The sequence below is a fragment of the Metarhizium robertsii genome (assembly GCF_000187425.2).
Source record: "Metarhizium robertsii ARSEF 23 chromosome Unknown MAA_Scf_3, whole genome shotgun sequence".
NCBI classification, from domain to species: Eukaryota; Fungi; Ascomycota; class Sordariomycetes; order Hypocreales; family Clavicipitaceae; genus Metarhizium; species Metarhizium robertsii.
The window spans coordinates 2,352,307-2,486,935 of record NW_011942171.1 but is presented as its reverse complement, the minus strand read 5'-3'; the positions used below and the strand labels follow the sequence as shown (position 1 = coordinate 2,486,935).

The following is a 134,629-nucleotide window of genomic DNA, read 5'->3' as shown; positions in this document are numbered from 1 at the left end:
AAGTTGATCTTTTAATGAAGATTTGAACTTGGCTCCACGACACCACGTGCGCTATTGTGGTGTGTTCGCTGCGTCCGAAATCTAGTAAGACAGAAGTTGAATGATGGAAGTGAATTTTGGGCCTTCTTAAGCCCGCTTTCTTCAACAGCAAGTAGATCGGATGGAGAAGCGAACTACAATAACAACAACATTGGCTACGGCTACGGCTACACGTCTTGCAACAATTTGCAACCAGTCGACGTGCCCCAATGGGGATGGAAGGGAAGTGTGGCGGGATGCCAGCGCGGGACCCGACCTCCCCGGCCGTTTACTCTTCCCAATCAAGTATAGCGTGACTGGCAATCCTTAGCGCGCCGTCGCTGCCCACCACCGCTCCCTCCCAAGTCTCCAGTGTTCAACCTCCCTCAAACAGCCATTTGATATCCGTCCACAAACACTTGGGAGTATCACTCGAGCAAGCTGCAGGATACCTCCCCCCCCGGCGGCCTGCAAAGTTGCTCACTGATGTACCCAAGGCTCTGAAACTGGTTTATATCATCATTTCACTGAATGAATGTGCCGATCTATTCTAAGTTACAATTCAATCTAGCCATTCGCTGCAAACAATATCGCTAGTCGCCAACACATCGTATCCCATCGCCGCTCAACTGGTGACCCCGATAAACAGAGATTCCGAAGTTGCAGAATCCGGATTGATATAGAGCATCAAACTGGCGATAAGGGCCACCGCGCCCCTCAGCATCCGCCACGCATCGAAGATATTGCTAGCCGGCTGGCAGATTCCTGGGCCTACCCTCATAACCGACGTCAGCTTCCTCTAGCAGGATCTCAACAGGCCCAATCGGCATCATAGGCCTTGCAAACGGACATTTCGAAGCCCCGAATTCACGCCATATACAATAAAATGCAGGCGGAGGCTTCGTCTTCCTTGGCTGCCACTCTACCTACCCCTCAGAGCGACGGGTCCAACATGGAATCGGTGTCAGTTTCTGGTCGTATTGCTACGCCGCCGCCGCCGCCGTCACTGTCTTTGGAAAAGAGCCGATCCGAGCCAAAAAATAACGTGGAGGGTGGTAGCGGTAGACGACTGCGCAACAAGATGGCCGCCAGCGAGGTGTTGCGACCGACTGAGCTCGATGCTAACGCTGTGGAGAGTGCTTTGCTGCGAGAGCTTCAGCGTCCGCACCGAGAAAGCGCCCCAGGTACGAGCCCGCATAGAAAGAGACAAAGAATAAATGGAGATCGGTAAGTTCATTCCCTGCGGGGTGTAGTGTGTGTTGAGCATACACCGCCTTCTAACATCAAACAGGTTCATCCCAACTCGTTCTGGACAAGACCTGCAAGCTAGCTTCAGCCTTTTGCACGAAGACGGTTCTCCAGCTACTCCGTCAAAGCAGAAAAAGCGAACCCCTCATGGAGAACTTCATTTTCAAAAGAGTAGGCATATTTCTGCTCCCAGTATATACATTGTTAAGACGTCATTGAATTTGTTGTGCTAATAACAGAGTTTGACAGCCGAGGAAGCAAACCGTACTTTCTCTACCCTTCTTCGTGCTGAGCTCTTTGCGAATTCCGTGCCTCAGACAACCCCACCAGTCCTTTCTCCCGAAACAAAAACTAGGAATTCGTCCGTGGCACAACCCACAGATGGAATAAGAGCCCACACCCCTCCAAGCAACAGCCTCACCACATCTCTCCCCTCATCACTCACGCCGTCAACACCTCACAAGAATCTTTTCTCATACATGTCTCCGCGGCATCATGGCCATGCAGCTGGGCATCCTACCCCCTCTAAGACACCCCAGAGCCGGCATGGTCCAAACCTGGATACCAGAGCGGAGATATATAGCCTGTCACCAGTTCGATTCGGCAGTCAGCAGATGCTCCTCAGTCCCCGCCGACAACCTCGAGCCGTGAGCAAGGTGCCGTACAAAGTACTCGATGCTCCTGAACTAGCCGATGACTTTTACCTGAATCTGGTGGACTGGGGCAGTGCTAACGTCCTGGGAGTCGGTCTTGGGTCGAGTGTGTACATGTGGAATGCTCAAACAAGTAAGGTGAATAAGTTATGCACCTTGGAAGATGATACTGTTACGAGCGTCTCCTGGATACAAAAAGGTACACATCTCGCCATTGGCACAGGCAAAGGTCTGGTGCAGATCTGGGATGCTGAAAAGACGAGGAGGCTGAGAACAATGACCGGTCATACTGCTCGAGTAGGCTCTTTGGCCTGGAACACTCATATTCTTACCTCGGGATCTCGTGACAGGTTAATATACCACAGAGATGTTCGGGCTCCTGATCAGTGGCTAAGGAAATTGGTGGGCCATAAACAAGAGGTTTGCGGGCTGAAATGGAACTGTGAGGATGGTCAGCTTGCGAGCGGAGGCAATGATAACAAGTTGATGGTGTGGGACAAACTATCAGAATCACCTCTGTGGAAGTTCTCAGACCACACTGCAGCTGTCAAAGCCATATCCTGGTCCCCTCATCAGCGTGGACTCCTTGCTTCAGGCGGCGGCACAGCAGACAGGAGGATTATTTTCCACGATACGGTGAAGGGAACTGTCGTCAACGAAATTGACACCGGAAGCCAAGTTTGCAACATTGCGTGGTCGAAGAACTCCAACGAGATCGTATCTACACACGGATATAGCCAGAATCAGATTGTGGTCTGGAAGTACCCGTCAATGACACAAGTTGCCAGCCTCACTGGCCATACATACCGTGTGCTATATCTGGCGATGAGCCCAGATGGTCGTGTTATTGTTACCGGCGCTGGCGACGAGACATTGAGGTTTTGGTCGGTCTTTGGTCGTCGACCTGGAACGAGAGAAGAGGGAGAAGCAGGCGGTGGCAAGCTCGCGGACTGGGGTATCATCAGATAATATGGAAACCTCAACGTTGACACGCCCGCGATCGGCTTCGTTTGCGCTGACGACAATACTCAGAATCTCATTTCTTCCCTTCTAGAGTACAGGCGGGCCTCCTACAAGCATGTTGTTTACACAGGTTTGGTTGGGCGATAAGCGATTGTTGCATTGACGTATGGCGCATGGATCATAATATTCGAGGCCAGGGGCAATCCACTTTGTTAAGCTGGTCAAATTTTATAACTTGTAAAGATCCTTTTCCGTGATTGCTCATTGCTTTGTAGAGCTGGGATGGATCGACGTCTTGACAGGCCGTCCTGGAAGAGACTGCTATTGGTCATATGAATAGTGGGTGGTGGCATGATGTTTTTCGTGTAGCGGGCATGTCATTCACTCAACAGCGTTTATGTTATTACACATACTTGCCATAGCGTGGATTAAGAAACATTGACACCCCATCTGGCATCATCTAATCTTCGAGTATGCTCGTCAATGAACCAGGAGACGTAATCAGACATTGAAACCGCGAAGTGTCAAATGATTATCGACCTATATCGGCAAGGCCTGCTGGGCTAAATAGGCACTAATCTATTCGTAGACGTCAAACCCCGGCGTTGAGTTTTCACAACTCATGTGTTCTTACATCCTGCACTTATTGGCCCAAGGACAATGCGGTGTTAAGCACCATTGGTAGTGGGCTCAGTTATTTATCAAGAAGCATGGCCCTACAACAGGCCATGCTCACCTTCCAATCAGATTGATAAATATTGCAGGCAGTCAACACAATTTCATACATTGCTTAAAGCTAAAATCAGAGCAATGGCCTCCTCACCAGCGAACCCTTCAAAAGCTATCAGGCTTTCGAAAGATTAGCAAACATCGTGTCATTATTGTAGCTTTCTCTCTCGAGCGATGTCCCTTGCTCCACCGTCTACGCTGGTGCTTGTTGCATCAATGTTCTCGTCAAGTAAAGGGATTTTGTCCAAACTGGTAGTGCGGCCCATGTCCGTGCCAGGTCTCGACATTCCATTCGGTGATCGCCCACTATGGAAGTTGGACATCACAGTACCTGGCTCTGGGTCCAACGACTGCGATTGCTGCCCAGCTGCCGACGCTGAGACAATGTCGGGATGAGGTGTCAACAGTGGCGACTGCAACATGAGGTCTGGAGTGTTTTGCCACTTCAGCACCTCGGCCTTCATTGCCTCCAGTTCTTTTTGAAACCGCTTGCCAAAGACATCTATGTAATATGTTGAACCATTATAAATGCTCCACGCAAAAACAACAAGCAGAAATGCGGAAGAGGCGAATCGACTGTTGAACCAAAGTGGGCAGGGTAGCATTGTCAATACTGCGTAGCTATACTGTATCATCATAAAAGCTGGCTCTTGAAGAGGTTGAGGGAGAGAAAGAACGACTTTTCCAATCCAGGTTTTGGAATAAGATCGTCGAAGCCATGTGAATGATGTGGGCCGGCCAGCCGCGATTTTGTCTCTGCGACGAACAGTGATGAAGAAGTAATAGCTCAACTGCCAAAAAGCATAAGGAATCGTGCTCCATGCAAGCATGGAAATAACATTGGCGTAGGCAGTGGAAGAACCAGGAGCCGAGTTTTTAATAGCCCAGATGGCGGGGAACCTCGACTTTTGGTCCTCAGGGGAGTGCAAATGGACGAGACAGTGAAGTGTAGCACACGGCATTATATGAATAAAAAGGGATGTGACCTTGTCAAAGCTGTGGAATACGAGAGAATTACGCCACATGATGATTGCCACAGCGTTATTACCAAAGGCCAGACAATAAGTTGCGGTGAGGAGCCGCTTGGAGTTGGGGAAGATCCAAATACTAAGAAAAAGTAGCATGTTGACGAAGTAACAAAGATCCGCGAGGAAGTAGTGATACCCGCGGCGATGATACGTGAAAAACCGAATTGGCATGAAATAGACCAGCTGGGCTGTGTACCAGAGGTGGAAATACTGCGGATACCCGCCAATTAGGTATCCACTGATGAAGATATTCATAACACCACATATAAAGGATATCTTTTCGCGCAAGGTGATTGCTTTTGTGTCATTCCATTGTCTGCCCAGTTTCTCGACACGCTGTCGCATCCTTTTCCTGTATCGATCAAACTGTTCATCGGCTGAGGGGACGCGGCGCCGCCATTCTTCCACCATCCGGTGACGGGCGAGTTGCGTTCTCGACTTGAATGCATCTTTGGATCGGCGGACCTTGTCAGTCTGAGCTGAGATACCTTTTTGAAGCTTCTCCAGCTGTTGAGGTAGGGCGAGATTGTCGAGGAGATCAAGCACAGTCAATCGGTCCAACGGCGGTAGAGGGTCCCAGTCGTCGTGATGGGAGCTACTGCCAGAGAAGGAGGGATTCCTAGATAGACGGGGGCTTATAGGTGTAGTCGCATCCAAGCTTGGGGACTCCAGGATTATAGTATCGGGAGGAGAAGAGCTGAGAGGCGGTATAGCATCGTTGTGAGTGTCATTGCTGGAAGACTGGGCAGCGACGGGTTCATCGTCCATTTCCAAGAGATCTGAGAGTCAAGGCAATCATGTCAGCAACCATTCATCGCATCGTGTGACCGAACCCAGCCGCCGCAGACAGCAGAGCTCAGAGGAGAGCCAAATGACACCATTTATTCAGTCGCTTTCGAAGTAGGGTTAAAGCCAGGGAGACCTGAAGAACCCCAGGAACATGTCGGCAACGACTGAAAGGAACAACACATACCTGTAATCACCAAAAATAGTTAACGCGTAACAGTTTCTTATTGTGATCCGATGAGGGGAGATGATGATGGCATAGCATCACCGCATGAAGCGGTCAGTGCCAGTTCCAAATAGATGTACAATAGTCGCGTTGACTTGTGGCCTCCGGTTCCGTATCTGGCGGGACGAGGGATCACCAGACTGTTCCTGCTACGAGTGAAGCACCTACCAGACCAGACACGTGCAATCGGCTTGTCTGTCTTGTAGGGCCGTGCTGTACGGAGTTGGCTAGCATGACTGGTCATATCAAACAGTCGTGTGGAGCACTGGTGCATGCAAGTACATGTAGTACTACGTACTACCAGGGTAGTTGGAGGGTTCAAACTTTGGAGCGCAGAACTCAAGTGCTATTACAGTACATCAACTGACTGAAGTAATTACTTACCTTAAGTACATTTAAGTACCTACCTAAGGTAGGTAAGTATCTACTTAAGTACGATCTATTACGCACCTAAGCACCTACCTAGGCACTTACTTAAGTACTTGGTACTTAGGTATAGGTAGGTAGAATTTACAAGTAAGAAGATAACGTGGAATAGACAAGTGATCAAGAGCCACAGTGGGCATCAGGTACGGGGGGTGGCTGCGGTATTTGCATTCTGACCAATCATCATCCATGGTATTCAGCTAAAAGGCAGCGCAAAGGAATAATTAGCCGTATGACCTCGTCGTGCAGTTTGTGAACCATTTTGCGGCAACCGGGTGGTTTACTTGAGCCCTGCTGTCCAGGTGCAGTGATCGCGAGCTCTGGTTGGCCGATCCATGATGAGTGCACCGGACACTAATATTATCATCAGTGGGATGTGTTCTGATACCAAGTAAGTACCGTAGACAGGTACCTGGTAAGTGAGGTACTAGTAAGTTTGAAATTTGTATTTTCACGTGCTATATCACATGATATATTTGCTCTTGGCCATTGCTCCTTGTACTACTACGGGGTAGCTGCGAACCTCAAGAAGTGGGTGCAGGTGTGCAAGGGTTAACACTACGTACCCGCTCGGAGTGAACATTGATGAATGTAAGCAGGCGAGGGTACATACTCGCGCGACGCGTTTGCCATACTACAGACCTCCCACGCGCATCGTTTTACCCGCACCGTCAACTCGACTGCCACTGAATGACTATGAGCAATTGCAGCATCAGGTTTAAAGTTCAGCGCGCGACATAAACGCTCTTCTTAAGAGCCTACAGGCTGCTGGCGGTCTATCACGAGCTTTTTCGTGGACTGCATCCTTGATCCAGTCATTCAAAAGTTCTCCATCAAGCGCCGCCAACCATATTCTCCTTCGCCTTATGATCCTCGGCTGTGCGCGATTCTACAACCATGGGCAAGCTGATACGGCTAGAACTATTTAGTAGGATCTACACCGCTATTGGCATGACTCCCTATTACTTATGGCTACTGACGATCTACATTTCCAGACTTCAAGTCCTACAAAGGACATCACACCCTTCTCTTCGGAGATTCTTACTTCACCTCGATAATCGGGCCAAATGGATCGGGGAAGTCCAATTCGTAAGTTGGCGATACCTTATTTATGTCGAACCACCAAAAAAGTGAACGCTGGATTTTAACATTGCTTCAGCATGGATGCGATATCCTTTGTCCTGGGTATTAAGTCGTCACATTTACGCTCAGCACACTTGAAGGACCTTGTTTATCGTGGCCGCGTTTTAAAAACCTCCAAGATCAACGACGATGGCTCTGCAGAAACGCGGGACAATAACGACGTCGCGACAACGACGGGCGACGACAAAGCTTCCCGAGGCGATCCTAAAACTGCCTGGGTCATGGCAGTTTATGAAGACGATGCTGGCGATGAGCAGCGATGGAAGCGCTCCATAACCAGTTCCGGGGCCAGCGAGTATCGTATCAATGACAGAGTTGTCACGGCACAGCAATACAATGAAGCATTGGAAACAGAAAATATCCTCATGAAAGCTCGCAACTTCCTCGTATTCCAAGGCGATGTTGAGGCCATAGCTTCTCAATCTCCGCAAGATCTTACTCGTCTCATTGAGCAAATATCAGGCAGCTTGGAATATAAGACAGAGTACGAAAAACTCCAGGCCGATGCTGAAGAAGCTGCCGAGAACCAAAACTTCCAGCTACACCGCCGTCGTGGAATCAACTCCGAAATAAAGCAGTATCGCGAGCAAAAGAAGGAAGCAGACAGTTTCCAAAAGAAAACTGAAGAAAGAGATGCGGCCATTGTATCACACTGCCTCTGGAAGCTCTATCATTACCAGAAAGCTATGGATGAGTCTAGTGCTACTATTCAAGACCATCAAGAAGATCTGAAGGAACTCAAACGCAATGTGGAAACTTTTGAGGCACGGCTGGAGGATGCTAGGAGGAATCAGAATACGGCTGGTCGATTAGTGGCTCGAACGGAGAAAGAGATCAAGCTGAGAGAAAGGAACATCGAAGATAAAGAGAACGCTCTGTTGCCTTTTGATGAGAAAGTTCACGAGTCTTCACAGCAAGTTGAGAAGCTTCATGTTCAAAGCCAAAAGGTGACCAAAGAGCGAGATGAACAAGCTGCCATCGTGGAAAAGGTCCAGAAAGATATTGAAAACGTTGAGAAAGCACAGGCTGTGTTCGAGAAAGACACAAAAGAGCAGATGAAAAAGCAAGGGCGAGACATTAGTGACACAGATCGAAAGGAATATAATCTCCTTCGGGCGCAAGTAATGTCTCGCTCTGGAACAAATCAGGCAAAATTGGAAAATCTGGAGCGACAACGCAAAGCGGACGAGGTTACTGTTAATAACCTCCGGGGAAAGCTCGACAGCATCACCGCAGCTATAGAAAAAGCCGAAGCGGAGTTGCAAAATATCGGCGAGCGCAGAAGCTCTACCGAGTCGGCGTCCAAGGAAATTTCCGATGAAATCGCAAGGAAGAAGAAGGAGTTTAATCAATTGCAGTCCGAACGTGTAAGAACGAACCAGAAACGGACGGAGCTCGAGGAGAAGCTTGAAGATGTAGCTCGAAAGCTGCGTGAAGCCGATGACGGTCGTCGCCAGAATGACCGCGAAACCCGAATGAAGGAGATGGTCACGTCGTTGAAGCGCATGTTCCCCGGTGTGCGAGGCCGCATTGGAGATCTATGCACGCCAAAGCAGAAAAAATACGACGAGGCTGTAATTGTCGCGCTTGGAAAAGATTTCGACTCAGTTGTCGTGGACACCGAGAAGGTTGGCGTAGATTGTGTTCAGTACTTGAAAGAGCAGAGATTTCCGCCCATGACTTTCATCCCACTGGATAATATTAAGGTCAATGCCGTTAATACAGCTATTAAAGGGTTCTCTGGCGCGAGGCTGACAATCGATACCATCAATTTCGACACATCAGTTGAGAGAGCGGTGTCATACGCATGCGGCAGTTCAGTGGTTTGCGATTCCCTGAGCATTGCAAAGCATATATGCTACGATAAAAAGATACCGGTGAAAGCGGTTACTCTTGAAGGGTATATTATTCATAAAGCGGGATTGATGACTGGAGGTCGTGGCCCCGAACCCAAAGGGGGCAAGCGAAAATTCGAAGAAGTCGACGTGCAGAACCTTCAGCGAATGGCAATGAAACTCAAGGATGAAATAGACCGGCTCCCAAAATCTGATCGACGTGGAACGCAAGAGGAATCGCTGCAAATCGATCTTGCTGGATTAGAACGACGTTTGGTCTCGATGAAAGACGAACTTGCGGCCTTCGGTATGAATTGGACGAGCAAAAAGCGAGAGCTTGATGGGTTCAAAAAGGAGCTGAGAGACCTTGAACCAAAGTACAAAGAACAGGTGTCGCAGTTGGAAACTGATAATGCCACCGTCAGCGAGTTCAGGGCGGCGATTGCCCGCGTAGAAGATGAAGTATTCGCCAACTTCTGCAGGAAGCTTGGCTACAGCGACATCAGAGCATACGACGCCTCTCAAGGGAAATTAGAGCAAGAGGTATCAGAAAAAAGGAACCAGTTTGAGGTGCAGAAGCAGCGGCTGGAGAACCGTCTTAAATGGGAGCTGACTAGGCATGGAGACACGGAAACACGGATCCGACGAATGCAAGAGCACATCCGACGTTTGAAGCAGGATATCAAGACATACTCGAAGGAGAAGGCCGACATCGAACAAGCCATTCGTCAGGACCAAGATGAACTTGAGGCGTTGCAAGACACACTGGAGCAGCAAAAGGCTGATCTCGCAGACAAGAACCAAAAAGTGAGCGAGGCAAGGACCGAGCTGCAAAAACGGAGCAAGGATATTGAGGCACGACAGCGTGACATCAACACTTTAGAAACAACAGTGCAAAAGAACAGTGCCAGCAAGTCTGCACTACTGCGGAGATGTCGGCTTGAACAAATTCAGATCCCCTTGGTTGAAGGTACATTGGACAATCTTCCGAACGAGGACGATCTGCTTCGACAGGATCCTGATGCAATGGATGTCGATGATGACGAGGAGGACATGATGGACATTGCCCTCGACGACCATGGCATCGCCATCAATTTCGAGGGCTTGGACAATGACCTGAAGGAGGTAATATCCCAAGTTCCTTTCGGTCAAGTGCTAGTCGCAAAGAGTACATTACTAACTTTGGTAGTCTGATGGCCCTGGAGTCGAGGAAAAGTTGACGGAAAGAATATCTCTGCTAGCCTCGGAACTCGAAAAGTTGAACCCGAATATGCGAGCCATGGAACGCCTTGAAAGCGTCGAATCAAGGTTAAAACAGACAGACCAGGAGTATGAAGACTCCAAGACGACCGCACAGGCCGCGAAGGACGCATTTGCCAAGATCAAACAGAAGCGATACGACCGTTTCAACAAGGCTTTCACTCACATCCAAGAGCAAATATCTCACGTATACAAGGATCTCACACGATCTGAGGCGTATCCGTTAGGTGGGCAGGCGTATCTCGATATTGAAGAGGACACAGACATGCCTTACCTCTCCGGTATCAAGTACCATGCCATGCCACCACTGAAGCGCTTCAGAGATATGGAACATTTGTCTGGCGGAGAAAAGACCATGGCTGCGCTGGCATTGCTCTTCGCCATTCATAGCTACCAGCCAAGTCCTTTCTTTGTATTGGACGAGGTAGATGCTGCACTTGACAATGCCAATGTCGACAAAATTAAGAAGTATATCCGCGAACACGCCGGGCCTGGAATGCAGTTTATAGTTATCAGCCTGAAGACGGGACTTTTCCAAGATTCAGAAAGTCTAGTTGGCGTATATCGAGACCAGGAAGTGAATAGTTCAAGAACTTTGACCTTGGATGTGAGTCAAGTTTTCCTAGGCACTACCTTGCATGTACTAATATCGTGTTCCTAGCTGAGAAAGTATGCCTGATGATTTCAATCCCTGGCTCAGGAACCTACTTTGAGGACTCGAGGTCAATGAAGCGTAGGAGACCGGATATTTGGGCCCAATAAGAAATGTGGTTTTTTGATTGGTTCTTTAGGCTAGAAGCCCGGGGAGTTACTGCTACATTAGGGCATGCGAAATATATGCTACGAGCTTGATGACGAACAAGATGGATCAAACTGATAGTCGAGTTTGAGTGGACGGATATGTTGTATATATAAGGCCAGATGCAAATTTAATAGTTTCCACCATTTCCAAAGCAATTTGCGCCTTGCGACGGTTATCTTAAGGGCCCTGCGTAATGTGGCCTCTTAAGACTCTAACTGACTGCCTAGCTAGGTAGATATCGACTAGGTTGCCTCACGTTGTCGGAACTCATCAGCTGGCACCTGAGACCTGCTATGACCGGAGGCAAAGATGGCACCCCTTGGGTGCGGGATGATGATGATAATGGATTGGTCTTCGTCTTTGAGGGACCAGTCTCCACACGGGAGCATGAGACGTGCTAGGCTTAGAATGAACTTCGCTGGTAGAAGGCTGTGCACGGACCACTGTAAATGGAAAGAAATTTGACGCTAGCCCAAGCTACTTAAGTACTTAAGTACCTGGGTAGGTACCTAGTACCTACCTAGGTACCTAGGTAGTTACTACTACCACAGTGTAGCAGGGGAGCATACTAAAACTTTCAACCACAAGCACAGGGAGGTATATCCTATCTATTTTCCGACGTCGCATCTTGTTTGTTTTTTTGTTTGTATGTACGTGAATCACTATTCAAGGTGACCCTTGGATTCGTACTATCACCTAAACAAACACCGAGGCCCTTGGTCTGCGCGGCGCGCCATTGATGGTTCGAAGTGGCGCGCTTCGTGGCATCGCCGAACCTTGCGCTCGAAATGGTGCTATAGAGACCTAGAGATGCTGAACTTCACGACACCATCCCGCATACATCTCCCGCGCCACTCGACCTAGGCGTAGCCTTTCCTCTCTGCGTATCTCCTTTAGCTACCAGAACCTGTGTCTACACTCAAGTGGTGATGGGGCAGTAGCGACATCTTCCGCGGAAGACACCGGAAAGACGCTGGTCAGTGATTTAAAAGATACCGACACGATACCGATAAGCCAACCGTCGAAATGGATCTCGCCGTTACTCTCATAAAGTCCGTGTTGAGAGCTTTCTATCCGACACGCGACATATTGGTCATGGATGCCCTCATTCTTCACGAAGCGTATGACATTTCCACCAGGACCCTCTGCAGGAAATGCAGCTGCTAATGATGGACTGTTTACTTGCTCAATAGCCTCCGCGATGACGATCTGGCATATCTCATGGCTATAAACACGAAAGATCTGCATAAGATATGCGGTAAATTACGAGAAGATCGCTTCTTAACAGTGTGCGTCTTTCATGTACCTAGTTAGCCAACGACTGAGGTTACCTTCTGCTCTTTACTTTGTTTTATTGATTGACCGACCCAGACACACAAGATCCGAGCTGCGCGACGGCAACCCTCGGCCAAGTAACCGCACATGGTATTATATCAACTATCGACATACGATCGATGCGATCAAGTGGCGAGTATACACGATCGACAAAGAAGTTCAAGGGGCGCCAGTGCCAGCGAATGAGAAGAAGGAATATTTTTGCAGCTTTTGCAAGGCCGAGTGGACTGCTATGGAAGTTCTTGACAGTGTTGGGCCAAATGGCTTCTTATGTCATCGATGCCACCATACTCTCACTTTCGAGGCGGACCGAACTTCCACTGGGCATGAGCAGTCCACTCGATTAAATGATCAATTCAAATTTATAAGCGAGATTTTGCCGAAGATCGACGCAGTTCATATTCCCGAATGCGACTTTGACCGAGCTTTGGCCAAGGCCCGACCTGTCGTTCGTGATGCTACACATCAGCGGGCAGCTACCATTGCGGTCGAGAGTGGTCCAAACCGTCCTATGGCTGTCAAAGGACTCACCAATACTGGCCCTCAATCTATCGCAGTAAATATTTCAACGTCAGATGGTCCATCCGCTGCAGAGAAGGAAGCCGAAAAGGCCCGAAAGGAAAAGATTGCCCAGCAGAATGCGCTCCCCTCGTGGATGTCGAATAGTACTGTTACTGGCGAATCCTTCTCCGGAACACTTAGCGACGGGCTGATTTCGCTCAAACAGGATGACGAAAACAACACCGCATCAAAAGGCAAGAAGGTGGACGCAAACACTTCTGCGAAAATTGATGATATATTCGAAAAGCTCAAGGCTGAGCAAGCTGCAGAGATGGCTAAAGGAGTCATACCTGGCGGGAATGACGAAGATTTTGACTCGGAAGAGGAAGATGGGGATGAAGACGAATTCGAAGACGTTCCTGCAACTGGAAATACATCCAGTCTAGGCACGCCAAGTACCGCCGCCGTCAAGCGTGAGGTTTCTACTATACTGTCACGAGATGGAGATAGTGCGGATGAAAGAGCAGCCAAGAAGGTCAAAGTCGAACAAGAAATTAAGAAAGAGTCTGAGGGGCCTGAAGGCGATGACGATACCGGGGATGAGGATGAGGACATGGAATTTGAAGATATTTGATCGGGGGCATGGATGTTCGGGGCTTCAAAGTTTAGAGCTTTCCGAAGCGAAAATTGGCTGGGTGGTCTTTTGATAGCGAACGGAATCAGTCCCAATGCTTTATACATTTTCCTTTTGTGTCCTTATTTCCTGACAGATGGCTTATCTATTGATTTACAACCTGGGCCAAACTAGGGATATCAAGTACTTAGGCGCTGTAGGTATGTCTTTAAGGTTGTCGTCTCTGATGACAGGATCGTGTATATTCCGTCTCTACGGCGAGAGGTTGGGGGGCGCGGGGTGCGAATATATGGAGCCCACCAGATGAGAAGCATAGCTCGTCTTGAGCGTTCGTTTGACAAGGAGGTTCAAGCATTCATATTAAATAAAGGTGACGCCACGGAAGTCCAGGCCGCCGCCGCCACCACCACGTCTCCCAGCACGACATCCGAACATTGAAGGTGCATGCAGCCGTACCCCTACCGCCCGGTGCGGTTCTTTAGCACTTACTTCCTCAGTTCAGGCTTCCAAACGTTCAAGAACAGAATACGGAGTAGGACAACCCGTAATTATCTAACGAGGCGTGTGGTGAAAGCGCGCGCGTCACAGACAAGACATAGCCGGCACCCCCTCCATGCTTTGTAATGGCCAGCAATTTGGGATTTCCACGCATTTACCTGCTACCTAGTCATCTCGAGCCGTCGCAGCTTCACTATTTCGAGGAAGCAGTGCCGTCCATCACCTACGACATCAATGAAGCGGATCTTGTGCTAGGTAAAATATCGAAACGAGAGCGCGCCGAATTCGAATTAAGGCGGCATAATTTGAGGATTCAACCAGACTCAGTCTCAGGCGGAGATTTCCATTCTACCGCGCGCGACATTGCACTTGTAAGGCGCGAAGCTGTGGAAGAGCAGCCCAGCTCGAAACGTCGAAAAGAAGGAGACGCCCAACATCCAGATTATCGAACAGCGGAGAATAGTAGGGTTCAGGTTCTCAAATTGTCATGGTTGACCGATTGTCTTGCCCAAGGCAGGCTTCTTCCAGTTGACAATTACCTCTTGTATGGAGGCTTCAAAATCTCGTCACACGTCGGCTCTGGCGGACAGCAACCTGAGACGCAGAATATCTCCACTGGTGCAATTCTTCGCCGTGCCGCCGAGGACCATGCAGTGAATACCGCAAATCGGGCGGAGTCGTCATCTTTGCCTTTCAACCTTCATGATCCACGCCATAGTAGACACCCGCCACCCCCATTGCAACGACAGACGACCTCTGAAAATGACACCAGGCTTCCCGAGATTCCAGAATTCCTTCACACAACATATTCCTGCCAGCGGCCAACGCCTTTGCATCCTCCAAACGAAAAGTTTATCCTGGAGCTCAAAAAAATCCGAACCCTCAGACTTCTCCAGGGCAACCAGATCGGGGTACGGGCATACTCGACATCGATTGCCGCGTTATCAGCATATCCGCATGTGATCCAAAGTTCCCATGGCAAGTAATATGATGCCTTGAAGAGGCAATGTAATCCACTACATTATGCCTGATTTTATCGGAAAGAGGCTAATCGAAATGGACTTTGTAATAGACATTGAGCGGTTGCCAGGCTGCAGCACTAAGATTGCTGAGTTGTACCAAGAATGGTTGAAAGATGGTGAAACCAAAGAGACGGCAGCAGCAGCATCAGACGCAAAGATGTCTACCTTGATGCTGTTTTACGACATATGGGGTGTAGGCGATACGACGGCTAGGGAATTCTATAACAAAGGTAAGATTGTGACCAGTTATCCGCAATTTATATGCAGCAATAATCAAATGTTGACTTTGTAATCTTCAAAATGAAAAGGATGGAAGGATCTGGACGATCTCGTAGAATACGGCTGGTCGTCTCTCACTCGGGTCCAGCAAATAGGGGTAAAATTCTATGACGAGTTTCAACAGATGATCCCCCGACAAGAAGTTGAAGAAATCGCAAGTCTAGTCCTTCAACACGCGCGCAAGATCGAGGCTGGTTTCCAAATGGCCATTGTGGGAGGCTATAGACGAGGGAAAAAGGAAAGCGGTGACGTGGACGTCATTCTAAGTCATCGAGACGAATCACAAACCATGAATATGATAAATGACCTCGTCGTCAGTCTTGAGCAAGCCCATCTCATAACGCATACACTCAGTTTATGGACCAAGAATAGTGAACGAGGCCAGCTCCCGCTTGCCTGGCGAGGGGAGGGCGCCAGGCGCGGATCTGGATTTGACACGCTTGATAAAGCCATGGTCGTGTGGCAAGATAAGAAAAAAGCAGGAGATGATGCACCGCATCGAAGAGTGGACATCATTATCAGCCCGTGGAAAACTGTTGGGTGTGCTTTGCTGGGATGGAGCGGCGGCACAACATTTGAACGAGATCTTCGACGATATTGCAAACAAGAAAAGGGCCTGAAGTTTGACAGCAGCGGGATTCGCCGTCGCTCCGACGGGACATGGGTGGACTTTGAAAGCCATTATACCGCGTCGGACGAGGGCCCCGGCCATGACGGACGTTGTCCACAACTGGCACCGGATATGGATACGGCTGAGAGGCGGGTTTTTGAAGGGTTGGGCTTAACTTGGCGAGATCCAACAGAAAGATGCACAGGGTGAATGAAGGAACGAGTGGATAAATACAAGTCTCTTCAGTATATATGTGTGGAGAGGCGAAATACGACCTCGGGTGCTGTCCTTGTCCCTGAATTGATCGTTTGTGCGAGGTGGCCAACCAGGCGGTTTGGCCAACTTGGAACCATGGAACCGCCGCAACATCTATGGACAAGCTCAATTCGTAGCTCGAAGGAGAAATTATGGTGCTGGATCGCGATACGTGTCCTTACGCACTGGCTCTGAACGAAGAGTTAGATGAGACAACGGGAAATTCCATGCACGTCTCCGCTCGCCGGCGAGATTTAAACCACCGAGTCCGAAGCAAGACTAAGTACCTTGGAAGGTAGGCCTAGGGATGCCAGTGTTAACGACGTTTAAATTTCAATCATCAGTTTCTCAAGCTCGCTCTCTCCCTCCCTCTTTAGCGGCTCACGCTGACTGCACGACTTTTAGGCATACTTACTTAAGTAAGTAATTGACCTTTTTCTATCCACCCATCGAGGTCAGCACCTGCCCCAGGCTAGATATTGGTTATAAGACCGTGTCCGATTTCTGGTTGGTAGCAGCACGGCCCCCTCCGGAGCTTTCAGTTCAGGGCAGTGAGCGTCGGTGCCGTCAACATTGCTCCTACTATTTGAATGCAGGAACACGACAGGGCACCTGGGCCCTTTGTGCCGATGGCCCGGATAGTTTCAACGTTGCCAAGGCCGGTGTGCCGACTCGCCAGACTCCATGTCTTGTCGATCAAACGCCAGGCCCTGCACGGCGCTATGCGATCCCCCGCCGAGCAACCTTGACTTAGCTTGTCAGTTCCAGGCAGCTGGCTAGCTGCGTAGTCATCACAGCCATCAATCGAGGAAGGCGACGGGATAGCGAGGAGTCTTTCCCTACTCCGTGCTTACAGTGGATGTTTTATTGATAGGCCAGGCACGTAATATTACGCCAATGGTGCTCGACCTGTGGTCTGATACTTTGGCTACCAGACTTGGCAAGCCTGCGCATGGTCCGAGCCCGCAATGCCGCCACCCCGCCGCTGTAGAGCCGGCAACCAACATTGAAGCACCAAGTCTGTTCCGACACATATGCAGCCTCTGTCAATTATTGACATTTACAATCAATCTCCGAAATAACTAAATCACAGAGCCCTCCATGTATAGTCCGCTTGCGCGCCCATAAAGCCCACATCACCACCCGCTTTCGTTCTGACTCGGCTCCCTCCCTAAGTACGGCAATACAGCCCCGAGATACTCTGTTTACTCTAGGTTGCAAGCGCATGCAAGAAACATTCACAGACACAAACATATTGAAGTAATAGACTCAAGTTGACATTACAAGAAAAATGACCTTCATTCTCGAGCTCCCGAATCATTACAGGTCAGTTCTGAGCCTCCTGCTTATGTACCGTTACCTTACGTCGAGCAAATCGCTTGCAACTCTTGTCACTTCAAAGACACTGTGCAATAGCCCAGATTTAGTCACGCTGGAGGCACATAAACACTAGTGCTAACGTCATGTCTGTCGAGTCGCGGTACACAGCTTGGTGCTTGCTGTCGCCAGCAGTACCTTCTTTGTCAACACTTTCCATATGCTGCGAACCTCCCAGCTTCGCAAGGCTAGTGGTGTTGTGTACCCCAACTCATATGCCTCGGCGGAACGGGCAGAAAAGGATGGCAAAGCTTATGCCTTTAATTGCGGTACATTTTGCCCCGAGCTCTCCCCAAGATCACTTCTTGATATCAGGCAATTGACTGGAGAACATAGCCCAGCGTGCTCACGCAAACTTTACCGAGAATCACACGTCATTCCTCGGCGCCCTCCTTATTAGTGGCCTGCGTTTTCCTATGGCAGCAGCTGCCGTAGGTGCTGCTTGGACCGTGTTTCGCATTCTGTATCTCTTCGGATATACCAGCCAGGCCGGCCCCCGGGGTCGAACAACGTAAGTGCATTTGTTCCCAATAGCTACAACTTCAGTCTTCCGTTGACCTTTTTTTTTTTTGCTGTTGGAGATGGTGCTAACATATTTATAGTGGTGCCCTGGGTTCTATCTTGGCAGATCTTATTCTGAAGTTCATGGCTGCTTACACGTCTGCTAAGCTCGTGTTTGGAAACTGAGCCAGGAGACTATTCCTCATCGTACAACGACGCTTGGGGGGAAAAATGGCGGGATCTACTGTTTGAATAGTAGACGCATATATGCCAAGGAAGACAGCACAAGGAATCGGACGCATCTGACGCTTGTGATGTAGTAGCAGGGCGTGTTGATGTGGATGTTTAAACTTCGCCGTTCGTCAACGGCGGAGCCGTCGACGCTTGAGCTCCTGACTGATTTGCACATCGTCGTACGCAGGCGATTCCAATTGATCGCCGCGACTCGTCTCTTCTAAAAGCCGTTCGATTCCATTGTTTCCTAAAAGATAGTCGCCGTAGTACTTCATAGCACTAAAGACTTCTTCTCCACTGGGGACGATATATTCTTTGGGCAGAAGGAAACCGTAGGTGCCAGTATCTTGGAGTTTGACCTGGTAGCTGAAATGCGCGCCCATCTCGTGGTAAAACCAGTCAATTGCAGACCCGCCTCCTGATTCAACACGCGGCGTGAACTGGTCTTGTCGTGCTGTAGCACCTTCGCAAGCCGAGGTGACAGAATACGACTCCCCATCTGCCAAGCGGATAGCCTTTGCAATTCCAGCCGCAAGCTCCTCCAAGTTCTCAAGGTTCGGAGGCATAGCCTGACAGGAAAATGTGTAAGGGAAGAGAATCTGTTGGGAGTAAGAATGCAGGTCTACGAGGCCCACAAACTTAACATTGTTAAGAGTTTTGTTTCGAGCCCAAGTTGCTAACCTCATTGCTTCCACAGCCTGAAAAGGCTGTTCCCCTCCATAACTCTCCGAGCATGGGTCAGCTTGGGCTTGAGTGCCATCCCATCCATATCCGAACGCATGGTCCAGGTCAAGACCACGACAGTACCGAATATTTGTTTGTTGTCGTGATTTACGCCACAGGCGGTCCACCTGCCAGGAGTAATCCACGCCGTCAGGATTGAGCACAGGTACAAACACCATGTCGAATTCGTGAAGAAGTTTTGTTATCATTCGCTCTTTTCCAAAGGATGTGATGAAAGACCACGCCACATAATTTACGGTGCTGGTTGAGATCCACTCTCTGGCGTGAAGACCACCGGTGACAACGATCGTCTTTCGCGGCTTCGTTGGGTCAATAGTTGAGGACAGCCCAACACGTAGAGCTGATATTTCTCTTCCTTCAAAGGACTTCCCTATGGAAAAGTACTCGACATATGAAGGGAACATTGCCTCAAGCAGTCGCATCCAACGAACAATGACAGGCAATGGTTGGTAATCTTGGAAAAAAAGGTTGCCGTTTGCTTCTGAAAGTGGCGATGTTGAGACTGAGAGTGCTTCACCAGCCTCAACTGTTGGCTTTTGATGGTAGGATGGCATCGAGTTATAGACAGCGGAGGCGAGATCGGATATCAGGGTGGATTGAGCAACTTGAAGCGAAGGCGGGAGAAGACTGAGGAGAGGAGACACTTCATCGCGGTGCATACGAATATCGACGAATTCATCCGTGAATGCCCAAATATCTAGAAAAAGTCGGGCTGCCGCCTGAGCAAGGGCGATCTCCTCTTCAGGTGTGGTGACATTGAAGCGCAAGACCAGCTCGTTGGTGTATCTGGCCCGCAGACTGAATGGAACGGCATGTTGGTCGGCATTTTTCGTAGGATGACGGCCGAAAAGGAGTTCGACAGCGCTGTCGCGAAGTTTGGTCAAGAGTGGAAACAGGTGGGTGTTGCGGTTGCCAGTATTGGAAGGGCGTTGAGGATGAAGGCCTGCTGCAAAGCCTAGGCCGGGATGCTGAACGACCAGCAGTAGCCCAGAGGTCACAAGGCTGGCGAGTCCAGTTCTCATCTTTGTCTTCTCCTATTATCTTCTGCTCTTTTCTTTCTTCTTATTCCCAGGTCGCTTCGGATCGTATGTGGGCGGCACAACGGCAGAATTTGTCGGCTGCCGCTCAGGCACGAGCCGAAGGTGTGGTGGTGATTGCAAGTGAATGTCTCTTGCAAACTCGGGCGGCCTGATTCGTGGGGAGTTGCCCAGCACTGGAGCTAGCCAGCAGTCTCCAGACCCCAGGTAGCAATTTCATACATGTATGGTTCGTGGTCTTTACTCCGTACCTGGCCGGTACTTACAGATATATGTCGACAACCGCAGGTAGGCATGTATTTGAACACGGAGTATGTGGGTGCTTGGTCCTCAACTTCGAGGCGGATGGAGCAGTACTAGACACTAGTGTGTAGTAGTACACCGCATGTGCAGTCGGCAGACACTCACTGGATCGTGGATGAAGACCATGGGTCGTGGAAAGATGGGTCTAAATTCTAAGCGTCACCTATCACTTTTATGCTTTTCATGGTTTGCGCAACTTCAAGCGTGGATCACAAAACCTGGCGCTGGGAATTATGAAAGCTTGAAAAAAATTCACGAACTGCCCTGGCCGAGCCCCAAGTTGGACCTTTTGCATCAGGTATATAGATGCTACAACGTAAGTGGCAGGACGCCTGCGCGCAGCAAGGCGTTTAGGTACTTACCTACCAAGTAGGTACCTACTTTAGTAGGTAGGTAGGTTAGGTATATACTACTTCTAATTGAGCATTAGGCTTGTTTGACTGTGCAATCCCAGGCTTAAATGACAAGATATGATTTCTATCGAGTTGCATAGACTCTTGGTTTATAGAAGTGAAGTTTTGAAACTCTGGGCTTGTTCTGCCGAACCCCTTGACCACTTCTTATCGAACGGAAATCTTCGGGACCGACAATACCGATTTAGGATGAACACTGTCGTACAAATCAAGGACCTACCCAGCAGCCGAGCCTACTAAGTAGTATGCAGGTGCAAGGTAAAGTCAGGTAAGCAGGGCTTGCCTTCAAATGTTCTTCCCAACATTGCGCGGTCTTCGAAAACACTGGTCGGATACTTCTAGAAGTAGGTCCCTAGGTACCTGCCTGCTTAAGCAGCTGGTCCTTGGTACTTACACTACTAAGTTATCTGGCTGCTGCAGATGAATTGCCACGCGTCACATCAGCGAAACCAAACAAAAGCACTACACAAATTAATACATGCCTCGGAGCTCCGTACCGATGGAATCGCGCCCATGACGGTGAGAGATTCTAACTAAATGCTCACTAAATAACTAGGTGGTTTCTTAAGTACCTCGGCAGTAAGTTAAGGCGTGCAGACGCCTAGGTGTCACTTCAGCCAGTATAGACCAGAGCATTCATACCCTGTCATCAGGGGAATGATCGCCTAGAATGAAGCGTTAGAAATCGTTGAGATTTGTATGACGGGTCGTGTTCTTCAGGCTTTGGCAGTTAGCAGAGGACTCCAATGTCGGCTGGCTCGCGCAGAGTTGACACCATTCATCTGGTCGCCGTGACACCACAACTTAACAGTGGAGCAAGAAGATGGGCGGGCCATTGATCGCTCAGTCCAGGGCCTGGTCAAGTGTCGCGTCCATGTAGGGGCCAGGTACCTGGGTACTTACAACTAGTACCAAGTGCTGGTGCTAACCGGCTTTGGAGAGCTGAGCCTCTAAATTCCATTTTTGACATGTAGCCCCTTGCTCGGAAGCCACAACGTAAACTGTTCTGGATTTGCGCCACAACCATCATCAATGAGCCTTGAAGCATTGCGTCGACAACCATTCTCCCAAAACTATCACCATACATTCGCTTGACGAGGCTACGCTCATGGACTGATCAAATCTGTCTCAGAGGCCGTGTTCAAAATAGCGACAACTTGACGCAAATGGGCTTCAACTAGATTCCTAGGTTGAGGAGAGTTGGTTCCTCCTCCCAAGGTAAGCTGCGACGGAAGATCCCCATACGATCCTAACTCTTTCTGGCGGTTATCCCAATGTCAACAGTGCCAATAGTTCAAGGCCTTCCAAGGCCAGCCTCACACTCGAGCGGCCTTGCGTCGCAGAGTAACATGCGAGTCGACTGTCGCGATGCCTTTTCTTCGTCGGCGAGGTAACATGGCTAGTGAGACGGATATCCGACGCCATGCAACCTTCAACGTGCCTCGGCCATCCAACGACGATGGCGGCGACGACGATTATGAAGCTGCACCCTCTTCCTCGTCAGCAGCACAGCCCGTCGTTGCGGGAGACTCTTACTCATTGTCTCAGCCGGATACTCACCAATCCGAGCCGCCCGAGCACAGTCCTGAGCCACCCACGTCCGAGTCTGAACGACAAAACAAACGCCGCCCGTTTTCCATCCTGCGATATCGAAACGCCTCCGATTCTCAGTTGTCTTTAAGAGCCAAGCAACAGGCTGAAGCACCGCCTCCTGTTCCACGGCGTACGTCCTCGCTGAGCGTACTACTCACCCCGAAGAGTCAATTGCTTCTAACAGAGTGTCTTAGCACCCGCCATCATTACAACTGCTCCTACCAACGATATCGCAGGCCCGAAAAAAGTGGCATCACGTATGAGTTTGGCCGCAAAGTTTCGCCGGTCCAATGATATTGCCAGGAGCGGCAGACGTGATGCCTCCATAGACACCATGCACAGGGGAAATCACTTGGCTGATGGTCGAGATCTTGCGTCTAGCCGGGCGTCGGATGAGCCAGTATATCGTCGGCCATCAACTCAGGCGACAGCATTGCCCAATGGTACCTCCCTTAATGCATTGGACAATCGTCAATCAGAATCTTCTAGATCTGATGCCAGCTCTGGCGATCACGTCTCCCGTTCAAGTCCGACCACAACCCCCAAGAAGCCTCCCTCTAGCACGCCATTTTTCAAACTTCGCAAATCCAAGAAGCCTCCAGAACCTTTGTTCCCTGTAGCTCACCTCCAACAAAAGAATATAGTCAAGGGCGAGAATCTATCGTCAGCCTCTCTTGGCACTGGCGTCACACCTCGCCCAGTGTCATCGCAGAGCGCCACGACCCCTCGAGCTTCCAACGGCGATGGAGATGAAATCCATATAACCCAGAGTTCTGCTGCTTCTGCTTTGTTTGTCCGGGGAAGTGGGCAACATTCCGGTCAATCATCCCCTACGCGAACAAATCTACTCAGGGGTCGGTCCTCTACCATGAGTTCAATGGGTAGAGACTCCACCGATGACCACCTGTTACCTCCAACTACCCGTACATCGACATCTATTGGCCGTAAGAGCTTCGGCGACTTGTTTGGGCTCGGTCGTATCAGACAAAATTCTGAACTCAGTCGCCAAGGAACACTGACACCCGCCACCCCTGGCTCAATAACCTCCAAGAGCAACTCATTGCAATTGCCAAGAGATTCGGTCATCCTGCCAGAACGCCAAGGCAATGAGTCCCCTGCGAAGTATCTGGCTCGTCTGGAAGGTGTGGTAAGCCGAGGGGTCATTGCATCTGCCTTGTCAAAGGGAGCTGATCCATTTTCTGTTGCCGTGCTCCGAAGTTACATGAGGAGCTTTAGTTTCTTCGGGGATCCTATGGATATGGCTATTAGAAAGTTGCTGATGGAGGCCGAGCTACCCAAGGAGACTCAGCAAATTGATCGATGCTTGCAGGCGTTTGCTAACCGCTATCACGAATGCAATCCCGGTATCTACTCATCTCCAGACCAAGCTTACTTTATAGCATTCTCACTTCTTATATTACACACGGATGTATTCAATAAGAACAACAAGCACAAAATGCAAAAGTCGGATTATTTGAAGAACACGCGGGGAGAGGGTATATTTGATGATATCCTCGAGTGCTTCTACGATAATATTTCATACACTCCTTTCATTCACGTTGAGGATGACCTGGACTTGACGAACGACCGCATGCAAAACAACAAGTCCAAAAAGAAGTTGCTTTCTGGGAATGGCGCTGACCCGGCAAAGCGCGCTGCAAAGGAACCCATTGACCCCTATACGCTCATTCTTGACGGCAATTTAGATGCGTTGCGGCCAAATTTGAAGGAGGCCATGCACTTGGATGATCATTATAATTATTTAGGGACTGCGCCTTCCTTTAATCTGAAGGACTTGCAAAACACCTTTTTTAAAACCGGGGTCCTCCAGATCGTGTCACCTAGATCACGGCCAGACGCATTCATGTCGGAAAAGACGGCCACAAACCCCAATGATGCTCATCCGGGAATCGTGGATATCAAAGTCACCAAAGTTGGGTTGTTGTGGCGGAAGGATGCCAAAAAGAGGAAGACACGATCACCGTGGCAAGAATGGGGCGCGATTTTGACTGGAGCCCAATTGTATTTTTTCCGAAATACAAGCTGGGTGAAGAATCTAATTCATCAATATGAGGGCCATCTCAAAGGTGGGCATGACGGTATACCAATTATATTCAAGCCTCCGCTTGAAGAGTTCAAACCAGATGCATTGATGTCTACACATGCCGCTGTGGCGCTCGTCGACACTACATACAAGAAACATAAAAACGCATTCTTATATGTTCGACAAGGTGGCTTAGATGAGGTGCTTTTGGCAGACAGCGAGGAAGAACGCAATGACTGGCTGGCCAAGCTCAACTACGCTGCTGCGTTCAGGACGTCGGGAATTCGGATGCGTGGTGTGGTGGGAGCCAACTTTGACGGTCAAGGTCGCCGGGGCATGCGTCGTTTGGACAGCTCTGACGCGACACAACTAATACAAACTCCCACTGGTCCTGTTTCAATCGCACGGGGCTACATTGATCATAAAATGGCCGAAGATATACAGACGGCAAGACGCGATGGCATGCAACAAAAGATTTGCGAGGCTGATAAGAAAGTTGAAGAAGCTCAGAAATTGTTGGAGGAACAGTTGAGGAATGCAAGGCACCTCCAGATTCTAGCACCAATCCAGCCACGAACAAGGGAGCAGCTCTTGCTGGCCGCAGCCCGCATGTCTGCACAGCTGAGGTGGACTCGTATGGAGATTTGGCGGGAAAAATGTCACCGGGACATTCTCGTTCAAGACCTTGCAGATGACGAAGTCCCGTTGCTACAATCTGCTTTGCAGTCAGATTCACAGAGTGTTCCATCCATGCCACAGCCCCCATTGACTCGGCTGGAGTCGAAATCTAAACGTCAAACCGTTGACGAAAAAAGCCCCCAGACGCCCACAGAAAACTCATTATCTCAGATTCCGAGTACTGTCAGTACCGGCAAAGTCATCGACTCTCCGACCAAAACGAGCGTCCCCCAGACGCCTCCACAATCTGCCGGTAAGGAGTCCTGGCATCCGAAATCTGACGCGAAAAGTATGAGGCAAGGATCTATCTCAAGCATTGCCGTAGCTGCAGCACAGCCCTCAACCCCAACACCTCACGCCAAAGCCTTTCAGGATGAGGACATCGCCAGCTCGTCAAGAACGTCAGATACTGGCCAAGATGATGTGGATGCCGACGAACGGGACTTCTTGAAGCAAGCCGGGCTGTGGGAGGCAAAATCAAGACGTGCCTCTTTAGAAAGGACACCCATGTCTACAGTTACAGAAGGCACTGAGTACTCGGTTACGACAGATCGAGATAAATTAGAAAGAAGCAAGATTAGAAGAAGCTTGCAGCGGACTCTTAGGGAGAGTGCAGGTCACCTTTCACATCATCGCAGCAAGAGGGGCAGAGACACAGGTCCGCCAGTTGTTGGTTCTGTGGATGATGGGACCCGGGAAACGACCCTGTCCCGTGGAACTGGTAGCTTTGTTGTTCACGGTAAAAAGGCCTCAGTGATCAATCTGGGCACAGAGCTGCAGACATTGTCTCAAGAAGACAAGATTATGTCACGGAAACAACACCAGTCATTGCAGCAAGACCAGCAAGACCAACCAGCTACCCCTTTACTGGGCAGTGACAGCCTTGATGACGATTTCCACTCTGCACTCGAAACACCATCCGAGTCGAACGGCACAAGTAGCAGAAGGAACTCGGTCGCTAGTACAAGCACTGCCACAGCTCGTAGTTTTAGAGATCTTCACAGGAAATATTCATCAGCACAAGCAGCTAGGAGCGTTTCCGGTGGAAGGCTTGCAATCCCATCGGATGGTGAAAGTGAAGTCGGCCCTAGCATCCGCGACGGCAGAAAATCACCCCAAATGGCATCAGGAACGCGACTAGAGGACCTGGAGGCAGGTGCATGTTCACAAGTGAGTGAAAGTGTGACCGAGGACAAGAAGCTGGATGGAGAAGTTTGTGAGAGTGATGAGTCGTGTAGTAATGACGAAGACACACGACTTGAGCCTGAAACCCTAACAACTCAACCGATACAGGTTGTGAGAGTCTAATTGAGAGAGTTTCTGATTTCGATTAGAAGAGAGGATGATTAGCTGCAATTTACATATGAGTGTTTATACTGGCGTTGGGATTTCGCAAGCTCTGCAAAACGATCAAGGGAGCGACTGGGAGAATTCAGGGTATGATAAAGGCAGCAATATGCAGCGCTTCAAATACAACCGTGATATGGCGTTCCCGCTTGCGATCTTGTGTTCTTGCTGGTTCCTTCTATACTGGGAACAATGCTCTGCAATTTTCATCCAGACAGGACGTAAGGGACACAGCCTCACAATTGTGGTGAGGATACTGCAATGTGTTTGCATCTATACAATCTGACGACACGGACAATATCCTCAGACTCAGGTGGAGAGACTGGAGAGACTGAACACCCATCCAGACTAGGGGAAGGGGGCGCACGATTGAAAGCATGTACATTTCGCTCCGAGGTCGTGACCAGGTTGCATTATTGGAAGCAAGCAAGAAAATGCCTTGTATCATTGTAGCATGACCCCTAAGGCCCACTGAGATTTGTGCAGTATTGCAAATAATGCCTCCCGATAGCCTACTTAATGTTTTGATGCCGTATCCGGCCAGGTCATCTCCCATCCCGGACTCCTTGAGACCGTACACCGTAGGCTACAGTCAGGCTTCACAGCCACCATCAGGCTTATTTCTTGCCCTTCTTCTTCTTCTTGGATGAGCTTGAGGCCGACGCCTTTTCTACCTTGACACCGCCACCGCCCACAAGACCAAGGGTTTCCTCCTCCTTTACCACACCACCCTGTGTAGACTCAGCAACTTTCTTCCGTCCCTTCTTACCCTTTGGCCGATAAGTTGATCTATCACGCAATGGAAGCCACCTTTCAGGATCAGGGGTTTGACCCTCAACAAAGTTCTTCGGCAGCCTTATCCTCTTTCTTCTCTGGCTTGGGCGCTCACTGCTTGGAGCGGTGGGGGACCGTCTCTTCCTGCTTGCTGCTGAGGCTTCGACGGTAGAAGCCACTCCAGAGTCTATAAGACTTTCTACATCAATGCCACTGACAAGGCTTTCCACGGAAGGAAGTTGCGCAATGTGTTGTTCCACCGCGCTAACGTCAGAAGCAGCTACCGCTGCGACCAACCCAGCAGAAGTAATAGGTGGCGCTTGTTTTTCATTATGTAGCTTCGTAAAGGCAACCCGTGCCAGGTTCAATTCATTGCGGCTAGAGGAGGACGCAAGTGCAATGCCAGCCTCTTCGAGAAGGGAAACAACCGAAGTGGTTGGGCGCTCGCGCCAGAACTCCGCCGCCCTCACAAGCTCGGCCCTGGCTGACGTCTCCCGTTTCTGGGTCTTCTTCAACGCTACTGCAAGCGCTACCAGCCCAGGGCTAAAACGGACCCGTTGGGATTGTTCATCCCCGGACCCTTCCAGTCGCGAGAAAAACGACATCAGAGTGTGTAGGGCGGCACCGAGCTTCTTCCGCTCCAAGTGAAGCTGCACTATGGTCAAGACAAGCCCCGTATCGTTGGGTCTTGCTTTGGAAAGACTAAGAAGGGATCGCAGAGCATCCTTCCGGGCCAAACCTTGCGTCTCCGCAGCAGCTCCAATGACGGACATGCCGTTTAAATCAGCATTGCAGGATGGCATTTGGTCTTTTGTTGTCGCCTTTTTCACCCTTTCTTTAACACCGTTGACTTTGTGTGCACGCAAATCAACGACAGATGCATTCCGGGCAAGAACATCAGATTGAAACTTGAACAGTTTAGCCTTACTGCTTGCTGACATCCAAGACGCAACCTCGCGTTCGACCAAGAAGGGATTCTCGGGCTTCTTTTCCAGCGCCCAGCGGTTGTTTTGAGTGATTATCTTGAAATCGGGTTCGGATTCCCTGTATATTGCGAACAAGGCCAGTTAGCATATCTGTCTGGTCTGGCAGGCTCCCACAATTGCAAATTTGGTCACGATTACTCACGCAGAGATGTCTATGGAAGAATATATATCCCTAGCACGGTCAAGATCTCCGATCTTGGCCAAAACTAAAGCCTGCTGGGCAAGAATAGGCTTGCGCTCTTCTTCTTTGTCCTCGTCTGTCAGCTCATCAGAAGCATCACAGAGGGCAAGGGCTCGCTGGAGAAGTTTCAGTGCCAGTTGCAACGATCCTCTGGCGATATTTGCGCATGCGGCATTGTAACACAGCTCAAAGGCCACCATGGTTTTTTCTGAATCCGGGACAATAGATGTGGAGATATCTTTCCACGCGGCTTGAGCTTGTGCTGCCTGGAGGTTGATGCTAAGATCATTGGCCTCTTCATCGGGATCAGAGGCAAGAAGTCGATTATATATGGACTGCGCCTCATCAAAGTTCTCGGCACGGTATGCAACTTGAGCCGCAAGATGGCTAAGGCTTCGTTTCTGAATGCCCATGGATGCAAGGACACTGGTTGCGTCGTCTAGTTTTCCCAACTTGTAAAGAGCATATGCCCTCTCAAGCACACAATTGGCTTCTAGCTTAATCCCACCCTCGGATATTGCCCGGCAAGCATCGCTAAATCTGTCCAGCTTCAACAGAGCGACAACTCTCGTGTTTTGTGCGAGCTCATCGTTTTTGTTGGCCTTGAGGGCCGCATTGGCAGCTTTGAGAATTTCATCGTGGTCGTCTATGGTGGCTCCGCGCAGCATAGCGCTGAGGGTAGTGGCGGGGTCTTGAGGCATGACTGTTATGGCAACAGAGGCATTTCCCAAGACAGAAAGGGAGTCGGTTGATCAAAGGGCTGGGAGCTGATGCAGATGACGATGGTTGAGGTTTTGAGCACGCTACTAAGGCGGAAGGAAAGTCGCCGACGGAAGGGCCTGTTGCCTCTATGCCAGGTGTGATGCTCGCAATAGACCCGTGGCTTCAAAGAAGGACACCCTGTGGGCGGGAAGGGTGCCTTTTCCGCGGTCGAGGCTGCGAAACGGAGTGAGGTCGACTGTCGACTGGTCGCGCTGCTGGCACAGCTGGAGATGGATAATTATCGAGTCTGGTCCACGGAGTACGTAGTAAATTGAATTTTGGGGTGCCGCGGGGGCTTTCGAGTCTTTGGGCAGGATGTGGGGCAGGCAGGTTACCTAGTGGGAGGTACTACGGAATATTCCCGACGTCAGAACTGCGCATATTAGATGTCCCTATTGCGGTGGTTGAAACCACCAGACTCAAGGACTCCAGCTCCCCAGGCCGCCGGTGCTCAAGATGAAGCCGCCAGCGTCGTTCGCTCCGCTTCAGGGGCTGCCAACACTTTTGCCCCAGAGAACAGAGCTAGAGAATCACTGCCCCAGACACAAACAACAGTAACAAGCATCAAGCTGTACGGGGTACTAGGAGCAATTGGTCGTGGTATCATCCGAGGACAGGAGGTTGTCTAGGGGGCTTTCAATAATCAGCAAGGGGGAGTCACTGAATCACCACACTGAGAAATTTTTGTTGCATATATTTAGCCCAAACGCCGTCCATCGGGCTTGGCTTGTCTCTATTTCACGATGTTTAACTTGAGCATGTATGTAGCCATCCTCACAGTTATCTAGGTAGAACAATTTGGAGTGACAGAAGTTACGTACATATAACACCCCATGCCACTTTTCAGATAAAGTATCTCCTTGTCCAAGGCTTAACGAGTGGAAGCTTTGGGCCGCTCTTCTGCGATGGGAGTCGCCTACCCGGGAGAAGGTCGGGGCCCATATCGTTTGCCATTCCCACTCAATTTGGGGCCTTTCACCATGGTCAAGCAAGCGGGGGTTTAGTATATCAAGCATTGAAAAAGTGTTTGCATTAGAGTAATCCTCTCGGTGCTCTGCTGTGCAGCTATGTGGATGTTGTGATACATCAGTGCCAGCCAGGCATCGTCGATAACTGATGGATTGATTGATGATTCTCATGCACAGCGTGTCAGGAGGCTAAAACCCACCGGGCCCCACGCCGCATCTGCCTGTGTCTCGCAGCTTCACTCCCAACTTCATTCCCAACGTTGAAGCGGCTAACAAAAGTGCCCACTGGTTCCAGGTCCACAGAGTACCAGACATCAATCAATCAAACCCGACATCAGTGTGGTGGCCATTCTGCACCAGACCTGCACCGGGCCTGCACGGGACCCTGCCTACGACAAACCAGAACGGATTGACGCTCCCACCACCCTCACTGCAGACAGCGTCACTATACCTGCGCCTGTGCCCACAGCCTCTCCAGGGCATCTTGCTGCATTGAATTAAATCGAGCCCATTGTTCAGTGACTCGTCTCTCTGACTAGGAAACCTTTTGCATCGTTTTCTTCTACAATGGATTTCGACATTGAGATGGGAGACGCTGCGCCGGTCACGCAAGACCTGCCAGCAGAGGAACTGCCGCTGGCCGATGATATTTTGGTATTGTCTACGTCTTCTTCCTTTTCTCTAGCCCACCCGCCACCTCTCTCCTGTGCCTGATCTTAACAACCTTTTAGGGAACGGCCGAACCGCAGGAGCCCGGAGAGCTGGTGGAGGACGAATCTGCTGCCAACCCGGATGAGAACGAACGCAAAACTTTGATTCCCAATAAGCTGCATGTTCGAGGTGTCGATACCTTACATACGGACGATATAAAAGCATACATCAAGAGTCATTTTGGGCCGGTGGACAAGATTGAGTGGATTGACGATAGTTCAGCAAACCTGGTGTTTGCTAACGAGCTCACAGCCCGAGATGCCATCATGGCGTTGAGCGCCATTGAGGTAGTCGACGTGACAGTTTTGCCGCCGGGAGAGACTCTGCCGGCGAAGCCGTTTGATGGGAAACCAGAAATTTCACTACACGTTCGCTTCGCTGTCAGTAGCGATAAGAAGCAGGCTGGAGCCGCACTGCGCAGCAGATACTATCTCCTACACCCGGAGCATGATCCCGAAGAACGGCGCCGGAGATACAAAGAAAACAGGCCAAGGTACAGAGAGAGAGATGACGATTATCGCAGAAATGCTGGCCGGCGAAGGCGCGACTCGGACGATGATGTCGAGACCTTCGAGGCCAGCATGTATGACGACATTCCTCGATCGAGTCGCTCGCGACCAGACTCGGCCCCAGAGGCCAATTCGAGATCGTACGCCGAGGAGAACCGTGGAAAAGAGCTATTTATGAACAAATCCGCCAGACGCGATAGGTCGGCTTCCCCCCGACGAGACCGCGACGGGGATGCTCAGATGGCTGAGGGGGAAGGCTCCTCGCACAGAAATAGAAGCCAGGCCAGATCTATCAAAAATCGTATAGTGGCCGATAATAGTAGCAAAGAGCTATTCCCAACCAGAGCTAGTGGACGAGGTGGCCAACTGGATCAACTTGAAGATTCTATTGGCTCTGCAAGGCTAGAAGATCAGGACCTTCCCAAGATCGTCGACATCTCTGACGCCCAATCTGGCAACTCTATCAACATTCGAGGTCTGGCCAACCAGAGAGTCGATGACAGGGCTGGGTTTTCCATACGAGGGGCTGCCACCACGAGTGCCCGGGAGCTGTTTCCCGACAAGCTGGGCACAAGCAATGCAGGCAAGGAGCTGCTGGATCCAGCGCGTTCAAAGCGAAGACAAAGGGCCGAGGACCTTTTCACCTAACAAGCATTAGAAAAGGAACTTTATGGCAGGGTCTGGGAACGAAACGGTGTGGTTGGAAAGAATATTTGACTCTCGGGAGAAGGAAAAGCCTGGCGTTCAAAGGCAATCACAGCATTGATGAGGCAGACAAATGGAGATAACTAACTATAACTGGCTATGACCAATATGCCATGACGCAATATGATACCATGGTTGGAGTTGAATGATACTTTTGTTCCTTTGTCCTCAGACACAGTCACCGCTTACCACCACCTCTCTGTCATTATTTGTGCTGGCGATATGTTCAATCCTGAATCACCAGAAGTCAGAGACGTAAACAGGGAATCTGTCATGGTTGGAGGCCCGCAAATGTAAAACAGGCTCGAAGACTGGTCCCCATTCCTCGGATCTGGGCACAGCTCAGCAGCCGATAATCTGCCCTCTTGAACTTCAACGTTGTTGTCTATGACACAGTGAGCTTTGCGGCACCTTTTGAAGCGTTGAAGGCTTTCGGGGCTGCCCGTCAAGTACATCTTGAACGTTCCCTTGACCCTGCCATCTGCAAATAACGCCGCTATACGCTGCACAAATAAGATACTCTCCAAGCCTCCCCGGTCCGGCAACTTGCTCGTATAGAAGACGGATACGTCAAGCTTGGAAAAGCCATCCGTCTCAGCAATGTAGCTTAACATGCTCATAAGGGGGTTGATGCCTACGCCACCCGCCACGAAAACAATCCTCTCAAAGTTCTCCAACTGAGGATGAGAGGGGGGAGGCAGAACAAAACTGCCCCCGATCCGGACATGCAAATGCGACCCGATGATTTTCTCCGCTGGCTGCCATAGCCATGCCGCGACCGCATTCTCCGGAGACTGCTGAACGGCGAGCTCGAGATAGGGCGCAACCAGACCATCGCACGAGGCTGCTGATGACGGGGCGCAAGTAATAGTGAAGCCACCTGCCCTGGCGATTCCAGGGACATACGTATCTAGCCATTGGCCCGGCGAGAACTATTGCGCGCCGATGATAACCAAGTCAGTCATGATGACAACGAGAACTCCAAGGATTGCAAGCCAATATATATTGCTTCCCTGACCGTCCCGATCGAGGTCGCTTGACTGATACTTACCTTTACAGGACCATTGTGAAGCCCCAGCCGTAAGAGTCGGACCCGTTCATTGACATTTTCAATTTGGCTTAGCTTCACAGAATGTAATTCCTGAACGCCGGGTGAGGTGCCGTCTGTTAGCCTCGATCAACAGGGCCAAGTGACGTCGGCAATGGCTTGAAAGCCGTAAAAACCATGAATACGGAAGGAAGGATAAAACTGAGAAAAGCGAAACAGAGTCAATCATCTGGAGGGGCCATCACAAACAGCTTCTCTTGGTTCCTCGGCGGTCCGGTCGAGGTGGCTTGATTTGCTCGTCATTGCTCTGCAGCAACTGCTGAAGCGTGGCAGATTACCGATATGCAATCTCGATCTTGCGAATGGATACGTCCTGTAGAAACCCTGCTTAAGAAAGTGTAGGACGTTGCGGATTTTGTACATAATTTAAATGGTGCATTTCAGTGTAATGCCAACCTAGTCCCGGATCTGGACCAGACTAGACGTCACTTCTACGGAGTTTGGGGTGCCGAGGGATGAGAGTGGAGACTTAACCCAGGTACTCTAAGACTGGCCTACTTAAAAGCTAACGACTACATGTCCGACTCATTGAAAGCTATCCCAATCTGGTGCTGTGCATCAGCATGAATTTTGGTGTTAGTACAAGGATAACCAGATCCAGTCTTTGAAGATATTACAAATTTCATGATTTGAAAGGGACGCCTGGCCGTTAGAAACATCCAGCCGGAACAGGTTACTTCAGAGGAATGTGACTGTGATACCGTGATAGTGAATTTCTGGTTGATTCTATACTCTGAACTGAGAGTATCTAATAGCATCGTGTAATTTTGTCCGATTCATGTTGCCCCATGAGATGCCTCCTGCCACTGCCCTGCCCTCCCCCTTTTCACTCTAGTGACCTACGAAGGCTCAGTCCAATTCACTTGATCCAAGACTTTTCCGACAGAGGGATGATCGTAGCCAATTCTGAGGCGAAGGCGTAGGGGCTGCGTAAAACGTTAGCAATCAATCAAAGATATGAAATATATTGAGACACAGCGAGATCGGCCGTAGAAGAACGAAAGAGGGGATTGCTACGAGATTGAGACACGGGAAACCATCTTACCCCTTTACACCCAGATATTCTCATCATCTGGGTGGCATCCGCGCCAGGATATAATTCTGAGGACGAAATGTTGAGAAGTTGGAGTTTCTGAGATTTGGGAACGGCAGCTTGCAACCCGACGTGAGAGAGTGATGTTGATGCGGAGAGGTTCTGGAAACGCGCCACAGCTTGAATGAGACCCTCTGCGTTCCTTTGGACTTGAATGGTTACACTCAGGTCGTTGGCGTTGTAACAGGGATGTCCCAGTTCAACCTGAGATGCCTGTGTCTGAGGGGAGCTATTGCCCATCAAGTCCAGGCCTACAGGAGTTTGTGCCGACGAAGTGGTTGACTGGTTTGGTCCGGTCCCGAATAAATCCATAATTGAGGGCACATTTGCTGGCTGGGGAGCATGTGGCGATGTAGACGTCGGGGGCGGTGTTGAAGCGCTGCCTCCCAGAATGTCTGCCAGAAGATCCGAGTTGGTAGTCTGAGCTGGCCCCGAGGTAGTTGGTGCAGGAGCATCCATAAGGTCGAGCAGGTCCTGCTCTGTTGGCTTTAGCACCCTGGATTTTCTATTCGTAGCCTTTGCTTTCTTGGTAGGCGCTGGGCCAAGAACTCTAGATGACTCTTTGATTTGTGGCGGAGGCATTTTCTCCAGGACACCACGACGAATCTGGTCAAATGAGAATAAATTGCCGTACTCAACTGCTCGTTGCTGTACTTCGACATCGAGGCTCGTTTGGTGACTTTGTAGAAGCCGCCTTATTCTCTCAACTTGCGAAGCCTCTGAAAAGCGAGTGGTGAGCTTCATCAAGGCGGTAATAATGTATTCGGTAGAGACTTGTGTCGCATAGCTGCTGTTTAATATCAGCGCAAACAAGTCGACTACTTCGTGTTCTTTGACCTCCTGAACGAGCTCTTCCTCTTCATACTGCCCCCCCTTGAGCAGAGCATCGGCATATTCGCCAACGCACCAAGCGCCCGCTTGGGTCAGGCTTTCCTGGGTGATATCCTTCTTAAGGTTGACATATAACTTCTGTACCGCATACGTTTGAAGCTCCGGGGTGGTTGCTATAAGCCGAACAAACGACGAGAGAATTTGTTCTTTAACATAGTTTCCCGCTAATGACAGCACCCGAAGCATGGTATCGAAATGCCACCTTTTGTTCGGGGCAAACTTGTCCGCCGCAATTCCAATTTGACTTGTCATGGTAGGCTTGAATTCGTTGTCTGCAACTTCTAAGAAGGCCAGAAGCTCTCTGATTAGGACTCGTACATTGCTCTCGTTTATTAGAGTGAAGCTGAGATCAAGAGCACGTCTTCGTATGCTAATATCCGGATCCCTCAGACATTCCAGGATTGTGTTGCGGTGTCTTTGAACGGCATTGGGCTCGATGGCCACAACCTTTATAAGGGTATTCAGAGCCACGTAACGGATGTTGTTGTCACGGTTGGCAAGAAACTTGCCGAGGATATTGACTCCCAAGACCCTCAGTCCAGAATCTGCTTCGATATCTAGGATTGTACGAACCGCCTCATAAAGAATAGAATTTCCAACATTCTTCGATGAGTCTGTATTGGTTGCGACTTGCGCTAGAATATCGTTGATTTGTTCGCTTGTCTCTGGATCGCCAATGGCAAGAATCCTGAGCAGTCGAAGGAGCTTTACTTGAAGGAAAGGGTCCGTGATGCCAGTAACATCATGTTCTGGGGCATAGCCGGAGGTTGAAAGACCTTTCAGTGTCTTGACAAGACCCGGAACAAACGACCTAAACTTGTCAACAATGCCATCTTCACCTCCTTCTTCTTCGTCTGCTTCACACAGACTCGTGACCAGGGTCAGACCACAGAGAAGGACGCCATGGTTTCTGTCCGCTAACAAATGTGTGGCTTTATCCAAGAAGTGTTCTTGTAGGTCGGGGACCTTGCGGCAGATTCTCATGGCGCAGAGAGCAGCCTTCCTCCGAATATAAGGGTTTGACGTGGATATCAAGTTCTCAATCTCAGGAAATAGATCTCTTGACATTTCAATAGAGGCGATATTGCCTAGAGTGCATAGGGCAAGTCCGACGATGTATTGATTCGAGTGGCCAAGATCACTACAAGCTGGTTAGCTTTGATCCCGATGTCAAAGGTGCAGAGAATCGAGATACTTTTTTAATGAGTTTGTAACCAGGGTTAAAACCTCTTGGTTCTCATCTAGGAGCAAACTCGTAGCAAGATGTCCGAGACGTTTATCCGCGAATCGAGGAGAGGCGAGTAGCTTCAGACACTCAATCTGGCCAAAATGGGTTCGTTCCCCGAGCGTGAAGAGATACAGCAATTTGGCAACGTTGTTGCGGCTGGTCCGATACCGTTAGCTCATCAAATGCAATAACAGACATTACTACGAAAGCTTACCGAACGCCATGGTCGTGACTCTCCTCCCGAAAGCTCGCGCGAATAGCTGCACTCTCTTTTTGAATCACCGCGCGCTCATCCGCGATGGTCTTTGCCGCACGAACATTGCGAATAAATTGCTTTACTGTGAATACAGTTAATCGTTAAATGGCAAATAAAACCTCTCAAAAGGGAAAACCTTACGCGAGCTCATCCTGAAGTGCAGGCGCCCAACATGCGCATTATCGGTCAAGGGGTCCAGGGAACTGGTCGGGGTCGAGGAGCCAAGTGTATCGCGGAAGGAGTCGCTCTGGCCCTCGATGCCCCAACTTTCTGGATGTAGTACCAAGGTCTCTGTAGCTTTCAGTTAGTTCCGTCCAATGCCAATGCAAAGGACAGCGCGAGAAACCAGGAATTAAATGGCAGACGACGACCACTGTAGACTGTGTCCAGACGTCTTGGGATTGCAGGTTGTCGAAACGTGGGGCAGCTGATGCTTGCTCAGCCAGGAGACTCCTAATTGGGTATCCACATAGAGCCACTGGCTTCCTTGGGTGTAATACTGGGCTTGGACAGAGGAAAATCAACGGCCCGATGGACACAAACATATTAACTATTAGTTCGTACCGGAGTACAACTGGAAGCTAATAACAGTCCTCACGCTCGTCCCAGTGTCTAACCCCCAATGCTAGCCCAGCTCTATTTTCACATGTGTTTTCGGACGTATTACGGCCCGCACAATCTGAGGACAATCTGCAATAACTTTGCAATACTACTGGGGCGGGCATGTCACAGTTTTGGCTCAGACACAGTGGCCCGGCTCGACAAATGCAATATTGGAAGTTGCGTCTGGTACTTTCGTGAAAATTCAAGGACACGTTGGATGTTGGATGCCTTGTTTTGCACAAGGCATAAATGAACTGCTTTCCTTACTAATTCCACCAACACACAATCATTCTACCTATCCCAGGTACATAGGCACCCAGGTATGAAGATAACCGCAACAGGCGGAGGTCGTCGCGAACAAAAACAGAGAACCGACAAAACACCCAGGATAGACCCTTCTTCCCTGTAAACATAACAGTGCCCTATCCATTGATATTCCCTGATGACTAGTAGAATCTCCAACACCATAGAAGGAGAGTTAAGACACCAAATCCTGTTCCAGCCCTCTAAAGCGCCATCGCGTTCATGGGTCAACAGCTGAGGCATGTAGGTGGCTGCCTGAGCGTTCTGATCGGGGTTCTAGCATAAGCCAGCAAGCAGACCATTGAGAACCACCCATCTTGACTTTTTTGTTCTAAAAAACGACTGCTTACTTCTGCATCATAAGCTGGACAAATTCGTTGTCTGCCAAACGGATTAGTAGAGGAACGTTTCGAAAGGCTCGGCTTGATGGTTCCATACAATCAATTCGGCCGTCGCCGTCCTGATCAGCCTCCCGAATCATCTCGTCAACCTCGTCGTCGGTGAGTTTTTCGCCAATAGAAGTCATAACATGACGTAGCTCTGCTGCCGAGATAAACCCATTGTTGTCTCGGTCAAACACCTGTGTTCAAGTTGAGTTTTGCAAGTCGCTTGTGACGAGAGCATAGATGGGGGCTATAATCACCTTGAACGCCTCTCTGATCTCCTCCTCGGAATCAGTGTCCTTCATTTTTCGGGCCATCATGGTCAGGAATTCTACAATTAGAGGGGGCACATCGTGTGTTAATCGCTGTGAGTGTCACCATGGTTTGTAACAATCTCGGGGCGAGTCTTACCAGGAAAGTCGATGGTGCCGTTGTTGTCAGCATCCACCTCGTTAATCATGTCCTGCAACTCCGATTCGGACGGGTTTTGGCCCAGGGAACGCATGACGGTGCCCAGCTCCTTGGTGGTAATCTGACCTAAACGCAGGTGTGATCAGCTATGAAGTCGCGAGATCGATATTCTCTCGGCACAAGACGTAGACAATTAAGCCAAGGGGATGGGGCAGTGAACAACGAGCCCTATATACTTTGATGCGACTCGTGCGACTCGTTCCGACTGTGCAAAAGCGGCGGTACTTACCATCTCCATCCTTGTCCTAAAGGCACAGGTAAGCATGTGAAGGCCTAACCCATAGCAGAGGCATTAGATCTGTCTTTTAACTTACAAACAGAGAGAATGCCTCCTTGAACTCGGAGACCTGCTCCTCGGTAAGAGAGTCGGCCTGTGGTGCAACCGAATTAGCCAAGGCGACGATGGTGCAAGCCGGCCCCTCACCCAACCGCGAGGCAGGAGCGCAGGGAGGGCGCGGGGTTGCAGAGCACAGGGACGCAAAACTGATTACACTGATGGAAATCTGAGCTTAACTCACCATGGTAGGTACGTGGATAGAGCGAGCGGGATACGGCGGAGGAGACGCAGCAATTTGCGAAGAGTTGTTAATGGCGCGAGGTAAGATGCAAGTTCGTGGTCTTGGCTCAGACTCAGGGATGGGCAGCTTTGGTTCGGGGGGTTGTCGTAAGGAGGAAAGCAGAGTGGGGTGAGGCATAGATGCCTCGCCTTGATCTTGACGTTGCGATCAATGGCCCAAGACCGGCCCTACGGCGGCCCAAGACCCTAGTCGCCCCAAGAATCAACCAATTCGCCCGGTTTGTGTGCGTGTGGTTTTGCCAGTGGCCCAGTGGCTTCTTGTACAGATATCCAGTAGGATACCAATCAACATTGAATGTACGACGCCGACGGTGATTTTGTGGCCCTTATTATTACATGCAACATCTGAACATCTGAATATTCAGTCTTCACCGTTGCAAGCTCGAGCAATCCACTGTCACTGAATATACTATGCACACATGCAACCATATGACGGTTCCGCCTCCTACCATGTACGCAGAGCACTCACGTCGGACGGCGTCATAAGCCCAAAAGACCGTTAAATTTTAATGTCCAGAAGTCACCATTGTAATAGTCCTGGATGTTTCGGCTGTTACAGTGAAGCCACTAGAGGACCGCATGTGCGCGCTGGAATAACTTCCCAACCCGCCCATTTCTGGTCCATGCCATGCTGTAAATGCCTGTGCAGTGCCTCGAACAACATTTGAACCAACCAGACTTGACTGTACATTGTACATGTAGCACCAGACCCGACCTGGAGCCGCTCAAGGCACTGGGCTTAGTGTCTGGTGACAGAGCTCCGATGCCAGTTGGCCCCTGTACTTCAGTCCTACTTACTAAGTACCTACCTACTTAGGTAGGTGCCTAGGTACTTAAGTACTTAAAGTAAATACTTAGAAGTTACCATGTACTTACATTGTACCAGGCCCTCGTCACTGCCTTCAATGTTGTCCCACGTCTGCGACAAGCCAGCTCACCTCCAACCCGCGCACACCATTACTTGCGACACGATACAGCACGACACAGAAAAACGTCTTATCCTTGGATACTGTTGCCGCTCTTCCATGCCCTGATTTTCTGTATTGTGAAGTTTCCAAAGGCTACTCCGTCTCGGAGGTCACAGCAACAAGCTCTCTGCGTCCGCCATGTGGCGAGACCGCACCAACCTGTATGTGCGCTCCCACTCCAGTATACCTCGACGAGCCGAGGCAGGAGCTTGCGCGCATGGCTCTGCATTCTGCTAACTTGCATTGAATTCAGCTATATTTCCTACCGTCAATCGTACGCACATCATCCGACGCAGCGGAACAAGTATGTCGGCTCGAATATCTCAGGCTCCAATGCCTTCTCTGCTGCGTACTCAAGTAGCAGCTATGCTGCTGAAGATCGAAGGGGGCTCCTCTCGAGTGGCGGGTTCGACGACGATGGCGACGCGGTGATTGAGATGGATTTGCTGCCGCCTCGCTGGGCTGATGTCTCCGACGAGATTACTGAGTTGCTGGCCGACGTGGCGACCAACGGACACAACCTTGAGAAGCTACATCAGCAGCATGTCCTCCCGGGATTTAATGACGACGAGGCAAAAAAGACACAAGAAACACAAATTGAACGGCTGACCCAACAAATAACGAAAGCATTCCATGACTGTCAGCGGAAGATCCAGCGTGTGGAGCAAATGGTTCGCGAGTCCAAAGAGTCTGGAACTCTTACGAAAGCCGAAGAGACGATGGCAAGGAATATTCAGATATCTCTAGCAACAAGAGTTCAGGAAGCGAGCGCTAGTTTCAGAAAGAAGCAAAGCGCATATCTTAAGAGTAGGCCAGGCAGAACTCTGAGTAAAGACTCCATAGTCGGCTAACTATTTACATTTCAGAACTTCGAGACATGGGAGGACTAGGCACCCTCACTCCAGGAGACTCATCCTCCATGCCGCAGGCGGGCTCGGATATAGACTCGTCGCTACAAGAATCAGACGCCGACCGGTCTTTTTCGCAATCTACACTCCAAGCCGCATCGCAACAGAAACTCCTGCATTCCAACGACGCTGCGATAGCTCAGCGAGAGCGCGAGATCGAGGAGATTGCGCAAGGTATTATTGAACTATCTGATATATTTCGCGACCTTCAAACGATGGTTATAGACCAGGGCACAATGCTTGACCGTATCGACTACAACGTGGAGCGAATGAATGAGAACGTCAAAGGCGCTGACCGGGAACTGACGGTGGCCTCAGGCTACCAGAGAAGGACTACCAAGAGGAAAATAATCCTTCTCCTCATTCTAATCATTGCGGGATTATTTATTCTCCTTCTCGTAAAGCCAAAGAGACATGATTGATATTGGCCGGCATTATGTCGAAAGTTCCAGTTGGACTTGGTAACGGGTCGACTAGGCACTGATTTAACAATCAATGTATTAATAGATGTGTATACATAGGCGTGTGACTAAATTTTGTATCTATGAGAGCGACCAGAGTGTGGTAGTTTAGTCTCTTGGAAAAGGCTATTATATATATTACAGGTACACAAAGTACGTTCATGTATGCCATACAATATGTACTACAGTTTCGTCAAAGTTGACCCCGCTGGTCGGCTTCTCAAGCTTCCCTTTGGCCCTTGTCAAATGACTGACCGAATAGCTTGGAGTATCTGCTCCACAGTCTGGGCTTCTGATGCTCAATCTGTCGTGTTATTTCGGAAGGACTGGGAAGAATTTCAGATCCCCACGCCTCATCAAACAAGGCTTTCATGTGCTCTACTGACAGCTCATGCCTGTCTCGGGATCTATCCTTTTGACGACCTGGAACTTGTCCTAAAGCAATCCTCGCCACAATCGTTGTTCGGAGCACTTGCGAATCGATTAGGACGCCTTGATCTCGTAACAGCGCTAATAATCGTACACCACTAGCTACGTCGAATGCTGAGACTCCAGTTGAAGGTGAACCGACGAGTGCCATCGAATTTGGCTTCGACTTCAACGTTTGATCAAAGCCCCATCTAACGATGGATCGCTGGAGGTGTGTACTGAATAATTTCTGTATTGGATGTTTCCGATGGCTGAAAGGCAAGTCTGCGGGGATATACTCCTTCAGATCTCCCGTGGTCGATGTAGGGCCAAGTCCGCCCTCGATTCTAGGATCGCCCCGAGTGGTTCCAACATTCAAAATAGGAGTAGGAGCAAGTTTTCGATTAATATTCGACGAATCTTCGCTTCCTGGCTGTCGCCCACTTCGTAGCTCAAAGCTGGTCAAGACACCACTCAGTGGCTGATCATCTTTTGATGAACGGCGACTAATATTGCTCTTATCCCGCACTGGAGATATGAATTGGCATGACGCCATACCGACTTCTTTGCCTGTTTTGCTTTCGGTTTGTGGCATATCATCGGCATGAATTGGTATCAAGCCGCCTAATGGCGGTGTATAAAGCTGAACTACTTCCAGAAACAATTGTTCCAGTTCAGCGAAACGACCCAAACGACCAAGATTATAAAACAACAAGCTCCAGAACTGGATAGGTATAGCAACGTCATGTAAAGCAACACGACGGGTAATGTCGAGGGCTCTATTCAGAAGAGCCTCAAAATCCTTGGTTGAATCCTCTCTTGTTTGGCGTTTCCGTCCCTTGGGGTGTTTTCCCAGACCTCGAAAGGTTCTTTCCAGAAGCTGTAAGGCACTTTCTTGGCCCATGTTAACCTTTAATGCTTCCATACGCTCGAGAACATGTCTTGCTCTATCAAGTTTACGCTTTGACAGTTCGCAGTCAAGAAGTGTGCGAAGTCTGCGAGTTGCAGGATCATATTCGATTGCCCACTCAATGCCCTGAAGTAACCTTTCCATTTGCCAATTCTGTTCCCGCACAGAAGAAGCCATTAGCATTTGGCGTGTTTCAACGTCATCAAATTCATCTGGGTGGACATCACAAGCCAAAAGACTCGCTAAGAGTTCATCTTCCCCGTGTTTAGCAAAGAAAACCAGTGCCTTGCAATAGACCTGATTTGAGATGGTAATATCAAGTTTTTCGATTTGCCCAATACGTGATGCCATTGCTTGTGAGTCGGATTCTCGCAGTGCAAGGGATTGCAGTGATCTTGGCCCTATGGCGCGGAGACCTAGTCTCTGCGCCAGATTAATGGCAAACTCAACTGAAGTCCATGTGCTAGCAAACCATCGAGCCACGATGGCATCGCCGTATTGTCCCCTGCTTAACTCTGAATCGTTATTTGCTGGAAGCGAAGGGTTTGTGTCGAAAGTACTGGACGCAAGTCCTCCAACCTCTCGTTCTTCCGTGGTCAAATTGATTGTCTGATAAAATTGGGCAAGAAATCGAAGAAACGGTTTGGATTTGCTTGTCCTTGGTAAGTCTTGAAATGCGAGTAGCTTTTTCCTCCATACTCGTGCAAGTTTTGAAAGGCCGGCTGCATAGAGCACAGGAATTATATGATCATATAATTGTTTCTCTGTGCTAGAAACGTACAGTGCTGTTAAATTGCTTTGCATCATCGGTGATTGGTCAACAACAAAATTTGAGAATAAGGCACCAAAGACCTCTGTCGATGGCGGAAACGTGGGCGCTAGTTGAAGGTGCCACCGAATACTTCTATCATATTGCTCGTGGTCGAGCATATGATAAACAATGTTCATGTATAAATCCGGCCATCGAAATTTGGTATCATTAAGGAGTTTGTGTGCGCTATTGACGAGGACCGTGAGTCGCGAGTCGAGATGCAGGGCAGCGGTAAGTATTTCCTCTCGAAGGCGCTGTGTGTCATGGTTGGCCAGCACCCCTAGAAGCCCATTGTTTTGAATATACCCAAAAAGCTCCCATACCCCATCGCAACCATGATTTCGACGAACCGACAAGGCACAAATTTCCCATGACCGTGAATCGTTTGCCTGAAAAGCCATCTCAAAATCTTGGAGAACGGTTCGTCCTAATGACCCCCCTTGGCTCGATTGTCCCTCCGTAGCCAGAATTGCCGCATGGCATATAGGAGCCTGCCCTAGCCTGCCCTCTAACTTCCATCTTGACGAGGCCAACAGCCGACTGAACTGGCAAGCGAGTGAATAGCGCGGCGAGCTCGATATCGATATGAGAGCTCCTCTTCGAGTGATGGGAGCTCTATTCGATGCAGAAATCGTTTTCGATGTATCTAAAGATCGTACTAGGGCAGTGAGGTCTTTCGTGAAGGATCGATTGGAGCAGTGCTGAAAATGGGTTATCGCCGCTGGGGGCCATGGCACACCAACTGGCGAATGACGAAGAGCCAGCCTCGACCTTCGCATTCCCAATGCGCCTCATACAGTTGCAGCTATGACCCCAGGCAACTCATTGGACTTGGTCACAGTAGCTTTATAAAAGTCTGGTAGGCTTCGTTGATGAACAGTGAATGTTGCAATATTGCTGCTGCCACCAACTTTGTCGGATGGTACCAACTACAGCTCTCCTTGCAGTTTAGCGCCAAGCAAGTAGCTTCCCAAATGCGGCACGTGTCTCAGCACGAGCCCGGGAAAAGCCAAGTGCTGAGTCATCAACACCTGACCCCAATTCAATGGCCTCATTTCTACATGCGAGCCTTTCCACATCCTCGGTCACAGCACAACCACTACTCTTCAACGATTGCCTCTCTCCCAAACCTCGCGCGAACTTGAATACATTTCTTCAAGATGGGGTAAGCCGTATTTTCACAGGGATACTTATCTGTCACGACCCTTTAGGATTCACCGATGTCAATTGCGACTTCGTTTTGGAGTTTTGACGACAGCCGTTCGGAAATCATTAGCTAACCAAGACGCAGTCTGGTCGACGCCAAGAACAGGGTGCCTCAGCATCAGCGATTCTACCAGCAGGCATATAAGGCTCATACCCGTCTTTGGCTGATTGTATGTTTCGATTGAGGCTCGCCCGGTTCAACCGCGTCATCATTTCGCTGACTACATACAGGGCACTCGCAGCCGTTGGTATATGACCCCCTACCTTATTGTCCTTTGGGGAGGATTCGGAGGTTCGTGCAAGCATCATACAGCAGCTTTGAATGCGCAGCTAATTCGTTCCAGCCACTCTGTACGCTGCTGGACGCAAGGTTACGGGCCACAACACCTGGTTTGGCAAAGATTAAACGTACGGCGCGCAACTGGACGTTCAATTTTGTGCTGGCCCAGAGATCATGTACCACCTTTTCTATTAGTACGCCGTTCGATAGACGAACGCAGATAAAATATTATGCGCACTTTACTTGCTTAACTTGAGAGCTTCCAATATAGTAGGGAGACATGTTAACACCCAGTTACTATCAATTGCACAGCAGGTGTTATTTTGAGTACTTGAGTCCGCCCACTTCATAGATCCTCTAAAATACACGGAGAGGGCTGCATCTGACAGTAAAATTAATGATAATACACCTCGTAGCCCACTGGTGCATTTAGGAGCAAAAGGATTTCACGCATGCTATCATATCGCGCTTTCTTGTTCAATATCCCGTAGCTGCTGGGGCCTTCTCGTCTTTTCGTAGGCTTGTCAACATTTCGCGGAAGCGCTCCTTGCCGGATCCAGTTGCACCCCCTTTGGTGCTTTTACCACTTATATCGACGAGCTTCGCAATGCGATCCCAACTTGTGCCGCCCGAAACTGTATCTTCGCGATTGGCGAGAAATTGCTCGGCATCCTTCCTTGTCTGTGCAATTCCTTTTTCCTTCTTACTGTTGTAATTCTCGTAGAAATCGTCAATATTCTGCTGTGCTTCTTTGATAGTCTCCTCACGCTGGGCAGTAAACTGTTCAGCTCGTTTGGCAATTTGTGCGTCACGCTGCTCTCTCCACTGCTTGATGACCTCGGGCTCCTCCTCATCGCCTACATGAGACTGGTAACCTGAATTGTAACTAATGGACGGTCCAGTGATAGAGGTACTTCCAGGTAGACCAGCAGTGCCCTGCTTAGCACATTAGCGCGGCACCAATTAAATCGAGCTGTTTTATTCATACTGCAGAGGGACCAGCAAGGTCGGGAAACTGGGATTCGAAGGTTGACTCGCCGACTTTATCCTGCCCCAGGAGGTCACCGCTTGGTTCTGCAAAAGCTACGGCATCCTCACTAGTTGTGAACTGCTCAGCGTCGTCTCCCAATAAAGCCCTTTCCCTGGCAAGAAAGTCGTCGGCCGATGGCTCAGCGGAAGGATTTTTTATTTCGGTTTGTGCTTTGTAACAGACAAGTCAGTGAAATTGTAGATGAGGGTGTTCGAAGTTGAGCCAATGGATCACAAACCTCCGGAATCGAAGTCGTCTAGGGACGGAAATCGATCTGCCATTGTGTAGTTATTAGTAATGCCTATTTGATTGACACAAGCTCTTATTGTGTTGTTTTGTGAGAATAATTCTGCTTCGCGATCGCAGTATTGGAGAGACGGATGGGCTCTCCACAGCTCGGTGTGATCACCCAAGTGCCCATTTACCTGGCATGAAGCGTCAAAGGGGCAGCATTCTGCCGGGCGGTGGGCCAAGGCAACCCACTGCTCCGGATATTGCATATCATGGGGCTTTGCATTTGAGCACCATTGACCCCACGGCTGGTTTGCCCCTTGCATGTTTATGATTCTCGGTTGATGCAAAAGCTCAAACCTCTGGCCCACACCAGCTCTGAACATCAGAACTTAGGGGATCGTGCAAAGCTGGGCCATTAGCAAAAATACTATTTCATCGTCTAGGGCGACCAGTTGGGCTACACATTGAACATCTGCTTTCAGAACGCCATAGAACAAGAACACCTCCAAAAAATCATCGCCTCGAAGTCCATCCAGGGAAAACTTTCAAGCACAAGAGTACTTCACCGTAGTAACATTTACCTCGATCGCATTATAAAGCATTCCACAACGTTACCTGGGTCACTCTCCGTCGAACTACGCAGATCATACTTCGATTCCTTAGCAATTAGCTCGCTCGCGTTGTCGGCGATCGCAGCTCGAAAGCATGGCGTACAACGACGACTCGGTTCTGGCGCGGCTATCATCACTCAATGAGAGTCACGACAGCATCGCTACCGCTGCCCAATGGATCATGTTCCACAGGTAAGTGATCTTTGACGTATAGGCTTTTTGCGCAACATCGTACTGATGTTCGCTTCGATTCCTAGACGTCATGCGGATCGCACCGTACAACTTTGGATGCAACGCCTGAAAGATTCTTCCAGCACAAAGCGATTAAGTTTGGTGTATCTCGCGAACGGTAAGCAGCTCCTGATGATTATTCTGTATCGTATACATGCGTATATGATTGCGTAATCAAATGCGAACGCAGTGGCCCACTGACATAGTTCTGCCACAGAGGTTGTTCAACAATCAAGAATACGTCACAAGGAAGATTTCGTTATAGCATTCTCGCCCATCGTCGCCGAAGCCTCTTCTATAGCATACAAGGGTGCGCCTGCAGAAATTCAGGCGAAACTTCGGCGCGTGATCGATGTCTGGAAAGACAGATCTATCTTCGAAGCACCGATTCAGAGAGCTATCGAGTCTCGTCTTGACGGTACGTACACATACTCACTCACCATTGTTTCTTGCCTTCACTAACACTCAGAAAGAACTTGACAAAGCTCGCGGGGCTCCGAAATCTGGTTTCTCCGGTTCGCCGTTCGGAAGTTCTTCTGTACCCTCCGAATTCAGCCCTTTGATCGCGGCTCATCAGAAGACGGTTAAACTTAGCGGGCCGTTGCAGACTACGATCTCTTCTGCAAACCAGGAATATGATAAACAAATGGACCCAAATGTCGCAGTACCGTCCGCTCCCGTGTATGCAGCCCGTCTAAATGGTCTGCTCAAAACACTAGCAAACGCAGAGAGCGCCGTTGCAGAGTGTGTCAAAGCCCGCGAACATTTGGTATCGGGTTTGGAAAAGCTGTTAGATGAAAGTCGATCTGCTCTAGAAGCCGACAAAAGTGCAGCTGGCGAGTTACTCAAGAGGAAAGCGGAGATTGAAGACAAAAAGCAGCAGGTGGAGGTCGCGATTATGCGAGCTTTAGGGCCTACCGAGAGCAATGGTCAGCCGGGAGAGGGCGACACTGGAAGCCCTCACAACGAACTAGACAGGCCAGAGATGGAAGCTCTCACTCCACCTCAGATGGAAGATGAGGACGCGGATGAACCGGTCGAGGCATCTGAGACGGCCAATATTTCGTCATCTACAGAACAAGACTCAGCACATTCATTTCAGTCAATACCTGTTTCAACAAATGGTTCAAACAAGAGACGGCGGGTAGATGATTCCGAAGACTTTCCTGATCTCGGAGGCGATGATGGTATCGAACCTGAGGTAGCGGAAATGTTGAAGGATAGCGCCGAGACGTGAGCGTGGATCTTGGTCATGGCCTGAAGATTAGACAGTACTCAAGGTTACCTGGGATTTGTACAGTCAAGTTTGAACTATACTACTGCTTTGGACATTGCCGATATCTCGCACTAAATCAGAAAATCTCTGCATACTTGATCAATCAAAGAAGAATTTCGTTTGTGCCACTCTGGACCAGTCGAAGGCCCCCCAAGTAATATAATACGACGAAGACTTGTCTTGGCCTTGACAATCAAGATGGACAAGATGATGCCAATTTCAGCATGGAGCATTTGGTCGTGCCACAATCTGCTCATATAATAGCTATAAAATAAATCAGTTGATAGGCTCTTGCAACAATGATCAAATACCTACTAGGTAGGTATTGTATTCATCGCCAGGAACTTGACTTGACTCTCAGCGGCTTAATGCCGTTGGTCCGACCCGAGGCCGACCTCTTTACAATGAGCCACATGCTACTATGTGCAAGTGCGGCTGGGTTGCTAACTAGCATGTTTTGGGCCAGGAGGATCTCCATGACCCCCACTTTAATTTTCGGCGTTCAAGCTCATCCTCCAACCCCGGCCATCCCCAAATCCCGCGAAAATGACGGCATCCTGAGGTGCCAGTTGCCCTTCTCGTCGTCTCTGTCAGAGTTATCACCACTCAATACAGCGAACGGCGGCTGGTACCTATAATGCTCCAGTACCAAGTTACTTGAGCTGCGCTTTTCGTCAACATGGTGTCGGGCGTGGTGCGGCGCGCACTGCCGCCACGACGCAACCTTGGAGAAATCTTCAACGCCTCTGTTGGCCATTCTAGATTCAGTTCACACTCTGCTCAAGTCAGATTCATTCATTCAACGCCTTTGCATAGACATGTACTTCCACGATTCTCACCGGCGGTATTTGGCCCACGAACCGAACAAACGCACGCAGCCTCAAGCCCCAAGCCGCATGCTCAGCAGACGGCATTCCGCCACTTCCAGGCCCTATCTTCTCATATGCGGCCTTTTTCCTCCACGCGACTCACCCTTGAGCAAAATCAGCGCAAGAAAAATAGTGACTCTGGCGTTTCCAACATTCGCGAAATTCAAGAGGAACCCCGCGACGAGGACGAGGACGGTTTCAAAAAAAGTGACAAGGCGGCCAAGGCTGCTGAGGTCAATTTATCAGCGAGACTGTCCAAAGAAGGGAAGTCTCAAAGCAAAGCTGGGTTTGGGGAGATATGGAGGCTCATAAAAGTTGCCCGACCGGAGATCCGATGGCTTGGGCTAGCCTTCTGTTTCCTCGTGATATCTTCTAGTGTCACAATGTCCATTCCCTTCTCTGTGGGCCGCATCTTGGATCTTGCCACAAAGGGTGATGTTGATGATATACGCCTGTTTGGCCTTACTCTGAATCAGTTCTTTATCGGCCTTGGTGCCATCCTTACCTTAGGCGCGATGGCGAATTTTGGCAGGGTTATTCTGCTCCGAATCGTTGGTGAGCGGGTCGTTGCCAGATTGCGATCGCAGCTGTACAGGCGGACATACGTGCAGGATGCGGAATTCTTTGATGCGAACCGAGTCGGAGATCTCATATCACGACTCAGCTCGGACACTGTCATTGTCGGCAAGTCGGTAACGCAAAATCTGAGCGACGGCCTCCGAGCATTGTTTAGCGGTGGCGCTGGCTTCGCCATCATGGTCTGGACAAGCCCCAAGCTGACTGGGTTACTTCTTCTAATGTTTCCACCCATAGCAGTGGGCGCCGTCATTTACGGTCGTGCAATTCGGAATATTAGCAGGACCATCCAAAAGAACTTGGGTACTCTCACCAAAATCGCTGAAGAGCGTCTTGGAAATGTTAAAACAAGCCAAGCCTTTGTCGGCGAAGTTCAAGAGGTTGGCCGTTACAACAAACAAATCAGAAGAATATTCGCCCTTGGGAAAAGAGAGTCTCTCATCGCGGCCACTTTTTTCGCTTCAACCGGTTGGGCTGGCAACATGACCATCCTGGCCATGCTGATTGTTGGAGGCAGTTTTGTTCGTTCGGGCGCCATGTCTCTAGGCGACCTTACCTCGTTCATGATGTACACTGCTTTCGCTGGCTCAAGTCTATTTGGACTTTCAGGATTCTATTCAGAACTCATGAAGGGAGTTGGAGCGGCGAGCAGGCTTTTCGAGCTCCAGGATCGTCGTCCCGGTATTCATCAAACGGTTGGTGTTCGAGTCAAGTCTGCACAAGGCCCCATCAAGTTCAGTGATGTTAGCTTCGCCTACCCAACGCGACCAGCAGTCAAGATCTTCAACGGATTGAACTTTGAGATTCCATCAGGGAGCAACGTCTGTGTGGTAGGGCCTTCAGGCGGTGGTAAATCTACGGTTGCTTCGCTACTGCTCAGATTTTATAATCCAACGTCTGGGTCAATCACCATCAACGGAGTCGACGTATCAACCATGAATGTCAAATCTTTAAGACGGCGGATTGGGATGGTGTCACAGGAACCGGTACTGTTTTCTGGCACGATTGCTGAGAATATTGCATATGGCAAGCCGAATGCAAGCCGAATGGAGATTATTGCAGCCGCACGAAGAGCCAATTGCAACTTTATCAGCGACCTTCCCGATGGCTTGGAAACCCAAGTGGGGGCTAGAGGATCACAATTGTCTGGTGGACAAAAGCAGCGTATTGCAATTGCTCGAGCATTGCTCAAGGACCCGGATATCCTTATTCTTGATGAAGCTACTTCGGCTTTAGACGCAGAGTCAGAGACGCTCGTTAATGAAGCTCTAGCCGGACTGTTGCGTGGTCACAACACAACTATATCCATTGCACATCGACTGTCGACAATTAAGAGATCGGATCAAATCATTGTTCTCAATAACGAAGGCAAGGTGGCAGAGATTGGAAGCTACACTCAACTTGCCGCAGATAAGCATAGCGCATTTAGCAAATTGATGGAATGGCAGATGAGCGGCGGCGAGATTCCAGAGAAGCGATCATCTAATTCTGGCCCAGGGATCACTGAGGCAGAGGAAATAGAGGAAGACCTAGCACGCGAAGAAGACTTTCATGAAGATCCGGAAAAGGAGCACAAAGACCAAGAACGAGAAGAGAAAGAGGAGCGCCAACGTCAGTAAGCAATGACTCGGTTCGGGATGTCGCAACCGAAGCCTGGATACGCAAACTACGCATCCCGATGTATGGTTTGCTTGGCGATATTTGCAGTAAGCTGGGTGGATTGCCGTGTACATTTGTGCGGTGTTGAGTTGGCCCATTTCGGGCACATTGTATTTTATTTCGAGTATGGTTGGTCGGTCGGGGTTGGAAGGCGCATACAGACAGACGTGGCGATAAACTCCACTCGCACTTCGGAGGGGTTGCAAACCGGTGAACAAAGAAGAGGGATGAAGAATCAGTACTTTTTTTTTGTATATAGCGATATAAGGGGACAACTACTTAGGTACAGAAGAGCTATTCATAATGTGTAGCAAAATACAAAAAATCAACACGGATAATTTCGTCACTATCCTTATTTAAGCACAGTGTTACTCAGCAGTTAATGTCATTGGCCTGCGACGTCTGTTACAGCTGGTATTAATTTGCCCATGTTCACTGTGACAAAGGAAAAACAATTCAGCGGACTCAAGGGCCTGTTTGTGAGAGGAATTCGATCAATTGATACGCTCAACCCCCGACATGATGTTAATGTCGACTTGTCACAGGCACGCCAACTCCGCTGTCCACTAGCGTCTCTGCGCGCTACTCCCCACGTGCATGCGCTACTGGCCGAGTTCATTGCTCCAGCGCCTTCGATGTTGCCCCAGCCATCAATCTGCACTCGGGGCTAACCGGCATTCCCCCCTTAAACTGTCAGTGAACGTCGCTTGTCAAATCGTCAATACCACCATTTATGGTGTCTGTACCTCTAATTTTGGTATTCCTTCTTGTAAGAAACTTCATCATCGCCCTGTATTCCAGCGTCTCCTGAGGGGTCGACAAGTCTTGAGCGCATCTCTCGAGTAGCTAGCCCTGTCCCGGACCCATACAGTTATCAATTGATAGCCATTCAACACGAAGAACTCTAGATGGCAAGTCAAAATATGTTCACGGTTTCTGAGGGCCAATTCAAGCATGGTGATTCCAGCTTCTACTCTAAAACTTGGACGGTACGCAGGATTCACTTGTGCCGCTGATTCTTCCCTCAGGATGCTGACCAAGCTCATCAATTCTCAGCCGGCCGGTCCCACAAAGGCCAAGTTGATCTTCGTCCATGGCTTCAGCGAGCATATTAACCGCTACAACGAATTTTTCCCAAAGCTTGCCGAGAAGGGCATTCAGGTATTTGGCTGGGACCAGCGCGGTTGGGGGCGCAGTGTCGCCAAGCCTGCTCAGAAGGGACTTACTGGACCGACCTCGCAGGTCATCGCCGATGTTGCTGCCTTTGTGAGGGACAAGCTTCCTGCCAAGGATAATGCGGACGCATCGCCAGTTTTCGTCATGGGTCATTCTATGGGTGGCGGTGAGGTGCTAACCCTTGCCGCGGATTCACAATATGCTGAACTGGTTGGCCAAGTCCGAGGATGGATTCTCGAATGTCCTTTTGTCGGATTCCCGGTAGGGGAGGAGCCCAGTAGCATTAAGATATTCGTCGGCCGCCTCATAGGTCGTCTTCTACCCAAGCAGCAGCTGAAACACGTCGTGCCGCCAGAGTACCTTAGTAGGGACGAAGCCGTTGTTCAGGCAGTGCGAGATGACCCTCTTTGCCATGATACTGGGACTCTCGAAGGTCTAGCTTCGCTCCTTGATCGGACAGCTCTGCTATCATCTGGTCGAGTTCAGCTTGGCAAGCACGTCAAGGGCATGCTCTTAACTCATGGGACAGAAGATCGGGCATGCAGCTACGATGCTGCGCTTAGATTCATGGAACAGCAACACAGTGTCGAAGACAAGACGACAAAGTCATATCATGGAGCCTATCATCAGCTTCATACAGACCACTGCAAAGATGAGTTTACAAATGATGTTATCGAATGGATCTTAGAGCGATGTCCCCCATCCGCGGGGATGGCTGAACCTCGCGAAGCAAAGCTCTAGTGGGGCAGCGGCAACGCGAGAGCAAACCTGTCTGGTGTAATAACAGATGCTATGAAGTGGAAATACATACTCGCTGAACAAGGCTTGCCAATCATCGCTTGTCTGCAATTCGTTAGCCAAAGTTGATTAGTTACCAGAGAGAATCCGCAACAAGACTTTTGAATTGTATCAAACTATTTTGTATCTGAGTACTCGCTATAATATTTCGGTGTTTACTTCATCGACCCGTCCCTTACCTGACTTGGCACCGATAGGCTATACAATTAGGTGAGATTCACATATGTACATACATACCTGGGTATGTATATTGCAGTGTTGGGGAAACTCCACCTCAATCACACCCAACAGTACCAAGACAGGTAAACACAGGAGATGGTTAAGCTTTTTCGGGGGCAATCCACGACGCTGGGTGTTGTCATGTTCAGATGAGAGGCCTCCCCTGTCACACCTCGACAAACTGCTGCCAACTAGACCAGTTGACTCTTTAGGGAGGGGGATTGTGGGCGGTGTGGGACATGAGAGACCGAAGATCTCAACTAGCTTGACAGCACTAGTTAGTTACTGCCTGGTCAACGACAAGAGTTGATCAATCAAAGATGTGAAATAAGTGGACTTCAACGGCGGGCACATCTAGTTAGGTATGTACTTGGGCAGGGATGTGATTTCTAAACCCTCAAAAAAGGTTGGCTGTTGGCTTTTGCCTATTACCAACCTTCTCCGGCATCCTGTCGTGATGCAGGTGAATAACAGCGTCGCATGAAAAATAGATGACTCTAGCATTTATTAGCGCAGCCATGCGAGCACCCAGACCAATTGGCTTGCTGGAAAAACCAGCACCCAGACGGTTGATGGTTTATTACGCCCATGGGTCCTGAGTCCTGACAACGAGATTCGTCCAGGGTTCATGTGTTTTATAGAGGAGGCGTGTCTGAGTCGGCTCGCATTGAGATCTTCGCTGTCATTCGTCATCTGCCCAGGTAGGTGGTGATTGCCACTTGAGCATCCTTGATAGTCTACCAGATCTATTGCTGGCACTGAACTAGTCAATCTGTGTGCCACAATACAAAAATTAGTGCTCCCCTTCTTAATTTATTGATTAAGGCTGGAGAAGAGAAATTCGTGCATTTGCCACGGACGCTCAGACAAAAAGTCGACTGGTTGCTTTCCAAGGTTTCCATGCCTACTTAATATCTACCCACCCAACACCACACGCTCCTTCCGAGACACATCAGCAGCCTTTTTCGCACCTCCATATATGTAACCTATCTTTCGCCACTTCCAGAGGACGCACTCACTCCCCTCTTTCCCAGTTCCCTACTCTTCGGTGCCATATATCATATTTCCACCTGATGACCAGGGGCTAAGGACGACCCTCGAGGCTCTCAATATGACGCCAGACGGCAGCAATACCATCACTCACCATCCATCCATCTTTCACCTCCAACAGCTTTCGTCCCCCAGCAGCGGGAGCGGCTCTCGCTCGCCCGCGCGCCAAAACCAGCATCATTACCACCACCATCATGAACAACATCGTGCCGCTAGTACATCCATAGAGCCCGTTGCCCCTCCTGGACAAGAGCAAGATGCCGTTGAGAGGCACCCATCTCACGCCACGGACGTGGAGAGTCAGATGACCGCCGGTCCAAATTCAAGGCTGCCACGTCTTAGCATCGAGAGCGATCCATATGGGCTTTCATCGTCCTACAAGACAGAATCAGATTTGGATCAAATCAAGGCTAATTCTTCTCGCAAGAGAGGTGGGTCGCGAATCTGCAGTCCGTCCGCCAAGAGATCCTCCATCAATAGTGCACAGCCTGGCCCAAAACGTAATGCTCGAAAAGTCTGTAGCTTTTACGAGAATCAGAACGCAGCCATCGAACGTATGCTCAAGTCCGTGGAGGAACACCGCGCCGAAGCCCGTCAAGAGCAAGGCGACGACCAGGTCAAGTTCCGCATCGCAATATATGGATCTCTTGCCGCAAACGTCATTCTCGCCGGGCTGCAGCTATACGCAGCCATCTCCTCTGGTTCTTTGTCTTTGTTCACAACCATGGCGGATGCCATATTCGATCCGCTCAGCACGCTCACTCTTATTTTCTCCAACCGCGCAATCAAACGAGTTGACCCTCGCCGTTTCCCAGCCGGCAAGGCCAGACTTGAAACGGTTGGCAACATCATTTTCTGTTTCCTCATGACGTCGGTGTCTCTCATTATCATTGCGTTTGCCGCTCAAGAGCTCAGTCGATCGAGAACGAGCAAGGAATTCCATTTGCCATCTGTCATTTCTGTCTGTGCTGCCTTCCTTACCAAGTTTTCTCTCTTTTTGTACTGCTGGTCTCTTAAAAACAAGTATAGTCAGGTCAACATCTTGTGGCAAGACCATCGTAATGATCTCTTGGTCAACGGATTTGGTATTCTGACATCAGTCGGTGGTGCCAAACTTCAATGGTGGATTGACCCAATGGGCGCCATCTTGCTATCACTTTTGATCTCGGGGATCTGGCTCCGCACTGCATTTAATGAATTTATGTTGTTGGTAGGCGTCGTCGCATCAGTTGACATGCAACAACTCATCACCTACGTGTGCCTCACGCATTCGCCTGCTGTGCAAGGCATCGACACCGTACGTGTCTACCACTCTGGTCCACGACTGATTGCCGAGGTAGACATTGTCATGAACCCTGCCGGTACACTGCTGGAAACTCATGACACCGCTGAGGAGCTTCAGTTCAAGTTGGAGAGTCTTCCGGACGTTGAGCGGGCGTATGTTCATATCGACTACGAGACAACACATAAACCTGAACATGCATATAAGAAAGATATTTAAGCGGTGCTGGGTCTCGTCAGACGACGTACAGGGCAAGAGCAGAAACCGAGGGAGACACGCCACGTGTCGAGGTCGATCCCCCCAGGGTCGAGGTTTTGATCCGTACTGGGAATTCATGGTGTTATTGGTTTATTATAAACCTCTTGTCGTTGATGAAACCACAAACGTTTGAACATTTGTATGTACTGACCGATGTGTCTAATCCTTGGTCAAACCTTGGTCAGAGGTATTTCCCTACTTTTTCCGTAATCGCCAATGCTGCCGGTGAATACTAAAGGCACAGAAGAATCACGACGAAAGCCAAGATCATTCAAAATAGTTCGCTTGCCTAGCAAAAGGGTGTTGTGTTGTTTACTTTTGGTTACACGACTTATTAAGCAGAACCACTAAAGGATGCGGTTACACGGCGGGTCACGAAACTTGGCACGTCGGCCCACGGAACATGCCGCACCTAAGCTGGCAGGTAATAGAGTAGTATCAAATGCGGGGTGTGCGAAACGCGTCTTTTTTATTTGGCCAGGTGCATCCTGTATTGGTGAAGAGAAGCACGACTGCTAACCTAGGTAGTTAAAGAAGAATCAGGCATAGCATGTCCAAGCACCTCACGCCATAGTTTCTTGACATGTTGAGCCATAGGCAGGGCTGCGACGCAAGGGCTGTTTCATGACACCTGCCATTGGCTCAACGTCGACTTGAGCAAAGCTCTCAAATCCCCCGCATAGAGCTCTTGCGATTGCATGTGGGGGCGACCAAGCTTCATTGTGCAGCTCCCAGTGCTCACGTTATCTAGTACCTACCTAAGGTAGGGAGGTCATAAGCTTTGTGCAGATTTGTGCGGCCCTCATTGTCCAATGCCACGCGGCACAAAGCTTCAAGTTGCATCAATTGAGCACATGCAAGCTTGGGGTACTCCATAGAATGCATGCATGTGTGCTTGTTTGGGGCCAAGGGCTGTGGACCTTTGGTACTTAGTAGGTACATGTACTGACGCTAAACAAGAAACGGCGCCGTCAACGTCATGGCTAGCTGGGTGTCGCCTGGGGGACCCGAGTGCCATCTCTGCTGTTTCTCTCCAGATGCCCAACCATCAATATTGACTGTTTGAATGACCCCTTCCTCCCCTCCCCTCGCCCCAGAGGAGTTGAATGGCCGGCCAGTGGTCAATCTGGTGGACGTCAAGTCAACCTCGATAGACTCGCCACACTGAGCAGTGAGCAGCATCGCGCCCCGCTCGGCCAGGTTGCGTCTGAAGCTTCCACTGATTTCTCGTCGCGCAGTCTTTCAGAGGGGGGGAGAAGGAAGGAACAGAAAAGAGACAGAAGAGAGGAAGGGAGATCTGACCTAGGTGGTCGCAAACCAGCATCAGCATCGCCTTGCCGGTCACAATGTCCGCGGCAGACCCGGCCACAGGAGAACAGCTTTATGCAACGGTGCGTTGTTTCGCTCTTGTCTTGGCTTTTGCGTTTCTGGCCGCTGCTTTCTCTATCCTTCCAGAAGACAATATACGGCATTGCCACCTGGAAACTTTGGCGAATTGTTTTACTGACCACCCCTCAGCTTCTCTTGAGCGATTCCTATCTGCCCGGCGCTCTGGTCCTCGCCCACTCGTTGCGCGATGCCGGCACTTCCAAGCGGCTCGCGGTTCTAGTAACATTGGATTCTGTCTCAGCAGAGGCCATCACCCAGCTTAAGGTGCGTTTGTCTCACGTCTCAAACGAAACAGACGCCACCTTCCGTTTCCTAAAACAGCTGTTAATGAAACTGCACTTTCACAGACCGTCTACGATTATGTCCTTCCTGTCTCAAGAATTCGCAATGAGCAAACTGCCAATCTGCGCCTCATGAACAGGTCCGACTTGCACTCGGCTTTTACCAAGATCAACCTGTGGAAGCAAACTCAGTTCTCCAGAATAGTCTACATCGACGCCGACATAGTGGCCTATCGAGCTCCAGACGAGCTCTTTGAGCTGCCTCATGCCTTCTCCGCTGCTCCGGACATTGGATGGCCGGATCTTGTCAACACCGGTGTCATGGTTCTCGTTCCGAATATGGGTGACTACTACGCCATGCTCGCCATGGCCGACAGGGGAATTTCATTTGATGGTGCAGACCAAGGTCTCATAAACATGCATTTTAAGCACAGTCTGAATCGCTTATCGTTTACTTACAATGTCACGCCATCCGCTCACTACCAGTACGTGCCTGCATATCGTCATTTCCAATCTAGCATTAGCATGGTCCATTTCATCGGCGCCAATAAGCCTTGGTTTTCTGGCCGCAACGCTTCCCATGGTGACACTCCGTTCGACGAGATGGTCGGTCGCTGGTGGGCTGTCTATGATCGCCATTATAGAGCACAGGTACGCCTTTCAACCCCGAGAGTCAGTCGTAGAACAACTCGCCATCTTCCTATCCCAAGTCATCGATGGAAGTTCTTGTTAATGATTTTGTATAGGAGTCTGCTGTCCCACCCAGTTACAGGCAAACTTCAGGTCAACGCCCAAGCCAAGGAATTGTAGACTCAACTCTCGCGTCGGCATATCCCTCTACAAAGCTGCCTCCAGGAAGTGATGAGGCCAAGAACACTAGCCAGGCATACATTGAACAGAGAGCAGGTGAATACTCGCCACGGCAAACATCACATGACAGTTCCAATATCGATGCGTCATATTCACCCCAGCCGATCCGTCCTGCGCGTCATGAAGGTGGTACAGCTACTGAAATTTCCACAGATAGTCACGGCCTGGTCCATGTCGAGACTCCACGAGATTCTGCTGCCCAGAATCAGAGACAGCTTCCACCACTGGCCATGGCTAGTTGGGACGCCCAAAGGTGAGACACGACTACTTTGCATAGTCTGTTTTAACTGCATTGCTGACCCTTCTCCAAATTCAGGCATCCCCCGCCACCTGGCTCAAAGCCGGAGGCGATAGATTTCCCATCGACCCATTACGAGATGTCACGAGATCCTGCACCCTTTATTCCACCTGTACGCTATCCCAGCCCACCCAAAAATATGTGGTACGAGATTCCAAAAGAACCGCCATCCCCATCAACCAAGATTCCAAGACAAATATTTCCATGGGAAGCCCGCCAACCCGCCCCATCACGCTCATTTACTACCCCAACGGCGGACGAGCCCTTTGGGAAACCAAAAGCCGGCGAGTCGGATGAACAATATCAAGAGCCAACTCCTGCAGAGGCATTTGATACGCTCCCTGGACAATTTGCAACGGGACTCTCAGGAAGTGATGTGGCAGACAGGGACACCACAGCATGTAAAGGTGCTGTTTCGCCAGCGCCAGTTCCTGGTGATCCTTGGAGTTCTTATTCGCGAGTCAACGCTTGGGACGATGTGCCTGAAATCAGCCGATATGTTGACGGCTTGCAGAGACATCGTCGAACGGGGAGCCAAACAAGGGGTGGAACCATGGCGACTGTTCTAAGGCCTGCAGTATCAGGTGAAGCGTTGCAAATACCAAAGGCCTTTAAAGTTACAGACTTTCCAACGGAATTGGAACGACCGAGCTTACCAGTGACGCCAGCACCGATCAGGCGTCCCTCATGGCGGGAGAGTCATTACGACCCCTTCAGCTCAGCAGAGAACGCCCAGTTCCTTCCAACGGCTGAGGGTGTTCCGTCACAGTCAGAATGGGTATGTGTGCATGGGAGGCGCTGGGGGCCTGCCGATTGCCGGTGCGATTTGGCTGACGTAGGACTTCCTTACAAGGACCCTGCTGCCCAACTTCAACTGCTAGCCCAGCAGCAATCTGAAGCATTGCTCCGGAAACTCAGTGGCGATGATGGCGTGCCAGGGAAAATGGCAAGTCACGAAATTCCATCAAGACCATTGCCTTTTGGATCCGAACCCGGTCAGTCACCGACGTATGTGACACGATCCGCTCCTACAAGCGTCTTAAGCCCGCAGCCTATACGAGGGAAGTCCCCAACGGCTGTTCTCGTCGCGGATTTGACCGGTCGTAACGATGCATCGCCAGAAGGCACAACTAAAGAAGGCAACTCAGCTCCCTTAGTCAAAAAATTGACAAAACAGGCAGCGCCTGAGTAGGCCGTGCTCCTGCGGTTGGCATGTACATATCACGCAACATCCATATTGTACCTCTCATACCAGTCCAACATTCATTGCCCTTTATTTTGGATATCTCAGTTCTGTTTGGTCTCTAGCGAAATTGGCCGTATAATGTCATGTGAACGCGTGTTGTCGAGTCAATCTCGAAGTTTTTTTCATCTCTTCTCTTATCATTCTTATGCATATAATGAACCATGACCAGAGTATTTGCATGATCTTTTCCGTTTCAGTTTGCAAAGAACTAGTCATTCAGTTGTATTCTCAATCCCCTGCATATCAGCCTTGTCTATCTTTTAACTGGAGTTCAATATTCTGGTATTTACAAGAACAATCTATCTATACATTTCTATTGCTATCACTCGGGGGCTATTTGTAGTTCGTGGCGCCTCTGCACGTGCTGGTGACTTTCAGTGACCCCAAAGAAAGATTAGACAAGATGCAGCCGTGCGGAGATCAACGAGCTATAGCTGAAAGTTCATGGGACATGCTAACAGACAAGGCCCTGGCGTAACATTCCATTCCCTTGTATTGGCACCGTCTTGGTCTCGTCACCACGAATACTGTATACTGGGCTAAATATTTTATTACATCCGATCTTGCTGAAAAGACCAACGTAGTGGTATTGGCCATGACATGTTTAATCTTCTTTGCCTTCCTCAGCTTCCTCAACCGTGGCGGCTTTGGCCTTCCCTTTATCAACCTCAACAGGGTCTACGACGACCTCAGTGCTAGACCCCACAGCTCCATGATGGTGCAATTCGTCGCTAGCTAAATCTCTTTGTGCCGAGTGTTTTGGAGGCTCGTCGCGACCCTGGTCCCTCGGCGGTTCCGCATCGACGGGAGGGCTTGCTGTTCGAACAGCATTATCGACGACATCAGAACGTGATCTGTTATTGAATAATTGTGCAGGGCCGCCCCAATTTGGTATGAGAGGACTTGGGGAAACCACTGGAGTTGATCTCACTGTTTGGGAGCCAGCACTAGTACCGTCCCTAACACTGTCCCCTGATGTGGTCAACCGGGAGGAAGTCATATTGGGGTCCATGGACGAAGAATTTTCATCGCCGGCAGCCTCGGCAGTAGACGATGCTGCCGCAGGGCGGCTGGTTGACTGACTAGGATTTGGAGTTTCAGCATTGAGAGACGTTGCTGTGGTCTGAGATTGGTGGTGAGTCGGCTGTGTTCCATCCAGTCTCTGAAGTGGTATCAATGACCAGCCAGGAGGTAGCGTAATGCCTTCTGGGAGATCCGGGCTACCCGCAGGTATCGTTACACCATTTGCTGGAACTACATGGCGGGCCATAAATGGGCTGCCTATCCGCGGGGGAATGGTAGGAACCGCGTTACCCAGAGGAACTTGGGCGTGATTGCCTTGTGCCGCACCATGAAAGTTGTGACTTTGAGCCGTGGGTATAGTAACCGACGGGTTGCCACGTCCTCTTAATGGCTGGTCTTGGGACTGTTGCTGTCGGCGCTGGCGGAGTCGCTGGAGTTCAGCCATGAGAAGATGGGCTACTTGTAACTCTTGCTGGGCTGCCTGCAGATTTTGCAATTCCCTCTGCACAATTTGCTCGGTTTGACCAAGTAGATTCCCAATTTGCTGCATGCTGTCTCCGGACTGTTGTTGGGTCTGGGTTGGGGTTGGTGTAGGAAGACCATGATCGGCACGGTTCCCTTGGGCCTGAGGGATGCCAAATTGTTGGGCAAGTTCACGGGCCTGTTGGTCATTTGCTCCAAATCCAAGTCGGAATGGTCCCAAGTTGAAAACTCTAGGGCCGCCGTCCCTGCCGGGAGGAGCTTGGTCGCCATTATGTCCTTGCTGACCGGCTGGCGCATTGTTACCACCGTCGGCCGGTGGTGGTTGTCCAGCCAGTACTTGCGGGCCACCACCAATCTGAATCTGCAGACCTGCTGCCCTATTATGGCCCCCTCGTACACGATCCATGGTAACAGGGCTCCTACACGTCGGGCAGACCTGCTGACGCTCAAGCCAGCTCTTTAAGCATCCAAGATGTAGAACGTGGCCACATGGCAGCTTTTTTGGACGGACACGGTCAATTGCCCCAGGGTGATTGACAGGATCCCAAGGTCGCATCTCCTCTCGGCATATGATGCAAGTATTCTCCTGAGACAGTTCTTCCAGGGTGGCATCGGGGTATCTATTCATTTCTTGAATAGCGCGGCGATATCGCAGAAGTGCGTTTAGTCGCTTGATGAAATCTCTCGACGTGATGAAGAGATCTCTCATGATGTGAATAGGCAGCCCGTAAAACCTCAGCAACATGAAGAAGAAGGCAATATAAATACCGAGTTTTATCATATCTGTGCATAATTAGTTATCAATCGACTAACGGTCGGCTGTGTCCATGACTACTCTGTAACTTACCGGTAGCTAAATCAAGCCAAAGTACCCATTCACCTTTGCTTGTCCATCCAGGAACCTCAATATCCATCTCATCTATGTCCTCCTCGCGGGGAAGGGGCTCTTGGTCTTGAGGCGGCTCTTGCCCAGTGGCGGCAGCCTGCTCTCGTTCACGAATCAAAGCTTCTCGCTGTCGTCGAATCTCTTGTCTCCGTTCAATCAGACGTTTTTTGGTTTGAGCTTTCACAATATTCTGTTCTGCAATTGAGAGAATATAACGAACTGCAGTTCGCCAGGAACACGTGGCCAGCACAGCGAACTCGAACAAAAACATGACCATCATATTCGGTCTTGCTTGTTGGATCACAGTATCAACGGTGTATTTGAGGATCCAGATGTCGTATATGAAGCTGATGGCCAGGGAAACACTGAGTCTCACGTGGAATAGTCGGGGATTTGCTGGCGGCTGTTGTTCTAGAAATTCCACCCTTCCGTCGCCGATCCAACCCCATACCTTCCCGGTAACCAAGGAAGTAAACATGACCAGGAACCAGGCGCCAATCTCCTCGCGAAATATCGTCATTGCCAGGCATGTTTCCGTGATGGCAAACCAGGCTCTTTCGGTAAGTTGTTCGACTTCGACGGCTCGAAGAGTGCCAAAGCAAAGTTTGGTGAGGCCATATATAAAGCTGCTATATAGTAAGAGGCTGAAGTTTACCAGCGCCTTTGGGGCAGTATTAGTTAGCGCTTGCTTGGAGTCGTGCATGATACAGCATATGTGAGGGTAGGCAGGCTATTACCAGAAGACAGAAATTGCTTTGGGCCAGATAAACCATGGCTGAATAGAAGTTCGCACGTTGCTGAAAGGCTGAAATTACAACAGCGCCAGCAAGGGCCATGGAAACCTAGGAGATGAGTTAATTCCGATCCAGATATCTAGGGTCTCGAGCCTTGCAACAGTTGATGATGGCGTTGTCAAACATACCCCTGCGTACCACCCCAAGCGCATCTTGGGCATCGGGACTGTCTCTGTGTAAAGCAGGGAAAATCTCGTAATAAAATATCTGATTTGGTCTTATGGCTCCATCTTTGTTTCCGAGCAGCCGCAGCTTGGATGTTCGCCAGGAACGAAGCTAGATGCTCACGGGTATTTGATGCCACGTTATGCTAAGCTCCCTGATCGTAATCCACCCATGACGCAGGAGCAACCGAGTGCCGGTATCAGCACGTGACAGTTTGGGAAGACAAGATCCGATAAGATCCGGTAATTAGCCGGACACGCCATGCTTACCCAACGTACTTGCGATTGTGTATAACCCACTGACTAGAAACGAGATTCTAGTTCTGGAAAATGATATACTGCCTGCGACTTTGCAATAAACAGCGGTCCATGAGTTAGGTACCGGTTTCTGTCGTAGTTTACATTCGAGAAAAAGGGCAATACCTTGCACGGCGTTGTTGCAACAGATGTCTGGGGTACGACTGAGTATGATGCATCCGTAAGGAAACGGCGGACAGGTAATTCATGCGGCATTACCAACCCCGAAATGTTCCGAAGGTGAGGAACCGAACAAAAATACAAGACAAATTCGCTCCGATGTTTATACTTGATAACAGTTATTCAGCCTACCCTACCCTACCCTATGCTGAGTTTGTCACGTCCAGGCTGGAGCAATAGTAGTCGACGTTGAACCGTGTCTTGCCAGCTACCCTAGACAAACTTGAAATAACCAACCCAAGGGATCGTTCTCATGGCCGGGGAATCGAAAAAACCCCCTTCTGCAACCAAACAATAGTCCAGACTTTCTCCTTCTTCTTCTTTGGTGTGTGATTCAAGAAAGGACGCGCTGCCTGGCCGGTTTAGAACCTCGTCCCGAACAGCCCGCAACAGTGGAATTCACGAAGTGTCCTGGTCCCTGCAACCATCGACGATAAAAAAGCGCAATTAGTTAGCTGCCGGACTTGGTTGGCCAAGCAAATTGCCGTGCGGGGCGAATAGGGCATAATTTTGATCCTGTCTGCCTTATCACACTCCTGATGGAGCATGTTGGGCAGGGAAGAGACGGTGAGGGCTTCCAGGCAGAACGACAAACCTTGTCCCTGGAGTAGGCCGCAACACCAAGCGAATTGCCATTTGCAATGAGCAATACGGCGGCCACAGAGCCGCACCAAGCGGGGACACGGCGTCTACGGGAGCCGGAACTCGAATAAGCAGAGCCTACGTGTCTGCCGTGTGAACTAACGTCCGGCCTGAAGTTGTTGCAACCACTGAGTGAACAGAGGGACCTCGGTCCTGACGACTGCCGGGGAGGAGTCCAACGCAATAACAACCATGACGCCTGAGAGTCTGCCTGGCGGAATCAGGTTCCGCGATTAAGCGACTCTGCATTATTAAACGCAACCGCTCGACCAAGCAAGACGGCCGGCTTGGGTTGCCTATAAGACTATTTTTTCCAACTTTGGAACACTTTGCAAACAGCGCTTCTGATCACCCGACCGCCTGGGTCACGAATTGTACATTACGCGTACTTGACATCCAATAGGATGTGGCGAGATATCACTCCAACCCTGGTTGTCTATATCCCAATAATGGGTTGGCCGTCGCAATCCCAGTTATCCGCTCATGACGCCCGCGTCCCATCAGCAGAGACAAAAATAGTGGTATTGCAGTACTCGGAACAGATATTTGTTTTCTAGAAGCCCTCGGGGTTATTGTTGTTGCTGAACAGGACATACATACCTACCTGTGAGGATATTAGACGAACAGAAGCCCAAGATTGGCTCCTCGTGAAGATTTGCAATACAACAACGGGCTTGTCAAGCTTTGATTTCCCCCCCCAAGAACAGACTGTACATGATTGATCGGCATCAGGGTGCCGAAAATGCCGTTTTGCACGGCCATGGCCAACCTCTCAGTAGGCCGGTAAATGATGGGGAGAGCAAAACCAGTCGGTTGGATATGGGTGCCTTGCATAGAAAATACGTGCCCTGCACAATGCCTTCAAATTGGCTAATTGGTAGTGTTGAGTGATGATGAGACTCATGAGACCCAGCTCTCATCACACAGCGACCTATGTACCTCTCCCGGAGCTTGAAAAGGAGGGGATGGCTCATTGGCATTGGCTCTGCCCAGCAATACGGGAGCAAAGTCTTAATTTACCCTTGTAATGTGCCCCGTAATGTAATGTTGTAATTGCCCCTGACCTGGCCTAGTTCTGGGGCGCTGTTAGTGACAGACATTTCGGGGTTCTGATCCCTGCTAAATCCCGATCATGCCAGGTTGGGGTGCTATTATATGCAGATAATAGTACAATTACGGAGTACGGAGTACTACATGTGTGACGAGACTTGGTACAACCCCCAGGGATCACTGACCACGTGAGATTATGCCTGTCACTGACCTGGATCTCATCCAGGGCGAGACTGCTAGACGCGGCATCGCTGGTAGTCAAGCGATTTGGCCACCCCCTGACCAAAAGGAGAGAGAGAGAGAGGGAGAGATTACGACATGCCTGCTTGGTATCGCGACCACGCATTGACATGACGAACCGAAACTGGACATGAGTGGGAGAAGGAGGGGAAAAAAGTAATATGTAGTAATATCAGAAGCATAGGAGGGGAAAGACAAGTGCCAAGGTCGCCGACAGGGACACGAGTTGTCGAGTTTGCTAGCAACTCTGCTCCATGTAGATGCTCGGCAGCAAATAACCATCTTGGCCGTGCCCACTCGCGTTCAAGACTCGGAAACCCGTGTGTTCATCGTGTAGTATAGTACTATAATGGCCTACGTATAGTTTTAATAGATGGGCGGAGCCAAAGACGTCCCCACGGGTCTAGATCGCAAAGGACCGCGGCGCGGCGACTGCTATGTAACTACATGATCCGATGAGATGTCTCATCTTGACAGATGTGCTTGGTTCACATGTGTCTGTAATATGTATTAGTATTGTGTATTGCAGACTCTGGCGCCAGCCAGCCTTGAAGCAGCCCATGCAATCCTTCCATTACGATACTTTCCTTGCCGCCCGCAGTCTTCGTTTAAGCTGATGGCCAATATATTCAAACCGGCACACCCAACAAGACAACACAACACCTGGAACCCTCTGGCTATCTGGCGGAGTGCGCGGCGCGGCGCGACTGAGCGGAAAAGTGACTTTCCAGGGATGGCACATGCTCCGCGATGACACATGGCCACACCATCGACACCCATGGGCTGATGGCCAGGACCAAGTTGCCAAGGCAGATATGAGGGTCGCATTTTCCCGCGTGTTTGAAGAGGTGGACATGCACCCAATGTGTCGGGTCGAGCTTGGACACTTGGCATGTGGCTGAGCTTGCCGCCACTCCGGAATGATGGCACCCTTGTTCCGGCATCGCCGCGACATACAAAACGTGGTTGTGGTGGTGGTTGTGGTTGCGTGAAGACGTACCTATAGGTAGGTGCATAATTACCATAGTACATTCTTGTGCAAAAACACAAATACAACACCAAACTAGCTAGTATTTGCCCCCCTCGGAGACTTGTTCGATCCAAAAGCAAACATGGCTGCGATCAAAGGGGTAAAACGAACGCCATTGTCGCTGATGAGAGTCTGCCACATTCCAGCCATCACACCCCCATCTCTCCTCATCAGGCGAGCTTATCCACGAAAGCACGTTTCTGCGATCCAAGTCGCCCTTACAGGGCAAATGCACTAAAAACCCAACGCCAAATCGAGAGCCGGCGCTGCGCCTCCCACCTCCAAGATGCCCAGATATCGTGGGTCTCTGGTGACAGCGACAACCGATCCGCAACAATGAATGACGGCTATCGACCATCTTGGCATCTCGCTGCGGGCGGTGTCAATGCCAGGCAACAGCCACACCCAGAGTCTGCCCAACAGTCCAGGAATACCAGAGACACGCATTTGGGGATAATTATATCGACACGACAACACCAAGCAAGCCTTCAATGGTTGAAGCCGCCACGTACCCCGTGTACTGCACTCAAATATGAACGAATGCTTATGTACATACATGGCCCTGTTTCTTGCCAGATGAATTATGCAAATGAAGCCGCGTGTCAAAATCAAACGTTTTGAGCTTTGAATATTACTAGCAGCACTAATATACAACAGCAACCTCGCTTGTCAGTGCGTCGTGATGCATCCACCGTCGGAACGCATGACAAAGGCGTACATACATACATATACTACAACATGGTAAAACAGTTCAAAGAGCGCCCATGCAAGCCCACTACAATGCAAGCATCCAGCGCCATCTCAGGAGTACCGAGTCCCCGGCTCTCGCTCCAGCCTTGACACGTCCGCTTCTGGGAATGATGCCCGGTACGAAGCAGCCACCGGTAGGAACATGGTGTCGCACAGGATCAAACGGAGAGAGCCATCAGAGACACCATGCGACGCCTCCCACCGCCTCTCATGCGGTAGACGCCGACACGGGCCATAGCGCCTCGAGATGTCGGTTTTTGTTTGTGAGCTTTCTTTTGCATCCAGACCATCAAGCCACCAAAGCGTCCACTCCTCATTGGGGGCCAATGGCACCGGTCTGTAACTGGTTCTGGACCAGGCCATAATTAGACTTTGACGGAGCTATCCGCTTGACTAAAGGGAATAAAAAAAAATAAAAATAAAAGTAGCAAGGAATGGGGGCAGATGACACTCGTGGGCGAAGCTAAAGTGGGCTAATAACACAACGTACGTACACCTCGAGTGCTCCTTCCCCGACCGAGCTGGCCAACTGCCGCTTTCCCATCTCTTTTGGTATCTTTACTTTGGCACGCAGGAATGATACATGAGATGCATCGGATAGTGGGAGGAGTTTCACCCCCTTGAAACAGAGTACCATTTATTATAGCATGACAAAATGCTCTCTCCAATCGCGCGCCACAGAAAAAAAAAAAAAAGGTTTGGCACAATACGCAGTGCTACTTGATGGAATGAGATATGAGTGCAGCCCGCCTGGCCCCCACGTCCCGCCTAATGAGCGACTACGCCGGCTATCGCTCTCCGCAATCTATCATGGCGTCAAAAAGGCTTGGTTGCTTATTCTTGTCTTGGCGCTCAGTTCACTCCCGACACTGTCAACTGGTATGCTACTAGTACTACTACTCTTTACAGAGCAACCGCATCAATTAGCATATTAATGCCTCGGTACCAGGGTAGTTGGTTAGCGGTGACAAGGAGCAGGTGAGAAGACTCAACATGCGACTTCATTCACGTAGAACCCACGGTGACGACCAGAATGGCCGTATCCCGAAAGCCCTGGCCATTCGGCCAAAGGTGATGATGTATTTCCCTGCCCGTGGCGACATGCCTGTTCGGTCACGCCAGCATACCGATAAACTTCATTATTAGACTCAGTCTGTTCACCGAACCCTATTTGCGGCAGGTTGCCTGCCATGCCGGACGTAGCACCTACGGATATTCCCTTGCGGGCAAATTGCTAGCACAGACTTGAGGGTAATTTAAGCCCATTTGGGCACCCGCCCCCATCTCCCACTTACGTACTTATGTATAGAGCCGTGTCGTCAATCGAAAGTTTATCTATCACACAGCACGTCCCACGTCGTCGGTGACCAAATTTGCTTGCCAAACCTTTTGCGCACACACGCGTGCACAAATACATACACCACCTTGCGCAAACATCTCTTCTACGGCACTTCGGGAGGCGGGCTGGGCTTAGCCTTCCTTGAACCCGACTGGCGGTCAACGCCGGGTCTCGCCATGGCCTTTACCATGTGTACTGCGCCACCAAAGTTGAGCTCCCCAATCTCGATGGGCCGCCGGAATATACCGTTCGCTGATCAGCAGTTGAGAACGCAGTGCTAGGCACAGTTTATTAATTAGTCTGGTGTTTGAAAGGCAAAGGCGTGTGAACACGGCCAAATCCCCCCACAACGTCTCCCCCGTGACAGCGGCCCAAGCCATATCGCTCGACCGAGAACTGCAATCATCGCCGACTACTGAGGCCCCCGATGCGACGTCAACTCCGATAAACCTCGAGCCTCCAGGTCAGGTATTTAGGAAAAGCAGCGGCGAAATCGAGTCCCGGTCAGGTGGTCTGTGCAAAAAAAAGAAGGCCTAAAGACAACACGGGCCTGGCCCCCAACCCGACCTACTTTTTTTCTTTTTGGCACGAGTATTTAGTCCGGCGACTGGCTCCTAGCACTAGCATGGGATATGTGATGCCCGTGCCGAATGATGACGATCTTCGTTGCTCGGAGCCAATGCCTCCCTGGGCTCTGGGCGCTTCCCTGTGCTGTTCCCGCTGTGGCGCGACGCTAACAGCAGTTTGACATGTTCACGGCCTCCAGGCCATCGGGTCGGTGCCCAGCGTTTTTCTTTTGCCAGTTACGAGTCTGTAGAAGCAAGGGAGCCAAGGGGGAGGAGGGGTCCCCTCTCACCGGCTTGCTGCCGCTAGTAGTCGTCGTAGTACTCCGTAGATGTGCGATTCTGTTGGGGGGTTTGTTAGCATTGTACGGAGTATGTATGTTTGCTTCTATTCTCGTCGACCCAAATTTGGAGGGGTGAAACATGACCATTGGGATCGCCCCGTTCCTTCGCTACTCCAGCATCCGCTAAGAGGAGAGACATGGGCCCTGACACCTCTATCCGACGGCCCTGAGATGATCTACTACTAGTATTCCGTCTGCCACGAGCAGGGCCTCGTCGGGGGAGCGTAATCAGTGAGCACTAGCACGGGCGCGACAAGTGCGTTGATGGTCAGTCATGGAGATCATTGATTGTGTACGGAGTAGCAGGACCCAGTTTACTCATCACGCCGCCAGTACGGACCGGCATATGTACAACAGTATGTACATACCGCAGAATACATACACAGAGGGCAATGTGTGTCGATTGCATTGGCCGAAACTGTGGACACTGGTGTTGCAAAACTACCGATACGGCCATGTCGAGGCAAAAAGTCAGTCGAGAGGATTGAGTTTCCCCAGCGCCCGCCCCCCGCTGTCGATCCGTCAATGTCTGGATGGAAAGTGGGCGGTTGACACGGCGAGGGCGACGATAAACTTAGCAACATGATGTAAAGTCGCGACCCAGGATCTCGTCAACTTGGGGTGTTTTATCTGGATAAATATACAACATACATACATGAACACATGCACAACTTTCGGGGGTGTATATAGTGCAGTGCAGGCCATGATATCGCAGACTTTGAGCTCGACAGAGCTGTTGGAAGCGTCGAGATCTCGGGGCGGGCAACCAGATTGGCGGCAATGGTGTTGCTATTCTCTTTCAGGCGCAACCAGACTCTCTCGTGCGACTCAACACTGTTGACATGATGGGCTTCAGTCCTCCTTTGAAACCGACAGTGAAGACGCGAAACCAAGGAGACCCTGCTGCCTGAGGTTGCACAATCGCACTGATTACCAGTTTGGGACGAGCCAGGGAGAGTTGTTGGTACGCATGATTAGACTCGCTACTCCGTACTCTGTACTCCGTATGCACGAACCAGATTCAAAGTCATCAGCAAGGATTGCTCGCCTCGAGAAAAACAAGAGACTGAGACTGACTGGAAAGCCGGGCAACAGGCACCGGGCACCGGGCACCACACCCCTCAATTTGAGATGCAATCAGATTGCGAACCAGGGCGGCCGTCTCCAAGTCCATCTATTTGTGCATATTGCGATCCATCCAACCGGAACGTCCAAGTGACAGGCCTCGAGCGCTTCGACCCGGGTGCAAAAGATATTGACCCCGGCTCGTGGCCAGGACGGCCATCTGCTCCGAGCTCTGAGCCCTGGACGCTCTTTTGTCTGCCATCAAGATATTTGCCCTCTCTTCTCTTCTCGGGCCTGGGGACGCGCAAGCAAATGCCCCGACCGGGCCAGATGGCGGACAGTGATACAGCCACCGGCTCTCGCTCTCGCTGGCAGCAAATGGCACTGCAGTCCGTTTTCACTCTTCACCCTCTCGGACCCAGAAGTCTCTCCAAGGGCGTGGATGGACGGGGTGGTTTTGCTCTAAGCCCATCTAGGAACATGCCGAGAGATGGCGGACCTGGTGGTGCTCAACTCTTTCTCCCACCTAGTCGCCAAGGGCGGATCGGCTCTTCGCATTGGTCGCATTCCGGTCGTCAGCTTTGTCCCGATTGAGACGCATTTGCGCTTTGGCGCCCGCCCGCCAACGAAACTTTGCCGATCAACACTGCCCACCGAGGGCGCGGCATTTAACGTGCTTTTTGCAGAGGTAGTGTGTGTTTTTCTGCTGTAGGAAACGAGCTAATAATCAGTGAACCGTTTGCAATCCCGTACTGCCGTTTGTTGGAACCGCGCATTTTCCCCAATCGGATCGTTGGTCCGTCAACAGCAATAAACCTCGTAGGGCTGAGGGCTGAGATTGCTCGTCAGTCCACAACTCGAAACCCACGTTTTGACGCCCCCCTCCCCTTTTGAGAAGGCATTGAGGGCAAGGAAGAAAATAAGATAGATGTACTCGGTACGTACATGCACATGGCGCATCTGCACACATCCATCGTAGGAGTAAAGGATTCAACCAGGTTTCAGGCCCAAACTGCGCTGGATGCGGTCAGCTTTGAAGCGCGTGAGCCAAGACCAAGACCAAGACCAAGACCAGCGTTGCAAACGCCGGCCTAATCATCGATTGCTGGAGCGACTTCCATGGTCAACTGGTTGTGTGGCATCATGGCGCATGGCTTTCTCGAGCCTGCTTGCTCCTGGTATGCATGTATGGAGAACTCCGTGTGGTCGCTAGTGATGTCCAGATTCGGACGCGGCGCAACCCGTCCCTTCACCTCCAACTTCAGAGTCATCCGTTGACTCAAGTGCCACAGCCTCGTTCGTGCCCGTTGATGACACCCACACCACACCGTCCTCCTGATGGCCCTCTCAGCGACCCTTTGGCTCCCAATGTTGGAGCCTGCATGCATACTGTACCTACACACAGCCAGCTGCTCAGGGAACATATGTACATGCCAGGAAGCTATGTATGTATGTACTTTGCTCATTTTGGGCAAAATAGAACGCGTGGCAAGTGTCCGCCATCCTTCCATGCATACATGCACGCTCGACTGCATGGCACGCGACTCGGCAACGGCAGAAGAGGCATGGCTTGTGCTCAAACATTGGATGCAGCGCCTGCTGCATGGGCTCAAAAGTGTGCTGGAGCGTCTGGCTAGCTTGATGACTGCAGAAACGGGCGTGAAGCAGTGCGTGGCCGTCGCGGCCAATAACCTTGTTTCTCCACGCACAACTATCGAGATTAAGAAAGGGGAATGAGGGAATGACCATGTGGAAAATCTGCAGAGATTTTTCTCCTGCGCGCCCCTTCCCCCTTGCTCGCATGGACGCTTCTGTGGACAATGACACCAGTCGACATATGTATTCTTGAGCACCGAGTGCCTGGAGCGTCGCAAGCCAACTCAAGGGGCAGGTCCGACGCATACAGAAGGTACATATGTACCTACCTAGGCAGGTAGTAGCTTGAGGTTATACAACCAGACATATCAATGAGTTAGTAGTAGTTGGCAATCAACATTCAATGTTCAATGTTAATATGCCGGCGTGGTATTGCCCAATGTCAACTACTAAGTAGGGAGCCCCACAGCGGACCGGAAATCCTGCTTGCTCCAGTCTGGGCCAGTCTCCAGCGGCCTTGGGAGTAGGTACCTGTGTACTACAGTATGAAGAGGCATCAGGCATGAGACACTCTGTGCGCAAAATCGAGTTACCAGATTGCCTCATGGAAACACGTTCCTGCGCCCCCAGAACCGGAAATCGGTGCGGAAGAAACATACGTATAATGTACGGAGTGAGTTACCAGGCTCTTTCAAAGTGATTGCCATGACAGGATGGCGAGATGGGTGGTCACACCTGTGCAGGACAACTACCATGCTCGCCATGTGTCTTGCGCTTGGCGCGTGGGGAGATGCAGTGGTCACCAGACGGAGCTAAGAGGCGCCAGCAGCAGACATAGACGGGGGCAGATTGGGCAGCTTGGGCAGGCACATGAGGGCCTCTGAGGGGTCTGGTGTCATGTCCAGCGGACACGGAGTGTTGAGTTCTCCGGATGGGCCAGGCCTCCACTGAGCCAGGCCGCTCCAGATGTCCATGTGGAGTCTGGTCGGTCCATGGCCAATTGTCCAACCACTGTACGGAGTAGCTGCCGCTGCCGGCCGCGCTATCTTTGGAGATTCTTTTTTTAGCTTTTGGCTCAGAGGCCTCTGAGGCTCCCGAAGTCGTTGTCCGGCACTCGTGCTTGTGCAAGCGTCCTGTGGGAAATGCCAGGTACTGTCTGGTTCCTTGAATGTAGTCGACTGCTCCGTATAATCAAGATAGTTCCCGCATGTGTCCACGCACCAGGCTTTCGAGCCACTCTGTTTGCCCCTTGCCACGCCATTATTCAGAGTCTTCAGTCGATACGACGTCAATGAAACACTGGAGCCATGTCCGTCTGACAGCAGTTGACTCTGTAACTTGGAAAAAAACAAATCGACGCATCTGGTGTTTTTTGTCCATGCGTCGTCATACAACACAATACAACACTCATCCACTCCTCCTCTGCTCCGTATGTACGCACTCGCCAGCTCTGTAGCAGCACTCCATCAGCTCGCCAATTCCCGATAGGCCTGTCGACGGCGCATGCAACCGACTCGTATGCGCGGCCAATGTAACCGCATGGACGTCTCGAACTGTTCCTTTCCAGATTTCAGGTCATCTCTTCTGCGTTGCTGTATTACAAGTCATGGATCTTACGTAGATGCGCCCGTATGCACCCACAGGGGTCGCCACGGAGTTTGGAGTTTCTGAACAGAGTCCCATGTCTCCGGAGTAATAGCACGCGCCAAATTGGGGGCCATTCCCCCGATGTCATCAACATTAACTGCTGCTTGCGTCGGCTGTGGGAGGAAAGTGAGACATCTCTAAACTGTATTGGGTTGTGAAGGATTCGATATCCAGACCTGCAAGAACATGTTAATTGGTACTGCAATTTTTCATCAATTCGGACTCGGGCGAACCGTGCCAATCGAACTTGGCCTTGTAGTTGGTTCTGCCTGTAAATTTGGCAAAGTCCAGACAGATGGGACTATCCAGTCGGCGCACGGGAAGCAAGAGTCGCCTGCACACAGCAGACTCTTCGAGTTCACAAGCCGGCCCTACGGCGCAGGTGCAGGTATGTACTGGGGCCATCCAGTGGCTCGTTCACTGTCGGACGAGCGAGGCTGCCACGACAACTTCCATGAGCCAGCAGCCAGATTTCTGGGCCTGCAAAGTGGCCGTGGTCATTTGCCCGCAGAGCCTCATCGTCCAGGGGTGTCGACAAAGGGGGTTCTGGAGTCCAAGAAGGGGGGCGCCGCAGGGACATGCTCCCATCTCCCGGGCAGGGTATTCCTGAGGGTTGAGGAGAGTGAGGCAATGAGGTAAACCTGCAAGGTTAACCGGGATACCCCCAGTCGGCGAAAGGTAAATTAGAGCCCGCCTCTGCAGGGTCGGAGTGTCAACCATTTCAATGTTGCCATTCTGCACCCAATCAACCCCGCCGCAGAACCACCTCCACCGTTCAAGCTAACTGACGTTGGTAGCCGCAAGCGAGTGTGCATATGGCTAGGCCAATTTGGGAGAGGCCCCATCATGTCTCGTCGAGTCCAGATGTCTATTGTGTGTGAAGAGCAAATCTCAACTTCGGAAACAGATTCGCCGCCACGAGGTAAATTCCGCGCGCTGTGGCTCACCTCTGTCAAGCCGGGCCCCGATCGGGGCCTCTGGTTGGCCTGCCCTACGACCGCACCCATGACCGAGTCAGGAGATAGTCGAAAGATTCGAAGATTAATAGGACGTATAATGTAGTACGTCAGAGTTGGGCCTAGGCAAATAGCCTAAAAGTTTAAGTCATCACATAGTGAATACGATTACTGGCAAAATGCCCAGTAGACATGTTTCCCCCCTTTCATACGACCTACCTAGGTACTTAAGTACTTAAGTACCTAGGCCTAAGTATGTAGGTACTGGCTGACGATGGAGTGCGGAGTACGGAGTACTCTCTGCCTTTTCATCAACATTACACGGCATGAACCGCAAGGCACAGGCATCAGTCTACTACTGCCTCATGTTGCGACGCCCCAAGGAATAAAATTGTCACAGGGGTGGTATTTTCATCTCTCCGTCTGGAGCTATTGGATAAAGACTCTCCATCGGTGCATTCGTCGCCTGCATAATTATCTTGCTCACACTGGTGCGGGACAAGTCATCTAGTAGTAATTAAAAACAGAACTTTGACTTGCGGCGAGACAACATGTGACGGCTCAAAAACAGATGTCTGATGGGCTTTTGAGGTGGACCACGACACAGAAAACATGCCCCGGGATAACCCTGTACGCAATTACTACTCCGGATATGCCTTGGCAATTAAATGACCAACGGGGCGACTGCAGTCAGCAAATACCGGCCTTGATATTGCCTTTGGCAACGTTTGGAAAGTGGGATGAGGCCACCAAGCACTGAACTCCTCTACTCCTGCCTGCTCAGTCATGCAATAATATACAGACATACCTAGGTACGTACATACTGACTGCCCCATACTTTCAACTCCGTGCGACTCCGTGCTCCGCTACTGGCAATCGTCAATCAATCCTGCCAAACCCGTTATGCATTGTTTGACCCGCGAGGCTGCCGGCGTGGAAATGCGCCCTCGCCAACTCATCAGACGAATCGCCTTGCGGGACACGAATTCCCCAACCTGGCATAGTCCCGATTGCCTCGTCTGTCGTCAAGTTTTGCAGATGCCGACTAGTCTCTTCTGGCCAAAATCGCCGCCCTCTCCGCCCTCTCCACTCTCCACACAGGGGGGGAGTCCTGCGTCCTGCATGCGCGTGCAGTAACCAAACACCAAGAGCCTTTTTGCCAGGCCCAGTCGGCAGGTCCACCACGTCTTCTTGTCCTCTGGCACACCACCAGACACCAGACACCAGGCCAGCACAGCGCGCGATACTGCTGCCGCCATCAATAACCCCCCTTCCCGAGGCAACGTGCTCTGCGAGTCAAGTATGGAGAGTGAGAACTGCCTGGCGGGCTGTGCGTGCGCCCGTCGGTTCCAAACTCGGGCTCGATGCCGCCATGCCAAACTATTGGGCCATGCTCCAATGCAGTTGTTTCTTTTTCCTTACCGTCTTTGTCCACCGTTCGTGGCCAGCAGGGGTCCAGTCCCTGGGCAGGCAGACCATGGCTCAACGGAAACGAATTCCAATGTCTCGGCTCCCGCAGATTCATGCGCCAATCGTCTTTGGTGGCCGACGCAACGCTGAGATTCGACTTACCGCGCTTCTCACTCTTCTCTTGTAACAGTTGCAATTTATTACGGGCGCGAGTGTTTCACGGCTCTGGAAATGACAGTATTCATCAGCAGCTAAGACCCGGTTCCTGACCTTGGAAAACCGAAATTGAGGAGCAAGAGATGCGCCCTGACCTCATAATACGACACGGTAAATAAACAACCGGGGCAGCTGGAACCACCAGCATGATGGGATAAGCATCATGACAAGGTAATTACATTTTTACGCCTCTGGCAAGGCTAGCCGCGCAACATTGTGCAGGACGGCTGCTGTCGGCCTCGCAAAATCCAGTTTCTAATAGGAGTGGTTAACCTCTGTTATACCTAATAGCACAACCCGTTATACATTGAGGGGGCTCACCCCCTGAACTAAATAGGACAAAGTAAAATGTTCCAGCGCAAACGCACGGCCCATATCGGGAGACTCGAGGCGCTCGCGACCGAATGGACCGAAGAAAGCGAAATGCGCCGTCCTAGGCCAACGCCAACTATAGCACTGAACGTATCTTCCTCCCTTGGTAGCACTCCGTTCTCTGGACGATACCTGGCGCCGGTCGGGGTACAGTACCATTTCTTGATACACTTCCTGCTGGTTTAGTTGGCCTCTAATTTAGAATGCAATGCACCGTTCACTCGTAGTTGAGGCCAAGAGTGGCATAGTTCAAGATTGCGGCCAAGGCCCGCAGCCCCGCGGGGCTTATCAGACGTGGGAAGTAGGGTTAGGACCCGAAGTACTCCGTACTGGCTGAACATGGTGCTGCAATCTGTTTCTGTTGGCTTGACGAGCACCTGCCGTGCAATGCATCTGGTACTGAGTTGACGCGAGCTGCTTTGGCTTGGGGCTTCTACTATTGAAAGAAATTCTTCTGAGATGAGAGAATTATTCGGTGATTGACGACGTCCTGGTGCTGGCAACTGTCGGTTACTGTCTCGGTACTCCGTACTTGTCATCACAACCAGCCAGGTGTGCAAATTTTTGTGTGGAACCCTTCTGTCTTGAGCGAATTATCCCTCAAGTGCTTCTTTTTACCTCCAATTTGGGTTTATACGGAGTAACACACTTCTAGGGTCCTGCCTACAGATGTACATACAAGTACGTACATACTGCCATGATTTTAGGCTCGAGATGTCAGATACACACATGCAGTTCACTCCGGACTAATGCCCAGGTTGTTACATATGTCCGATGTGCCGGGTTGACGCTCCAAACCAGCCTGCCGATTGCCGCCAGCCCTTGGATGAGGAGAAGTGAGATTATTTTTGCTCGTCAACGACTGAGTAGCTCGTCTAGTACCTCTTGTTTGATCACCATGATGTGACCTTCCCAAGCTCCAGACGAAGGCCCTGAGAATTGGTGATCCTTTGCAAATCAACCGTAAGCCCGCGACCCTAGGCTGTATGTATCGTTGAAGTTGAAATTACACCAATGGTCTGAATTTAAGCCCCAAGTACTCCGTACTGAATCTAAGTCGGGGAAAAGGAGGTGGGAGGCCTGGAGCCACGAGCCACGAGCCACGAGCCGCCACAGTCTTGATTGTCTGTTCGTTCCAGTTGAGAGGAAGATGTCAGGCAAACAGGGACCAGAGACACTGGATGCGAGGCAGATACCGTCTGCTTGGTACGGGGTACATTCAGTCGGCCTCCAAACGGCAATCCGTACAAAAATCGGAGTCGAAGGACAGGTGGTAGTAGTAAGCTTGCTGTGTGTCCGAGACAGTCTGCCTACAGACAGACGGCTTGTGGGGGATTTAGGGGGGGTCCAAAGACAAAGTATATCCTCTTGAGCTGTCGCAAGACCCGCGAGTCCCACCTAGGTTTAGCATGTCCGATACCCCTGGCATCGTGTTGGTTTGCTGGCGACTTGTCTCTGGAGTGTTGCTTCACGGTGTGGTTGTGTGTGTGTGAGTGTGGGAGTGTCATGCCGAGACCCCAGCAACCCCATCACCTCTGCAATGGGGTCGCCGCGCATCGCTTGGGTGGCCAGTCATGGGCCGTTCTGAGGTTGCTGGGTTGCTCGTTTCTCGGGACGATACTTTGGCTCTTGTACCAGATACACGACCCGTTGCAGCGGTACCAGACCACATAGCTAACTTTGATGCTTACCAGGTCATTTGCCTTCGTTCTTGCCTGCCGACTTCCGCCCCTCCTTAATGAGGCCAGGTGAACGAGGTACCGGTACTTTTGGGTACACCAGAGGTCCATGACCTTTTCCGCCAGATGATCGTCGGGGACCGCCCAAATACGCCAGTGGCTCAATCGATGGCTCCCACAAACCTTCATGAACTCTCGACCACACGCCCGCCCTGCGAACCACGCCCCAGGCACGCAAACGCCTTTTTTCTTCTTTCCTTTCCTGTCTTGCACACACGCCTCTCTGCCTGATCCTGGTCGACTCCAGTCCCAAGACGAGGCTCTTGATGAATACCGAAAAGCCCACCAGCCCGAGAGCCATGCTGCGCGGGCGGCATCATGATGGATGACCCTGTGCAATGAATTTTGTCTCTTCAATTTCTGCGGTGATGGAGCCTTCTTGACCACACCCCCCTGTCTCCCGGATGAGGCTGGCGGAGTTCAACACCTCTGCCCTACTGGCCCTGTATCTCAACTTTGTGGAAAAGTAGATCCTGTCCACCGGGCCCTGGTTTGGGCTGTCTAGTCTAGATGCAGGCCGTCTATATATCTACGTCCAAGCCCCCAACAACATCAAACGTTTGTTGTCAGCCTTCTCTACCAGATCAACTTTTGGTTGTCCCTCAACACCAATCAATCATCACGTAGAATTCTGTTGTCACATACCAGCCCTCTCTCATCCAGGTATCACTGTCGACACCGCACCATCACACCGAAACGCCCTTAGACACAACTGCTCTTGTTCGCCCTGTCGTTATCACACCTTCTCTACCACTTGTTCCCAGAATTACTATTCCTTCACAGCATACAGCCAAGGCTACGACGAGGCGAAGCAGAACGAACAATAGCGACCTGTCGAATTTTTGCCTCTACATACATTTAATACTTCGAAGTGTTCATTCTTGTGACCCTGCCAGGCTCGGCAACCCCGCGAGACAAAGCCCTACCTGATTTATAACGGAAGAGGCCTTGGGGTGGAACGAGACTGTGCGGTTCTTTCGAGGTAAGAGCAAGATATAAGAAGAGGAAAAAAAAAAGCCCAGTCCTGAGCGAAGGCGTCTCAAAGAGAAATGTGAATAGGAAATCAGATGTGCGTATTGCTGACTCTAAAATGCCAGACTCGCCCTCCGCAATCTACAATCGTCACAAACACAATGGCCGCTTTGGCTGAGCAGCCCTACAACGGCCTGTTCGCACAACAGCAACGTACGGACGATTACACCAATTATCCTGAACCCCCACAGAACGCCTTTGGATCTGCTTCTCCAATGACCGTTGGTGTCACGTACCCTCCTAGCACAACGTCAATGGGTTTTGAGCCCTCGCTATACGCCGAGACGCCGAACTACATTCTCAAGGGTCACACGTCTCCTGGTGTGTATCCAGAGGACGGTGACATAAGACTGTCGTCCTCTGGTCTGTCCTCTGGTTCCCTACCCTCAGCGCCATCTTCAGCAGTCGGTTCACCACAGTCGAGCAACGGACACTTGGGTGTGACTGACTGGACCGGTCACACAATGAACATGCAACCCAGCATCGTCGGGAGTGACTATATGGCCGCCCCCGAGTACTTTCATGGCTCTGGAGTGGAGGATTTCAGCAGCTTTGACTTTGGCGGACAGCCAAAATCTTTTGTTGGTAAGTAGTATGGCATTTCCTCGCCCTCTCTTGCGCCTTTGTCTCGCCCCTTCTCTTTCTTTTCATGGCCGTATTTTCCACCTTTCAGCAAGCTTCAGTTGCTGCCGACTGCTTGCCCGTTCCCACTATGTTTTTGTGTCCTCGTCGTCTGCGCATCGCCCATCTGTCTGTCAGTCTGTTCGCCAAATGATAGCCTTGGGGCTTGGTCGCGCAGCCGAGGCAAGGCCGGCCGGCTTACTGGACAGAAGGCAATGAACATCTCCCATACGGGATACCCGCACACCTACCTCCATGCCGGTGCTCACCTTCCAAGGGAAAAAGGTGCACATCATGATTGTTCCGTATCTTTCATACATACTGGACCTGTGGGCCGAGTCATCATGGGTACTCGATGTTTGGGTTTGCCAGGGGGGCCCGCAGTTCAGCTTGCCATTGCGCGCCATGCCTGAGACAATTGGGTCGTGGCTCCGCCAGTGCGGGTGCCGACTTTTACAACACAACGGCCCAACGGCGCTCCGACGCAGCGCGTCATCATTTCACGGGGCCCCGACGCACACCAGTTGGCCTGCTGTGCTTTGCTTCCGTCTGGACAGCCCGCTGTACGGAGCACCGAGTGCATGCCGCTGCATCCATTATTGCATAGTGGTGTGCCATCGGTGCTGGTTGAGCAGCTCGGTCGAGGTGCGCGAGTCGAGTGCTCCAGTCATCCCAAGTGCTGCTGGCCGATTGTGACGAGTCGCTGTGACCAGCTGCTGTGTCTCATCCAGCGAAAGCGTGTGGCGCCCAGTAAGCGCAGTGGGTGTCCCTTGAATGGCCGCTGGCGCCCCCCCACCAAAAAAAGGTGTTTCTCGTTTCTCGCACCTATTTGAGACCTTCGTACGTCAACGGTTGGTGGTTGTTACCCGTCTTGGGCGGCCTCTTGTCCTCGGCCAAAACCGCAGGCCACCTCACCCCGCCTCGGTTCACTTCACCCAACCTATGTTGTTACTATCTGGAACCCTCGAGAGACACCTTTTACTTTTCCAGTTCATCTTTGATTGCATTGTTCTGTTTCAATTCTGCAACGCCATTCCGATCACGACGGCAGTCGTAGCGGCAATTGACCATGTCGTCCGCGGCCACACTCACTGACGCTGTTCCCGTTGTCGCAGATCCTTCCCTCATCCACCCAGAAATCGCCCGCCCTCCGATGCCCATCTCGCCTTACGATGGCCACTTTCAACACGCTCAGGCACACCAATTCGTGCCCTCGCCGTCACTATCGTCGTCACCGCAGCCCAACATGGCTCGAACCGACAGCGCCTCGCCATTCCTCCACAATGGCCCCTTTGGTCCCAACTACACCACCCACAGCCCATACGGTGCCCCCATCGATGCCAATGGCCGCCGTGTGAGCATGGCCAACTTCATTTCCCCGGTTGGCTCTGCCGACTTTAGCAGCGATGAAACCAAGGAGAAGCAAAGGTGCACCTATCCCGATTGCGGCAAGATATTCAAGGACCTCAAGGCGCACATGCTCACTCACCAGAATGAGCGACCCGAGAAGTGTCCCATCCAGACCTGCGAATACCACATCAAGGGTTTTGCCCGCAAATACGACAAGAACCGCCACACACTGACCCACTACAAGGGCACCATGGTTTGCGGCTTCTGCCCTGGCTCTGGGTCTCCTGCCGAAAAGTCGTTCAACCGAGCAGATGTCTTCAAGAGACACCTGACCGCTGTTCATGGTGTTGAACAGACTCCCCCGAATAGCCGCAAGAAGACGCCAGCCGGCGTGGCCACTGGAAAGAAACTCACTGGCTACGCTCCCGATGCCACTGGAAAGTGTTCCACGTGTTCGCAAACCTTCTCCAATGCCCAGGACTTCTACGAGCATCTGGACGACTGTGTCCTTCGAATTGTGCAACAGGAGGATCCCGCAGAGGCCATCAATGCACAGCGATTGGCCGAGGTCGAGAACGACAAGATGGTCCACCATACCCTGGAAAAGAACAACCTCCCAACCACAACACCGACTATGCAGGCCTCCCTCCATGAGGACGAGGAGGATGATTTGGACATGGGCGAGGACGAGGATGCCGATGATGTTTCTTCCAAAGCCAACTCGTCGCCCTCAATAAAGAAAAAAGGTAACCCTGCCAACGGTGTGCAAAAATCCCGCGGGTTGACGCATTCTCGGGGGGGTGTTCCAACTGCTACCAAGACTCGTGGCCGCAAGAATCGCCGCGACTACCCATCATCCTGGGGCTTTGATAAGGGCCAAATGACGATGCGAAAGCGTATTATGGCTGTCTTTGATGGTCCCCGCAGATTGGCCAAGGACGACATGATGCTTTCGACCGATCATGAGGTTCGCATCAAACTGTCGGATGGCAAATCATATGTTACGGACCTTGATGTCCAAACGCTAAAGCGGGCTGAAGGCTTCCTTGGCGCCACAGACGATGAGAAAGGACCGTGGATTTCTGATGACCCCACGGAGGAACAACTGAAGGAAATGCATGAAATGTTGAAGACGAGCAGTGCCCCCATTTAATAGGTCCTTTGCTTGTCTAGAGCCATCATCTTCTCGTCTCCCCAGCACACGGAAGGGAGTTTTGAGACCTTACGAACTCGATTTGCTAGAGACTCATAACCATATTAGAAGGGGAGCATAGGAAGACGGCGCATGTGAAATTGACCTGGATTTAATGGGACATGGCTGGGTCGGATTGGTATTTTGCCATGCGGGTTCAATTTTCGGAGTTTTATGCACTTATTGATAATGTGCAGGTTTGTTTTTTGTCTTCGCAGCCTCTCGGTTTTGGCATGAATATGGACAATTGGTTGTTCTTAATTACGATGGATGACATGGATTGGAAACCCAGCTTCTGGAATCGTTCCGGCTTTGAGAGCGGTCCAAGGATTTTTTCTTTTTTTTTTTGGCTCTTTTCGTTCTCGATACCCTGTGTTTTGTCCACTGTGGTGGTGTTTCCGGCGATTTAACAACGCCTCTTAGGATATTTCTTAATGGGACAAGAACTCTTCTCCCCAACTCCTGTGCCGCTGTTTGAACCATTGTGATGCGATGTCGTTTATTCACGAGGAGGAAGGACCAGGGCCTTTTCGCGACGCCGATGTAAAGCACTTCGTCGTCAAAGCGCTCGGCTTTGTGCTCGGGCGGCCCCCATTTCGCAGCGCGACTGACTGAGCGAGACGTCGATACGTCGGTCCAAAAACTCGTTCGCCACCCATGTGAATTAACTGTTGTCTGATGATACCAAAACAGGCACCACGGTTCTGCTCGGTCCAAATGCGGCCATAGACGCTACAAGTAGCATCGAGTCGAATAGCCACTTGTGGCATTGAACATCCGGTATATCCATCCTCAAGGGCAACGAGTCACCCCAGCCTGAGGATTAGTTGGCCTCCGCTCCGAGGGTCATTTTCCCAGAGTGACCATCAATCAAGGTCTGACACGAGGTGCTGGATAGTGGTCGAGTGCTACACGGGCCGTGAGAAGATGAAGGGCTTCTTTAACCGCCAAGCGCTTGCACGAGTCGGCCTCAAGGTAGGGATGATACTGAGAGAGGGACTGTAGGGACTGTTCATCCGACAGGACAGAGAAGGGGGGGGGATATCACGACGCGGAAGCAGAGGCTTGTTGTAGCTGAGCTGCGGACGATAGACAGCAGGCCGTGGCAGGACGAGCGTGCTGTTCCGCAAACAAGCAAAGCAAGTCATGTACTCCGTAGAATAAAATGAAAGAAAATCAAACAAATGAACTGATAAAAGCACATATTCCGTACTCCCGCAACGCGGCTCCGGTCGGCACCACCGCTCCCTTTATATCTTGGTCGTCTCGGCGCCGTCTCCTGACAGCAACTCCACGGAAACCAAGAGGAGCAAAGAAAGCCACAAGCCAGCTCGATTGCCAGAGTTTGCCACATTGTACATACGTGCTGCGGCTCTTGCCTGCGGACAGACAATGGCATCAACGGTCTCTGGTTATACGTCGAGGCATTCGATAGTTTGTTCAGCTCAAGCCACCGCCATGTCGTGGACGAGCCCGTCTTCTCAGCTGGGACGTCGGTCCCTTGGCAAAAGGCTCATGTCCTCGGCGCGGGCTTCGAGGCTATTGGCTCGCAAGGACGTCGGCGTGTGCTCCGTCGACGTCGTGGGGTCAAGGGAGGTTGCGATCAGCTGCCAGGCGAGATTTTGTGTGCTGGCGAGAGACAGCATCGCCCATGTATCTGAGGCAGGGGAGCTGCTTCACCTTCGTTGCTGAACGCGAGAAACCTTGGCTAACATCCGTGGTTTGGCCATGTAGGACACGTTCACTGGGGTTTGTATCATACATTAGTCCCTGCTTCTAGAGTTAATTGGCCGAGCTGACCGAAGCTGAATCCCATTGCCGGGTGTGAGGGCTGTGCCACAACTTTGGACGGAAGCATCTTGTCGAAACTATCAATACTTTTTTTTCAAACATCAGTAGCACCTCGTCAAGTGTCCATGTCTTTCTCATTATGTTACACACATGCGCGCTAAATGTACACTCCTTGCGTTGGTATTCGGATAGACACCAAAGCGCTAGTTCTGTGCCTCGATACTCGGACCCTTCTGCTCGACTCCCACAACTAGGTCGTAGTTGACCCTCAAGTTCTCTGCGCCACTGAGCGCCCTTCTCACCACGCTCTCGTTCTTCTCCCGTACAAGTCTCTTCATCGCTCCTATGAGAAACCCGGCCACGACGTCCACGGACCAGGCGTCGGGCACCAAGCCTAGCACTTCTCCCACTTCGAACCAGCCACCAAAACGTTCCAATAGTGCGCCCGTCTGCTCGATTCGATGACTAACATCCGCAATGCTCAGAAATTCGTGGAGGACTACTTGGAATAGGCGGCGCTGCTGCTCTGTTTCGGGCATGCTACCTCCACCCTGTCGACCATCCAGGTGCCCGTAGACGCTGGAACCGCCTCGAAGACAGTACGACACTGCTGTATCGTAGTCACCAAGCCTGTGGACCAATAGCCGTAGTGCCTCTTCGTGGCGACGCTGATGGCCAGCTAGAATGATGGTCTCAGGGACGAGCAGGTCGCCCGGTAAACTGCCAATACGTTCCGCGATAGCCGCGGTGTCGTAGTCATGCGTACCGCCAAGGAGCTGGAGCAGTCGTAAGCGACTCTTCCATATTTCGCTATCCGGGGGTGTGTTTGCTAATAGAAAATGGTGGTATGTCGGCTTGGGTCCTTGTAACGCCCTGTATGCCTCGTATGTAGCCATAACCGTCTCTCGACTGGCTGCCGAAGATCTGAGATCTCCAAGAACCACGTCAAGATAGTAGTTTAAGAGCTCGTTCACATATGACGTGAGGCCCTTGGCAAATACAAGATGCTCTAGGTAATATTTGACCGCATCCGGGGCCTCTGCCCGGAGAATCTCAACGGCTCGCGCTGGTTCAAACCTGGGAGCCTTCCCCTCATCCTCGGCAAACACCTGCACTCCCAATCGTGGATTTCTTTTGGCAAGCCAAATTCCGTATTCTTGGATCAGAGCTTGACTGCTAATCTTCTTCAGGTAGTCTCGGACACGTTGCTCGCCGTCGTAAAATTCGGACGCGCTATCCTCTTCCCCTTCAATAATGCGTTTCCAGGTTGCCAAAACGTCACCAGCCATTTTGCGGCTTTGGTAGAGTCTGCTTAGCATAAAAAGCCTATGATACGACTCTAAGATGTCGACAGCACGGTCGAAACAGTCCACTCCTTTGTCAACAACGTCATTAAGTTCCGATCTAACCGCGCCGCTGTGAACCGTGCCTCGAGGAGAGCGCTGGTCCAGCTCAAGCAAGGAGATGAGAAGTGCAGCATCCACAGTCCTGAATACTTCAACTTCGTCGGGAACGCTGCCAAATCCCTTCATTTTCCTCCAAGCCGATAGGAATCGGCGGAAAAAGTGCATAATCTGTAGTTCGATATCTTGCAGAGCGCTCTTTGCTGGTCTTTCAAAAATGACGCTTCGGAGGTAAGACTCGGCGATCTTCTTTACCCCTTCATAGATCCAAATGCCTTGTTTCCCTTCAATGATGTCATTTCTGATTCCGGGAATGAGAGACAGGACTACTCGAGGGTCCAGTTTACTGTCCACCAAAAGTTTCTCCAGAGCATTGAGATCGCCTTCAGAGACTTGCTCTTTTTGGACAGACAGAACGTTAATGAGTAGAAGGAGACCAGCTTTTTGCCGCAGGTAATCCAACGTCATGTATTCCAATTCTGTCCTCGCATCTCGGCCGCGAATAAGTTTCAGGACAGCATACACTGCACTCTTGTCCATGTCTGCCATTTGCCCCTTGGGGCATGCTTCGTCCAACAGCGCGTCAAATTGGATAATTAAAGGATTTCGCATTGCCCACCATATACAATTGCCGTTCCAGACCGCCAATCTTGTTTCAACGTCAGCAAGTCGTCGCACGAACTGTTCCCCTTCCGTATTGCGGGTTGTCTCCCAACCTTCCGGCAGTGAATCATCGTCCTGCGAGTCATCACGTTCGAAAAGTTCTTTTTCTTTGGACAATTGTTCTATCGACAGTGCGGTCCTAGAGTCTGAGCTCTTGAGTGAGCTAGATGCCTCCAATGGTCCAGGAAATGGAGAAAATCGCTTTTGGCCGAGCTTGGAGACAATCTCGCCGAGTTGGACTTGCCCTTTTCCAAGTAAGGTCCTCAGGCCATAAGGGTGCTCCATAGAAATGCCTCTTGCTTCCAACCAATGCTTTTTTGGATTTGCTTCCTGGCCTGCGTTTATGTGTTGAATTTCTATGCCATGGGAAAGCCCATTATCAGATTCCTTAGATATGGAAGCCAATACATGACAATCTTCTTCCTCGCCAAAACCTGACTGAGACGAAGTCATGTCAAAATTGTTGCCATCAACCACAATTTGCTCTGGATATTTCTCAAACTGAAGCGTCGCCCGCGTAGGCTCGCCATCCAGACTAACAAACATGCCAACACCTGGTTCTGATAGTTTCGTCCCAATAACCAATAAAAACTCCTCAGAATTTGGTGATGAAATATGCGGCTTGAGCAAATTTGATGTCTGGTGTTTTGTGGGCTGCACATTTGGATCAGCCGAAGTGTCCTCGCCAGGGGGTAAGGGCAAAGGTTTGTCTGTAGGAGGCGACGGTGATTTAGAATTAGAGCGTGGCTCTAGGCTTGTTGAAGGCACCGGAGAGGACGGTTGTTGAGGGTTGGAGGAATTGTCATTCTGGCTCGGATTCCGACTGTGGCCTGGCGTATTTGCACTTCGAGTAGATAAATTTGTCGGACCTGTCCGGACAGGAGGATCTGGAGCAGTATCACGAAGTGATTGAACTCGTCCAACATCTTCCACGGGTGTTTCATCCAGGGTCGAGATACTCATCAATGGAATTGTGAGCTGCCTATAAATGTCTAATAGCGCGTATGACCTGGAATCGGCGACGCAAGCTATTGAGTCTCGGCGAACGGACAAAACGCTTCCAGCAAATGTCACTTTCTGATACCATAAGTTAGCAAGCATGTCAGTGTTCACAGTAAACCAAAGATATAAGTAACTCACTGGCGCCTCAAGCACCTTATCGGCTAGGCGGACAACTTGTATCTTGGATTTCAAAGAAAGGAGTATGGTGGCATCGTTACCGCTCGTAGCTACGGAGCCGTCTGTAGCAATCGCATCATTCAAGTCCACCCCACCAATCCAGGTACAGTTCTTGACGACGCTTATTCCAGACACCGGGCTCAGTTCCGGCAAAGAATAAAACGCCGCGGTTGAGTTGCACAATATACATGCTTTCCCTATCCGTGGCAGCAATAGTATTTCCTGCACACCTTGACCAGCCGATCGCGAAGAGGGAGACTCGACAGAAACTGGTGATAGCCTGGAAGCTTGAATATAAACAGGTCGTGTCGTCATATCATTTGAAACGGGGGGAATTTGTACGAAATGAAGCACCTCGGACGCCGACGTGCCAATGTACAAGTTTCCATCTGTGTGTATATACGTTAGCTTCCGTGTCCTTATAGGCCGATCCTAGATTAACCCACCGTAAAATTCGACGCAATTAATCTTCACATTGTTATCGGACCCGTCTGATGCCAACGGGATCTCCTCCAATAACGGTCGTAAGATATAAGGTCCATCTTCGACCGCTGCCTGCTGGCCTGAGCTGGCAGCTAGGCTAGTTTGTGTCGCCATGGCAAGGGATCATTCATTTGAGGCTAGTGTAGTGTCACGCTCATATTTGTAGTTGAAGGCCGTGGCGCATCGCGTACGTTGATTTGGCTTTTCAAGGGAGACCAATGGCTTGGTGGTTTCGTCAAGTGGTGTTGGCATTTGGAGGTTAGCACAGCTCGGAGATCGGATTAGTCCAGTCGTCTTTGTGTCGACGACACAGGTCTGGTACGTACTAGGAGGTACTGAGGCCAAGGTTTCGGTGGGGCTGGGCCGCCTACAAGACAGAGGCTCCCTGACCCTGACATGTCCGGTACGTAGGTGCCTGGCAGTTGAGCTGTGGCTCTGTGGCTCAGTTGGCTCAGTGGTCCGTGGCTGGTTCAATGTTCAACCAGACCAGACTTGATTGAATGTTGAGACCAGACCCGCCGTCCCTCCCCTGTGACGAACACGTCAACTGCTTGAACTTCAACGCCTAGATCCTCCAGCTCCAGCATCGCGATCGTACCATCACGCCATCTTGGTCGTCCACCGCCCTCTTGTAGCCGATTGATGGCAAGACTTATACGTCGATCGAATGCGCAGCTTCCGACTGTGGAAAATTAATTAAACGCCGCTTTCACAATGGCGCAGGTCGTTGGAGCCGGTCCTGCCGCTGCCGAAGCTGCTTCTTCAGCAGCACGGCCCGACGCGCCGACCGCTGAGGGAGCAGGAAACAAATTCCAGCATGCTATTTCGTCGTGGAGAAGTACGCTGTCTCAACCGGGTTATTGCAACTGCGTTTTGCACTTACTTACTGCAGTAAATAGGTGTTGATTTGACAACCCTGACCGCGAACCTCGATAATACAGCGTCAGAAATCGTGACGTATCAGCGCGACTCGACAGTGCAGCGTAAAGAGCTGGCACAAAAAACAAAAGACTTCAGAAAGCTTGATGATGCAAGCAAATTGACCGAAATCAAAGGTCTCTTGAAAGGTAGTCCAGATCCCGTCTGGCCTCCGGCTGCAGCCTTTTCTATACACCCGGTAGCTAACAATAGTGGAAGCCTATCAAAATTTCATTGATCTTCTCACGAATCATTCCAAGTCAGTCAACTCGGCCTTCCTTCAGGCCTACACATCGATATCAGAAGCACCGGACCCATACCCACTCTTGGAAGCCTCGGTAGACTCCATGCTCCTGTCGGAGGAGACGCTTCCCAGACTCTCAGAAGAAAATAAGCACCTCCAAGAAAATGTTTCGAAGCTCACTTCCCAACTGGAAGATGTCGAAAGCAAGCTTCAGTCAGAGCGAACCGCACGAAAAGAAATCGAGGACAACCTGGACAAGCGGGTTAAAGAGGTTGAATCGTCTTGGAATGCCGTCATGGAAGAGAAGAAAGACAACTGGGCAGCTAAAGAGAAGAGCTTGGAAGAGAAGGTAGAGAATCAAGAGCGCCTTCTGAACGAAATGCGTGCCAGCTACGAGGTGAATCAGCGCCTTGGAAAAGCAGGAGAAGATCAAGAAAACCATCACGCAAAAGCCTCAAGCGCTGAACTGGAAATGCTCCATTCTGATATTGAGCGCACCAGCACCAGGCTTGCTGAGGTTGAAGCTCGCAATGAGCAGCTGCGACTAGAATTGGCCCAGGCCAAATCCTCCATCTCAACCCAACCCGAAAAGTCCCTGGAAGATGATCCTGGGTACATGCGCATGAGGTCCGAAAATTCATCCCTGATTCGAAAGCTAGATGCGTCCAGGTTAGAAAAGGAAAGTATGAAGCGAAGTTTCGATTCTCAGCAGCGTACGATGGAGCGTGAGGCACTTCATTTGAAAGAGGAAAAGGAGACGCTAAAGGCCAAGGTCCAAAAATGGAACGACTATGAAGATATCAAGCAGGAACTTGAGGTTCTCAAAAGCATCGAGTTTTCCACCGGTGATGATGACGAGGTTCGAGAAAGGATTGAAAGCAGCACGGACAAGGGGGATTCTTTAGAAAAGCTCCTTCTGTCCCGCAACAAGAAACTAGGTGACGAGCTAACGGTTCTCCGTGTCTCGCACCAAGACCTGCAATCTCGGCTGGAGGATCTGCAGGAGGAGCTCTCAAGAACAAATGCAGAGTTGGAGAAGTCACAAAACTTGAATCAGAAGCTAGAGGAAGATCTCGAGCATATGCAGGCCGAAGGAGCCAATGCTTTCCCGTCTGGTGCTTCTGTCGCCGGCACGTACGTCACTCGTGCGCAGACACGAAAGGGTAGGATTTCACCTACTTCATCCATCATCAGCGGACTGGATCCACGATCCACAGCAGGAGAGCGGGAGCCGATGGGAGGCGGGTCAGGTATCCTGCCAATGGTGACAGCACAAAGAGATCGATTCAAAAAGAAAAACGCCCAATTGGAACAGGAGCTGTCCGAGACTCATCGGACTGTCCAGCAACTACGGCAAGAAGTTGCTGCCTTGCAAAAGGATAACCTCAACTTGTACGAAAAAACAAGATATGTATCAACATACAATCGTGGCGGCGTGACAGCAACTTCGTCATCGGCTTACTCCTCCAACCCGAATCCCTCGACGGTTTCCATCGGCGGGACGGGCAACCCGGGGATGGCCATGGACAGATACCGCCAAGCCTATGAGTCAAACATATCACCGTTTGCGGCTTTTCGTGGTCGAGAGTCGGCCAGAGCCTATCGGCGCATGAGCCTCCCGGAGAGGGTGGTGTATTCGATCACGCGCATGGTTCTGGCGTCCCGTACAAGCAGAAATCTCTTCGCAGTGTACTGTGTAGCGCTGCATATACTGGTCTTTTTCTCACTATATTGGCTCGGCAGCGCAGACTTGGATAAGCATGCGTCCAGTTTGGGCTCCTCTGCTGCCGCTGCTGCCGGAGCGGCTGCAGCCGGTGCAGGAAAGGCGGCAAGTGGTGGTGCAAATCACGGAGATTGGAAGCAAGATAGTTTCAATAGGCAGTAATGACGTTTAGAAGCTGGCCAAGTTGCGGAGGTAATCAAGCACCAGTATCAGGCTGGACCGAGGTACAGGCAAGCCCAAAGTATACATATGCACATACAATCAATAATGTGGGATGTAATATTACGGGGTTAGCTAGGCATTCCATCTGGACAAGGCGAGACATGGGAGAAATGATGATGAATATGGGAAGGCTTCTACTTGCTTGTGTAGGCTCCCAGGACATGTAGATATAGAGAAGAGCACCTACAAGAGAGGTCTTGGTTGCGCAGTTTTTATTGTCTCTAGGATGGGGCTTCTGTACCGTGGAGGTCTTCTGTAGCGAGCCCGAGCCAAGCAATTCCTGTGTGGTTACGTTTTCTATTCCCGCGAAGCGCCGGCCCGATATGGCGGCCGGGCCGTGGGATCTAGGATGAAATGATGGGTGTCCAATCATGGGCACAGAGCCGGAATGCTCAGCTAACCATGGTTCTCTTGACTACTCGGCTGGCCCAACCTGATTATTTCTTTTGCAGATATCCTACGCGCCGAAGCAACAAGGTGTGGCGTAGAGACAGGGAACCTGCTGTGCTCGCGTAATGCGTCGATCGGTGACACTGGCCCGAGATGCGAGGCGTGGAGTAGATTTCGATCCATTGGATGGATGGAGCAGCTCAGTTGGCCGCGTTTCGGACCACGTTATCCGAGCCGTTTAAACCAAAGGGCATTCCCTGTCTGTCTTCCACGCTGGTGGCCGGCCGCTGACCACTCAGATGCATTGGAATACGTGGTTTGAGGTAGTTTGCCTATCAATTGACTGTGTGCGGGAAGACAATAGGCGTCCACAATTGCGGAGGCCAGAGACAAGCAAGCAAGGAGAGCTCTGGACGTAGTGGATCCCCGCCTGGCACGGCGCTTAGGCAGCGGCCAATCAAACGGCGCTGAGCCCATCGTTCCCGCCCCCCCGCCATCTCAGAAGCTGCAGTGCGCCAATCAATTGGACGACAAGCTCTCCGACCATCGTCAGTTTGTCGCCGTGCCATAAAAAGCATCGCCCCATGTCGGTGCCTTGCTGTCTCTCAGTCAGCCGCCCTCACTTTGGCTTGTACAAGACCTGGCCCGACCAATGATGGACCTATAGCTACGGGTGTCGTGCTTGACGCCGGGCCTAGATGGGCGGCTGCAGACCCGATGTGTGTGGGTTTTGGGTTTCTTGGCCCATTCAAGACAGTCATGCCAGTAGCCGTGTGCTTGGAAACAACAAATACTGGCTTATAATAGAGTCGTTTGCCTCTGTTTTGGTCGTCCTTCTGGTCTTCTCTTTTTTTGAAGCACAGAACCAATTCTCAACCGGTCGGTATATAGCCATCCCAGTTGTGGTTTTTTTTTTCTTTTCCCTTTTTTCTATTTTCTTATTTCCTTATTCCCTTTGTCGTCTGCATCTTACACCACGACTGTTAAATTTGTTTTGGCTCTTCAGTTTATCCCTTCTTGCTACTGCGCCTATCTACATTCCTGTTTCGCCTAGTATTGATACGAAATCGTCCCCTGTTGACCGTTACGATTCTTATTCTTCTGGTGCTACGTCGTATCTCTGCGCCGTCCGTCTCAGGTCAACAAGCCATCCTGCCTGCTGTTTTTTTTTGTGGAGGGTGCTGTCTGTGACCCAAAGAAAAGAAAGAGAAACAAACATGCGTTCAATTACAATCCTTACGGCGGCATTTGTCGCGATTGCCAGCGCTGCGCCAACATTCCCGACTTTGGATACAAACGACAACCCTCTCAGTGCCCTGGACAACTTGTCAGGATACTTTAATCTCATCGCCTCCAAGGTTGAGGTAGCCAAGGGTCTCTCGACAGCTCCAGTGTGTGACTTGTCGAAAGCTCACATGCCCACTGGTAAGCATGAAATTGAACATCATCCGAGAGCCAGGAATTTATGGCATGGTATAACTAACATGTACCTCCCCCTGTAGGCATCGACGGGCTGCCTCCTCCAGATAAGGGCTTGACTGTACGCCACGTAGCAGTCGGACGCGGGACTCAAAATTACACCTGCGATCCCAACAACGCTGATGCCGCACCCAAGGCTGTCGGAGCCGTGGCTACCCTCTTCAATGCCAGCTGTATTGCGGCTCTATACCCTGACGTCCTCTCACGGATCCCGTCCATGGCTGTACAATTCAAGCTTGACGAGGCTGAAAGGCTTGGTCCCACAGCCATGCCAAAGTCTGGAGTGCATTACTTCGACGGTTCAACTCCATTCTTCAACTTGGACACGCCAGCATTAGCCATTGGCCAAGTGCCGTGCGCGAAGAACAGCTCGGCCAACGCCCCTTCTGCCGCTGCTGTTGGCCAAACGGGCGAGAAAGCCGTAACTTGGCTGCGGCTCACGGCGATGGATGGTACCACGGGAGGCATCAAGGACGTTTACCGTGTTGACACGGCCGGCGGTTCGCCACCAGCCAATTGCAAGGACATGCCTGCGAGATTCGAAGTACAGTATTCAGCAGTGTAAGTCTTCCTCTGCACACGCAGCCGCCGCTCTGCGCATGGCTTGTGATTTTGGAATCATGTTGCTGATGTATATAAATAGTTATTGGTTCTGGCAGGGCACAAATAGCAGGTGATGGATACGTGGAGAAGAGCGGGAGTTGGAAAAACGAGGCTGAGCAGGGCTAACTAACATCATTGATTAACTGATGCGTCCCACGCTTGGTTATAGTTTGGAGATTTTTTTCCTTTTTCTTTTTCCCTGGGCACTCTACTTCTTGGCTGCTGAGAGAATGCTTGTACATAACTCCTTTGTTCCAGTGGGTGTGATTCGTTGATTCCTGGTGTATCATAACATGCAGTTGGACAATTAAAAATCTAAATTGAATCGATCCAAAAAGATAGCCTGGCAAGAGGAATTCGGAAGTTCAGAAGTTGGCCATGGCAAAGCAAACAAGCAAACTTTGCTCCTGGAGGCTCTTTCGCTGTTGGTAGGACAACACATGCATGGCACCAAAGGACACAAAACATATAGAGAGAGAGACAGCTTGCGCGCCCAGGCTCCAAGCCGGCGGACCAACCCGAACCTACAAGACACCACCTGAAGCCGAGATTGAACTGTGATCCAGATCCCATCAGTGAGTGTGGCTCCAGCCAGTCCGCAGCATGTTGGTGGAGCGCCGTGGTGGTGGCGTGCCATAGAAGGTGGTGACGGACATGGAGTGATTGACTTCGACCCTCGACCCAGTGCCACGCCGCAAGCTCCCATCTCAGATCCACCCAAAAGCATATCCAAACCACTTCCAACTACCATCAACAGCCATCAATCCCCTTGACAAGGACCTCGCCTCGGGCCATGTCCTGCTCCAACCCACTCAATATATGCATACTCGCTCCGTCTTTTGCCTCGGCGCAGCAAGCAAGCTCATCCTTGTCCCATATCCTCTCCCCATCTCACTCCATGGCCCATGGCACAAGTTCCGGTGGAGATCTTCGACATCATCACGTCTTACCTGAGCAGAGCTGAGCTCAGGAACCTCCGCTTGGTCTCTCGCGACTTTGAAGCCAAGGTCTCGGCCCAGTACTTTCGCAATGTCGTGGTCCCATTCCGATCCGAGCTGTACAGCGCACTGAGTCGTGATGAACATGGCTCCTTGCGTCATTCGACCTCAGACTTCTTCTCTAATGGAATGCACATGTTTGAGTCGTTTGGACCTCACATCCTCCGCTTTGCGCTGTCTCTCGAGCTTGACGAAGACTCGCTCGCCTATCCGCCGGTGAAGCCTACCCAGGAGGCTGTTCCGGCCTTCTGGGGCATCTACCGTTGGCCACATGCAAATTACCATAGATATACCGATCTTGAGGGCCTCGAGCAGACCGCTGACGAAACTGAGGGGATGAGGGCTGCCCTTCGGTGTCTGTCTAAGGTACAGAATATCGGCCTATGTTGCGATGCCGGCCTCGGATTCCTGCTTGGGCCAGACAAGCTGGCACGAAGCGCTCGTGGCCATCACCCTGTGTTTGCAACCGTGGACTGGCGCCGCCATCAACGTTCGGCTCAAGGCGCCCATCAGCCTGCCATCACCGTTGCCGATTTTAACGACGCTTCTCGAGACAAGCACAAGTCCATGTTTCCCAACCCCAAGGCATTCCGGAATACAATTCTCGAGAGAATGGCAAAGGATGCTGGCTACGCAGGACGTCAAGTCTCGGAAGCAGTGCGCATCATGCTTGACACCGAAAACGTCAATCTTGCGAATATCAACTTTGACGAAAGGTCTACCTCGCTTGCCTCAAATCTTGGCCCTGGCGGAGTTCTGACCCATTATGTCCACTCCTTCAAGGACGTGACAAACTCGCCCTTGATACCTGCGAATCTCACCAGAGCCCAAAAAGAGATGTTGCTTGAGCTCGAATGGGCACATCGCGCCATGATTCAATCCTATGTGCTGGGTTTGATTGATAACGCTTCCGTCGGCTGCTTCCAGCACGTTACCACATTGACCATAGCCAAGGTCCCGGGTAGCCATATTCACATCTTCTGTCGAGATGACCTTTGGGACGGCATCCCCAGCCTCAAGAACGTATCAATTGGCGTCATTGCTGACTGGCGGAAAGTGACAGTCTCTACGCCCGGGTATGTCGAGGATGTCAGTATATCGCCTGTTGAATCCGTCGGCAAGGTCTTCACACTGCTCAGCGCTCATGTCGGCAAGTGCCCCAATGTCGAGAGCCTTCATTTTGAATGGATATGCGGCGGTGAATTTGCGCCAAGCTTCTACCAGCGCAACTCATATATCCTACCCGCACCTTTTGTCAACCAACCAGACCTCATGGTCAACCCGACGGCGGTGCGGGATGACACATCAAGCTTGCTACAACTCCCCTATGTGAAACACCTTTCTCTCAAGAACTGTTGGTCTTCGCCGCATATCTTCTTGCAAGCAATTCGCCAGTTCGCCCTCTCGTCTCTTGAAAAGCTGGAATTGGAGTCTGTTTCCCTTTCTGGTCCTCCTACAACCATACCTCAGGTTATAATGGCCCAGCCAGCGGTCCCTGTCCCCGCCCAGGGTATCATTGTACCTGCTATGGAAGATGACGACCCAGATGCAGAGGCGATTCAAGGTGGACTAGCACCCGGGCTCATCGTGCCGCCACAGTTGGCACAGCTGCCGCTGCCGCTGCCGCAATTCAATCTGCCCATCAACCCTCCTGGTGATGCTCATGCACAGCATTCGTCAACAGACTGGCTCCGCCAGCCGGATCTGCTCACATGGCCAGGGCTGATCGATCATTTTTCTCCGAGTGTGAAGATAAGGCAACTGTTGGCTGAACAGTCTGACAACGACAGTGTGTCAGAGGCCTTGGCAGAAAAGGTCGGCGCGGTCATCCAGTATATCCCGCATACTGCCGATCTACGAGGAGATGAGCACAGGTATCGCCTTAATTGCCTATCTTTCAAATCATGTGGCTACGTCTGGGTTGATTCAGTTTATTTGAAGACAAGAGAGATTCTTCCCGATTCGCACCCTGGACGCGGCATCGTTCACCGTAGCAGTCATGACAGCAACCATGGTATTATGAACCTAATGCAGTCTTGTAGAGACAGGCTGCTGGCAAACATTATCCAGTGTATGAAAGCACAGGACAAAGCTGTTCTCACCAATGCCTTCGGCATGTCCATTGGCTGGGAAGATGTGTATGACGCGTGGTTGATTCATGATGCCAGGCAGGACGGGGTGCAAAGACCAGGCGAGGGTCGTTTCAGTGGTTTACTTGAAGCATACGACCGTGGTCCATGGTATGAAGACGCACCAACTCTAAGATAGAAGGAATTAGGGGTATACTACCACTCGCAAAGGTAGGATAGAGTCTAGGGTCGGCCAAGATCCTGGGCAGGTTGCCAGGTGTGGATTTTTTATTCGTTTTACACTGGAAGGGCCGGGCTATGTATTGGCTGGCTCAACTGTGTTTGATTTCGGACTTTTTCATCATTTGCTGTATTTTATTTGATAGCGAGACTCCTAGGTTTGCAAAGCCAGGGCTAGATATATGAGGAGGTGGGAGCTGGCAGCCTTTGTTGTAGCGCACTTGTCACATAAACACGGAGTAGAAAAGCATATACTTAAGAAAATTGGCGCCCCGCTACGCAGCGAGCTTCGTTTGCAGCTATAATTACTCCCCGAGCCTGTCCAAACCCCGATGCTGATTACGGTTACCAAACAGAAAATTCAATATTACGCCTCATGTCGTCCATTTCACAATTTCACAAGGAGAGCACCAGTGACACAAGAAAGGATTGCAATGTGACCTTTTTATGTCGTTGATTTATTTTTCGTCAAGAACCCTTGCCGAGCAAAAAAAGAGGGAAAAGTTTGTATGCGAAATTCTTTTTACCCTTTTTTTTTTGATGCCATGCTCCCACCGCAGCCTGCCATACACCAAGGAGATGAAAAAGCCACGAATCGCCCCGAAAACACGTATGAAGGTCTCAAGTATTCCCACGCCTGTTTCATCGCCCTTCGCAAAAACAATTCATCCCTGCCTCACGCTTTCAAAAATAAATTTATGCGGCAGTGATAGCCTTGCGGAGACGAGCACCACGCTGTCTCGAGCTGAGATGGGCATCGCGGCCGACAACCTCGTCAGACTTCTGTACAACCTCGTCGCCCTCGGTCAGGATAAGCTCGATGTGGCAAGGGTTAGACATGTAAGGGTTGATCTGTGCCAATCATGTTAGCTTGCAATGCCCTTGCCACGTCCAAATCACACACTAGCGGAGATTGGTGATGGGGAACGTACACGACCGTGGGCACGGTATGTTCGGCGACGCTGCTTGGGGGCCTGGTTGACCTGGATGTGCTTGACAATCAGGGCACCGGTGTCGAGACCCTTGGCATCAGCGTTGGACTCGGCGTTCTTCAGAAGGTCCAGGAGGTACTGGGCCGACTTGACGGGCCATCGGGCCTTGGAGACACCGAACTGCTTGCCTATTCAGATTTTGTATTAGCAAAACTCGCTCCGTGATGCTTCTCGACCGCAAAAAAATGATGCCGACTATCAATCCCTGTGTCCGGGTTGCCCTCGCCTCCATGTGTTGAACATTTGGTCCGATGTCGAGATCGAGGCGGGGCAAGCCCATGTCCCAACAGCAAAAAGGTTCTCAGGGCTCTCAATCGCTGGGGATCCAGGTCGTACCTTGGGCGCAGCGGCCGGTGCTGCCGGCATATCGTCGCATGGGGACGGCCTCCTTGTGCTCCTTCACGTTCTCGAGGAAGGCAACAGCGCGCTGCAGCTTCCAGCCATTAATGGCCTGGGCGGTCTCACGGGTGTTCTTGAAGGAAACTCGCAGGTAGGCACCGCGGGCGCGGGCCGACTTGGAGGACTGGATCTCGGTCGCGGCGTATCGAACCTATTTTTCGCGGAAAACCAACTTGTCAGTCGTCGTTCTGTAGCGATTGCATCCATCCCCCAATCTCCAATCTTGAATCGTAGAAATAGCGACATCTTGAAGGTGCAAGGAGCGATTGCACAACAGGACTCTCTATTCCATAATCAAAATCGTCCGTTTGTTGCAGGGCAAAACTCACCATCTCGACGGCTTGGATGTGGTGACTGATTCGACGACGTGGGTTCGCGGGCTGGAGTTGAGAAATTCAGAACTTTTGCCCAAGGCGCTGGGCTGGGACCAAAGCTCGCTTACCGATTCGGGAATGTCTTAGGGTTTGGCTGCCCTCCTTGGTTCAATGTGGCTACTCCTAGTCGCTGCAGGCCCAGGGTCAAAATTCAGCTTCGAAACTCACGAAAAAATAAGGGCAATAAAACGAAATTAAATTTATATGGTGAAAGAGCTGGTCTACTTCTAGAAAATCTAATTCCTCCTGATTTTCAATTTCTTACTAGCATCTAGGCTTGATTTCGGCTCTGCACCTCATAAAAGGTTCTCACGTACCACTCCTCTCCTGGGCCCAACGCCACGTGACCTATGTCGTTTGATAATTTTTAGTTTCTCCATCAGAGCCGGAATAAAGTCGGATCGAGCAAGGGTCCCTGTGAAAAGCACTCTAACCAAGAAGAGTAGTTTTAAGTGGACCTGAAAAAAGCTCTAGAGGAAAAGCTTCAAAAATTTCTTCGACACCCGCGCTGCAAGTATCCAAAAGTATACCAGCCAGCCACGCCAGCGGCAAGTTCTACATCAATTATCAAGAGTTCACAGGAACACTTGGGGACTTATCTAATCTCCTCGGAGGTAATATTCGATCTATATTTTCTAAATCTTTTACCAGAACTTTTCCATCAATGGCCTTCGGTGCTCGAGGCGGTCCCCGTGGCGGCGGTGCTCGTGGAGGCGGTCGCGGAGGCGGCCGTGGAGGATTTGGCGGTGATCGTGGAGGATTTGGCGGTGATCGTGGTGGTCGTGGTGGTGCCCGTGGTGGTGCTCGAGGTATTATATTCTCCTCGTGAATTTCAGGTTGCTGTTTTCCTCTATTATCGTGAGATGAAGGCTAATGATTGCTGCTGTTTAGGCGGCCGTGGTGGTCCTGCTGGTGGTAGAGGCGGTGCTTTTGGCCGTGGAGGTCGGGGAGGTGGTCGCGGTGGTGCTGGACGCGGCGGTGCCCGTGGAGGCGCTGGCCAGAAGGGTGGTGCCAAGGTTATCATTGTATGTCTCTATGCTTGCGTCGTCCTGGGATCATCCCCTCCGTCCAGACGGAAGACTAACTGGAACTTTCCACAGGAGCCTCACCGCCACCCCGGCGTATTTGTCGTCCGTGGAGGCAAGGAAGATGGTATCGCAACCCGAAACCTAACGCCCGGCGAGTCTGTCTATGGCGAAAAACGAATCTCTGTCGATGAGACTGTCAAGAATGACGACGGTACTTCATCAACAACCAAGGTTGAGTACCGTATGTGGAACCCCTTCCGAAGCAAGCTTTGTGCTGCAATTGCTGGAGGTGCCGACGACATCTACATGCGCCCTGGCTCCCGTGTCCTCTATCTTGGCGGTGCCTCTGGTACCTCTGTCTCGCACGTTGCCGATCTCGTTGGTCCTACCGGATACGTCTATGCCGTCGAGTTCTCTTCCCGATCTGGTCGTGATCTCATCAGCATGGCCTCCAAGCGAACCAACGTTGTTCCCATTGTCGAAGATGCTCGACAGCCCGCTCGTTACCGCATGATTGTCCCCATGGTGGACGTCATCTTTGCCGACGTTGCCCAGCCCGACCAGGCCCGTATTGTTGCCATGAATGCCAACTGGTTCCTCAAAGTCGGTGGCGGTATTCTTATCTCCATCAAGGCAAACTGCATCGACAGCACTGCCCCTCCCGCTGAGGTTTTCGCCAGCGAAGTCCAGAAGATGCGAGCCGAGTCCATCAAGCCCAAGTTCCAGCTTACTCTGGGTAAGTCAATTTTCTTTTTAAGTCCAACCGCGAATACCCAGCTAACATGAACGCCAGAACCTTTCGAGCGTGACCATTGTTTGGTTGCCGGAGAATACCAGCGCTACAAGTCGTAAACGGAGAGCGAGAGGAACTTGGACGTAAAGTTTTCACGAACTCCAAGTCATTTTTATTGCTGCTTGAACAGCTGACAGGGGATTCCCACCATACTACTACGACTTGGCTTTTGGAGCTGTATCTGTGCATCGACGATTTTGCATGCCTGCTTGGGGATATTCGTTAATCTTTCTTTCATGTTATGCGATTTAACCGCATGGTTTTACCACGGCGAGAGGGCGTTCCGGACTGGGCTGGATTGTGTATGTAACATGCGTATGGGCGTCCGGCCAAATCAAAAGAATTACACTCACACAACTTGGCACGGAGGATTGTGATGTCTGTGCAAGTATAACATGTATGAATATGCAACTGGAATGCTGTTGCCGCCACACAATGCCAGAACTTGCGTCAAAGCGATGTAGTTGCTGAAGATGAAACCAGGGGTATGTGTATACAGAAGTGTCTATCTCAAAAGAAATCCAAGAGTATAAAGACGAACTACTGACCCTGGCCTAGATGCATGAGCTCTGTTTCAGGATGCTCATTCGGGGCTTTGGATCCTGAAGGGCCCCGAGTCTGTGGCAATCCACCCCGAATGCCTCCCTTGTAGCCAAATGCATGGATAAGAACCACGACAGATCAAAGGTAACATTTCAAGGCTGTGAATGTCGATGTCATGCCTTTTCTTGGGAACACGAAGACATCAAATTACCATATGTGCAGAGCGTTCACTATTAATACAGCTTGGACACTGCCGTCATGGCAACTGCGTGGTTTGCCCATATCATAGCCGAAGACTGTAGGCGAAGGCGAGTTGCTATGCCACCAGACCCTTTATTACCCAAATTAATCCAGCATAGGCGATACACGGACAAGAAAACCGGTTTCTGCCAAGCACAAATTGCATCAGGTGACCTACACCCTCGGCAGCGGTCGCCGGGGGAACTTGCTTGTTCACAGCGATGTTTATTAGCCTACGGAGTACAGAGTACTCCATACAGCGAGAGGAGGGAGCCATGACTCACAGCTAATATATCAGAACAGGCTATTTGCAGCTCCGAAACGAGACAGGTCTTTGGCCAAACTCAAAGATAGCCATTGGGGCATGGGTGAACTTGGCGTTTCCCCTTCCGTCTCCTATTGCGGCGCCGTCACTCCGACCCGAAAGCGGTTCATCTTTGGTAGCCGGAAATCCCGTGATGAGCTCATATTTTGCAGACGTCTGCGCCTGCCCCTGACACGATCTGGCCAACATGTGATAAGTGACAAAATGCATGCTGAGGCCCGGGTAACTTCCCCGAGCCAGGATACAGTCACCACGCCCTACCAAATACGAGACAAGGCCAGTCACCCTTCTTAACCATGTTCACCATATCCACCATGTCGGAGCCTCTTGGCCCCAGGCATGGCGTTCTTTTAATACCCCGGCTTCTCGATGCTAATGCAACTATCAATCGGCTATGCAAGCTTGTTCAAAGGTCTCCGCCCAGCTACGGCCTAACGGCAGATCTTTCCAAGGCCGAGGACCGTTTGGCAGCATCGCGGCGTGTCAAGCACCGCTCTATGCACACACTGGTGGTACATTTAAGCAAAATTCAGACCCCAACCGGCTATATCATCCACTTTACGCGTATGTATCTAATGCTTGTTATGAGACCCGAGGGCCTACACTACGCTCATCGTTGGATTTTCCATGAAGATTCGAGGGAAGAATCGTCGTTCTTCAGAAGGCATCACGACGCGTTACAACTCGCATTGAACATAAACTCGAGTCAGAAGACTGACACGAGGACCAATTTTACGCAAAAGACACAGTGTGTGTACTTGGTGTAAGTAACCGCCGGGATCTTGAAATAATAAAACCTCCCAGAACCTGGTAACCGGAACACGTTCCTTGTCAATGTGGACATATGTACATATGGCGTATAAGGAGAAGGAAGGGGGTGGAAGTAGGAGTTGGAAGAAATGGACAAAGGGGCAGGTAATTAAAGTTATTAGATGCTGCACCCAACGCGCATTAGATCCGAGGTCGGTGCGTCTTAGCCACGGCGTCATGTCCAGGCAATAAGAAGCCGGAACGGGGGAAGGGATGAGATGGCATCAGACTGATTGATAAGATGATCAGATAAAGAAAATTTTTTTCCTCAACAAGGACAAGAGCCTCCGATTGGCCCCGCCATAATCCTGTTTACCCACGTTTCACATGGACCTACAAGGCCCATTCCTAACAAGCGACATTGCAATGACAGGAGAAAGTCCTTGTTTCGTGGCCTTTCATCGGACCCGGCGCAGCGGATGGGAGATTAGTAGCCAGATCCACGAAAATGTGAGGTGAGGAAGCCGTTTTGGTTTGACAGAATGGGGCTCGCGACGCCAAAACGCCAGTGGCCGACCCACGGAGACTGGAACGGATCAACAGACCTGGCGAAACCCTATGCCTTGCACTGCTGAGTTTTTCCGTCTTGGGAAATCAATTCAACGATTCAATTGAGCGTCGGCTGCACGACGGCTCCATGTTTACGCTCATGTGACGTGTTGATGGATCGCGGCACATGAATGGAAATCTGGAGCGATATTTCTTTTCGGCCAAAAGGCACGGGCAAGAGGTTCCGCCTCAGCGGATGACCGTTTTGGCCGTTTTTTTCTAAAATGAAGACGCATCAGCTTGAAGCCGTGAATTGGGTCACAAAAGCGCCGTTAGAGCCCTAGACCATGGCAGGATCGCTGCATCGTCGGATCAGCATCAGTCGAGACGGAACAAGACGGCTGGAAATTTCGGTTGGGAAGAAAGCCATCGGGAAGAACTGGCGGCGTGGTGAGGGTTTCCGGGCTCGCACGGTGCGTGTGGCATGACTTGTGTTGAGGGGGGGTGAGTATAGAAGGCTATTTTTTGGCCTGGAACGAAGCAAGAACTGGCGACCGTCAGTCAAATAGGAAGGGGGACAACCGCCCAGCCATCTGCGCCTTCCTTCCAAAGTTCGGATTGCCATTGGCACGCGAGCCGGTTTTGTAAAGGTGGCCCTAACTAATAGCCAAAAGACCACGGGCTCAATGAGAATATTTGTCTCGATAGTAACGAGTGCATGTGTGGGAAGCAAGCCTCCATTCTCGATCCGGGGATGAAAGCGGAACAGGCGACATGCGACATGCAGCCCGTTATCAATCGGCAGTCAGCCGTTGGTGGACTGGCTTGCTGGCCAATGACGGCCACCCCAACAGGTCATTAACGCATCATGTACGGAGTACCGTTGACCCCTTCAGACGAGGTTCTAGAATCAGGGGCCAAGATGCAAGGCCATGTTTGCCAGCAGGCAAGATTTTTATTAATTGTGCGTTCAGTCCTGGGGAGGGGATCGCGATGAGAATCAGTTGTGTAACCAAGTCCCTGCAATAAACAGGTGGCACATTTGCGACCAGAGGTATGTGTTGGAGCTGATTGATAAACTTTTTCTTTCCAAGTTTCCAAGGTCTCAAGCCCCGTCCGATCATGTGGTCGGTATTCTGCCGGCTGGGGCTCGCGCCTCCAATGCTCCGTTTATCGGGGCAAGGGGAGGGGGCGTGGGATGCACCTGCCTCGCGCACTTGGCCGCTCCATCACGTCGTGGAGTGAGTGGCACGCAAGAGCATCCCCCGGGGCTGTTAAACAAATTTATGCGACTTTGCAGGGCTTGCGGTCGTCCCGGTCCAGCGATTTCCGCGCGCGCGCGACCGAGATTAGTATTGACCGACTGACGCTTGCCCAAGTCATGCATGGTGCCATGTCGTGCCTGATGGATAAGTACAGGTGTCATCTCGCATCGCTGGCGATTGATAAAAAAGGGGACACGATTAAGTCATGCTTGATGCGTTGTGGGCTACACACGACATTCTTAGCGTGACTGACAATTGATGGGAAAACCAGGGGAGGCTGCCCTGTGGGAGTGCCCTGTATCATAGAGCCTACTCCGTACCGGTGGGCGCATATCCAAGCTGTGACACCGGGTCCAGCTGTGTCTAGTCATCCATGCTCCCAACATGAAGTCATCATGAGCAATCCATCGGTTGAGCGAGGGCAATGTCGTAATCAATCCTCCCGCTTAGCTGTCGCACGCTCGAAACGTCCCAGTGCTCTGCAGCGGCCAGGAAGCATGCTGCGCAAATAAATCTCCTCTGCCGCCTGCAGCCCGCTGTTCTCCGCACTCTGTAATAAATTAATAAGTCATGGAACCAACTAGGGCTTCGAAGCCAATTGATCCATCGATCACGGGCCACAAACTGGCCGTAGCCATTTCTCAGCCTGCCGGTTGCACAGTCAGCACAGTGTCGAACGCTACAACGGCTGCCCCGTCATGGACTCACGGCTGCACGTGTGTGCACTCGCCGGTGGTCGGCACGAGTGCACACTGCCGCACTCGCACGCCCCCCAGGTGCCATCTCTCGACCCCTCCCCAGTTGAGGTCCTCGGAGGTTTGGAGGGTCGCCCCCCAGTTCTGGTGTCCCTCCAAATACCCTCCGTCTCCTCATTCACCTGCATGCCAAAGTTCTTGCGTCAATCGACTCGATTCAAATTCAACCTTCCTATAACCTTGGGATCTTCCTCACTCCAACGACCCGAGTCTCTCAGTCCCCAGTCTTCTCCGCGATACTATTATCTTTACAGTCACGTATCCCCCGGTGATTGTGTTGCGCCAAGTTGCACCAGACCTCTGCACGCCTATAACACGGCAACAATACCTGACCCTCGGCCCTGCTTGAGTACCTGCTTGCCGCTCAGTAGGTGCCGAAGTACTCCGGGCTCAAGTACTCTTCCGGACAGCCGACAGCAGACACACCTCCAATAAATCTCTTGTATCTGCGTCCAGTCTCGCCACCTCGCAGTTGCCAACACCAATTTGCGCCGACCCCACACAACGTCTTTAATCTCGACGCAGTTTCCCTCTCCTACAATGACAGAGTTGGCGCAAACGCAGGGCCTTGCGTCCTCTTCATCCGATTGCATCCCCTCGGAGCCCGATGCACCGTCCATTGCCCCCTCATTGACGTACTCTGAGGAGTCGGAGGACCAGGAAGAACCTACTAGTCGAGTGCAACCTCGCCAACGCCGAGCCTCGACAAGACTGATTGCCCAAAATGCCCGCGACATCCAGCGCATTACCGGCGAGACGACTGCCGAATTTGTCGGTCGTTGCTGCGGCGGCGGTTGCTGCTTGATGGGAGGCTCTCGCCGTTCCGGCGTTGAATATGAGACCGTTCCACTACCGGACAATGCGGCATTCCGTTCCGTCGGGCTCAAAATTGGCGACATTCCCACCACATTGACCAAGATTGTCGAGATGCCGGAGAAAACCATTTCATTCAAATCAATTTCCAAGCCCAGAAGCGCTCCATCCCCTACAGACTCGGCCATTTCGCTTGGCTTCGATGGCGAATCCAAACCCACCGATGCAAGTCCTGTGTTGGACAATGCGAGTCTCAGCCAGACTCTATCCTCTATTGATACCACGATTCAGCCTCCGAGATTTGTCCAACCACATCCTCCTTACCATGTTTACCCAGCCAAGATTCATACCGCCCGGGAGTTGACCAAGGATGGTGCCGAGAAGCGAACGTACCATTTCGATCTTGACATCACAGGCTACCCCGAAGAAGACGGCAATGATTTCAAAGTTGGCGGTGCCATTGGCGTTATGGCTCCCAACTGTGAACTGGTAGTCGAGGACGTTCTTGATACATTGATGGTGCCTCGGTTCATCCGCGACAAACCCATCATGTTGACCACGACCAAAGGCAGATGGCCAACTGTCTGGGGCGACGATAAGGCACGAGAACTTGTTACTACTCGTCGCGACCTGCTTACATGGTGTACTGATCTTCAGTCCTACCCCCCGACAAAGCCTCTTCTCAGAGTCCTCGCTGAGCATGCTACAGCCGAGAACGAGAAGAAGATACTAATGTTCCTTTGTTCATCTGAAGGCCAGGGATCATTCTGCGACTTCCGGACGGGACCTCACATCACTGTTTCCCAGCTTCTCAACGCCTTCCCAAGCTCTCACCCCCCTATGGATGAGCTGTTGTCGTGCCTGCAACCGCTCATGCCGCGCTTTTATTCGCTATCCAATGATCCCCACGAGTCTTTCCAGATTCGCGATCAGAAGCGACATCGCCTCATCGAGATTGCCGTTACCGTTCATGAGACCAACGACTGGAAGAAGGGCTGCCGCACTGGCGTTGGATCTGGATATTTCGAAAGACAGGCTCGACGCTACATCAGGGCGCAGGAGGCTGGCGATAAGTCACCCGAGTTTTACATCCCCATGTTCAAGGGCCTCATGGCCAACCCTCTGGCGAAACAGTTCAACTCTGACGGCCCAATGCTGCTCATTGGTGCTGGGGTCGGCATTGCCCCGTTCCGTGGCTTCGTACAGCGACGGCTGAAGCAGGCAAACTGTGCCAACAAGGTGTGGGTTCTGCAAGGAATCCGCGACTCTCTAGTCGATGAGATATACAGCGGTGAATGGGGTGTGCACGAAGACGAAGTCAAGAGAGTAGTGCAAAGCCGCCGGGGTGAGGGTCAATATGTGCAGGAAGAAGTGCGAAACCAAGCCGACCTTGTATGGTACATTGCCAATTCGGTGGACGGTCGCATCTTCGTCTGTGGCAGCTCCAAGGGCATGGGCGAAGGAGTTGAAGACTCTCTTGTCGATGTCGCCATGTCCAAGGGTAACTTGGAGCGCGACGAAGCCAAGAACTTTTGGCAGCTTAAAAAAGAAGCCGGACAGTACATTGCTGAGACTTGGTAATACGCCAGTTCCCAGTCATGTTCACTTGCCCGGCGGACTGTACACAGCCATATGTGTTGTGTTGTATTTGTATCGGAAACGGAAAATTGGCTGGACCTGCCTACTTTTTTTGCCTTCTTGTGTCGTCTCTTTGGCTTCTAAAAGTATGGATGGGCTATGCGTTCTATATATATAGTCGGGGCGGAAAGCACGGGCTGGACAGAGGTCAACCTATATTCATCATGCATTATTCATGAGCGGCGTTATGACGGTGGTTTTTTCGGGCAGATATCATGTGGCGAGTTTTCGTGTGGTTTACCGTGTTAGCATGGGAGGATGTTTGATGAGACAGCAGAGGAAGCGGACCATTTGGAATACTGTTGTGAGCATTTTGGGTCGGAGGAGTGTTTCAAAAAAGAAAAAGAAAAACTTGAGGTTTGGGTATTCAACGTTTTTATGGTATGGATAAATATGTAGAACCGGCAGCATTCAATTGCAAAAATCGAATACATATACAGCACTTCCTAGGCGGGAAGTTAAAGGCGCGGTCCGTAACATGTGTATTTTGAACGAGAACATCGGACACAGCTTTTTCGAACGATTTGGAATCCGCCCGAGGCGCGCGGGTTGAGAAGTTCATGTAATTGTACAAGCACATTTTCACTTAGTGAAGGGCGTTTGCAGCCATACGTGCCAATATACGGCAATGGCAATGCGCGAAACGTAGGTAGGAGTAAGTGCCGAGCCAGAGCCTTTGTAGCTTCAATGTTTCGTTCTTTGATGAGAGTCTATGAACACTGTGCCACCACAGCCACTAGCCTCATATAGTTCAAATTTGACTCAGTTTTGGACAGTGACAGGCGACAGGTATTTGACAAGACTAGTTACCCGGCTATCACACTCTATATTATCATATATTAATAGCATTATTGTGTCCCTCTCGAGATAAATAATAATACAAGCATGATACAAGTATCGTGCAAGCACAACATCTGGTAACACAGTATCAGGCTGTACCAAGCCAAGAACAGTAAGAGACCGAAAAAATTGACCGTCTGTACGCGCATCATGACGCGTCAGACATACCGTATAGTAGCGTATCCTTCTTGTTGGGCAGATATACTCTGCCATAGACTGTCCGTTACTATTCTTAACTTGAATTTTTACATTGATACGTATCATTGTGAACCATCACGATGCTGACTTTTTGGTGTTGGGAGCCGTACAGTGCGGATTTTTCTGTTTGTACAGTGCTGTGCACCTCCGCCTTCCAGCCAACCGTACACAAGTAATCTCACAATAACTTGGTATGGACATCAAAAAGCGCCGCAGGCGGAAGCACGCTACAGGGGGGGCTCCGCGTGGGAACATCGAAACAAAACAAACCTAGGAGATTCCATGGCTATAGCTAACATTCTAGTAGCTTCGATCAACCCAGCCAAACTTCTTCAAATGCAACAGCAGCATCTTTCGGGGCCCGAATCGAACCAACAGCTTCAAAAGGCTCATCCTGCTTGCGACTCCCGGCAGGGCAACCTTGCCTACTTGTACATTTGTACACATGCACCTATTATGGCAAGGTCTGATGTTCGCATCGGACCTAGTACCTACCTACATTAAGTACCTAGGTATGTAGTAGCCTCACATGTGGGTAGGTTTGGTGCCATGATTGAGTACTTTCTAGGAGCGCCTCTGGTAAATTTTCGCATCTTAGCGGTCTTGTACGGACAATGGAGAAAAAGATCAACATACCGGTGAGCTTGGAAAAATCTGCAACAATGCTTCCGCCTCGGCGGCCTCCTGGTCGACTTGGGCATCAAGAAAGCCAGATTGTGAGATCGACGCTCGCCCTCGGCGCTTCAATTTGGGATTCTGGGATGCCATTTTTGTTGTTGGCCGCTTTAAGCTTGACCTCGCTTCTGACTGACGTGATGGAGGTTGCGCCGCGGCAAATTTCCTCCTTGCGCCGTCATCCCTGGAGCTTGGATCTATGGAAATCATGGTATCGGTTGACCTTCCATCATCGTTCACGTCGCCGACATCCCCGAGTGGCACAGTACTCTGCTCGTTTGTGTCGATGTCGCTAGAATAGATAACTGTAGCCTCGCGCCACAAAACGTCCTTGATCCTATCGCACGCTTCCTCGCCCACAATGCGGCGCGGTAGCTCCTTTACTCTCTCATAGCAACCCTGAGCAGAGCACCGTCGTTCTGGAGATAGGACTAGCATGCTCCCGAGCAAGAATCGTTTCAGGCTGTCAGGTCGGCGGTGGTAAAGCTCTTCGAGAGAACCAACCACTATGCTGCACCAAGATGAGCCAAGAACATTTTTCGGGAGGTTGTCCCTATGCTTTCGGTAAGCTGGCAGAATTCCTAGCATCTCACACATTACCACACCAAGGGACCAGATGTCCACCGCCGCCGAGTAGCGCCTATCACTACTATCCTCAAAGATTTCCGGTGCAATAAACCGACCAGTGCCGCATTGAGAGCGTAATTCCGCCACATCTTTGGATAGTCCAAAGTCTGCGAGAACAACGACAAAGGGTTCCAGCGATTTAACAAGAATATTGTTTGGTGATATGTCGCGATGCGCTAATTGGTTCTCATGCATAAGCGTCAAGGCCGAGAGACACTGCGTAAGAACCAGCATACTTTCGGAAATCGTTATATTCTCTAGTTGGGACAAGGGACCTCCCGGGATATATTCCAAGACCAATTGGGGGTATGGATCGTCGATGACACGCAACAGCCGTACAATATTAGGCTGTTGAGGTTAGAGCCATGACGCCATGAACGCAAAAGTATACTCACATGTATCAGGTTTTTCATGTTATTTGCTTCACGTCTCCATTTTCCCCGGGCATCGGCAAGTGCAGCCTCAGTTTTGGCGCTGTTGACGCCCTTTCTGAGGAACATCCTGACCATGTCGTCGCGTGGCCTCTTTACAACAATCTCGTGCCCGGTGCTCACATCCCAGTAATAAGTGACAACACCAAACCCCCCTTGTCCAATCATTTCCCTCAAATAGATAGGGCCTTCACCTGGTGTATGCGCTCCTGTAGCAAACTGCGTGTCTGGCCGAAGAGGGATATTTAGTCCGTCCAGGAGGCCTTCCGCGGTCGCACTGCCCTGGCAAAACCTTTCGACCTTGTCGATATATGACTGGGAATCAATGTCATGCTCGAAAGCCACGATTTCAAATTGGACAGTCTTGTGTATTTTAATAATAATCTTTCCCTGCTGATGAGCTTTTTCGTTGCCACCAATAATCCAGGTAAAATTGCGTCGCGTACCCGTCCCTTTCGTGTCGTAAGTTACCTCGGTTCCGATAAGAGATCCCAAGTCCTTCACGATAAACTGTCTTCGCTCATCAAAAGTTAAGCTAAAGTGAAAGTGGCTTAGACATGGTAGATTAGGCAGGACAACATCACTCTTCCTATTACATCCGAATACGACCCCATGGGACGATCGTGGGATCTTGCTGAATCTGATCTCGATGAAGGGCCTGCCGTCATATTCGGATGCAGTTGCGTCCACTTCCTCCGGAGGCTCAGTCGCCTCGCGGTCTTCACGCCCACACTGAACTTCTTTTGGCTGTCCATCAGATAGCGGCGGCGGTACACAATACTGACTAGTCGTGATGGCCTCTTTAGCACAGCCATGAGTATCGGAAACAGGGTACACACGAGCAATGAGGTCTTTGACGTCCATGGTTTATTGCCCGATGACGGTAGAGACGGAAATTGGGAGGAGACATGATTGCCACGGATGACAGCCGACTTTAATATTGGAAGAGAAATCAGAAAGCCCTAAATTCACATAAGCCTCCTTCTATCCTCCTGTCTAATCGTGCTGGCAATCCTGCACCTCCTTGAGACGGGGGCGGCTACGTGGCTCTCATCATTGGGCGTGACATGCGTTCTGAGATGCATGACGCGCCCGTTTTTGTAAAGGAATCAGGCTGTCATGCAGTGAAATGAGAAAAGTGTGACAAGGGCAGGGTGACTGGGCTTGGAACATGTGTGTTCAATTCAAACTACGTATAATAATAATCGACTTTGGGATATCGAACGTCCTTGGTTTTCTACGAGGCCCTGAGGAGCCGGAGGTCTCTATAAATCCAAGAAGTCGCTGAGGGCTAATGCCTGAGGGCTAGTGCCCGAGGTAGCCTTAGCTTAAGGCCGACCTCGGGCCTCGACGTCGTGATACTTCCTTTGTTGTTGTGAAACCATTGTTGGCCCAACGCCCCTTGTTGTGAGCCAACCGTGTGACAGCACTGAGAGTGTGTAACCGGGCAAGGTACCTAAGCATTGCACCAGTTATAATATAGTATAATATACCATAATATACCATGAAGTATTATAACCTATTAGTAAATTCCTCTTATTAAGCTAATAAAGTTTAGTAGTAGTTTCGATGTTATTTCCCATTATATCCGCCTCAGACGGGTATCTGTGGGGATCCCCCTCCTGATGGCACCCGTTGACGGTCTGGTGGCCCGTGGCACTCGGAACCCGGCTGGAGCCTTAAAGCCCAACACCCTTCCCCCTCGTGCCCCAGGCTGCACCTAGTAACGTTCGACCCTTAAAGGACCAACACAAGCCCTGAAAACATGCAGGACAGGCATTTCTGGTTTGAGCACCGCAAATCCTCCGCACCAAAATGTCTCGTTCGCAGATGACGACCGGCAAAGATTTACTCGCAATGAGCGACGCACAGCTCTGCGAATTTATGAAAAGAAACCGCCAACCTGACGGCTCATTCGACCTTTCTGCTGATTGTACCGTATTATCCAAAGACGAGCGGGATTGTCTTGCTAGAAGACTACGGTGCGTTCTCTCTCTCTCTCTCTCTCTCTTTTTTTTTTTTTTTTTTTTTTTCGTTTCCGGATATTTTCATCTACTTACGCCCGCGTAGATTGATACAACGAGAAGTGACCGACAAGCTCGCGGCGAACTCGCGTCCGCTTGACCTGGACAAGCTCGACGCGCTTCTGCGTGATGTGGCCAGCAGAGAAGATTCCCAATCTCGCGACCGACCGCGTGCAAGGGAAAGTGAAACCCAATCGCCGGATGAAAGTCCGCAAGAGACGTATAAGCGAGAAGAGATGGAAGCGTATAATAATCTTGTTAATGATGGTGGCCACCCACTGTACCAAATCGACCTCCTGGAATCTGTTTCAAAAGACCCTGATGCGTACTGCGAGATGCTGACCCCATTTTGGCGACCGCCGCGATGGGGTAAATCAGAGATGGATACCTTTAACGTTCGAGACGCAATACAAAGACAATGGGACCGGTGGCAGAATTTCCGAAAATGGCAACTTAATAACAGGGGGATTGATTACAAAGATGCTAATGATGAGGAGGTCTTTTCGGCTCATGTTGAGAAAACAAAGCGCCATTATAGAGAAGTAGGTTGGGATGAACAGGCAGCTAGGCTTGAGACCGACCCAAACTCTTTGAAGCAGCCAGGCAGCTGGTGGCATTCTCTTCAAAGACACCATGACTGGCAGCGCCGATATCAGCGGGAGCTTGGATGCGAAAGCTTCTCTGATTACCAGGGCGCTGTGAAGGCGCGATTAGCTCGGCATGGCTTCACACGATCGTTCTATCTAGCGGAGGACCCCAAGCAACAAGATAAATTGACAACATGGATCGAATACCTATGCTTTGAGTACTGGTGGCTTGACCGTTATACTGCAACAAAAGAGCGCCTAAAGTCAAAGCACGATGATGCTTGGATTGAGGTAAAGAACCAGGGAGTGGTAAAAGAGGGCGAAACTCCGGAATTTATCCGCACGGACGAGTCTGCTATGCGACGTCAAGATGCTAAAGACCGTGCATCGAAGGCCATGAAAGACGCAGAATTGGAAGCAGAAAAGATTTACCACGCAACGCAGACGGATCCCGATCGCTTTAGCATTCCTAAGGAACGGCGCGTGCGAATGTTAGTCAAGGCTAGGAGAAGACTCTCAAAAGCAAAAGAAACGGTTGACTTTCTTAAACGGCGAAGTCAGCTTCTCATTGGGTTCGTCCGTGGAACCTTTGGCTATGATGATGCCAACCAAGATGTAGTTAACCAGATGAATCTTTTGGAATGGGCTGTGGCGGAGACTCGCTCAATCGAGGACGAACAGAAAGCTGCGACCTTGGGGAGAGAGGCTACGAGGAAGAGGAAAGAATCAGCCGAAGACAGCTGCATAGTAGAGCCAAGTTCCAAAAAACAGAAGTCATGTGCTTCAGAGAATGGCTCACAACCAAGCAACAGCAGAATCGGCACGAGAGACAGAAGATCATTACGCAGCAGGGATATCCCATCAGAAGACATCAACCGACAACTTGACCAAGAAGGCAATCACTGCACGGCGCAGGCTGTGCCTTTGACGGAAGCCGAGGCAGAACCTGTAACCTTGGGGCAGAGGAAAAAAGTCGCATTCCAAGATGACTCTTCAACGCCGCCAAGGCGTAGGAAATCGAAATCAAATGCCAGTCGTCACGACTCGCAAACCAGCGACAGAGTCTTACGAGCACGGAATTGCCCAACAACAAGCGCAAGTCAGCGCCCAGATCAGCACCAAACTCGACGCCTACAGGACGCAAAGTCCAGCAGCAAGTCACCCAAGCCCAATGTGCCGTCTCAGGAATTAATCCAAGGATTACGTCGCAGCGCTCGACTCAAGGCATTACGTCGCGAAGCATGATTGATTCAGCAAGACGCAATCCACACGTCTCCGTGGAAAGAGATGGATTACAAAGAAGCGCACTCGCAGGCGAGGGCATGTTGTTACAGTTCAAGTGGGTGTAAAAGAGCGGCCAGCAGGCCAGGTCGCTATCTTTAGGTTTAATGAATTAATGACGTGGTAGATTAAATAATCAACTTGAGATATTTTCTTGGCTCTTCTCATAATGCACACACAGATTTTGAAGAATACGCCACGGCATGCTAGCAAAGGTAAAACGCATGGCGAGAGTTCATCGCACAACAAGGCAGGTTCTACATCTACCACTGGCAAGCCAGGCTTATCCTATTGATGGAACCACATGGCCAAGCGATAAGGAACAAGTGAGCGTCTTAAGCAGGGCTTCTTTTTTCTATTGGGTCAGAGTGGACCGCTGCGGGGAGCGGGTTACAGTACGTGGTACGGAGTAATCGTGTTAGGCAGCAATTGCGCTCATCTGTGCCGACCAATTGCTGACTGACTGCTTTGGCAGCTTCAGACACTTCAACTGCTGTACAGTCAAGACATGTCGTGCTCTGTCGCCGGCTATGGCATGCCGGTACGCCGCTGACAAAGACCCGGCCAGGCGCAGCAGCCCACCGGCATCTTCTAGAGGGACCAGCCATCTCCCCCTACGCTATTAATCATCACGGCGCGCGGCACTGGGGACAGATGAACCTGGCCGCATGGTGGGCTGTTGTGGAGCCACTAGACCCCCCTTTTCGTTTTACCCTTCAATGTTCTCTTTCTATCTTTGAACAATCGGCGCCGCAAAACGTGGCTTACGTACTTGATTTGTTATGTGGGTTCTCAAACGGCCTCGGAAATCAAGATACGGCTCCTATAATATTTCCGCAGTGGTGATTCCGTTTGGATCAGGGTATATATATTTCATCCCCGTACTCCGTATTCCACCACGGTATTCCACCACGGTCATTAAAGTAGAACCATTTTGCAATTGCACACATCAGTAATACATCGCGCCTTCCCCCACATAGAGCTTCATCATCACGACAAACCCCACACAAGTCACTTACATACATACACACTGACCAGTGACCACACACAAAAACCCTCATCCCGCCTCCTCTGTACCTTGATACAACAACAAGAACCAGAAAAAAAAAACCGAAAAAAATGTCGGCCGCCAAGCTCTCCGCCGACCTCCTCATCCAGATGGCCAAGGCCCGCCGCACCATCTACGCGCTGGACAAGAACCTCCCCGTCTCCACCAGCCGCATCCAGGAGCTCGTCAACGAAACCACCCTCCACACGCCCTCGTCCTTCAACTCGCAGTCCAACCGCGCCGTCGTGCTCCTGGGCCCCGAGCACGACAAGCTCTGGGACATGACGGCGTCGACGCTGCGCGCCATCGTCCCCGACGACAAGTGGAAGCACACCGAGGACCGCATGGCCATGTTCAAGAGGGCCGCCGGCACCGTCCTCTTCTTCGAGGACGACGACGTCGTCAAGGGCATGCAGGCCGCGTTCCCCTCGTACGCCGACCGCTTCCCCGCCTGGGCCACCCAGAGCGCCGGCATGCAGCAGCTGCTCCTCTGGACCGCCCTCGAGCTCGAGGGCCTCGGCGCCAACCTCCAGCACTACAACCCGCTCATCGACGACAAGGTCGCTACCACCTGGAGCCTGCCCAGGTCCTGGAGGCTGAATGCCCAGCTGGTCTTTGGGGGCCGCGCCGGCGAGCCCGGCGACAAGGAGTTTAAGCCGCTCGAGGACCGTGTCAAGGTCTTTGGTGCGTGAAAAAAATGCGTACATACATACACACACACACGTCGGGTTGACCCCGCGAATGGGTTTCTGGGATTTCTGCATAGCGTGCTGTATAAAAAGAACGATCTGTGCGTTGGTGGCAGTTTGGTTTTTTTTTTTTTTTTTCGTTTTTCGTTTCTTTGTGTTTTGGACTCGAAGGAGTCGGGTTGCGCGTCTACCTGCCTTTGAACAGGCTACTTGCTGTTTGTCGTGCTCGTAGAGCCCCATTGTCACAGTTTTTTCCCTATTGTCTTCTCCGTGGCACGAGTATAAAGATAGAGACAGAGACAGAGATAAAGAAATAGACAAGAGGTCTTTCCACAAGCCCTGGAGCCAGTTGTTAGTACATTGATATGTCAGAGTTCATATAGAAGCAGTCACGTTGTTTCTTCACACTGCAAAAGAGAGTCATAGATATCAGTGTTGTTACATGAATATGTGAGTCTTCGCATCGTAGTAATTCCATTGACCCATCTCCACGGTGCAAAGACACTCATAGATAACAGTTGGAACCTTTCCACAAGCTCTACAAAGACACTCATAGATAACAGTTGGAACCTTTCCACAAGCTCTACAAAGACACTCATAGATAACAGTTGGAACCTTTCCACAAGCTCTACAAAGACACTCATAGATAACAGTTGGAACCTTTCCACAAGCTCTACAACCCGGTGCAACTACGTTGATGTGTGAGTGTTCGTACAGTAATACTTGAGTTGTGCTCCAATGCAATATACCTCCCCCTCCCCCTTTAAATATAGAAAATACACCTCACGCAGAACAACCGCCTTATCCACAAGTATAATACAAATACACTCCAGTGTTCCCGACTTAGTCCTCCACGATTCGTCCAAGGGCTTGTCCCATCTTGATCGTCTGTCCTTTCTCCACTGCCCAGTGCCATCCGCTAATGGGCTTTCCCCCCTCCTCCTCCTTTTCAGAAGGCGCCTCGAATACCAAGACGATGGTGCTGCCCAGCTGGAATCCACCCATCTCCTCGCCTCGACGGAGGGCGTGGCCATGAAGAACCGAGCTGGCCCCCTCGTACGTGGCCTCGGCAAAGCCCATGTACGGCTCGCCGCGTTTGGCCGCTTCCTCTGCGGCATGATCGGCAGCCGTGTCCGTCAACAAGCTGTTTGTTCGCAGCTCGCGGTCAAAGTTGATCTTGATGGAGCCAACATTTGTCGCCCCGACAGGCACGTAGCTGAAGAAGCCGTAGCGCCAGCGGCCCAGCAGCACCACACGCTCGTTCAGGGTAAACAGACCGGGAAGGGTTCGTTGCAGGTATGGCGAAACACTGTACAGCTCTCCGGCAAAGTGGCGCCGTCGCTCGACGACCCAGTTTGTAGGCGAGTGGAATCTGTGATAGTCACCGGGAGCTAGATAGATGACGGCGTAGTAGAGTGATGTGCTCTTGTCCGCGGAGACGATGTCATACCAGGGCTTTTCCCCAAGGGCTAGCTCGGCCCGAACCTCGGATACGGCCCGGGCAGAGACTTCGGTCGACTCATCGGTTGTCGGGTGAGGTTTTTGAGCATCGGCCTGGCCGGATAGCAGATCAGGGAGGGTGTAGGAAATGCCGTTCATCTTGGCGAATTCTTCCTCCTGCCTGACAACTTCCTCATCTCCGTGGGACACGCTGCCACCACTTCGAACAGATGCAGAGCTTTGGCCAGAGGCGATGCTGGCCGTGGGTGTGTTTTTGCCCAGCAATGCATCGACGCTATACGTCATTCCCTTGACCTGCTCGATATCTCCGCCCTCAATTCGTCCATACTGCAGGATTTTACCGTCCGACGGGGAGAGCAGGGCGCGGCTGTCGGGATCGAGAGGTCTTGCGCCAGGCTTGAGTGTGCGGTAGAAGAATGCAGCCAGGTTTGGGTAGACGTGTAGGTCGGGTTCGGATACTTCGTCAAGGCTTTTTGGGCTGGTATTAGCCAAGGGCGACATTCAAATGGCGAAGTGAGGCCATCGAGAGAACTCACTTGACACCGAATATAAAAGAGTAGAGCTTGAATCCAGGCACACGCAGGTAGTACGGGATTGTCAGTTCGTTGAATTTCCCCCAAATCCGCGAGATGGCCTTCAGGGGCAAAGTTGACATTACTTGAACTTGCCTGGAGTGCAAATCCCGTTAGCCTGGCTCTGGAGGAGAGCGGGGATGCAGAGTGACGATTTTGCATACCATGGCCCATCGGGTCGAATCCTCTGACGCCGTTTTGGCTGCTCGCTCGAGACACCAGCGTCTTCCTGCCGTCGCTTCTCCTGCTCTCTCGCAGTGACTTTGTAGAATTGCACCAGGCCGAGAAAACCGATGCCCACGCCGACAGGGATGTGGTACCAAGTTATCTTGCTGTTCCGCAGGGCCTCGCCCAGGCGCTGAGAGAACCCGGGGCGTCTGGCATACCGCGACGAGAAGTGCCGAGCAGCAATTGGTGTTTGGAGAGGGTATCGGAAGCTCAGCAGGGGGGTTGTCACACGCTGGTCTGCGCAGCTGGAGCATCGTCGGCGAATGTTGGCCAGGGCATGTCGTCGCAGGAGCTGGCCGGAGCCAACTCCCAGAGCTGCCATGATTGTGGTCAACCGGAGGGCGAGGTACGGAGAATGTCAGATACCGAGTGCGAAGCTATGCAGCTGGCATCGAATTGGATTGGGGTCCCAGCGGCAATTCGCGAGGACTTGGGGGAGGTAGTCTTGAACAAATGCACCTGACGTAGTCACCAAACCTGGTGCTTGCGAGATGGAGGAAGAGAAGGGAAAGTGGAGATGTATTGAATGTACTCCATCAAAGCAGCCACTCACTACCAACAGCTGATGTCACTCGGGTGCTTGGAGAGGATCAAATGCCTCACGTCTTTACTTTAAAACAAAACAGACAATCAATCAATTGACTTCCATGACTAGATATGCCGAGTCGACTAACACTCTAAATTCCAGATTCTACATTCATCTCGGCGGTGCAACAAAAAACAAAAAAGCAAACAAAATTCTAAAAACGGCATCAAATGGAGCAAGTGCTAGGAACCCAGGTAGGTATGTAGGGTAGGTAATGGTGAGCTGCGCCATGTGCTACAATGTAGCAGCACTCAATGGTCTCCACTCTCCATGCCATCACCGGACACGTCCCACGTCCTCTCCTCGCCTACCTACCTAGGTATCCAACCGTATTCGACCACGCAGCGCAGAGAGGCCATCTAGATTCGTGCCTGGCGCAGCATCAAGTTGTCTGGTATATATTCAGGCACGATGCCGCTGCAGTGCACGGGAAACCTCAAGCCTGGTCTCGTCAGGCATGCCAGCGGCACTGTATGTAAGCGTGACCTTCTCGGATAGATTGACTTTGTCAACAACGATGGCCTTCACTGGATCTGGGTACTGTACTTTAAAGTCTTTCCGTGGCACCCAGATAACGTGTATTTCTTCCAAAGCCGCTGCTCTCTCACCAGCAGCAACTGCCAATTCTCGATGGAGTCGCTCACGAACAGAATGTGAGGACACGGACAGCGTCTCGAGCAGCCCAGGCTCGTTCTCGTAATGAAAAACCCAGGTAAGCCTCTTCAGTCTGGGACCCAAAATGCGCGCTGCAAATTGCTCGGCATCGTCACATGCAACGAACCCCAATCGGTCGGGGTATCTCAACCCCCTATAGTGCAAGCTAAGGTGTTCCAAAGCCGTACAGTCAGAGACGTTGAGTGTCGAAGGGACTCCAAATGCGGAAAATACCAGACTGAGGGCCCGGAGACTGTGCTTGTGTCCGTCGAAACGCATAGGGAAGGGGATGTGTGGCGTGGGTCGCGAGTAGTCCAGCAAGGTCAATTCCTCGAGGGCGTTGGGAAACCCTTCGAGTACGCTGGGGAAATCAAACAAGTTTTGGATGCCTGCTATGGAAAGTGATGTAATGTTGCACTCTCCCCGAAGCATCTGAATGCCGTTAGCATATATGCCCGTTGTTGGAAACCGAACCACGCGTTTACTCACCGGCTGACCTTCGGCTCTCTCGCTCTCCTTCAAATTGCTCGTGATTCCTAGGTGCAACTTCCTGACTGACGATGGCCATTGCATGGAATATAATGAATCGAGTTCCCTCATATGATCCACTGTCAAAATTGCAACCGTGACCAATCTTGACATGTCTTTGACAGGGTCTAACAATCTAGGATACAAGGTGTTCTGCATCTCCGTAGTCCTTTTGAAACTGCAAGCAATCCAAAGCTTTGTCATATTTGGGAGGTCAGGAACGATTTCTTCAAGACTCCGCAAGAACTCTTCGCGCCCAGCAAACTGGTCTTCTGTCATGTTCACTCCAAGCTCGCGGCACTGGTTACCAAGTTCGCGATTTCGCTGAAGCGCATTGCGGAGGCCCCGGGACCAGTTAACTGGATTTAGCATGAATCCGAATCGCTTCATGTCATCGGCTTTGAGGGGGCAAGCGTCGTATTGGAACAAATATCGGAACTTGACTTGTTCTACTACATCGCGGAAACGAGAACAAGTAAGTGCCAAGTTAAGGATTGCTGGGCCATCACCTGGAGTCGCACAGGATGAAGCCTCAGGACAGTCATAATCAGGCTCCCGCACGGCGATGGCCAAGTCGAAGATTATCATCAGAATCTCGACTGTGAGATCTTGAATGCCTGCCATTATAGTCTTGTGCTCCGACAACTTGTCAGACTAGCAGGCTCGGGTGAAAAGGTCCTGGCAAGGTAGGCGAAGAGAGGGAGGCAAACGGAAAACTGGGAAAGAGATGTTGATAGTTGTGCCTTTACTATTATTGTTTTGCATATAACTAGAAACTGGCCGTCCCATCCTCTTTATATACTCCATGACGGACTCGTGAGACCGTGAAATGAAGACTGAACACATGCAGTGAATACAGATGGCTTTTTGTGGCAATGTCTGTTGTCTCAAGAGCGATTTATAAAGGCCTGGTTCGATTTTCTTTGCTCGTGCCCTGAACACAAACAGGCCAGCCCCTTGGTTGGAAACAGCACTTGCTCTCCACAGTGAGTCTTTTGCTGAAAGATATTGGACTGGCCTCTCTGTCCAAGTATTCCTCCGAATGTTGGTACATAACTTAGTAGGCATGTTGTGTCGCGACTTGCGGAAACAAGGCTTGGAGTCCAACCGCCCGACGTTACTTCAACGAGAGCACAAAGGATGAAAGCGCATTGAACGTGTACCCGGGGGTCCGAGAACTGTGGACGTGCCCTGTGTCTTTGTTGCCGAGGCGATTCTTCCCAAGAGCTCTGATTCAACATGTCAGAATGTCACATTGAGCCAAATTCAAGTTCATTGGGAACAGGTTAGTCCCCGCGAGATGGTCCATGTACAAAGCATATTCTCCCACTCGGTGCCAGCTAGTAATCGCCAGTTCCCTACCTATCTACGTAGGTCAATCACCACAGGTATGCTGTGGCATCCATGTCGAAGGAGGCAGCGTGTATCTGGTGATGGAGTCAATAGACATGTGAATGCTGATGGAGGCTGCCCAAGCGCTTACTGCATGAGGTGACTACCTACCTAGGTAACCGAGTCATGGCATACAAGAGAGCGCTCTATTGTAGACTGGACGGGCTATATACATTATAGTAGTTGCCGGTGCAGAATCTGCTTTAGGTTTGGCTATTTTAGTAGCCTTTTATAGACTAAGGGGAAGTATCGCAATAGAATAAAGTACAAGTACTTTATGAATAATGCAAGCAGGAGGCACCTGGGGCCTTTGCTGCGCCGGACATCGGGCAGTGGGTCTTCTGTACATGGCTGGGCACAACAGTCCGGAGCCTCAGCAGGTACCTGGCACCGCTAGCCAATCCCGAAAAAGCCACCGTGGAACTTTGGAACTCGACATTGAATGCTCCAGAGCACGACTCAGCACATCAACTACAAGAAGCATGTACCCAAGTGAGTGACTGGCATTTCATCACTTCACCACTACATGTGCATGTGCAGCTTGGCCTTTGCTCTTGGCCGGCGCCCCATTCTCGTTCAGGGTACTTCTTCCTTGTGCTTTGCTTTTTTTTTCTTCTCTTTTTTTGCGACGACATCGTCTTGAATAGGGAAACACGACTCACTGCGCACCCCCTCTGACCCTGGACATGATCTGACACTCGACGGCCAACCTCGATCCATTCAACAGGTTGTGGCTGCTGTGAATAATCGTTGTTTCCTTCGAACCCTCTTCTCCATCCATTGTCTGCAAGACCGGGCAGTTGAAAGATGGCGTCTGGACCATTGGACTCGCAGCCCGCCGAAGCCGCCGGCGCCGGAACTCCTGGGGAGCTTGTTGTCAACCTCCAGATTCTGTCCCCGTCCGTGGGCGTTAATCGCCCGCTTCTGTTTCCCGACCTGCCGGCTGTGACAACAATCAAGCAGCTTAAAGACAGAATTCGCCAAGCGCTTCCTCTGCGACCAGCCGATGAAAACCAGCGCCTGATCCACCGAGGGAGAGCTCTGTTGCGCGAGTCGGACAACTTGCTAGACGTCTTTGGCGCCGATGCTGTGAGTTCAGTGCCATTCATCATGCCTACTTCGACTCTTGAGTTGGCTTGCGTCGAGTTAACCAAAGTCCCCCTGATCACAGCTTCGAATCCCCGAACGGCAAACCATTCACCTCGTCGTGCGGGAACTCACCGATAGCCATTCGTCGAGTCCTGCGCCTACAACCGCCCGAGGTCCGAGTCCTGCGTCCACCGCTCACACTCCAGCTCCAACGGCGCAGCATGCTGCTCAGATTTATTTCGGACCGCCACCCCCCCCTGGGCTTGCCAGGAGGACGCATTCCCAGCCTGCTACGCCCGGAGGCCACAATGCCCGGATACCTTCCCCTGCCTTGGCCCAACAACAACAGCAACAGCAACCTCCTCACCCCAACGCCGATCCCGCCGCTGTTTTCCAACAACACCACCAAAACATGAACAACTGGCTCAGCCACATGCAACGAGACGGCGCTGCGACCAGGGCTATAGTCCAGCAGCACCAACTAGGAAGGGCTCACATGGGGATGCGAGGCATTGGAGATTCGGCTGGAGCCCCCAGCCATTCTGGGGCCAACTCGGTAGCTCCCAATAGTGGCCGGGCTAGTCCGGCAGCAACTCAAACCGTCTACCGTGAGACCGTTGGGCCTAATGGGCATAGCTACCACCTTGAAACGGTCATCCGGTCTGGAACACCAGGCCAACAAAACGGGCTTTCCTTCGCCGATGTTCAAAATATCCTGCGAGGGGCAGACGCCAACCAAGCTACGGCTACAATAACAAATGCCATGCAGAGAAGTGCCTCCGGAGCCTCCATACACGGCAGGCCGTTGAACCAGCCTGGCATCACCACCCCTATACTTGGTCCCCGTGCCTCAACCACTGGCAGCGGACGTGCCACACCTGATTCGAGCACAAGATTTGGCTTGGGAGCCGGCCACTTCGCAGTTTCTACGGGAGCCCAGGGCGGCCCGTCGTGCCATGGTGCGGATCTCTATATGATTTCGTCGCCCCAAGGGCCTCGTGCCCTCTTGATGAGAAACCATACTGCCGAGATGTACTACACTCCTAGTCGGACGGTATTCCAGAACAGCATGCCTCCCTTCCGGGTTCCGGCTGGCTACGCCAACCCCGTCTATCCTGCCATACAACATCAGACACCTCAGAGTAACTACCAGCAACACCCACCGCAACAACAACAGCAGGGGCCAGAACAGCAACACCGGGGCGACCAGGCCCACGCTCCGCCGGCCGGACAGGGCGCCATGCACCCAGCAAACCCTCCAGCCGCAGGTCTGCCGCCCCTCTTGTTGCAGGCCTGGCCCCATATATGGCTAGTTTTCCGCTTAGCCCTGTTTGTTTGGCTTTTCACGTCTCCAAACTCCAGCTGGTCGAGGTGGTTTACGGTTATATGCCTTGCCATTCTCGTGTTTCTCCTAAGCACAGGAATTTTAAATGGCGTTGCCGAGAATGCTTGGCGGCCTATTGGCAGACATTTGGAGAATCTTCTTCCTACTCCCGAACAACATGTCCGTAGACAGCAACTACCGGCTGGCCACGCAGGCCCTCCGGAGCAGCAGCCTCTTGTTCAGGCAGGTGAAACAAACCCAGCACAGATGGCAGCGAGGTTGATGGCTGAACGACGACGTCAATCTTGGTTTACGGCCCAAGTACGTCGAATTGAGAGGGCTGGACTTCTATTTCTCGCAAGCATTGCCCCAGGAGTGGCGGAAAGACACATAGCAAACTTGGAAGCAGAGACACGCGCCGAGGAAGCGCGGAGGCGTGAAGAAGAGGAGGCGGCGGCGGCCACAGAAGCAGAAAACAATGCCAGTTCAGGAGATACGAGCCAAATAATCAATGAGTCTGGTGTCGAGAACCAGACGCAGGAAGGGACCACGCATGGAAATGAAAGACAAGAGGAGCCCCGTGGTGATGTTGACGCGGATGGTGTCGGAGAAGACCTGATTGCTTTGTAGTAACGGGGTTGGTACGTGCATGGTTTTATAGACGGATGAATGAATGGCGGTGGAATATTATTGGATGTACATCCTGCACACTACAGCAAGCGATTTTGAAAATAGCATTATCAGGGGTTCTGGTGCCATCATCAGACAGCCTGCTCAAGCGCCTTCTTCTTCTTCTTCTTCTTCTTCGTTTTTCTTTTTTGATATTGTGGTGTCCATGAAACAAGTCACTACGGTAAGCTGCTACTATCTAAGGGCCTAGATAGGTAGGTGGCTCTACCTGACGCCAAACCGCCCCGGGCCGATGACGGTCAAAATTTTGAAGCATCAAACTGCTCTCTGCTGGAGTTGAGCTGTTGCTTAGTTGATAGTGTAGGTGGCTTTGCTGACAACCAACCATGATTCCAACGGGGCGTTGGATTTAATCGATTTGAGAGCTACTACTAAAGGAAGGAAACTGTGGTGTATTTTGGAGACATTCAATTTACCAGCACCGCCTTTTGTCGTTTTAAACCGTAAGAAATACTTGGCCTTGATTTTCGCATATTCATCCGATGCTGGCATCTGCACAACGCCAATGGGTGGCTTGGTGGGAAAGTTCCTTGTGGCGCTTGCTCTTATCTTATCGCTGAGAGTCGGGACAAAGTATCCCGCCGCCTGAAGCTCGTCGCAGTCTGCCAGTTCCATCCACCGAGACATGCAAGAGCGTTTTGGCTGCTGCTCCGAGCCCACACCAGAAATAATACTTTTGCCGTCTACTATCCCTCCGATCCATTTTTCACATTCGACAAGCCCGTCGCTGAGTCCGGGGCACAGTCGCAAAGCTAGCGTATCGCCGGCGCAACAATGAGCGGCGGGTGGAATACAAGTACGTCGCTCTGGGTCTGCCACCTCTGTCAGTGTATTTCAGCTAACCCGAGCCTCCTCAACAGTCGAGTCTGATGCAGTATGGACACCAAAGTAAATCCCACCGTAAATATATACCTCATACTGACGGGCCATATTTCCGTTCCTCCTAAATAGGGCGTCTTCACGTCTCTCATCGAGAACCTCGGCGTCAAAAACGTCCAGTTCGAGGAGCTGCTCACCCTCGACGCCGCCGAACTGGTGACTCTGCAGCCTCTGTACGGGGTGATTTTCCTCTTCAAGTACCCGACCGACCGGCCGTATGCCACGCCAGACGGACCGCTCGACGGGTCGTTCGACCACGGCGCCTCGGAGCAGATGTTCTTTGCCGCCCAGACAATCCAGAATGCGTGCGCCACGCAGGCCCTCCTCAGCGTCTTGATGAACAAGACGGAGGATGTCGACATTGGACCCCAGATGCGAGACTTTCGCGAGTTCACCATGGTGCTGCCGCCCGAGTTCCGGGGCGAGGCGCTGAGCAATTCCGATTTGATCAGGGAGGTGCACAACAGCTTTGCGAGGAGCAGCCCGTTCGCCGACGAGACGCAAAAGACTGGCGAGGCCGAGGACGCCTTCCACTTCATTGCGTACACGCCCGTCAACGGCGCGCTGTACGAGCTCGACGGGCTGCAGCCTGCTCCTATATCCCACGGGCCGTGTACCCTGGACTCATTCCCGGCCAAGGTGGTCGAGGTGCTACAACGACGCGTGGCTCGCTACGAGACGTCGGAAATTCGCTTCAACCTGCTCGCCATGTGCCGCGACCTGCGGGTCCGCGCTCGCGAGTTTGGCGACGATGAACTCTTGGCCAGGGAGGAGAGGAAGCGCCGGGACTGGCAGTTTGAGAACGCCCTCAGGCGACATAATTTTGTTGGGTTCGCCGGCGAATTGCTCAAGGGGGTGGTGGATGCCAAGCTCAGGGAGGGCGGTGACGCTGCGGTGGACAAGTGGGTTGACGAAAGCTTGGAGCGACGAAAAGCGGCCGAGAAGGCGTTGCGAAGAGGGGATGGAGATGTCGATATGGAGTGAATTATACTGACGTTGTATGGCTGATTGTGCTCAGGCTGATTCTCCGTTTTGTTACGTGGTATGATACCCTCCGCCATTTTCACCTTGTTGTATAAAAATATGAAGAGCTCCTAGGTTTTGGCTACGTTGAATACCCAGGTGAGCTGCGAACTAATAGATCACACATGTCTGTTCTTTTAGACTAGATGGCTACATTGTTTGACAGTGCTTGCCCTCATAAATGACGATGTTGTCTCCGTTCGCATGACCTTGCGACGTTTCCCGAAACCTTACAACTTTGCTTCAGCATTTGCGGAGTAGTCGTCGTTCGAGACGGGTTGGACTCGGGTCATGGAAGAAGAGCCGTCCATGTCGTCAGTTCCATTGCCGCCTGATGCGGTGTCGCGATCTTCATTCTGGTCTCGACAGCGGTGCTTCAAAACTCTTACAAACCAGGGTGGACGACCAACTCCCTTCCATGTCCAATACTCTTTGAGATCATACTCACGTGGTTCAATGCGCCCACCGCTTACATAGACAACAATTCCGACAAGCCCGTTTAGTATGGTGTACACAAATATACCTCTGGATCGATGGGTCAGTTGGGTATCGATTGCGATGGGGACACAGACTTACGCAATGAGACCGTACGCAACGCTGTAGGTGAACGGTATGAGGGCCATGACTACAAAAGAAGGCAGTACATCACCAATATAGTACCAGTTGACCTGTGTAATCTGACGAATCATCATACAGCCGACCTGTCCCTCATCATTAGTCACAAGCTCAGCTTGTACACGACGTTTGGACTTACCATGATCAATGTACAACCAGTTGCCCATGGAGGCAGTGAGGCGAAAATAGGGGCGAAGAAGATGGAAACCAAGAAACACAACCCCGAAACGATGGCGGTGATTCCCGTTCGACCACCCTCAGCAATGCCGGCTCCGCTTTCAATGAATGCCGTGACAGGAGAGGACCCAAACAAGGCACCGATGGAGATGAAAAAAGCATCAGTGCAGTATGCCAGGGTAGAACGACGAAAATCGCCGTCCTTGCGATCGTCGATGCCACAGAAACGAACCATGGAATACAACGTGGCTGTGGCGTCGATGATATCGACATAGAGAAACGTGAAGAGGGCGAGGGCGAATTGCGAACCACCGCGGCTGAAGGTCCAGTCGAGTTTATTGAGGGTCTTGTCCATAGGGTGCCAGGCAACAATCTGCTTGAAGAAGTCGAAGCGTAAGTTGCCGACCTCGTTGTCTGGGAAGTAGGTCACGGTTGTATTACGACTAATTTCCAGCCAAGTCAACTTTTGATGGCTACGTCCATGAGGGCGTATACGTGAGTAAGAGAACTTACGGCCAGGATATGACGGACACGAGAGCGATGCCGATGACGAGGGAGTATTTGATGCGGTATGCCATCAGGAAGGCCGTGACGATACCGCCGCAAAAGATGCCGAGCCACATCTACGGTTGCCCCCCTTTGGTTAGTTTCTCACGAAAAAAAAAAAAACCGAAAAAAGGGACAGAAAGAGTGTAAAAAAAAAAGAGAGAAGAGAGAGTTATTGGAGCGAGACTTCGAACCTTGGGACTGGTCATTTGACCGGATGCACACATTCCTTTTTCATTGAGAAGTTCAGAGGGGCATCCTCCCAGGGCAAGTGGCGTCGCTGGGCCACCGCCGGTGATGACTCCGATGCCGACCGAGTAGGACAGTCCAATTTCTGTCAGGAAAAATCCAATGCCGACACCAGTAGCGACCTTCAACGTGGAGGGGATTAGCTTAACCAGCCACTGCCTCATGCCGCTCAGTGCCAGCACTACGAAGATGATGCCTTCGATGAAGACGGCTGTGAGGGCGGTCTGATATGGGATCTTTCCGCCTCCATTTACACCGACAACCTAGCCAGAGAGTTTTGGCTTGTATTAGCTCCTGAGATATGCATGGCATGCTTCAAGGGCGATATGGGTGAACGAGATACCTGGAAAGCAAAGTAGGCGTTGAGTCCCATGCCTGGCCTATATCGGCGTATCAGCTGGAGTATTTGAAGTTGTACCGTGTACGGAGTCACTTACGCAAGGGCAACAGGGAGATTGGTTAGAATGCCAAATACCAGGGACGCTAGCCCGGCAATGGCGGCCGTGGCAGTGATCAGTTCTCGTCGAACATCTAGGCTCCATCAGTCAGGATGGTCTGGTGACTGAGGGAATGGTAACGCTTTCACCCACCCTCTTTGCAGGTTTTGAATTCTGGGATGCCATCACACGTCTGCTTGTCCTCGAGATCACAAACACAAGGACCGCCAGTTGAAGAGAGTATAGATGCCTAAGAAATCGTTAAGACTCTGGCTTCCAGACAAAGGCCATAGGAGTAGGTGACGGACATTGACGGAAATAATGTACGCCATTGTCGCAAAGGTCGTCAACCCAGCTCGAATTTCCCGGCAGAAGCTTGCACTGTCTATCTTGTCTGGCTAGATGAGTACCGGATTAGCAAAGACGCAGGTTTCTTTCTGGGGGGTTGACACACATTAACGCTGTCCCCGAGGCGAAAGTAGCTCCCAACACGAGAGTTGGCTACCCAGAGGTCAACGGAGCGGAAGAATTTACGTAATTCCATGATGATGGATGGCCTATCTTGTGAAAAGGGGCTTGGTACGATGGCAGATGGCAGTTGTTTTCCGTCATGTGTTGTAAGTGGCATTGCAAATGGTGGATCTGACAATGATGCATTTACAAGACTTGAGGGGAAGAAGGGGGGAAGAGGAAGGCGAGAGACGAAAGCAAGTTTCTAAATGTATCAAGATGAATTGAGCGAAATGTGAATTAAGGGCACGTGGACAACTCCAGTAGATCCGGCACTGCGAGACAGCTGGCAGCTGGCAGCTGGCGACTTGGGAGCCGGATGAACGACTTGACATCTCAGTGCTGGGTGGGCTTCTTGAGCTGGGCAGATGGGGCGTCACAGATATCTGGGTTTCAGAGCAGATGATATGAATGGCTAAGGCTCGCCTACGCTGCGGACAGATGCAACTACCTAGGTAGGTTCCATCATGTTCATCAACTTACAACATCGGACCCTGTTTGAGTCCGGCCCAGTGATCCACGAACTCTTACTGTACGCCTACATGAGAAGAGAGCCTCCAAGGGGAATGGCACGAAACGCGGCGCTCATCCAGAATGAAGTTTATTGCATGCAGGGTAAACTAGATTTCTATACGCGTTACTAATGAAGCGTGGCTCGATCTGTGCTCCGTTTCTCAAGATGCTGTGAATGCCGAGATGTATCCCGACCAAATGGCCCTGCGTTGCCAGGATCGAGGACCGGACGAAACAACGAGCAAGCATACTTTCATCTCATCATCTTTCTGAAGACTGAGCTCGGGCAAACTGTGTTTTACGACTTTTAGGTTTCAGAGCTTGGTAACGAACGATGGGGGTAATTGACGCTCTGCGGCAACTCTGTGAGCCTGCCTATATGCTCCTTGTTGAAAGAAATGCCCAATTTTGGATGAAAGTGCCACCAGACGGTTGTGGGGGTTGTTTCAGGCTGCGAAAGGAATGCAATGTAATACAATCCTGAGTATGGGATTTAATTGGTCTGACTAAAGGGCAGAATATATCATCTGGACAGCACACAAAGGTCCTTTTGTTCTTTGGCCCGCTTGGCCCAGCCATAACCACGGCAACGTCGGCCGCGAACAATGGCGACACCAGCTACTGCAGAGGTATTGGTTGGCGTGGAATCGCGGGATTCTCGGGGACTGATTTGTACACCTGCCTTGGGGAACATGGAGGTGGTCCAGCGTCTGCGGTGCGGCATCTGACTCGCCTCGATGCCATCATCTACTGCTCGTGTCATGGATGCACACGCTGCAGGCGGATGACAGATGGTAGCTGGGAACATGGAGCCCTTGACACTGTTTGTACGACTGTGAATACTGTTCGCTGCGGATAAAGGAAGAAGGAAGCTCGGACATAGCCGAGGATTATGACACGCACGACGGTCTAGTTGTACCAACACTAGGCATCAAAAAGCGAGCAACATTTTCTTTCCCATTTGTTTCACCGCCGCGTTTTGTTTCGTGGGAAACATAGCACCACGCCCGCCACCCTCTAAACTTTGGTAATTCTTTTCTTTTCAAAAATAACAACGTTTTTAGGTATGTGAAGATATTTGATTCTTTCGGTACTAAACCGCGTGGCGAGAAAACCGTCTGTCAACTGCCACGCCCCGGCTGCTGCTTTGCGGTGACATCAATTCTGTCCCAACTCATGCAGCATCCGCCCTCCACAAGCACCCATTCCTAACCAACAAGTCAGATTTAAGCTCGCTAATTAAGGCTGATGTGAAACTGAAAGCAATAACTGATTGGTCGTGCCGAGTCTGTGGATCAACACAGTTCAACACAGTTGTTCACTGCAGTCTGGGGCCTCCCATCTTGATGCAAGCCAGAGAGCATCTGGGTCGCCACCGTCACACATCTCTCACCTCCTTTTGGTCTGGACTTGAACTCTTTGTTACACGGCAGCGGGTAATTGCATCTAATAATTCTCGTGCGACTGCTATTTCACGCTCTCCATTGGATGGCAACACCACTCAGAGTTCACGCCAAACCTGATCTCTCTGCCAGCATCGGCCAACCATCTAATCTCGACTAATATTCACCACAGTCATTCCAACAAGAAATAAAGAAGGAAAAAACAGGCTGTGTGTCAACAACCTCAGGTGCGAAAAAAAAAAAACAAATCCAAAAGACCGATTCTGCGCTGAAAAAGATATTCCATAGCCTGTTAATGGTGCCAACAAAAACGCCCCCTTGCCACTCGACTTATAACCTCGTCTCCAGAAGCTGCCTGTCATACCTCAAGCGTCTATTCTAACCTCAGCGTCTCGTCTTGTGGCACTTGGAATTGGAGCTTGCTACATGTATTGTTTAATGAAGCAGGGGTCTTGTCGTTTGATCCCGTCGAGAAAAGGCAGCGCCTAAAAGTCCCGCGTAGGCGGAATCGCACCAACTTTAACACAATCCGCCGAGTTGACCACCTTGGCTCCCGTTGCCATGTGGGATGTGGCCTGGACAGACCCAAAACGAGAGCTAGTGGGCGAGCATCGCGGGAGAAAGGACAAAGACAGGAGTGTCAAGGACAAGAGCCTATCTCGAAACTCGGTCTCGACAACAAGCTCAAAGACATCTACTCACTCTACACTTTCTCGTCTTCGGGCCAGAGCGCTTCGATCCTCTTCAAAAGAGTCCCCTAGGCAGAATATAAATCCGGACTCTGGGCCTCAGACTCCCGATCGCTCCTTCAACAATCGCTCTCCATCGGTGATGTCAGATGCTGAGCAGAGACAAGTTAGTGGCCGCCCGATCCTCAGCTGCTCCGACTTGCAAGTAGAAGCTACAACACAGAATGGATTTAACTCAGTGGGGCGAAGCAAGTTTGCTGCCGTTAAAATAACCAAAAACAAAGGTGAATAAGGCATGTCTGTGCGCATTTTGACTATTTTTGCTCATGCCGTCGTGAAGGACTAGCTCCAGAAACATCAGCCGCGATTGAGTCGTGCGCTAGGCAGTCAAATGACAGTGACGTATTTTCGACAAAAAGAAGGGAGAAAGAGGAAACTAAATCTACAGGATACAGAAATGGAAATTCGAAGCAGCCTAATGGGGCCGGTATCTGGCTGCAGCGTCCGCTTGATCTCCAAAGCCCTATAAGACAGTCGTTTGTAGCCAGTCCCTTGGTGTCGCCCAAGTGGCCCAAGTCGCCATCCAGGTATGAATAGCAAAGTCCAGTTCGACAATAAACAAAGTATAGAAATTCTGACAAAGAGAATACAGAGTCCCTGGGTTAAGCGCAGCACTGCCGCAGGATGAGCCAGTAAAGGTGGTACCGCCCATGAGATCTCAAATACGACTACCACCCAAGCCAGCCCAGGAATTCTCTCCTATCAACGATTTATCCTTGTGGCGCAGCCCGAGAGAATGGAGTGCGACGACAGAAATGGGAAACACGGTCCAAATGATAGAGACAGTGACCGGACTCAGAGCCAAAGAGCTAGAAACCACCTCCTTCGAGATGTCGCCCGAGTCGTGGGATCTACCGACAGAGGTGAAGCAGATGGCCCAAGCTAAGCCTTCAACCGCACTATCCAAGCTGAAAGCGTCGGCTGATAACGCTTTAAGCTTGGAGGAGACCCAAAAAATCAATGGGGAGAAGAAAAGATGGATGCTCTCTGTCTTACACCATCTAGATTGTGGCAACAGACACGACTCGAATGATTCAAGCACACTGAGGAACGGGCTCGAAATACTAGAACAGGCCAAGTGTCGAAAGATTTTGGCGGCATATGATCCTAGATGTACTGACTGGTCATGTCAAGCGCAACTCCTGTTAGATCAACTGCTAACATTGGCTGTAGTTTCGGCACGCTACTTGGCTGCGTTGTGGCCCGAAAACACAATTCATCACCTATCCGACAACCCACTCTCCTCCGACTCAGCATCCAATATTTGCGCTGTTTATAGTCCGGATGCGGTCTCGCCCTTCCTTGGACCCCTCCGTAATTTTGACGCTGCTTATTCCATGACATTGCCTTCTCTCTGCCGCGAGTCGGATATCCCGGCCGTTCTGAACAATATCAACAAATGCCTTAGGCCCGGAGGGGTCTATCATTTACTATTGATAGACCCTATACCTAACACTGATGCGCTGGGAAAGAACATGAGAGCTTGGTTTAGGAATAACCTGCTACAGAAACTTAGGCAGCAGTCACGATGTCTTAGTCCCAGCTACATCTTTCCAAAAGCCCTGGGGGAATCGTCACTGCGGGGGCATGGGAGCACCTTGACAACCACGAAGTTCTACGCGAACCCTCAGAATATCTGTCGCAGGCAGGACGAAACCGATGATGAAGCGAAGCGGGAGAGGGAAGGCAAAGAAACCAGGGCCGAGCTCAGGAGTATTGTTGGTCGTATGCTCTGGAGAGAAGTTTGGGGCGAGTTTGTTACGTCAGACACTTGGTGGTGGGAGGACCCGGATTGCATGCGGGAGTGCCTTGAACTGGGCACTTTCTGGGAATATTACTCAATCCAAGCTGTAAAATCAAATTGAAACCCCGAAGGCGCCGTTGGGTTCTGTGTTGAATCACCGCATCACCGCGCTTATCTACGGTCTGTTCGCTGTTTCTTGATTGAGCCCGAGCAGAGCCAGCAAAGGTCGCGACCCACCACCGAAAAAGACTCGTTGAGTCTCCCAATGGTTCTAGACCAAATAACGTATTTAAAATGATAATCAAAATGAAGCAGATCTCAACTGCCGACGAGTGCTCTTCTCCGAATAGGATTAATGCACCTTGTAAACTTGGTGGTGGAGTGCCACTTCCGTTGTGGCACAAGTAGGCATGGTCAAGTTCAACATACTGGTCCAGACAACAGAGACAACACAAGATAAACCTCAGTAATGCGACTTTGAAAGAGGGTCTGCAATTTTTTTTCTTGTGGTGATTGTCCGCAAAAGAGCTGAGACATGACGGTCATGGCAAACCGCTCTGACCTGCCTCCATTTCAGACAAGGACACCAAGGCGGAGGCAGCACATCGTGATCGGCAATCAACATAGTCTGCGTCTATTCTTAAGCCAAGGATCCCTAGATGAAGACGGCCCCC

The 134,629-nt window shown here is 51.0% G+C and overlaps 41 protein-coding genes across 41 annotated transcripts; 27 read left to right on the top strand and 14 right to left on the bottom strand.

Annotated features, from left to right (window-relative positions):
* Positions 1-904: 904 nt before the first annotated feature.
* On the top strand, positions 905-2,888 carry MAA_03661 (WD40 repeat-like-containing domain protein; the record flags this gene model as incomplete). Its single annotated transcript, XM_007821659.2, has 3 exons — positions 905-1,245; positions 1,310-1,437; positions 1,516-2,888. 3 exons carry the CDS (start codon positions 905-907, stop codon positions 2,886-2,888), a joined length of 1,842 nt encoding a protein of 613 aa, XP_007819850.2.
* An 872-nt stretch (positions 2,889-3,760) lies between these two features.
* MAA_03662 (F-box protein) lies at positions 3,761-5,407 on the bottom strand (the record flags this gene model as incomplete). The annotated part of the gene is made up of 1 exon (XM_007821660.1): positions 3,761-5,407. One exon carries the CDS (start codon positions 5,405-5,407, stop codon positions 3,761-3,763), a length of 1,647 nt encoding a protein of 548 aa, XP_007819851.1.
* Positions 5,408-6,974: 1,567 nt separating this feature from the next.
* On the top strand, positions 6,975-10,994 carry MAA_03663 (RecF/RecN/SMC; the record flags this gene model as incomplete). The annotated part of the gene is made up of 5 exons (XM_007821661.2): positions 6,975-7,005; positions 7,073-7,166; positions 7,237-10,180; positions 10,245-10,922; positions 10,977-10,994. The coding sequence occupies 5 exons, from the start codon at positions 6,975-6,977 to the stop codon at positions 10,992-10,994; spliced, it is 3,765 nt and encodes a 1,254-aa protein (XP_007819852.2).
* Positions 10,995-12,143: 1,149 nt separating this feature from the next.
* Positions 12,144-13,587, top strand: MAA_03664 (Transcription factor TFIIE, alpha subunit; the record flags this gene model as incomplete). Its single annotated transcript, XM_007821662.2, has 3 exons — positions 12,144-12,238; positions 12,311-12,406; positions 12,489-13,587. The coding sequence occupies 3 exons, from the start codon at positions 12,144-12,146 to the stop codon at positions 13,585-13,587; spliced, it is 1,290 nt and encodes a 429-aa protein (XP_007819853.2).
* A 623-nt stretch (positions 13,588-14,210) lies between these two features.
* Positions 14,211-15,071, top strand: MAA_10966 (uncharacterized protein; the record flags this gene model as incomplete). Its single annotated transcript, XM_011412911.1, has 1 exon — positions 14,211-15,071. One exon carries the CDS (start codon positions 14,211-14,213, stop codon positions 15,069-15,071), a length of 861 nt encoding a protein of 286 aa, XP_011411213.1.
* Positions 15,072-15,108: 37 nt separating this feature from the next.
* Positions 15,109-16,206, top strand: MAA_03665 (Nucleotidyltransferase; the record flags this gene model as incomplete). The annotated part of the gene is made up of 2 exons (XM_007821663.2): positions 15,109-15,337; positions 15,416-16,206. The coding sequence occupies 2 exons, from the start codon at positions 15,109-15,111 to the stop codon at positions 16,204-16,206; spliced, it is 1,020 nt and encodes a 339-aa protein (XP_007819854.2).
* A 1,582-nt stretch (positions 16,207-17,788) lies between these two features.
* MAA_03666 (MAPEG family protein) lies at positions 17,789-18,315 on the top strand (the record flags this gene model as incomplete). Its single annotated transcript, XM_007821664.2, has 3 exons — positions 17,789-17,897; positions 17,965-18,139; positions 18,231-18,315. 3 exons carry the CDS (start codon positions 17,789-17,791, stop codon positions 18,313-18,315), a joined length of 369 nt encoding a protein of 122 aa, XP_007819855.2.
* Positions 18,316-18,491: 176 nt separating this feature from the next.
* Positions 18,492-20,129, bottom strand: MAA_03667 (Peptidase M14, carboxypeptidase A; the record flags this gene model as incomplete). Its single annotated transcript, XM_007821665.1, has 1 exon — positions 18,492-20,129. One exon carries the CDS (start codon positions 20,127-20,129, stop codon positions 18,492-18,494), a length of 1,638 nt encoding a protein of 545 aa, XP_007819856.1.
* Positions 20,130-22,255: 2,126 nt separating this feature from the next.
* MAA_03668 (guanine nucleotide exchange factor) lies at positions 22,256-26,483 on the top strand (the record flags this gene model as incomplete). Its single annotated transcript, XM_007821666.2, has 2 exons — positions 22,256-22,583; positions 22,648-26,483. 2 exons carry the CDS (start codon positions 22,256-22,258, stop codon positions 26,481-26,483), a joined length of 4,164 nt encoding a protein of 1,387 aa, XP_007819857.2.
* A 656-nt stretch (positions 26,484-27,139) lies between these two features.
* Positions 27,140-29,164, bottom strand: MAA_03669 (signal recognition particle subunit; the record flags this gene model as incomplete). The annotated part of the gene is made up of 2 exons (XM_007821667.1): positions 27,140-28,340; positions 28,425-29,164. 2 exons carry the CDS (start codon positions 29,162-29,164, stop codon positions 27,140-27,142), a joined length of 1,941 nt encoding a protein of 646 aa, XP_007819858.1.
* Positions 29,165-30,760: 1,596 nt separating this feature from the next.
* On the top strand, positions 30,761-32,061 carry MAA_03670 (uncharacterized protein; the record flags this gene model as incomplete). The annotated part of the gene is made up of 2 exons (XM_007821668.1): positions 30,761-30,847; positions 30,925-32,061. The coding sequence occupies 2 exons, from the start codon at positions 30,761-30,763 to the stop codon at positions 32,059-32,061; spliced, it is 1,224 nt and encodes a 407-aa protein (XP_007819859.1).
* A 2,004-nt stretch (positions 32,062-34,065) lies between these two features.
* On the bottom strand, positions 34,066-36,845 carry MAA_10965 (uncharacterized protein; the record flags this gene model as incomplete). The annotated part of the gene is made up of 5 exons (XM_011412910.1): positions 34,066-34,152; positions 34,272-36,351; positions 36,406-36,594; positions 36,653-36,776; positions 36,836-36,845. The coding sequence occupies 5 exons, from the start codon at positions 36,843-36,845 to the stop codon at positions 34,066-34,068; spliced, it is 2,490 nt and encodes an 829-aa protein (XP_011411212.1).
* A 1,101-nt stretch (positions 36,846-37,946) lies between these two features.
* On the bottom strand, positions 37,947-39,149 carry MAA_03671 (adaptor protein complex gamma-adaptin subunit; the record flags this gene model as incomplete). Its single annotated transcript, XM_007821669.2, has 6 exons — positions 37,947-38,180; positions 38,244-38,314; positions 38,395-38,520; positions 38,684-38,699; positions 38,769-38,825; positions 38,973-39,149. The coding sequence occupies 6 exons, from the start codon at positions 39,147-39,149 to the stop codon at positions 37,947-37,949; spliced, it is 681 nt and encodes a 226-aa protein (XP_007819860.2).
* A 988-nt stretch (positions 39,150-40,137) lies between these two features.
* On the top strand, positions 40,138-41,329 carry MAA_03672 (uncharacterized protein; the record flags this gene model as incomplete). The annotated part of the gene is made up of 3 exons (XM_007821670.1): positions 40,138-40,160; positions 40,253-40,806; positions 40,866-41,329. 3 exons carry the CDS (start codon positions 40,138-40,140, stop codon positions 41,327-41,329), a joined length of 1,041 nt encoding a protein of 346 aa, XP_007819861.1.
* A 259-nt stretch (positions 41,330-41,588) lies between these two features.
* On the bottom strand, positions 41,589-43,898 carry MAA_03673 (pentatricopeptide repeat domain-containing protein; the record flags this gene model as incomplete). The annotated part of the gene is made up of 1 exon (XM_007821671.2): positions 41,589-43,898. One exon carries the CDS (start codon positions 43,896-43,898, stop codon positions 41,589-41,591), a length of 2,310 nt encoding a protein of 769 aa, XP_007819862.2.
* Positions 43,899-44,657: 759 nt separating this feature from the next.
* Positions 44,658-45,109, top strand: MAA_03674 (uncharacterized protein; the record flags this gene model as incomplete). Its single annotated transcript, XM_007821672.1, has 4 exons — positions 44,658-44,662; positions 44,789-44,873; positions 44,935-44,995; positions 45,048-45,109. The coding sequence occupies 4 exons, from the start codon at positions 44,658-44,660 to the stop codon at positions 45,107-45,109; spliced, it is 213 nt and encodes a 70-aa protein (XP_007819863.1).
* A 351-nt stretch (positions 45,110-45,460) lies between these two features.
* On the bottom strand, positions 45,461-46,294 carry MAA_03675 (clathrin light chain; the record flags this gene model as incomplete). Its single annotated transcript, XM_007821673.1, has 3 exons — positions 45,461-45,919; positions 45,972-46,183; positions 46,252-46,294. 3 exons carry the CDS (start codon positions 46,292-46,294, stop codon positions 45,461-45,463), a joined length of 714 nt encoding a protein of 237 aa, XP_007819864.1.
* A 658-nt stretch (positions 46,295-46,952) lies between these two features.
* On the top strand, positions 46,953-48,326 carry MAA_03676 (RNA polymerase II, large subunit; the record flags this gene model as incomplete). The annotated part of the gene is made up of 3 exons (XM_007821674.1): positions 46,953-47,050; positions 47,296-47,507; positions 47,563-48,326. 3 exons carry the CDS (start codon positions 46,953-46,955, stop codon positions 48,324-48,326), a joined length of 1,074 nt encoding a protein of 357 aa, XP_007819865.1.
* A 718-nt stretch (positions 48,327-49,044) lies between these two features.
* MAA_03677 (ATP-dependent permease MDL2) lies at positions 49,045-51,429 on the top strand (the record flags this gene model as incomplete). Its single annotated transcript, XM_007821675.1, has 1 exon — positions 49,045-51,429. One exon carries the CDS (start codon positions 49,045-49,047, stop codon positions 51,427-51,429), a length of 2,385 nt encoding a protein of 794 aa, XP_007819866.1.
* Positions 51,430-52,423: 994 nt separating this feature from the next.
* Positions 52,424-53,386, top strand: MAA_03678 (uncharacterized protein; the record flags this gene model as incomplete). The annotated part of the gene is made up of 1 exon (XM_007821676.1): positions 52,424-53,386. One exon carries the CDS (start codon positions 52,424-52,426, stop codon positions 53,384-53,386), a length of 963 nt encoding a protein of 320 aa, XP_007819867.1.
* Positions 53,387-54,773: 1,387 nt separating this feature from the next.
* On the top strand, positions 54,774-56,213 carry MAA_03679 (cation diffusion facilitator 1; the record flags this gene model as incomplete). The annotated part of the gene is made up of 1 exon (XM_007821677.1): positions 54,774-56,213. One exon carries the CDS (start codon positions 54,774-54,776, stop codon positions 56,211-56,213), a length of 1,440 nt encoding a protein of 479 aa, XP_007819868.1.
* Positions 56,214-57,598: 1,385 nt separating this feature from the next.
* MAA_03680 (glycosyl transferase family 8) lies at positions 57,599-60,282 on the top strand (the record flags this gene model as incomplete). The annotated part of the gene is made up of 5 exons (XM_007821678.1): positions 57,599-57,643; positions 57,771-57,905; positions 57,989-58,573; positions 58,669-59,045; positions 59,109-60,282. 5 exons carry the CDS (start codon positions 57,599-57,601, stop codon positions 60,280-60,282), a joined length of 2,316 nt encoding a protein of 771 aa, XP_007819869.1.
* Positions 60,283-60,940: 658 nt separating this feature from the next.
* Positions 60,941-63,431, bottom strand: MAA_03681 (zinc finger domain-containing protein; the record flags this gene model as incomplete). Its single annotated transcript, XM_007821679.1, has 2 exons — positions 60,941-62,625; positions 62,690-63,431. 2 exons carry the CDS (start codon positions 63,429-63,431, stop codon positions 60,941-60,943), a joined length of 2,427 nt encoding a protein of 808 aa, XP_007819870.1.
* Positions 63,432-80,255: 16,824 nt separating this feature from the next.
* Positions 80,256-80,747, top strand: MAA_03682 (uncharacterized protein; the record flags this gene model as incomplete). Its single annotated transcript, XM_007821680.1, has 1 exon — positions 80,256-80,747. One exon carries the CDS (start codon positions 80,256-80,258, stop codon positions 80,745-80,747), a length of 492 nt encoding a protein of 163 aa, XP_007819871.1.
* A 1,097-nt stretch (positions 80,748-81,844) lies between these two features.
* MAA_03683 (Zinc finger domain-containing protein) lies at positions 81,845-83,278 on the top strand (the record flags this gene model as incomplete). The annotated part of the gene is made up of 1 exon (XM_007821681.1): positions 81,845-83,278. One exon carries the CDS (start codon positions 81,845-81,847, stop codon positions 83,276-83,278), a length of 1,434 nt encoding a protein of 477 aa, XP_007819872.1.
* Positions 83,279-85,311: 2,033 nt separating this feature from the next.
* MAA_03684 (vacuolar sorting protein 39 domain 1) lies at positions 85,312-88,950 on the bottom strand (the record flags this gene model as incomplete). Its single annotated transcript, XM_007821682.2, has 3 exons — positions 85,312-88,251; positions 88,315-88,742; positions 88,800-88,950. The coding sequence occupies 3 exons, from the start codon at positions 88,948-88,950 to the stop codon at positions 85,312-85,314; spliced, it is 3,519 nt and encodes a 1,172-aa protein (XP_007819873.2).
* Positions 88,951-89,550: 600 nt separating this feature from the next.
* Positions 89,551-91,883, top strand: MAA_03685 (Golgi membrane protein; the record flags this gene model as incomplete). The annotated part of the gene is made up of 3 exons (XM_007821683.2): positions 89,551-89,674; positions 89,736-89,903; positions 89,974-91,883. 3 exons carry the CDS (start codon positions 89,551-89,553, stop codon positions 91,881-91,883), a joined length of 2,202 nt encoding a protein of 733 aa, XP_007819874.2.
* A 1,667-nt stretch (positions 91,884-93,550) lies between these two features.
* Positions 93,551-94,489, top strand: MAA_03686 (malate dehydrogenase; the record flags this gene model as incomplete). The annotated part of the gene is made up of 3 exons (XM_007821684.1): positions 93,551-93,758; positions 93,836-94,373; positions 94,456-94,489. 3 exons carry the CDS (start codon positions 93,551-93,553, stop codon positions 94,487-94,489), a joined length of 780 nt encoding a protein of 259 aa, XP_007819875.1.
* Positions 94,490-95,320: 831 nt separating this feature from the next.
* Positions 95,321-97,681, top strand: MAA_03687 (F-box domain, cyclin-like protein; the record flags this gene model as incomplete). Its single annotated transcript, XM_007821685.1, has 1 exon — positions 95,321-97,681. The coding sequence occupies one exon, from the start codon at positions 95,321-95,323 to the stop codon at positions 97,679-97,681; it is 2,361 nt and encodes a 786-aa protein (XP_007819876.1).
* Positions 97,682-98,418: 737 nt separating this feature from the next.
* MAA_03688 (uncharacterized protein) lies at positions 98,419-99,445 on the bottom strand (the record flags this gene model as incomplete). The annotated part of the gene is made up of 4 exons (XM_007821686.1): positions 98,419-98,574; positions 98,655-98,842; positions 99,051-99,264; positions 99,443-99,445. The coding sequence occupies 4 exons, from the start codon at positions 99,443-99,445 to the stop codon at positions 98,419-98,421; spliced, it is 561 nt and encodes a 186-aa protein (XP_007819877.1).
* Positions 99,446-100,151: 706 nt separating this feature from the next.
* Positions 100,152-101,367, top strand: MAA_03689 (Fibrillarin; the record flags this gene model as incomplete). Its single annotated transcript, XM_007821687.2, has 4 exons — positions 100,152-100,296; positions 100,379-100,512; positions 100,588-101,251; positions 101,309-101,367. 4 exons carry the CDS (start codon positions 100,152-100,154, stop codon positions 101,365-101,367), a joined length of 1,002 nt encoding a protein of 333 aa, XP_007819878.2.
* Positions 101,368-106,275: 4,908 nt separating this feature from the next.
* MAA_03690 (FAD binding domain protein) lies at positions 106,276-108,129 on the top strand (the record flags this gene model as incomplete). Its single annotated transcript, XM_007821688.1, has 1 exon — positions 106,276-108,129. One exon carries the CDS (start codon positions 106,276-106,278, stop codon positions 108,127-108,129), a length of 1,854 nt encoding a protein of 617 aa, XP_007819879.1.
* Positions 108,130-109,788: 1,659 nt separating this feature from the next.
* On the bottom strand, positions 109,789-111,821 carry MAA_03691 (protein kinase; the record flags this gene model as incomplete). The annotated part of the gene is made up of 3 exons (XM_007821689.2): positions 109,789-109,800; positions 109,861-110,874; positions 110,922-111,821. 3 exons carry the CDS (start codon positions 111,819-111,821, stop codon positions 109,789-109,791), a joined length of 1,926 nt encoding a protein of 641 aa, XP_007819880.2.
* Positions 111,822-112,772: 951 nt separating this feature from the next.
* Positions 112,773-114,813, top strand: MAA_03692 (protein kinase; the record flags this gene model as incomplete). Its single annotated transcript, XM_007821690.1, has 2 exons — positions 112,773-112,939; positions 113,028-114,813. The coding sequence occupies 2 exons, from the start codon at positions 112,773-112,775 to the stop codon at positions 114,811-114,813; spliced, it is 1,953 nt and encodes a 650-aa protein (XP_007819881.1).
* A 1,155-nt stretch (positions 114,814-115,968) lies between these two features.
* Positions 115,969-116,589, top strand: MAA_03693 (nitroreductase; the record flags this gene model as incomplete). The annotated part of the gene is made up of 1 exon (XM_007821691.1): positions 115,969-116,589. The coding sequence occupies one exon, from the start codon at positions 115,969-115,971 to the stop codon at positions 116,587-116,589; it is 621 nt and encodes a 206-aa protein (XP_007819882.1).
* An 840-nt stretch (positions 116,590-117,429) lies between these two features.
* On the bottom strand, positions 117,430-119,169 carry MAA_03694 (phosphatidylserine decarboxylase proenzyme 1; the record flags this gene model as incomplete). The annotated part of the gene is made up of 3 exons (XM_007821692.2): positions 117,430-118,525; positions 118,584-118,715; positions 118,784-119,169. 3 exons carry the CDS (start codon positions 119,167-119,169, stop codon positions 117,430-117,432), a joined length of 1,614 nt encoding a protein of 537 aa, XP_007819883.2.
* Positions 119,170-119,835: 666 nt separating this feature from the next.
* MAA_03695 (uncharacterized protein) lies at positions 119,836-121,239 on the bottom strand (the record flags this gene model as incomplete). The annotated part of the gene is made up of 2 exons (XM_007821693.2): positions 119,836-120,519; positions 120,577-121,239. The coding sequence occupies 2 exons, from the start codon at positions 121,237-121,239 to the stop codon at positions 119,836-119,838; spliced, it is 1,347 nt and encodes a 448-aa protein (XP_007819884.2).
* A 1,575-nt stretch (positions 121,240-122,814) lies between these two features.
* Positions 122,815-125,050, top strand: MAA_03696 (ubiquitin family protein; the record flags this gene model as incomplete). Its single annotated transcript, XM_007821694.1, has 2 exons — positions 122,815-123,096; positions 123,179-125,050. The coding sequence occupies 2 exons, from the start codon at positions 122,815-122,817 to the stop codon at positions 125,048-125,050; spliced, it is 2,154 nt and encodes a 717-aa protein (XP_007819885.1).
* A 936-nt stretch (positions 125,051-125,986) lies between these two features.
* MAA_03697 (Ubiquitinyl hydrolase, UCH37 type) lies at positions 125,987-126,973 on the top strand (the record flags this gene model as incomplete). Its single annotated transcript, XM_007821695.1, has 2 exons — positions 125,987-126,010; positions 126,062-126,973. The coding sequence occupies 2 exons, from the start codon at positions 125,987-125,989 to the stop codon at positions 126,971-126,973; spliced, it is 936 nt and encodes a 311-aa protein (XP_007819886.1).
* Positions 126,974-127,242: 269 nt separating this feature from the next.
* MAA_03698 (permease) lies at positions 127,243-129,368 on the bottom strand (the record flags this gene model as incomplete). The annotated part of the gene is made up of 9 exons (XM_007821696.2): positions 127,243-127,537; positions 127,589-127,713; positions 127,767-128,247; positions 128,318-128,427; positions 128,545-128,862; positions 128,943-128,979; positions 129,037-129,130; positions 129,190-129,286; positions 129,345-129,368. 9 exons carry the CDS (start codon positions 129,366-129,368, stop codon positions 127,243-127,245), a joined length of 1,581 nt encoding a protein of 526 aa, XP_007819887.2.
* A 2,655-nt stretch (positions 129,369-132,023) lies between these two features.
* On the top strand, positions 132,024-134,076 carry MAA_03699 (uncharacterized protein; the record flags this gene model as incomplete). Its single annotated transcript, XM_007821697.1, has 4 exons — positions 132,024-132,435; positions 132,492-132,738; positions 132,804-133,324; positions 133,385-134,076. The coding sequence occupies 4 exons, from the start codon at positions 132,024-132,026 to the stop codon at positions 134,074-134,076; spliced, it is 1,872 nt and encodes a 623-aa protein (XP_007819888.1).
* Positions 134,077-134,629: the final 553 nt, after the last annotated feature.